This window comes from Euprymna scolopes, chromosome 31 (genome assembly GCF_053919585.1).
Source record: "Euprymna scolopes isolate OS-2025 chromosome 31, ASM5391958v1, whole genome shotgun sequence".
Lineage (NCBI taxonomy): Eukaryota > Metazoa > Mollusca > Cephalopoda > Sepiida > Sepiolidae > Euprymna > Euprymna scolopes.
Genome location: NC_136512.1, coordinates 32,804,552 through 32,927,666, shown reverse-complemented (window position 1 = coordinate 32,927,666; position 123,115 = coordinate 32,804,552). Strand labels below are relative to the sequence as shown.

At 34.4% G+C, this 123,115-nt stretch overlaps 1 protein-coding gene and 1 long non-coding RNA gene across 2 annotated transcripts; one reads left to right on the top strand and one right to left on the bottom strand.

Moving 5' to 3' along the window:
- The first annotated feature begins 10,488 nt into the window (after positions 1-10,488).
- Positions 10,489-11,602, top strand: LOC145255681 (uncharacterized). Its single transcript, XR_013863891.1, has 2 exons — positions 10,489-11,440; positions 11,500-11,602. It is a non-coding gene; the product is annotated as an uncharacterized LOC145255681 (long non-coding RNA).
- Positions 11,603-12,868: 1,266 nt separating this feature from the next.
- Positions 12,869-122,518, bottom strand: LOC145255680 (uncharacterized). The gene is made up of 18 exons (XM_080114246.1): positions 120,627-122,518; positions 94,772-102,760; positions 88,641-89,028; positions 81,496-81,806; positions 77,791-78,090; positions 71,388-71,825; positions 59,715-59,824; positions 57,492-57,563; positions 55,205-55,233; positions 52,215-52,380; positions 51,129-51,256; positions 49,400-49,558; positions 45,988-46,094; positions 42,376-42,412; positions 39,788-39,871; positions 36,696-36,798; positions 35,477-35,552; positions 12,869-30,115 (listed from the first exon to the last, which is right to left on the bottom strand). The coding sequence occupies exons 1-18, from the start codon at positions 122,114-122,116 to the stop codon at positions 29,956-29,958; spliced, it is 12,147 nt and encodes a 4,048-aa protein (XP_079970372.1). The 5' UTR covers positions 122,117-122,518; the 3' UTR covers positions 12,869-29,955.
- Between the last annotated feature and the right edge of the window lie 597 nt (positions 122,519-123,115).

Here is a 123,115-nt window from a genome sequence, read left to right as displayed (position 1 = left end):
AATTTAGTGAGCATCCCTATAAAGTTAAAATATTCTAGAAATGATGATGATTTTACATTAACTTTATATAAGAAATTTAACTGCCTATCTAAATTCTAAAATTATTGTTGTTTTTTTTTTCTTTCTGGCAAGTTTTTTAAGATGTTAACATGAAATCACTGAAGACAAAAAGGAAAATCTCATTTTTATCTACAAATTTGATATTATTAGTAATAGTTGTATTTCTATTATTTGTATCAGTTTCTTTTTGCATTAAAACAAATTAATCTATTACATATTTGTCATATTAACAGTAGCAATAACCAACCAAATCTTTATAATTTAGGACAAAAACATGAACATTCTTTCGTAGAGAGAACGAACAGAATAGTTAACAATACGTGTCCGCTCCATTCTTCTCAGGTTAAGAATGTTTCCCTCAATAGTAACCATGTTATTTAGAAACTCATTCTTAACACTCTTTAACACTTATCCTCGAGTGGCCTCTGGGCCTTGATAAGTGGTGACTTCTTTGTAAAAAAAAAACATGTTAACTTTTCTGTTCGTACACCGTCTTATTTTGCATACCAATCGTCAACTATTTTCGATGGTTTATAGAAAACCATTCAAATGCCATTTTGTCAGCTAAGAACAAGCACATTTTTACCTTTGATTTTTAAAAAGAAATAAGTTTTTAGTTGTTTCACTATTTTCAGTCGATTACAGCGAAACGATGTGAGAAAGATATTTAAAAATATGTATTCATGTAATATACGCTCGCCGTCCCACCACGTGTATTTTTTATGATGCAGACATAACATGAAGGTTTTACAGTAATTCAAAAAACAAAAAATAAAAAAACAAATATTCAATTAAATATTTAGAAATTTAAAAAGAATTGGTAATTGTATCAGAATCGGGAATTTAGACAAGAATCGGTAATTGTATTGGAATCAGGAAAAAAATTTTGGAATCAACCCATCACTAGTGTATATATATAGGGAATGTTGAGCAACCGGCTTGCTCATTTGAAAAGGTCCTATTGAGTTGAAATAAATTTATGAAATTTGGCTAAATTTTTGGTTGTTTTTTTCTTTCTTTTTTTTTACTTATATATGTGTGTGTGTGTGTGTGTAATATGTGTGTATGATCAAAAAAAGATTATGCTTCTCCAGTGTTCATACCTGCTATGTATCTCTGATATACTAAAATATTTATATAAAATCATGGAATTACTGATGTAATTCCATGATTTTATATGAATATTTTGATGTAATTCCAGGAGTTTTTATGAATATTTTGATGTAATTCCAGGAGTTTTTATGAATATTTTGATGTAATTCCAGGAGTTTTTATGAATACTTTGATGTAATTCCAGGAGTTTTTATGAATACTTTGATGTAATTCCAGGAGTTTTTATGAATACTTTGATGTAATTCCAGGAGTTTTTATGAATATTTTGATGTAATTCCAGGAGTTTTTATGAATATTTTGATGTAATTCCAGGAGTTTTTATGAATATTTTGATGTAATTCCAGGAGTTTTTATGAATATTTTGATGTAATTCCAGGAGTTTTTATGAATACTTTGATGTAATTCCAGGAGTTTTTATGAATACTTTGATGTAATTCCAGGAGTTTTTATGAATACTTTGATGTAATTCCAGGAGTTTTTATGAATACTTTGATGTAATTCCAGGAGTTTTTATGAATACTTTGATGTAATTCCAGGAGTTTTTATGAATACTTTGATGTAATTCCAGGAGTTTTTATGAATACTTTGATGTAATTCCAGGAGTTTTTATGAATACTTTGATGTAATTCCAGGAGTCCAAAAAATAATCTCAAATCGAATAGGTCCTGTACTTTTGGTCAAGTTCCAAACCCTGTCCCATCGTTGCAATGTAAAAAAGTACTTTAATGGAATGTGCTCTGATGAACTCACAGCAATTTCCCTCTCAACATACATACCCCCGACTAACCAGACCAGCAGCAAAATTGCACCTCATCACTATTGAGGTCCCTAGATGCCAAAAAAACTTTTATTCTAACAGTTTCTACTTTGGGACTTTTAGACTTTGGAATTCTCTCTCTGTTTCCTGCTTCCATGATTGTACTTCCTGCAGAGGTTTAAGTGTAATGTGCATGAACATCTCGCTGCTCAACTTCCCACAGTCTCCTGTTAAACATGATCTTGAGATGACAATATGCCTTTTTTGGAGTAAAAAAGACAAAAAAAAAAATTTGACGATCAGTGTGACCTGCCATCACAAACCAAATAAACATATTTGATCGACCATCGCCAGACTCATTGCATGAATTTGTTGGTAGATTTCACGTCACTAGCATGCCCTCCCCTTTTTTAAAAATTAATTTTTTACTTAATTATGTTCTGCAAAACCAAAAACAAAAACAACAACCCACCTTTTCTCCCCTTTTCCTTCTTTCCATTTCCCCTTTCTCTTTCTATCTCCCCCACTTCCTGACTGGTTTCCTAACTTAAAATGTACCAAACATTAATACTGTAACCCTTTTCCCTCTCCCATTGCAAAACTCATTCATGTTCTGCAAGACAGGGAATAAAAACAATAAAACCCATCATAAAACAACCAAACCAAACACTACAAACTAGCAATTAAAGATATACGGCATAATTATGTTGACACACCAGTTCCCTTCAGATCACAGAAGTTAAGCAATGTTGAGCCTGGTTACTACTAAAATGGGTGACTAATTTGGGACTTCCAGGCACCGTATGGAGGAGGACATCGACACCTCCTTGCAAGAGTTGCAAAAATCTAACGTCGTCATCTCCCCTAACGGGGATATACATGCGACTGGGAACCGCTTGTGAATTTCATACTCCCATGAAACTTCCTCCTTTGGAGGAAGCCAGTTAAACCCGAATAGGGTTAGTGCCAACCGACACAATTAAATATATAAAGAGCTTGAAGAATAAAAATATTCTACGAAATAACAGGATGCAACATGAATACTATTTCCAAAATAACTGGATTCAGCATTAAATAACCCAAAAGGGGTTGATATGCCATAAAACAATCAAACCAAACCAATTAATTTTCTTATCAGTTTGTTTAGGTTGGGGATGGGGCATCCTACCAGATGCCAAACATTCACCTGCTGACTCAGATATTCCAACTAGGAGATCGTTTTAAGATTGGGAGCATCCCTTAAAGTGCAATTGTTCGAATCTCTCTTGCACTTGGTTCACTGGGTATGTTTGTCATGTAGTTTTTGAAATTCTTTTTTCATGAGTCCAGTTGCTCCTACAATTTCTGGAATTATAGAGATCTTCTTAAGATTTAAGTTTCTTTTCATGTCATACATAAGGCCTTGGTATTTTGTTATCTTTTCCCTCTCAGAGCAAAGCATATTACACAGTAAAAAGAAAGAACAACAAAGCAAGAAGGAAAATCAAATATATCGTGTCATATGATGTTGATGCGGTGGTAACCAGTTTATTGTGTTTGAATTACATCACTTAGGCCAGATATGAATCCATGTCCCTTTCAGCTTTGGGTACAATGAATTCGCAACCCATGGCAAGTAGAAGGAAAATACTGAAATAACCATGTAACACCTCTTCAAAGTCTCTTAGATTAAAAATGCGGCCTATCCTGCCTTGATAGAGTACAAAATAGACTTCGTGGCTTAGTGGGGGATGCCCTTTTCTCTTCCCCTGCAACCTCTGTCCCACAGAAGAGACGTAGCGAGCCTATCCTTGTTTTATCGTTATTTCCATGGCAGGTACTCGTCCAAACTCCAATCTCTGGTCCCCCCTCGCCAATCTTTCACGAAAAACACCCGTCTAGCTGAATCCACTGTGAAAAATTTCCCCCACTCTTTATCTGTGCCTAAATCAAAACGTGGATTCCATGAACAAAGCTTCTTTCTTAGAACTGCACGCCTGTGGAACTCTGTTCCATCTGCCTGCTTCCCACCTGACTACAACTTGGATATCTTCAAGTCCAACGTTAACAAATTTCTAATGACCCGCCCCCTTAAGTAAACACTTCATCAAATCTCCACACTAACGTACTGTACTTTCAATAACCCTTATCCCTGAGTGGCTTCCAGGCCTTGATAAGTGGTGACCACCATGTAAAAATAAAAATAAAAATAATCATGCAGTATAGTTGACAGTCAAGAAACCGAAATTGTACCTATTACTAGCACGCATATTCTTTTCATTGTTTTGACTGTTGAGTTGTGTATCCATTGATATCTTATATGCTTTTATATAGAGTGATGTGGTTATCGGTTGATTAACTGTGTCGGATATATACTTGAGAGTCAAAACAATAAGAATATTCTGCTATCATAGCCCTAGTGATAAAGTACATAAAAACATATCTATATGTTAAGTTTTCCTCTTTTTGAGAAGAGAAATCCCTTATTTTGTGAAGAGTGGAAAAAACACTCAGTCGTAAAAAATGATTGGATTTTTTTTATGGACCGTTCTTCAGTTAAAATATTTTTTAAGGGGTCAAAATTCAAAAAATCATTATACATACAAAGCTGGTGACGTTTTGTGAAGAGTGAAAAAAATACTCGGTCATAAAATACGCTTAAATATGATATTTTAATTTGTCCAGATTTAAAAGTAGCCCAGAAAATGTACTAGAGAGGAGGAACATTCTTTTATTGTTTAAATTACCTGTAGTGTTATAAAAGATGTTCTCCATTGACATCTATGCATTCTGGACTACTTTTAAGTGGGCCACTTAATCTGAAAAAAAAAATGATTAGAGAAACATTAGAGAGATCAGGCTACTTGTAAGTGTGCCATCCTGTATAAGTCACTGTGTGTTACCTATATTGAGGGGATCTGATTTGGGTTTCAAATACTATATTATTTTGAATCTTTAGTCAGGGTTTACTTGTAAAGGGAATTACTCTCATGCCAGGTTGTCCTGACAAACCCCTGTACAGAGAAACGTTAGACACTGGAGAACAGTGTCTAGTAGGCATTCAAGTTCTCTTTTTTGTTCATAGTCGATTTTCTCTTGTTTTATGTTTAGGCTCAAAACATCCACGAAAAAAATTTGGATTTTGCAGCAATTGGTTGAATGAGATTGAAATCGGAACAGAAGTTCCTTGTTTTATACGACAGTGAGTATTCATCATCATGTTTCCATCGCAATTTGTTTCTATCTATCTATCTATATAATTTAACTTACGTGTAGTGTTATAAAAGATGCTGGAAGTTCTCCCCGTTCACATCTATGCATTTCTGGGCACGTTTAATACCGTTTGCAGATACTGCCTGTAGATCTCTGGTGATTCTCCTAATAGCGTTAGTAATGTTTTCCTTTAGTTGGTCTAGATTGTGAGGATTATTTGAATAAACTTTTTGTTTTTAAAGTACCCCAAAGATAAAAATCACATGATGACAAGTCCGGGGAACGTAATGGCCATAACTCTTTGCTTATTGTTCTCTCTTCCGTAAACATGTCATAAACTCGTGTCAGTGATCTGTGAGACGTGTGGTATGTAGCGCCATCTTGTTGGAAAAAGAATTGCAGTTTGTAATGTGATGTGTGTTGGTCATTAAACTGTTCCAAGATGTGTAGATAAACGTCAGTGTTCACAGTTGATTAAAAAAAAAAAAATTAGGCCGACTAATTGATAAGAGAAAGATTAGAGAGATCAGGCTACTTTTTAAGTGGTCCATCCTATATTATAGTCGTGATTTCAAAAGTAAAAAAAAAAAAAAAAGTATTTAGGTGCCATCAGCTTGAATTGAAACCGAAAGCAAAACTATAGCATTCAAAGCTGGTGACGTTACCACTGTACCAACGTGACACGCATATGAATTGATTAAAAATAAACTAAGATGAATATACAAAATGTATAACGATTTTTTCAATTTTGACCCCTTAAAAACTATTTTAACCGGCTAAGGACCCATAAAAGAATGGTCCATAAAAAAAAAAATCCAACCATTTGAGGCCCCTAGCGCCGCTCTGCGATTTTTAGTTTCGGAGAGATAGAGTTTGAAAATATGGAGACAGACAGACAGACCTAGTGAGTTTTATAAATTAGATTATACTAAAACTCTAAATTTACCTGTCATCATCTCAAATTTTAACGTCATGACATCATTTCTAGCAAACTTTTATGTTATTTCAACATAAAACAAAAGTTAAAAAACATTTAGTGTGAATTTATTTTTATGTTTTTAACTACGAAGAAAAGAGGAGACATTTAGTTTAGTAGTACTCTGAAAGCATCCTGTTTTTGTTTTTTTTTATTGTTTTTATTTTAATTAAAAAAAAAACTATTTTTTTTCACTAATCACTTTCTTTTTTTCAAGGAGGAGGGTGCTTAGAAGATTGGTTACAGCACTGCTCTGGAGATCTTCTTAATTACAAAATATCCTTGATAGAGCCATAATCTAAAGTGCTTAATGTTCTGGGGAGAGCAGGTAGTACCCCAAAAGTGAATTTTTTTTTTCACTCTTCACAAAACAAGGGATTTCTCTTCTTGAAGAGAGAAAAACTTCATATATTTATCTTTTTATATACGTGTGACCCGACAGGGTACGGGACAACCATGGAGAACTTTGCTGATGGGTTGAGAGGCAGCCGGTCTCTTGGGTGGTCCTTTTGGCACGAATTCAGGAGATTTCGCATTGTTGAATTTAACAGGATGATGATGATGATGGTGGTGGTGGTGATGGAAGAAAAGGGTAGAAATGGTTTCCTGGTAGGTGGTCAATGATTCCCCCACAAGATAGATAGTTGAAAGGTTCAAGTAGACACCATAAATATATATTTCCCAAGCAGTGAAAATTTGGCACTTGTGTTTTAATTGAGGGGCCTCCAGAGAATCAGGCAAGTAATAGCCTTTAGATGGTCAGTTAAGTTGTAATCGACCATTAAGGCCCATGAAAAAAGCATTCCACGACTGGTGATAAATGAAAGACAAAAGAAAAAAATGTTTCTTGCAAGATAGATTAGTTCTCATAAATTGGACTTTAAGGAATATGACATCTGATAGTGAACCCATAAAAGTCGCCAATCCATGGGGCATGGATATTTATTGCTTTTACTGAAATAATAATTCAGTTTTGTCGTTTGAAATAAGGAGAGGAAGAAGGGGCTCGTTAAAACCAAAAACCTTTTTTTTTTCTCTTTGATAATTTTAAAGGTCGTTTTTTTTTATTTCTTTTTTTCTTGTGCGTTCAGAGGTCGGTGGGAAATACTTGAACCTCCCCCACCCCTCCACCTTTGGGAAGTGGAATGTTACTGGACTCAGTGAAGGGGTCGGCTCCGATTCGCTGGTGACCGTTTGGGACCTGTATCGAAAAGGCGGAGTTACAACCAACCAATTCCAATATAACGGAGACATCTGAAGCAGAGAACACACACACTCCCATGCGACTCCGGCGACCCCCCCCCCTCCCATTGCAACATGGTTAAGACGCACCTCTTTTTTCTTTTCTAAATTGATCTTTTTCTCAAGTGTAAACTGACGCTAACAGATGAAGAACTTTGTTAACGAACGAATGACAGTCTCCTAGAATTTGTGCAAGTGATTAATGCCTTGTGTACGTATTATTTGTAACATTTAATGCAATAATTATTCTACGTTATGAAAAAAGTTAATCCTCGACATTTTTTTTTTTTTTTGCTGTTGTTTGGAAGCGCAGTCTGTTTTCAGATCGGCCCCGTTTTGGAAGGCGGACCAAGATTGGAGACAAGTAAGCGAACCACTGCGACGGGGACAAATCCTACCACTGGACGGAGACAAAAGGTGATGCCACAGGGATTGGAGTCAGTTGTACCTTTCTTTCAAGCCTGTGCATATGTTCTGGCCCTGTAGGGGGGGGGGTCACATACGTTGTCAGTAGGGCTATGACAACAGCATATTCTTATCATTATTTTGACTCTCAAGTATATATCCGACACAGTTACACAACCAAGAACCACATCACTCTATATAAAAGCATATAAGATATCAACGGATACACACTCGAGAGTCAAAATAATGAAAAGAATATGCTGTTGTCCCAGCCCTAGTTATCACGTTTCAAATACATTTATAATTTTATGTACATTATCACCTTTCGCATATTTATGTTCATACACGTTTTCACCTTTCACTGATATTTTATGTTTGTATGTAAATCAGTTTTCAATCGTACACTTATGATCGTGCATACATTATCAGCTTTCGGGTATTCATATATCCGTACATACGTTATCAGTTTTCACACACATTTTAACAATTTACAATTAAACCAAGTCTGAATTTTACAGCAAAATTATCTTCAAAAATAAAAAAACAAAGCATGCACACATATGTATATTAAAGTTCAAATTAAAGTTCAATTCACAATTTTAGAAAACAAATGTTCTTTTATTTTCTCATAAGAGTAAAAGACCACGTGTTTTCAAAAAAAATTTTTTTTTTGACGTACGTTATCACTAGGGCTATGACAACAGCATATTCTTTTCATGGTTTTTGACTCTCGAGTATATATCTAACACAGTTAGACACAATTAATCAACCGAGAACCAATGGACATATACCTTAAGAATCAAAACAAGGAAAAGAATATGATGTTGTCATAGCTCGAGTGGATTTATTTGCTTCCCCACTCAGCAAATTAGGCACAAGGCCATTCTTTAACGTGGAGAGTGAAGGATAGTGACAATTGGTATGAAGGGTTTCCCCTACATTGACCAATAACTAATTGCTACAAGGGCAATGGTCTTACATGTGGGGTTGCCCCCACATATAGTCTTTGAGATTCATGCCCGGCCCCTGCAGGGCCTGGGCAAAACCTCAGTTGTCATAGCTCTAGTTCTCACCTACCACATACATTTATAATCATACATACACTATCACCTTTCACACAAATTCCTACTAATTTGCATATTCCTTTACAAAACAAACTTTTATTAATATATTGTTCATTTTTTTTTGTTTTCTAATTAGATGATTAGTTTCATTTCACTATTACACACAGTTCTATTTGTGCAAAGAAAGGAGGAGACATTTAGTTTAGTAGTACACTGGAGGCATCCTGTTTTGTTTTGTTTTGTTTTGTTTTGTTTTTTCTTTAAATTTTTTTTTCACTGATCACTTAAATAATTTCTCTTTTAATTGTGCATAATTGCATAGCATTTGCAGCTGCATTTGGAATAAATCTCTATCCCAGAACGGTCTCTACCAAACTCCTTTGTTAATTTTGGGCTTACATACTTGAATTTTATATATTGGGTATTCGAACCTGTAGAACAAAATCAATTTGATTTAAAACTGTAAAATCAGCTGCTAAAGGGTCAAAATTGAAAAACGTGGAACATGGCAGGGATGGTTTGATGTAATGTGTAAGCTCTACGTATGCGCAAGTATACATTTATATAACTAACAAACTTATTTTTAATGTTTTGATATGCATATGGACTTAGCTCAGATAATAAATAACACTAGAGAGCTATATGCTTTGGTTTTGACTCTAGCTGATCGCACTCAAGTCATATTTTTTTAACTTTTGAAATTACTATTATATGTTGGGTACAATATAATAACCAAGCAACGCCAGGCAGTGCGCTAATACATGTAGGTCTTCTCAGCTTACCTGTTCATTTACTTCTCACCCAAAGATGATTCCACGTGGAATTGAAAACGTTAGTGATATGTAGGGCTATGACAAGAGAATACTCTTTTCGTTATTTTGACTCTCTAGTATATATCAGTTAATATCTTATATATTTTCAGATAGAGTGATGTGGTTCTCGATTGATTAACTTTGTCGAATATATACTCGAGAGTCAAAACAATGATAAGAATATTCTCGTCGTAGCCCTAGTGTTATGTCAGAATATCAAAGCACATTAAACAGTAAAAAGAAAAAAAGGTACACAATGAGATAAAAAAAAAAAAAACTAGAAAAAAAAATAATGTTATAAAAAAGAAAACAAAACAAAACATACAAAAAAAAAAAAAAAAAAAACTTGTACTTACACTAACAATTATACGGTTAAAAATCTTTGGAGAGAGAAAAAAAAAAAAAAAAAAAAAAACTTCTGTTGATAAATATTTTTGCAAAAAAAAAAAAAAAAAAAAAAAAAAATTAAATACTAAATGAAACATATTTTCATTTTTCAAGATAGGTTTGTTTTTTTTTTGTTATTTTTGATTATTTGCATTTGTATTTTTTCCATTTTTTTTATTTTTTTTTTTATTAGTCTGCGTCTGTTACGACGGTCGGCTGACACCGATAATTGCCAGTCTCGCCCGATCCATGCTTGATAGGAATTCACGAGAATTCGGATCAAATTATGCAAGAGTACCGTAAAAAGAAATAGCAAATATTGTATTTTTACAAAAATAAAGAAAAACAAACAAAAACAAATGAAATTAAAATAAAATTACATTTTATTTTACTTAAAAAAAATTTTCTTTTAATTATTTTTTTTTTATTGATTTTTCATTCATTTTCTGTTATACATTTTACTAACTGCAGTTAAAAAGAATAAACTTTTTTTTTTTTTTTTTTTTTTTCGGGAGCCATATTTATACAATGTACATCGTCTAGATGAATCTAAGATTAAATCTTCATTTTTTTTTTTTTTTCTTAATCTTTTCTCTTCTGCAAATTGGTTGATATTCGGGTTTTGATTGCAGTCTAAACATTTCTTTTTTTCATTTTCTTTAAATAAGATATAACTAACAAAAAAAGAAAAAAAAAGATCAGAAAATATGTACACAGCATCAGGAAGGCCAAGGGAGATTTAATTCGGGATGATGAGGATAATTATTATAAATCTTCAATGGCTGATGCATTGTTTTTTTTGTTTTTTTTAATATTGAAAAAATATTTTTCTTTATATATTTTTTTTGTTGTTGTTTAAACACAGTTTTGAGTTTTTGTAACTTTCAAGTAAAAAAATACACAAAGGTTTCTTCCAAATATTTTTGGATCTTTTGAAAAAAAAAAAAAAAAATGTCAAGTTACATTATACATTGTTTGCATGCATTTCATATGGATGTCCATACATGCAATAAAAATAACTTCCTTCAAACATAATACAACAAAAATAATGGTGATAATAAAGCGGTTTACGTTCAGCAAAAAATCTTATTTCGCAGAATTTATTGTTAAAACGGAAAACATAAAAAGCTAGGGGATTATTGCAGTGAAGTGGATACTGGATCAGACCGACAACTCATTTGTGCCTTGTTAGGAATGATGAAAACCTTCACATGCTCCCTTAAATGAATAATTGCATTGGAAAAATTTTACTATTTATTTTATTAGGTCTCTAAATAAATAATCTAGCTATATTATTAGGTTTCTAAAGTCGATAATCTAGCTATATTATTAGGTTTCTAAGTCGATAATCTAGCTATATTATTAGGTCTCTAAGTAGATAATCTAGCTATATTATTAGGTCTCTAAGTAGATAATCTAGCTATATTATTAGGTCAGTAGATAATCTAGCTATATTATTAGGTCTCTAAGTCGATAATCTAGCTATATTAGGTCTCTAAGTAGATAATCTAGCTATATTATTAGGTCTAAGTCGATAATCTAGCTATATTATTAGGTCTCTAAGTCGATAATCTAGCTATATTATTAGGTCTCTGTCGATAATCTAGCTATATTATTAGGTCTCTATCGATAATCTAGCTATATTATTAGGTCTCTAAGTAGATAATCTAGCTATATTATTAGGTCTCTGTCGATAATCTAGCTATATTATTAGGTCTCTAAGTAGATAATCTAGCTATATTATTAAGTCTCTAAATAAATAATCTAGCTATTTATATCATTAGCTCTCTAAATAAATGATATTACCTTGTATTTTACTAGGTTTATAAATTAATAAAATTTTTATAGTAAAATTAACAAAGGCCTTAAATTTATATAATTTTAATATTTATTACTGAAATCTTAAAAATTAATATGATTTTAGTATTTATTTTAATGCAGCCTTTACATTAAGTTTTCATATTTACTTCAAAAGATGCTAGAAAAAATCATTTACCCTACCCCATTCCCCAAACTACCCTTGCACATAAAACTAATTACATTAGCATTTCAATTCGGGTCAAGTTCGAGAAACAAAGAATTTGTTTATAAATATTTTCTGTTAAAAACAATTTCTACATAATGGACAAGATTTTGTTTAAAAAAAAAAATTTTTTTTTTTTTTAATATAATATTAGAACAAAATCAATTATTTTTTTTTTTATTCAATATTGTTTCTCTTTGAATTTTTTTTTTTTTTTGCAAATTAATTCAACTTTCTTTTTTTTTTTAGTTATCATTTCGGGAAAATAGTCTGGAAAAAAAATTATTTCGGGAAATCTTCAGATTTTTTTTTTTAAATAATTTTTTTTTTTTTTTTTTTATAAATATTTCCATATCAACAAGTGTCTATATTCCCTGGACTATTATCCAGGTTGGATTACGTTAAGAGGTTACTTAGTTTACAGGGGGTGGGGACGAACAAAATAACCTCATCAAGTAAAGGTGGTAAAAAAATAATGACATTTATTACAAAAAAAAAATTTTTTTTGTAATAGATGTAGAAACAATTTTTTTTTTTTTTAATATTAAAGCAAAAGAAATGCTGAAAAAATTAGTTAAAAAACTTTCAGACAAGAAAATCATACAATTAAGATCAAAATGAAAGAAAAACTTTTTTAGCCATGAAAAAAAATAAAATGCTGAAATAAAATATATTGAAAACGGGGAAAAAAGTTGAAGATATAAAAAAAAAAAATTCTAATTATAAGAAAAATTCGTCTTTGATAATTTTTTTCCAGATTTAATTTAATTTTTTTTTGTTTTTTTTTTTCAGAAGATATTGTTAAGAAATCATTTTTATCTCGTTTTCTTAAAAACATTTTTTTTTTTTTCCAAATTTAATCTCGGGTGTTTTAGTGATGAAGATTAGCAGAGTTTTTTCTTTTTTTTTGTTTGTTTTTTTTTCTTTTCCTCATCTTAATTAACCCATCAGTGCCCAGACACAGTTTTTAAAAGCAGAAAGATAATTAACCCATTTACAGCAACCTCTGTATTTTTTCAGAAATATCTGCAGTTAATCATAAAGATTGGAGTGCATTTTAAATATTACACCTATTTGTTTGATGTACATTGGCTACATTAATGTCTCGGTTTCAGTATACTGTGAAAATTTAGAGTGGAAGGACACGAATCAGTTTCAACTATTATTCAACCAAAATTCTTTTGGTAAGTTGTTCTTATAATCACCCCCACATTTATTTATATATGTATGTATATAAACTAACATATAAAAAAAAATAAAAATTAACCTAGATTCAAAACAGGTCAAGACACTAGATATCTACACTAAATAGCACACACACACACACAAAGGAACGGGTCAACCAGAGGTCAACTGGACCTTTGTCCTGTAAGTGCCTGCTCATTGGCTGATTAGGAAGGGTGCAGTGGATACTAGAAAGCTGATTGGCTAACTAAAAACTCAATAGAAGAACGCGAGACAACCACAAAATTCTTGCATAAGCCTGAAAAATCCTAGAGTGGATGAAACGTGGAATATTCAGTGTAGCTTAATCGCCATATACATTTTATAACTTACTACACATTTATTTATATAGATAGTATAAATGCTCTAATAATTGTTTTTTATTTTTTATTAACATGCAAATTGCATGTCATCATGCACACTAATAAGTTTCCATCCAAGTAGTCGGACATATAACAGATCTCACTATATACCTCCAAGAAAGTCTATCATGAGAATCAGATGCAAAGAGCTTCCAGTCTACGTGATCTCTCCACAGCAATTCCTTCTAAGGCAATTTAGGTTGGCTTCTCTCCTAATCTACCCAAGACTTCCAAATCTTGAGCTATGTTGATGGCACGACTCGTGTTCATAATGAAGCTGTTTTTTTTTTTTGTCTCTATTAATGACATTAACATCCATGATGCGAAGCTGTTCAAACATATCTTGCAACCGTACAGTTATAACATCTAGCTTTACACTGCAAATTCATCTAATCATTGCCTCATTGGTCAAAGCAGACTTGCAAAGGTCAGGTTTCACTTGCATGAAGCAACGCATTGCACAGATAGGAGCTATGTGCATGACCATGAGTTTTACCAGTGAGATGAGTCGTTCATGGAACTTATTCCAAGCAGTTTTACCAACTTGTTTTGGTGGTCAGTTCACAGGCCTTTCACAAGTTGATAGCAAAATGAGGCTACCAATTCCAATGCATCAGGACTAGCTTGGGCACTTGCCCATGGTCTACCATCAAGCGGACAACCTTGTTCTTGACACGTTGCACATTTAAAACCATCCACCCTATAAAATCAAGTAAATCTTTAAAAATCATTTTAGTATCAATCTCATCATCATCGTTCAGGACACTTCACCACCGAATCTACACATTCTCCAGTTCTCTTGATCTCAGATGACCGTTTGCAGGTCCCAAACACTTTCCAATCGTGTGTCCTGTAGCAGGTTGTCAATGTAGGTCATTCTTCTTCTACCACAGTTTGGGTGTCCATCTGTTGGTATCCCGAACCGTGGTAGAAGAAGAATGACCTAGATTGACAACCTGCTACAGGACACAGGATTTGAAAGTGTTTGCGACCTGCAAATAATATTGTAATTAGAAAAGATTTTTGGATAATAAATTAACCCATTAATTCCTACTGTCCTATAAATAGGACACATAATAATTTCATGTTAAAATTTATAAGAGAGTATATAATAATACTGCTTACTACATAATTACTTTGAGGGGGGGGGGATAAAATTCAACTTTGTTTTTTTGTGAACTTTGCTAAAATTCTATTTGTTTGATGATGCTTGAACTTATCTAAATAAGTCTCACATTTGTAAACCACTAACTTATTGCCAAAAATGCAATGTAACTGTGTGTGAACTACTTCGCTCCTTAAGTTAATGTATAAATTTTATCTTGAATGCATAGTCATTTTTCATTTTTAAAATATATCACAGTGTTCTAGTCATAGGAACATTTGGATTTCGCTTTCTAATTAAAATGAATAACTTTTTCGGCGTTTCTACACTATTGGGGCGAGATTTCGAAAATCGTAACATTGAATTTCACCTGAAAACAGTGGTATTTATGTATTCCTTGTATTTTTAAAATGCTTATATTCAAAAATTACGAAAATCGATAAGGTAGAAAATTTTTTATTAAAGAAAATAGAATTTGAAAAACGCAATCATGTATGGACCTGAGGAAACTGAATGAGTACAATATTTATTATTTTTGCTCAAATAAAATCTTTTTTTTTTTTTTTTTCCTGCAATATCCAGTTGATACATAAAAAAAAAAAAAAAATGCTTCATTGTCAATTCACCAATTGCACAAAAAATGTATATATGTTGTTTTTACGTTATTTAATTTTTAGGCGGACAGTTATTTTTATATTAAACAATTATGAAAAAATTTTAACTGAAAACCAGACTCAGAAACACTGTATATATTTTATGTTTATTTTGTTATTGGTTTTGCCTTAGTCACATTAAAAATTTGAAGTTACTTCCCTTAATTATGGTTGCGTTTCGTTTCATTTTATAAAAACAAAGATGGCAGCAATTTTTCACCTGATAACACGATTAAAATTGTTTTTTTGTTTAATAATTTAGTAATATTCAGGTAATTTCGACTGCATAATTGGGAAGCTATCATTGTAACTTATTAGAATTGACAAATAAATCAGTTGAAATATTTTTTTATCTGAAAACTCCATTTATCGACTACAAAATCTCGTTAAAATAGTGTAGAAGCACCATTTTTTCTTTTCAATTTGTGCATCGTAATCCATTCTTAGTCATCACACAAAGTTCAACTCAATAATAATAAAAAACAAAAATTAGGTACTCTGGGACTTTAATAGCCTAAAGAAAAAACATTTGGGCACTAATGGGTTGAAAAAAATAAAAACAAACATAATTTTCATAATTAAAATCCTTTTTGTTGTTGTTGTTGTTCTTGTTGTTAAATAAATATATGAGCAATTAATCTTTTCTTTTTTTTTTTTTATCAACCCCAAATTATGAATCACAATTGAAATCTAACCAATCAATAATTTTTTTTCAAGAAAAAAAACAAAACATTTTCACAAAAATAAACAATTTGTTATATAAGAACACAGGAAGGAGTGCTATAAATGAAAACAATCTATTTTCTTTCTTTTTTTTTTTTTTAATAATTTTTTTTCTTACTAGGCAGACTTGGCTCACTGCTACATCCACAAATGGGAGACTCATTTTCAAATTATTTTTTATGTTCGTACACTAAAATGATTTTTGTTTTTAAAAAGTTAAAAAAAAAAAAATAAAAAAATAAAAACAATACTGTTTACAGTTATGTATAGATTGATTTTGTGTTCTGATTAATATTTGTCTGTGTAAATGTTAACATTTTGGAGCCTAAGAGAAAGAAAAAAGGTTGTTCCAGACTTGACTTTCAACTCATGGTGGCCTGTGCATACATGCTATAGTACAGAAACACCTTTTATTTCATTTTATTTTTTGTGCTGTTTTAAAGCATATCAACCATTAATGAGTCATTTAATGTCAAATCAAATGTTGGATAAAGTGGATTATTTATTTTACTTAAATATAGTTTAAGTTAAATTCTGCTGAAGAGCTAGTTATTTAATGACGTTTTGTTCAGGTTACTAATTTTTTTTTTTTTAAATTGATTTATCAACCCATTTAGAGCTTTTTAATGTCCACTCCAGTCATTTTAATACATATATGTATACACACACATCACACACGACATAATTACATTGAATTAATAAAGACCAGTATGTCTGTTAATCAATGATTAGCCTGGCCAGTACCAGATGAGTGACAATTTGCGAATACAATAAGCTGTATGTATTGCGCTGTGACATAGAAATTTCTAGATTAGTACCAGGGGATACATTTAAAACCACTGAGAGAGATGCACTCTCAGCCTTCATTAAAACATGCATCTAGGAGAAGAAAAATTCTGGTGTAAAATGTGAGTTCTGCTCTGTCTTACGGAAATCATTTGCACTGATCAAGGTTAGCAATGGTCGGTCGTACACAAAGTTTTCACCAGTATAAACAAATCATCTGTGTGAATTTTGGACAACTTAACTGCCTGAACGTCATACTTTGGGATTTGACAAGAGAGCCCATATATATATTATATGCGCAATGGTGTCGTATCAAACCGGGAGACCTAGAGGGACATGCTATGGACAGACCAAAATGGCGAGGCTCAACTCACAAGGCAGCTACCAACTTTGAAGAGGCTCGTAGCCAGAAACTCATTGCTGCCAGAGAGAGACACCACAGAGCAGCTTCAGCGGTGATCACAACTGACTTTCAGTGCCCCCAATGTTCTAGACTATGTGCCTCTAGACTGGGGCTACAGAGCCCCCTCCGTGTGCACAGATGAGATGCAGAACACAAATGTAATCATCGGATCTGATGGACAACCACCATATATAGAGAGAGAGAAAGAGAGAGGTTGGTTGGTTGGTTGTTTTTGTTTTACGGCATATCAACCTTTTTCAGGTTATTTAATGCTGAATCTAGTTATTTTCAGGAACGATTTTTAATGGAGTATTTTTTTTTTTTTTTTTAAGTCAGATTCTATTTAACCCATAGTTGGGACCCTAACAGGTACTACCACTCCGGGTCAGAGTGGACCTGGGAGCAATGGCAATTAAAGGGTGGCTCCACACTCCCTAAGGCCCGCAAGATGGGGCCTCACCATCGGATATAGTTTTAGGTCATATCCAGGACCAGAGAGAGAGAGAGAGAGAGAGAGAAAGAGAGAGAGAAAGAGAGAGAGAGAGAGATTTTTTTTTTTTTTTTTTAAATATTTATGGATTTTGCTTTTATTATTTATTTAGGATGAAAGAAAAGTTTCATGTTATTTTGAGGGCAGATTCTATTTAATCCATAGAATGAACTCTGACAGATACACCCACTCTATGCCAGAGTGGACCTGGGAGCAATGGTAATAAAGGAGCAGCACCACACCCTCTAACACTGTTTTATTCACGCAATATATCAGCTAAAAAAAAAAAAAAAAAATAGCTATGGTAACTAGTTTTTAAGAATGGCTATTTTGCATTTAATTGATTTTCATTTCACCTTGACGTTGGCATAGAACAGTCGATTAAAAATTCCAGATATCTGCAGTCATAACAACATCTAATCTTATATAGAAAAGGCAAAATGTGTGTATGTGCGTGTTTTTGTATGTCTCGACACGTCGGAACATTTTAAGTCTCGGTCTCTTGGATGACAAATATGAAAAAATTGGCCAAAAACATGAATTCCTTCACCCTCAACTGAACACATGCAATTCTCTATCTACATAAAAGCCAAGTACGTCCAAGGATGGAATACTGCTGCCATATCTGGGCAGGAGCTGCTAAAAACAGCCTATCCTGCCTTGACAGAGTACAAAATAGACTTTGTGGCTTAGTGGGGGATGCCCTTTTCTCTTCCCTGCAACCTCTCTCCCACAGAAGAGACGTTGCGAGCCTATCCTTGTTTTATCGTTATTTCCATGGCAGGTGCTCGTCTGAACTGCTTCCCACCTGACTACAACTTAGATGTCTTCAAGTCCAACGTTAACAAATTCCTAATGAACCGCCCCCTTAAGTAAACACTTCATCAAATCTCCACACTAACGTACTGTACTTGCAATAACCCTTATCCCTGAGTGGCTTCCGGGCCTTGATAAGTGGTGACCACCGTGTAAAAAAAAAAAAAAAAAAAAAAAAAAAACACTCACAAGGAGGTGTTGGTTTTTGCGTCAACATTTTCGCAAGTCATGGCCTCCTTTCGGTTGACTACCCTTAATTCCAACGTTTGCGACTTCTGGTTTCATGATGGATGCATCAGCTAAGAAGTTAGGCTTTTTTTTTTAACCTTCTTTTCCTCCTTCGCTTTATGGGTTCGAGCCTGCCTACCTACTACCACTTCTTTTATTTATTTATTTTTTTTTAACACCTCGTGCTGCCTACTATCGTTTTGATTCGCTCCGCCCACTTCTCCACATACCCGGGCACCCCCGCTACTACCACCTTTTTGTTTTGTTTTAACACCTCTCTCGGTCCTGGATATGACCTTAAACTATATCCGATGGTGAGGCCCCAGCTTGTGGGCTTTGGGGAGTATGAAGCCACTCCTTAATTGCCATTGCTCCCAGGTCCACTCTGACTCGGAGTGGTAGTACCTGTTAGGGTCCTAACTATAGGTTAAATAAAAATCGACTTGAAAAAAAAAAAAAAATATATATATATATATATATATTCTATTAAAAAATTTTGGTATTAAATAACCTGAAAAGGGTTGATATGCCGAAAAACAAAAACAACCAACCAACACCTCTCTCCACCCAGGCTACCTACTGTTATTTTTATTTCCCCCCCCCACCCCTACACCACTAGATGCTAGTCTATTATATAAAAGAGAAAATATGTGTTAGTTTGTATGTGTGTATGTCTGTTTGTATGCTGCTATGAAGTAGGCTGTTCTACCTTTATCAGGAATAATGGACTTACCCAGAGATTATCAATTTTGTTACATCTAAACAGTGATATAGTGATTTGTGGTAGTTATGGTCCCAGAATCATGATGTATATAACACACTTCCGTTAATACACTTTCTGTTAATTTTGGCCTGCAAGGTTACAACAGATAACTTTAAATTTGTGATCACACCAAATTTTTTTTACAATCAATTATTTAAAAAGATTTCATTACTTTGGTTTCTTTTTATAGTATTTTTTCGTTAAGCATTTTCCAATATGATTTTTAATTGAAATATTATAGAAACTTATTTTGATTTAAAATAGCATAAAATTCAACCACTATCAACAGTTTACCCCACTCTCTATCTGTGCCTAAACTTAAACGTAGATTCTATGAACGCAGTTTCTTTCTTAGAACTGCCCGCCTGTAGAACACTGTTCCACTGGCCTGCTTCCCAGCCAACTATAGCATGGTAGCCTTGTTTAACCATCCCCTTAAATAATCAAACTGTACCCAACTAACACCATTAACGACTACTACACTACCACCTTACATTCATTAACCCTTATCCTCGAATGGCCTTCAGACCTTGATAAGTGGTGACTCCCTTGTAAAAAAAAAATAAAATAAAATAATTTATTTAACTTATTTTTTTAACTTGTATAATTTGCCTAATGTTAACTTTAAAAACAACTTTATTTTTGTTTATAAATTAGTTGAGAGTTTTTGAAGTTAAAAGTGAAGAAAAATGTTTTGAAAATATTTCTTTTAAGGTTTTATTTTATCCGCTTGAACATTTGAGTTAGAAATTTACTTAAAACAAGTTAAACTTGAAAGATGAGAAAAAAAATCCAAATTTCTGAAACAACGTTGTGATATGACGATAGCCATTATTGAGTATGATTTGATTAGCAATTAAGATTCACCCCAAACTTTTGTCAAATATTTTTGGAGCCTGCACAATTTCAATCTATACATAAGGATATACAGTATTGATGAAGAAAAAGGAAAATAAAATACAAACACGTTTTCAAGGTGATTTGGACAAAACAATAAAATTACAAATTCTGGACAACTGATTTTTTTTTTTTTTTTTTTTTTTTAACATTTTCTAGCATTTTTTTTTTAAACGTTTTCATTCTAGCATCTTTTAAAAAAAATTTTTTCTTAAAAAAAACAAAAATATATTTGATGATTTTACAATTTGCAAATGAGTGAAAAGAGAAAGTGTAAAAAAAGAGAATGAAAAGACAGAGAGAAAAGATAAAGAAAGATGAAAAGACAGAAAAGATAAAGAAAGATGAGAAAGAGAAAGATGAAAAAAAGAGAGAAAGATGAAAAAAGAGAAAGAAAGATGAGAAAAAAGAAAGAGAGATGAGAAAAGAGAAAGAAAGAAAGACATAAAAATGACAAAAAAGAGAGAGTGGACAAACAGAGAGAGAGAGAGAGAGAGAGAGAGAGAGAGAGAGAGAAGAGAGAGATAGAAAAAAACAGAAAGACGGAGGAAAAATAGAGAAAAAAGAAGGAAAAGAGAGAGATAGAGAAAAACAGAGAGAGGGGGAAAATAGAGAGAGAAAAAAGGAAGAAAAAGAGAAAACAGAGAGAGATAGAGAGTAAAAAAGGAAAAATAGGTAGATGAGCAAAGTTTCCTTTCTTTTGCGAATAGTAACAACAGGATGAAAGATGTTACAACTCCTGCGTTCACTTCTTTTCAAATCTGTTACACTCGGATCTTTAAAGAATTTAAGATAGCAACTTACAAATTTTCTTTGTGACAAGAAACACAGCAATGGTCAAAACAAAGAAAATTCCACAATTATTGAATTCAGAAATCTTTGATCCACGAGTTATTAAGATTGTGTTCAGTTTTGTCATGTATTCCTTGTTCTGTGAAGGTTTGAGCAAAGACTGGTCTCTTTTTAGACGCATTCTAGAATTCTTATTCGGTGAATATTATGCAGTCTTGTCGGGAGTTTTCAAACATTTGTTTTTCATTTGCCAGCGGTCAAATGAATTCTTGGTGCTTGTCCACAATTCCCCCTATATTAGAAAACAAAAATAAAGAAAAATCTATATGATGTACGTACCCATGACAGAACGAAAATATTGTATCGCAGAAATCACATAAATTGATCACATCTTTATTTTTAAATAAGAAAATCAAATTCAATGGCTGAACAAAGAGCAACTATCTCATAATGCTATCTTTAAAAAAAAAAAAAAAAAAAGCAAGAAAGATAACTTGCAAGATTTTTGTTGTAATGCATATGAATTCCTACTAATCACTTAAAAATTATGTTATTTATAAAAATAAAACTAATTGATCAATTTATATGATTTTTGGAATACAATATTTTCTTTCTGTCATGGGTGCATACATTACATTTTTTTTTAATATGGGGAAGTTCTGGACAAACACCAAATTCTTAGTTGTTGAGTTTATCATTATTATTCTCAGATAAATTCTGTTTGTTTTTTTTTTAAACTGTAACCCAAATTTGGCAACAGAAGATCTTACATATATTGGGATGTTACAGGATACAATCCAAAAAATTCCACTCATGGAAATGCGCATAAAATGCTTAAATAATTGATTTTGGATAAAAAATTTGGATAAAGCAGATATGAGAAAAATATTTTCTTCAGATATATTTCAGGTTTACAAGGAAAAATCATTGCCAGGAAAATTGGCGCTTCTATATTATATGAACAAAAAAATATTGAATATCAAGTAAAACAAATGGTACCTACGTAACTGTCATGTTGCAAATAGTAACATATCCAAAAATTATGGAAAACGATGGGGTAGAAAAATAATTATTAATAAAGAACTGTTTTCAGTAAAGTTCATATGGGGAAAAAATTCAAGCAAACATTTTGAATTACATTTATCACGACGCAAGCAACTTAATTATCTCCCCTGTTAACTCATCTCTTTTTTTTAGTAAGCATGATATGATTTTGCTTCCTTTCACAAATTTCTTTTTTTTCATTGATGATTATTTTTCTACCTGATCATTTTTCGTAATTTTTGGTTATGCTACTATTTGAGACCTGACAATTATGGAGGTATCATTTGCTTCACTTGAAATTCGATTTTTTTTTATTTGTATGATACAGAAGTGCCGGAAAATTAAAAGTTAAAGTCTAAAGCTGAGCTTTCTTTTCAATAATTTATGACGTTAAGAGTAATGATTACCCAGTTATCTTATACACTTTTTTGTTTTTTTTCTTTAACGAGATGTTTCTAAAATGTGTGCCAGAAATGATTAACTTGTTTTATTTTTATTTTTATTTTATTGCAAAAAAGATGGATTCTATTAACAATTCCATGGGTGGAATTTTTTAGGGTCACGCCATTACTTTTTTTTGTCACCCCCCCCCTTTTTAGGGGTTACACTATTACTTGGACATCTGATACAATTAATTGAACAAATTATTTTATCCATAGCTGGAGAGGGAGGGTAATTTAACTACAATAGATCAGAGATGGTTCTATACTGAGTAATGGTGTTCATTTGATCAATCCTACACATCCCCCCCTCCCCATCTATGCAATCATCTGTCAATAATTGTAATTCTGTTTCTATGTCATGTTCATAACTTTTTGTTGACATTGACAAATAGAAAAGTTATCTCCTCTTAGTACAGAATATCAACACAAGTTCATTTTGTGTGTGGGTGTGTGAAGCATCTAAAAAGTCATTAATTAACATTTCATTTTTTTTTTTTTTAGCGTTTTTATGACAAAGCATTCTTAGCATCACATCTGCTTTTGGACACACAATTACATCACAAAAAAAATATTCGCAACAATATCTTTTTTTGGTTTTGAAACTTTTTGTTCGGATTAGGATTGATAATTTGGATTATTTCAATTGTCCGGACTACCATTCTCACCATTGGTTGTTGTTTTCACGCTTTGTTTGAGTTCTTCAGGTAATTTTTTTTCAAACTTGGAAATATTTTGAACTCGGAAATCTATGACATTTCAAGCTGAACCCTTTATTTAATCAACAATTCAAAATAACCTGTGATGCAACAATAAAAAAAAAAACACATTAACAATCAGTTCTAAGTGATAAACTTCTACTTTTTATTTTAATACTAATAGATCAACGCTTATTAGAGTCCGAAGGCCACTTGAGGATGAGGGTTAATGAAGATTCTTTTTTTTTTTTCTTTACAAAAGAGTCACCAATCATTAAGGTCCAGAGGCCACTAGAGGAGAAGGGTTAATGAGTGTACAGTAGTCAATGGGACAATATTGTAGTAATAATTAATAGTGGAAATTTGGTAAATTGGATTACTTAAGGGGAGCGATGGCTCATCAAAAACTTGTTCATGTTGAACTGACAGTCATATGGAAAGCAGGGAAACGAAAGAGTTCCACAGGCGTGCAATTCTAAGAAAAAAAGCTTTGTTCATGGAATCTACATTTAGGTTTAGGCACAAATAAAGAGTGGGGGAAATTATTGATAGTGGTTTCAAATAGACAAGTATTAGTTAGCAATGAACACCTTTAAGAGGATTAGGTACAATGGGGTAAATGTTCAGAATTGGATCAAGTAGGCAACTTAATTGGATTAAGAATTGGATCAAGTAGGCAACTTAATTGGATTAAGAATTGGATCAAGTAGGCAACTTAATTGGATTAAGAATTGGATCAAGTAGGCAACTTAATTGGATTAAGAATTGGATCAAGTAGGCAACTTAATTGGATTAAGAATTGGATCAAGTAGGCAACTTAATTGGATTAAGAATTGGATCAAGTAGGCAACTTAATTGGATTAAGAATTGGATCAAGTAGGCAACTTAATTGGATTAAGAATTGGATCAAGTAGGCAACTTAATTGGATTAAGAATTGGATCAAGTAGGCAACTTAATTGGATTAAGAATTGGATCAAGTAGGCAACTTAATTGGATTAAGAATTGGATTAAGTAGGCAACTTAACAATTTTTAACACTGGCCTTATATACAATCACGTTGTACTTGGCTGGAAAGATCCAATCTTTACTACAGACCATAACTAAGGATAACATAATAATTAACACCTTTACCTGATCATGGCTGATGGAGTAAGAACAATCAACCCTCATGGATTAAATAAAGGGTTCAGTTGCAAATTCTATATAGGTTCCTGAGTTTGATATAACAGTTCAAAAAGATGCACCTGAAGAAGGTCGGAGGTTGCATGATGACAACATAGATGAGAATAGTAATCAAAATGAGACAATATCCTTTGGGATCAAGAGTATTTTCAGCATTCAGATTGTACTAGCAGTCGAAAGGGAATAATTTAACATTATACCATATCTGATGTCATTCAAACTGCACCCTTTTTCAAGCACAAACAAAACACACATTTTCAAATTGACCATCTCAGAATAAAAGCATTTTTTTTTTTTTTCAGACAAAAAAAATACGTTCAGAAAAAAAAAAAAAATAAAGCACAAAAAATGATTTTTTCATCATTGCTATAATGGATAATGTGTTATTCTGAAAATTGTTTATGGCAAAGTATGGACTTCTGTTGACATCAGCTGTGGTGTGATGATAAATCCGTTTGTTTCAACTGCCAACATAATTGTTGCCCTGGAGATTACAATGTCCCTCTTTTATTTGTGAAAAACAATTTGGATAAAGCGGATATGAGAAAAATATTTTCTTCTTCAAACAGAAAAAATTATTAAATACAGATTAGAAATTATTCCTGAAATGCAAAATAATGTTGAAACTGTCAAATCTTGTATACAAATCAGATCTTTGTCTTGCCAGGATTTTTTTTATTTTGCGCGGTCTTGTTTGGTTTTCTGTTTTTATGCTTATTTCTTTTTTTTTTTAATTTTTTCTGAATACAACATTAACAGGTAATTTATTTTTTTAATACTCGTGTGTGGAGGGGGGGGAGGTTTTATGCTTTTCCAACGTAAATGCGATGCCAAGAGAAGAAAGTGGAGTGATAACAGTTTCCTTTCTTGAGATCGTTTTTTATATAACGAGGAAGAAGACGTGGATCTTGCGAGTGGCATCACGGCAATAATGAAATGACAACATTCAATCTTTTTGTTCTAGCAGACAGTGTGGGACACAGACGTGTCTTGATGACATGTATAGTTGGGGTGGGAGCAAATTTAGGTACACACACACACAAAAAAAAAAAATTGGTTCACAAAAATATCTGAACCGCTAATTATTGTCGTATAGTGTTTACAAAAAATTTTGCGTAAGGCCAGAAAGTGACAATTAAAAATGGCAACAGAAATGCATGGAGAGAATTAGAGCAATGTAACACTTCGAGCACTTTTGTAGTTTTATTGTTTTTTACGGATAAATGTGTTTCTTAGTTGGATTTGTCAGTGAAAATAGAGAATCGACTTTCAACATATTCTTCCAAGTGTGCATTTTTGATTTATCTGTTTTGCAGCATAACAACCTCTTTCCCATCATCTTAATATAAGGATGCGGATGATATATGGTTGCAATTTTTCAACCGCTAATTTTATGTATTCACTTCTTTTTTTTTTTTTAGTTTTGTTGTAAGTCCTGTGTTCATGAAAATAGTGACCATATTCCAATTTGATTTGACATTTTGGCTAGGAGCAAAGTGTAGTATCTGTTCTGATACTACACTTCATCTTTTCTTTCTTTGATCGGTGAAGACGGAAACAATTTTTATTTTTTATCCAGAGTACCCATTTTTGAGCAGTTGGATTTTCCCCACATTAAACATCTACTTTGTGTTTAACTCTGCCCTGATGGGGAGGCAAGTAATTATGCCCATGTAACCCGATTACCTGTGACCACGCTACGATAAAACAACAGAAGCCAAGTACCTGATGTAAATAAGTTAAGCTCTGGGTGTGTCTGTGTGATACCGTCACGTAGCGTAGGAGGAGGAATCCAAAATGTTGTCTGTTGGTAGTTGTATGGTCGCATCAATCACCGATGATTTTCTTCTCAATCGAATCTACTCTCACTCGATTGCGACTCAAATCTCTCTCGGGGTACCTCCAGCCCACCAAGTGTCTCAACTTAGACACTGTCCTTAACTCATAACTGTCGTCAACCGTCGTAAACCCAAGACTGTCCCCAACTGTTCCTAATTGTCATAAACTGTTGCAAAATCACCCGTAAAATAACATATCCAGTCTTTTTGGTTCCATTCACTGACACACCTTGATCAACAATCCCATGTCAGCTTGCCTTTGTGTGTCTTTGTGATTCCCCTTTCTTTTCTTATACTTTTTCTTTCTCACTTCTCAACACTTGGGAGAAGGTGGACAATTAATTCTGAATCTCTGTAGCTGAGGAAGGGACACAGTGTCCTACTTGGAATCAACACTTGGGAAGGACAAATAAGATTCCAGACTTCTCGAAAGTCAGCAGGATCAACAATCTGACATGGCTGTCAGAGTTCTTTGGTGAAGGTGACGTCATACTAGCCGACTTCATCGCAGAAGGCTTCAAGTTGAACGCTGATGGCTACATTCTGAGCGAGGGTTGATCAAATAATTGTAGGTGGGTCACATGTGTGTCAGCAAGACTTACAACAACGGTCATACCAGCCAGATTATCTTGGCCTGGCTGTCAGAGAACTTCATTGACCAAAAATTGCACATAAATTACAACATGAATTGGAACAAATGAAGATATTGCAAAGGTTGCTGCAAAGAAGGTAGGCTTCCTCTACTATGTTAGAAAACTATTTGCACCTGCCAGTATCCAGAGAGCATCTTATATCTTTAAAAAGACATAATTCGCCCATGCATGGAGTATTGTGGTCACCTCTGAGCTGCTGCACCAACCCCTAGTCTTTTTCTTTTAGACAGGCTCCAAAATAGTCACCAATCTAATAGGTCCCACACTGTTAACCAAGCATCAACCCCTGTCTACTCCCCTCTGACTAAGTCAATAAGCAGTAAAACTGTAGAGATCCCTGGATACCAGAAGGCTTTCTATTTTAATAGTTTCTTCCATCGAATTGCTAGACTTTGGAATTCCCTCCCTGCTTCCCTGCCTGTACTAACATCCAGAAATTGAAATGTAATGTGAACAGCTATTTCACTGCTCAACTCCCTACATAATGTCCCTGTAGGCATGGTCCCAAATAGTAGCTTCTTACATCCAAGTGGCAATCTTCCTCGTTCGAGGTGAATAAGAGTCTCAAAAAAAAAAAAAAAAAAAAAAAAAACAACTAGTCTCCTAACTCATAACTTTCTCAACTTCTTTGTGTGAGGTACAGAAGTACAGCTGTAACACAAAGGACAAGCTAAAAGCCAGAATCAGCAATGGACAGAAGTCATGAGACAACGACGATGTGGTCAGTTCCCAGGTTGTCTCGAGGTTGTCATCAGAGTTGACTGAAATCGACAATGCGAGATATGAAGACAAGCTAACTCAACTTTAACGAATAAATTTAATAAAATATTTTCTCCCGGACACGCTTGGTGTTTCAGGTAATTTAGCCACGCACCATGTGCCACCTCTTGCAACAACTTCATAATGCACCTAAAAACCAGGTATTAGGAAGAATGGTACACTAAGGAAGACCTGACTTGAGTCTGTAAGAAGTGATTTGACTGTCTGTTGCTCACGCTGGAGTTCAGGACACTCGAAGCACTCAAAATACAAAAACTTGATGATGGTGGTAGTGGTGGCGGCGGTAATCTTGTGAACATGTGTAATTTACATTCTGTATTATTGTTCATATGCAGTTGAGTATAAGTCATAGTTTTAACCATAATAGGTGTATGGAAGTGAGTGGGCATGGGGTTATGGGTTTATACCTCTCCTAATGGTCAATAGACCTGAGAAGGTTGGAATCTGGCATTACTGATTCAATAGTCTGCTACAATATCCATTAGGTTTGTTATGCCACTCTTGTGTGTATTTGCACGTGTCTCATGTTTTTGTGCAGGTAGGGTGTAATACATGAAAAAAAGCAATTTTATATAAAAAAAAAAAATAGGAAAATAAAATAGAGGGGGAAAAAAGAAAAGAGAAAAAGAAAGAAAGAAGAAAGGAAGGGAAGAAAAAAGGGAAGAAAAAAAGAAAAAGGAAGAAAGAAAGAAAAAGAGGAAAAAAGAAAAAGGAACAAAAAGAGGAAGAAAGAAAGAAAAAGAGAAAAAGGAAGAGGAAGAAAAAGGGGGAAAGAAAAAAGGAAAAACAAAAACCAAAAGGAAAAAAGAGAGAAAAGAAAAATGAAAAAATACAGAAAAAAAAGGAAAATAAAAATGGAGAACAAAAAGAAAAGATTAAGAAAAGGAAAGTAAAAAGAAAAAGAAGAAAAATGAAGGATAATGGAAAATAAGAGAAAAGGAAAAAGGAAAAAAAAAAGGAAAAAAGGAAAAGGAAAAGAAAAAAGAGGAAAAGACGAAAGAAAAAAAAAAATGTTATTATTTATGAAATTTTGAAAACCCAAAATCAGTCTCCAAAATCTGGCACTGAAAGATCGAAGTAAAATGAAGATTTGATCATTGAAATAAATATATAAATAAAAAAGAAACATTTTTGTTCAAATTTTTTTTAAGATTGATTTTTAATTTATTGCTACAAATCGTTTCCGATAAAATCACAGTCGTGCAATGAATATTTTTTTAATTCTTAGGAATGCTAATAATTTTTTCCCAATTTTTTAGTAAATTTTTTGTAAAAATGATAACCCGCTTGTACAAATTGAACTTTGGAGAGAAGGTGATAGGAAAGCTACTAAAAACGTATTTAAACTTTTAAATTGAAAATTTGTTTTCTTACGTTGGATTTTCATATAAACAATTAAGTTAACATGATGGCTGTCAAAATGCACAGATTTGTATACAAAAAAGTTTCTCTTTGCAATGACATGCAAAAAATAAAAACAGAGAACACTGAACTTAAACACTATAATTAAATTACACATCCTAATTCTTCAGCTTTGTTTAATAAAATGATTTTAAAATTTAAATTTTTATAAAAACAAAATTTTCAATTATCAATTTTTGGCTGCCATCTTAAATCTTTATAAACAATAAATTTTTGGCTGCCATCTTTATAACCAATAAATAAATTTTTTATGAAAAAAGAAAAAAAAAACAAAACATTTTTACAGATTTAAAAAAAATTTTTTGCTTGCAATTTAAAATCCTCACGCACCCCTTTTCCTTTTTTTACTCAAATAGTAAAAAACCGCTTTATCCAATCATTTTCAACAATTTCCTTTTTTATTTTTTTTATTCTTTCTCATGAGAGAGCACAGGGATTTCTTTCTCCAATTAAATAAAATGGATCTGGCTCTCTTTCAGCCGAGATTCCACTCAAGACCATTAAAAAAGTAAATGGCCGCCAAGAAGTGTAGAAAAAAAAAAAACACTATTGGCACAGTGAGCAAAAAGTGGGTCACAGTTACCAGTATAAAAAAAACGTTCCAAGAACAGGATTCTTTGAAATTCAGTCAGTTTTCTTTGATTTGGCAACAGCAACTGCTTCTTTCAAGTCTTCAACAGCATCGTCGATGTCTTGACGTGTCGTCTCCCGACCCACAGACAAACGGATGGAACTCTTTGCAATCTCTTCAGGAATGCCTGACGCTAACAAGATGTCTGGGACGCTGAAAGAAAAATAACAAAGCATTTTTTAAAAAGAAAAGATAATTTAGGAAGTACATTAGCTGACTATAATCAAATATTTTTCTGTAATCTTTGAGTTACACATCCAGTGTTGCCTAATTAAGTATATTCAGAAATTTTTACCTGTTATTTTTAAACTGTCACATTTGCACATAAATATAAAAGCGAAAATGTATGTATGTATGTATGTATGTATGTACGCTTTTCCTCGATGTCCACAAAAGGCTTCTTTCAGAGAAGCGCTCGCTCGCTTCACAACTTCTTAAAACTTTTTATGTCATCTATAAATTGTAATATCTCACACTTAACCACGGAGCTCGCCTGTCTATTTAATTTTATTGACTTTCAAACGTTAATTATTCCACATTTCCTGCATCGGCACGCGTTACATTCGGTTTTCGGTATAAACAAAAAGCGAAACTCGACTCTAATCACAGGCCCAGAGCCAGTGGTCTCTAGAGAGCTAAGTAACGTTTGGTCAATGACTTCGTCATATCAGACGGTAGCTTTCATTTCGAGACGAGGGAGCGGGTTTTTAAAAACGATTTATTGACCTCATTAAAAACTGTCCCGCACAAAATGCTAACTGCTGAATACCTATCGCCGTCACGTCAATCAAAAACGCGCACCTGTTTTTTTTTTCACACTTTACTATTTTCCAACTGCGCGTCGTCAAGGCTTCGTTTTTTTTTTCATGGGCACCTGTTTTTTTTTTCACATTTTAGGCTTCGGGTTTTTTTTCACACACACCGAAAAACACCCGGGCAACGCCAGGTACCCCTCGCTAGTCTATAATATAAATCTCACCTGTCTGTATGTATGTATGTTTGTTTGTGGTCAAGGTCTGGTGTGGACGTGTGTTAAAAGCACACAGATGTCTTAGCATCATACTGTGCTTCTCCCAGACAAATCAACCCCATGTGCATGTCATGACCACTACCACGCAGACGGGGCTCTGATGAACAGCGAGTGTCCTGCGCCGTATAACTGCCTTGTGGGTCTTTGAACCAAAGGCTAAGGGTGAGGTAACCCTGACAGAAGCCTCCAGAGGAGCTTGGGCCCTGTCAGCTACGGCATACATGGCCCACCAGCGTGTGGAGTATGCTCTGGTGCCCAGCAACCTAAGTCCCAGTCATGGATCAAATGGCATGGTGGGTAGAGAGTGATCCCGTAAGCCGTGGTGAAGGCAACCTCTCTAGGAGATGGAAAACCCTGATAGAAAACCTGCGGCGACTGCTGCTTCCAATGATGTTGACTTGCTCTTCTTTTTGGTTCAATGTGGCAGTTGTGTAGAGGGTGGGATTTTCTCAGTGCTAAGTTTTTCCTCACTATAAAATGCTTCAAGCACAGGCATTACTTGATATGCAATGGAATACACATTTTGCAATCAGTATGTATCTCGATAACAAAAAGACTGGCTTTGGCCTAAAACGGCAAATAGACATTCAATGAGAACCGATGCAAATATGGGCATCAATGGCAATAAAGGCTCTGGAACATCTAGGGTCTGGCTTGGTAGGTGTTCGGGGCACTACAGCTTGGACCCGGTCATCAGTGAATGTGCAGGACTATAGAAAGTTCATAGAAGTAACTGTCCAGCACATGTTGCTAGTTGCGCTCATGTTTGTGTCATTTGAGCCAGAGATATATTGAGTAATAGCAATACTCGAGAACGAGTTGCTGCCATCAGGTCTGCCTAAAACTTTCGACAGAGGAGACAGATTTTCACAAGATCGGTATCGTTTTTAAGCTCAAACTTTCAGACGACAAATATCAAAAATTGGCTGAAAACATTAATTCCTTCACCCTTAACTGGGCACTTTTCAACAGGGAGGGGGGTTGATTTTTTTGCCGATATTTTCGAAAATCATTTCCTCTTTTCGATTGACTAGCCTCAATTTAAACCTTCACCATTTTTCGGTTTGGCGATGGCCACAATGGCAAAGACGTCACTTATTTTTTTCATTCTTTTCCTCCTTCACGGTATGGGTTCAGGCCTGCCAGCCTACTACCACTTTTTATTTTTCATATATATATTTTTTTTTTTTGCTTAACACACATCTTTAAACACCCGGGTAAAGCCGGGCACCCCAGGCTAGTTTTAAATAAGAATCAAATTTACAAACTGTCATTGCCTGCTAAATACTTAAATAAATCAAACAAATATATCTCTTCTCCATTTATTTATTGAAAATGGGGTTCTTACCCAGAATTTCCTCTATATTACAATACAAAAAAAAAAAAAAAATATGTATGATATATGTACCGGAGACAGAACAAAAATGTCATATTCCAAAAATCACATAAATTGATCAACCAGTTTTATTGTAAACTAAGAAAATTAAATTTCATGAGTAAACAAAAAGAGAAAAATTTCGAGTTGCCATTTTGAAGATAGAAGGGCAGATACTCCACAAAAATTAAAAACTTGTGAAATCAGCCTTGTAGCACCTACGATTTCCTATCAATCACTTAAAATCGTTTAAAAATTATTTTCTTTATAAAAATAAAACTATTTGATAAATTTATGTGATTTTTAGAATAAGATCTTTTCATTCTATCACAGATACATATAAAAAATTTTCTGTACTTTTTTTTTATGGGGGAATTTTGGATAACCACTGAAAATTTTAAGAATTTAAAAATTTTCAAACAATATTCTTTTTGTTCCAAATGTTTTCGAGATAATGATTCATAATTCGTATTATTTGGATTCTTCGGACTACAGTTCCCATCTTGTATGTTATCACCCCAACGTTTCAGCTGATGTAACCTCCGACAATAAAACAGACTTGGTGGACAAGTAAGACATAGAATGACATCTATTTGTGCTAAATATGGTTAACTTGCAGAAGTAAGGATTGGGAATTTTATTAACGACTAGCGGGGGTGCCTGGTATTGCCTGGGTGTTTGTAAATATATAAAAAACAAAAAAAAATATGATAATAGGCAGGCAGGCTCGAACCTGCGATGCGAAGCTGGAAAAGAAAGTGAAAGAAAAACTGAGAGTTTGCCATGACGCAAGCGGAAGTATAAAGCGTTGAAATTTAGCGATGTCAACCATTACGCCAGAGCGGATAGCAAAATGAATGAGTTGGTCTGGCTGTAAGCTAGTTAAATTTTCAGCTTTTTGCCATATTTGTTTCCCCACAATGTTGAGGAGAACCAGCCCCCCTCCCCCAAAAAAAGGGGAAGCTCTGGCAGTGTCCAAATGAATAGCAATTGTCTGATATGAAGGGTTTCCCTCAAATTGATCAAAGCTGATTGCCTTCAAGACGTACCGGCCAGGTGGATGCATTTGCATCGATTTAGTTTCACTTTATATGAGAAAGACAAAGAAATACTCGAGACGAGAGAATTTTTACAATTCGATCAAAATAAAGATAGAGGCGATGTCCGTCTGCAAATCGGAAATATTATGATCAAGGAAGTATAAGGAAACCTCTCCAGAAATTTAACCGACGCGAGAAGCGCGGCAAAAAAATCTCTTTCTTGGACATACAAACGCACATGCCCATTTTGCCTTTCATATAATAGACTAGCGAGGGGTACCCGGTGTTGCCCGGGTGTTTGGAGGTGTGTGTGAAAACTCCGGGGACGGGGGTGGGGGGTGGGGGTAAAAAAAAAAAAAAGTAAGTATGAGGATCGAACCCGAACCGTTGAGGCAAAGTTGTAAATTAAAGTGTGAAAAAAAAAAAGTGTGACGTTAACGATTGCCCCAGCGCGAGATGCTAACAAAAACACGTTTGAATTCATTTAATTACTTGGATTTGGCAGGTACCCGTTTTAATGAGTTAATGAGGTCAAGTTTGAATGCGGGATAGTAATTTCATTTACTGCTGAACGCTTTTTTTTTTCCCCCAAGATGTTATAGGAAAAAGACTAACCCACATGCGGCGAGCGACAAATGTTGAATATTTATCTTCCCGAAATCGAGCAAATTAAATAGATAGGCGAGCTTCGTTGTTAACTGTGAGATATTACGATTTATATGTGATATAAAAAGTTTTAAGAAGTTGTGAACCGACTGACCGCTTCTCTGAAAAAAGCCTTTTGTAGACATACAGAAAAAGCGAACACACATACAAACATACATACATTTTCGCTTTTATATTTATAGATTCCACGAGAGGCACTTTATTTGGGTCACCCTGTATTACTGTTGGGACAATTAGCCAGACTTGGTATCTTGGTGCTTAAACGGTGCTTTTAATTGCTTTACTTCTTTTATGAACTTAGTACGCCATTACTGGTACTAAAGTTTGGGGTGCAACTTTACTATAGTGTGTCTTCGAAAAAATGTATTTCAGAGAAAAACATAACATCATGGCGAAATTAGCATGAATTACAAAAATTACGAGAAATGTTCCAGTAAAAAAATAATTATAAGTAAAAACAGAATTTTTCGAAATTGCTAAATTAACCCTTTAGAAGATCAAAATCAGGGGGAGATAACTGCATTATACAAATGCTACTATCCTTCAGGTCAGCCATCTTGCTTCTTCTGCATAAAACTGCACACATTTTTCCAAAAATTAGCTCTTCTACTTGACCATTTTTTCTTAATTTTTTTTAAAATTTATACTAATTCCAACATGACATGTAAGTACGTAATAATGTGTTTGCCTGAAATACCTTTGCTCGAAATTACACGACTGGGTCGGACGATGCACTATAGTAAAGTTGCTCCAAGTTTAGATATTTGATTGATATTAAACTATGAGTAAAATTAAAATTTATACATCACTCATACCCCATATGTGTATTTTTACTTTTGCTAAAATATATGCAAATATTACACGGATTTTTATGGTAATTTGAAAATTAAAAACAATGACTCTTTAGGTAAATATTTAGATTTAAAAAGAATTAAAATCACAAATTGTATTAGAATCAGGAACTTAAAACAGAATTGGAAATTATATCCAAATCTTGAAAAATATTGGAATCGTTCAATCAATACCCTGTTTATACATCTCAATATGAAACAATCATATTGATACACTGGTTCCTGGTAGACCACCAAAGTTAAGCAATGTTGAGCCTAGTCAGTACTAAAATGGGTGACTATTTGGGAATTTCAGGTGCTGTACGTGCTCTCCGCTTATCTCGGCATTGTCTCCAGTCATCTAGCACTTCTCCTTGCTACTGGACTCAAGCAGTGCCGATTCAGGAGAGGTGTGGTTGGAGATGGCACAACCCTGGTCTCATAATTACTCACACAGCTACCCTTACAGAGGGTATCCATTGTCTTTTGAGACTGAACAGAGGCATCAAGTACCTCTCATCATTTATGACCAAAAATTTAAAAAAAAAACTTAGATGAAATAAACAAACTTACGTGTATTCTGTGCTTGAATGACAAGCTGCACCCACACTTGCTCGGATTCTTTTCACTTGAGCCAAAATCTGTCGTCCTAATGAAATAAAAGATTTAATTTTAAATTCGAGAAAAGAAAATTTATTTTTTTGTTCAAGAAAAAAAATGACCTGGAATAGCTATACCTCAGTAAGGAATTTGTAATCTATAAATATAAAAGCGAAAATGTGTGTATGTATGTGTGTCCGCTAAAAACTTTCGACAGACAGAACAAAAATTGACAAACTTGGTATCATATTGAAGCTCCATCCTTAGCCCCAAAAATATCGAAAAATTGGCCAAAAACGTTAATTTTTTCACCCTGAAATTGACAATTTTCTACAGGGAGTGGGGTGGGTCAACAAAAACCGTGTTCTCATGACGACCGGTTCTACGCATGCGTTAGATGACGTCATGACCTGATTTAGTCTAAATAGTTGAAGAACTGACTAAATTTCATGTACGTCGTGTTAGGTCAATTGGTTAACGCGTTGGGTTATTATCTAAACGTTTTGGGTTCGAATCGTGGTGTGAGATTTTTCTTTTTTTTTTTTTTGATTTTTTAAATTTAAATATTGAAGCAGGGTTATTTAAGCCATTTTTCACGTAACGTTCGTTTTTCTGTTTTTTTTTCTATGTAGGATGTATGGAAGTGTTAACTGCTCTTGAACGAGCTTACATTTGAGCCGGCTCAAACAAAATGTAAGCCCTTTTCAGAGCTGTTTACACTTCCTTTTCTCCTCTGTCAAAGAGATATATTCTCGAAAATTTGGGGAAATTTACACACATATCTTGTACAGACAATGTTTGTAAATAAATATGAAAATTATTGAAATTCCTTCAATACTGTCATCATTCTTTACTATATAGTCCATTCCCACAAACTGCATTGCCATAGCCGTCAAAACACAGACCTTTCATATACATCATATAACAATGAGAACATATTTTTATGATATACAAAATATTGCAAATATTCACAAAGCGGCTTCATCATTGACGTGAGCAGAAACAATTGTCTGCCAATAAAGTGTTTTTTGAGGAAATTTTAAATATTTCTTAGAATAACTAAGGTTAATAAAATGCTAAATTAAGAGTTCTGGTCATACATTTTTTTTTTTTTTTCAGAATTCAATTCACAATCGCGAATAATAATATAACATTTTAAAAAAAGTCAACGATTACAAATCTGATACCTTACCTTCAAGATTTCCATCAAGAATGGAAACATTACAGGTATTTGGAAGCCGGTGGACGCCTGGTTTCCGACCGTTGAAACTGACCCCATCTTCACCAAAGGTTTCCTAATATATAGAAAAAGAAATAAAAAGTATTTTTACGAATATTATTATTTAGTTCTTATTTGGACTTGTAGCAGTGTCCACCCGAGCTCCATTTATGTTAACCACATCACGTATCAAGGCCATACACCCTCATCGATCGACAGCAGAGTCAGCAGCATAATCTAACAATTCACGGTTCCTGTGTCGGGCAGCAATAGCGTGAGGACCGGATACAAGTTCCATATTCCATTATTTAGTTCAGATATGATTATTAAAAGTGTGATATTAATTGTATTCTACGTTAAATAAATTCTCTCGATCATTCAATTATCGCTTCTCTTTTTTTTTTCTTTTTTTTTTTTTTTTACACTCATTTTCACTCCAAACAAGGTATACTGCCACCTAGAGCGTAAGGGTCTACTATCTGGGATCATGTCTACCAGAGGACCAAGGGGAGTTGAGCAGCAAAGTATCTGTTCACATTAGGTTTAAACTTCTGCAGGTTAGTACAGTCAGGAAAGCAGGAAACAGGAAGGGAATTCCAACGTAAAACAGTCCGAAAAAAAAAAAACTATTAGAGTAGTACGTTTTCCAACATCTATGGACCTGAACAGTGAAGGGGTGAGATTTTGCTGCTTGTCAAGTTAGTCTAGAGCATGTATGTCGAGGGGGCACAAGTACTATTAGTTCATCAGAGCACATTCCATGAAAGTAATAGAAAAACAGGTACAGGGATGCTACGTTACAGTGAAAAGAGGATGGAACCTGCTCAATAATGTGGGACCTATTAGATTTGAGATTTTTTTTTTTCTCAATCTTGTCTGAGAGACTAGTGGTAGGTACACCATTGCAAATGTGACAACAATACTCTGTGCGTGGGCAAATTAGAGCTTTGTAAAGATATAGGGAGCTCTCTGGTGCGAGTAATTTTCTAGCACAATAGAAGGAGACCATCTTTGCAGCAGCCTTGGCAATGTCCTTAATGTATTTGTTCCAATTCATGTTGCCTGTGAATGTTAGGCAGAGGAGTTAGGAAGAAATGTGTTACTTTTTAATGAAAATCAATGTTTCATACAAGATTTTATTTTCATTGGAAACTATTTTGTTATAATTATATATATATATATATATATATATATATATATATATATATATATACTAGCAAAAGTACCTGTCGTTGATTGGGTTCAAAAACAGCCTACAGAAAATGGACCCTGATTTATGAAAGTATAATAGGTTATGAAAAGGAAGGGAGTATCAAAACCAAAGCAAAATATGATGAAAGTAAAAATAAAATAGATAAACCCCATAATTTATTATACCATACCTGTTCACACTGAAACACTTATCAAAATATTTTGTGGATCTATATTTAAAAACCTTGTTAAACTTTGTGACATTTTTCCATTCTTTGGAGGTCAGGCGCGAATGAACACTCCATAATTTTATTATACCATATTTCTTCAAACTGAAACATAATTATCAAAGTATACTTACACAGATAGATATGAAAAGTCTTTATTAAAGTTTGTGCCTATTTTCATTCTATGGAGGCCAAGCGCGAACGCAGATCCCACAATTTTATTATACCATCCCTATTTAAGTTGAAACATTCTTATCAAAGTATTCTTATGTACATCTATATCAAAAACACTTGTAAACGTTTTTTTTAAATTTTTAAATTTTTTATTTCCATACTTTGTGGACCAGGTGCGAACGCAGACCCCACAATTTTAATGAACCACCATTCTGCCAGATCAAACATACCCATTCCTGTGTCTCGATACATCTTCTATCATTATATGTAATCAGTTTTTTTTAAATAGTCAACCATATAGGAGCCTATTCGTGACCAGACACACGCACACACACAGGAATTCAGCTTTATATATATATATATATATATATTGATGGACTCTCCTCTCGATTTCGACTTAAGAGTTTCCGCCACAACAACTGAGTTGTTCGGAAATCCACACAGATGATTTGTTTATAGTGGAGAAGGTTTTGTGTAAAACCAACCATATTTTTTGCTATTACTGCCAATCCTTGTCGGTGCAGATGACTGCCACAAGACAAAGCACACAGAACAACGCAGGTTTTTACATCAGAGTTTCCTTCTCCTAGATGAATGTCTTAACTAAGATTGGGGGTGCATCACTCCCAGTGAATTAATGCGCCTCCAGATACCAACCTGGAAATTTCTACGATTCAACGGTACATATAGTGCCTAGCCTTCCCAAATGGTCACCCATCTGGTACTGGCCAGGCTCAATGTTGTTTAACTTTGGTGATCTGGTGAGAACCAGTGTGTCAACGTGATTGTGCAGGATATATATATATATATATATATATATATACAACTACTTCATTTATTCACATATATTTACTATACGAAAGTATAGATTTATGCGTAAACTTTAAGTATTTACTTCAAAAGTGCTCAATACGTAGGTAGAGCTAGTTAGTAATTTATAAAATATATATGGCGATTAAACTACACTGAATATTCTGCGTTTCATCCATATACATATATATAAATGGAAATGTATAAAAAAGAATACGAAAAGTATAAAAGCTTAATTCGTTTTCTATTGGTGACGTGCAGGAATAAAAAATAATATTATGAAAAAAAATTTTTTAAACTTCTTTTTACAAGTACATAATTTTCGACTAATCCTTCAGTCTTCATTGGTGAAGTGAAAATGATGAGCATACACGGGGAAAGGAAAAGGAAGGAGGAGGAGGTATAGCCAATGAGAAGGTACCACGTCAGTTTTAAATATATACACATAAGTACACACATGCACACAGTACATATACACATATAAACGAAAAATTAAAAATTAAACAGTAAATAAAAATGAAGAAACATGCCTTTAACTGTCCAATATTTTGAATTCTAACGATATTATTTATTCCAAGAGAGAATAAGAATTCAAAGGATATAAGACGTTATGAGGAGAAACGCTATGATATAAATTATATGATACTAAGGAAAAGCACTTACAACAAGTTTTTCTTCCAGGTAATCCCGAATCTCTTCCATATGCTGGTTATACACTGTCACATTTTGTCTGATAAGAGCACAAGCCTAAAAGCAAAAAAGTAAAAACAATTATTTTTAAATAAGTTTACAAAAAATAATTTAAATACTTTAATGAAAAATGTTTGTCCGTTTCACAAAAATCTATTCAACGTTAAAACTAACTACTGTAAAGGATCCATTAAAGATCTTACTTCATCCAGTTTTGGCATTCATAGTGTTGAGAGTATCCCAGACTCTGTGGTGGGAACCGCCAAGCAACATGTTACACATACTATCCATCTAGTTATATCACTTCTTAGTAATGATGGGACGATTCCCATCTGTTTTCCGATTCCAATTCCAATTCTTTTTAAATTTCTTAATATATATATACCTATAGAGTTGGGGTTTTTTTTCTATTATTTTTGGATTTTGGATATGTGCATGTTTCCACAAATGCAAAAATATATTGTGGATGTGGGAGGGAGGGGTCTCTAGATTTATGTTATACTGGTAATTCAAAATCAATAAATGTTCCAGCAGATACAAAATTTTGTTTCACATAAAATCTTTGGTACTTATACAATCTAATCAAGACATTAAAAAATGAAAATATTGAAAAAAAAGTTATATTGTACTTACCCGTTATGGAATGAAGTCCTCCAAAAAAAAAAAAAATTTTCACTGAACTTGATCGAGTAGCTTTTTTTTTTTACAGAGGAAAATCAAATTTTAATGAGATAGATCATATCTCGCCACCTTGTTTACCTCGCGCTCGAGGAGAGAGGAGGCACCAAGGGAGATAATTTCATTACCGCTTAAAGTTTGTCAAAATTTGACAAGATTATTTTTAAACATGGGCAGAAAAAATACCTAGATAAATATTTCACTTATTTTACAGAGTTTCATTTTGTCCGCTGTTAATCCCTTTTTCATTTAAAGGCCCCCCCCCCCCCGTCTGTGAAATAAGTAAGATGGCGGGATATTATCGGTCTCATTAAAATTTGATTTTCCTCTGTAAAAAAAAAAAACAAAAAAAACTACTTGATCAAATTAAGTAAAAAATTTTTCCAGAGAACTTCATTCCATAACGGGTACGTACAATATAACTTTTATTAATATTTTCATTTTTTAATGTCTTGATTTAGCTGTACAAGTACCAAAACTTCAAAGAATCATTTTTTGGAATTAGAAAATAGAAATAAGTTTTTCGATTCCAATTAATTGTCCCAATTCTACTTCTTACACAGTTGAACCAGACCTTCCACATTCTATCACAATCTAATGCCATATCAGCATATATCATTTAACATCCATTTTACATGCTGGAATGCATTAGAAAGGCGATATCTGAATGTGTTATGGATTTACCTGGGATCCAAGCGTCAAGTTCATATAAGAGGTCACACACTGTACATGGTCGAACTACCGAGATGCTGAGTGTGTAAGCTGTCTGTAATCTCAATTTAATGCTGTTAAAAAGACTATCTGAATCCTAAAGGACATGTGTGATATCACGATTGCCAACCCCAACATTGTTTGCCGTAGTTTCCTTCATCTTCTGTTCACAACCATAATCAGTATTCAATATGTCATCCATATAGCAGACAGTAGTTTGATATCAAGTAGGGTGCCATCTACATCAGCTTTACCATCATAATAAAATTCTATCATCATCATTGGTGAAGACGGTGATCATGTTTGCGATCAGGATGAGAAAAAAACAGATGCCTATGCACGGATTTTTTTTTTTTTTTTCAAGTGTATGTTATTTCTTCAGAATGGCAAGGAAATCCTAGATGGCATAGTTAAGATAAAGAAAAAAAAAAAATTGAAACAAAAATGAAAGAAAAAAAAAAACTCAGGCAACACCAGGTGAGATATTTTTGCCTTCTAGAAAAATATGGTCAAAGAATTTGTCATAAAAGTTCATCAACTTTGGTTGGAAAAAGAAAGAAAAAAGAAAGAAAAGAAAATTAATAAATTAAAGCCTTGATCCACTGACCGAACCATTAGCTTTATAAGGCTCTTCCATCTGAGAAAGTCAGGGTTTTTTTTTTAAATATAATACATTGTGGATTTTGTCTCATTTTATCATTTTATCAGGGATGTTAACTATTTTTAGAAATGGAAAATTAGTATTTAAGAAATTCCCAACAAATAAAATGAATGCTCAAAACTAAAATCTTGAGATTGTCAGTCTTTCAGTCTGTTTCAGTCAATTGATCTATTTTGACTTTCTTATAAATAGAGCTTAAAACATTACTATAGCAAAATAATTACAGTTTTGGTGTAACATATCGAATTGTAGTCAATTAACAAAAAAAAAATGGCATAGTTAAAGAAAAAGAAAAAAATTGAAAAAAAAATGAAAGTAAAAAAAAACAAAAAACTTCTAGACACCATTTCATGAGATATTTTTATCTTCTAGAGAAATATGATCAAAGTGGAAAGAAGCTGTCACAAATGTTCACTAACAAAAAAAGAAAAGAGAAAAAGAAAAAGAAAGAAAACAGGAAACAAAGAAGAAAAGAAAGAAAAAGAAATAAATATTTCGAAAAGAATCTTACCATGCCAAGACCAGCAATCATTCCAGTATTTTCAGTTCTGAAAAATAAAAAAATTTAAGAAAAATAATTAATAAGGATTGAAATAAAGACATTGCAATATTTTTTTTTTTTAAATTAAATTTTCACCCCAAACAAGACACACTGCCACTAGGGGCTACTGTCAGGGACATAAGTTGCAGGGATACTATGTAGGGAGTTAAGCAGCAAGATGTTTGTTCACATTAAACTTGATCTTCTGCATGTCAGTACAATTGGGAAAGCAGGTACCCAGAATAGAATTCCAAAGTCTAGCAGTTCTGGGGAAGAAACTATTAGAATAGAAGGCTTTCTTACATTTAGGGATCTCTACTGTGTAGGGGTGGGACTTTGCTGCTTGTCAGAGGAAATTATGTCAAGAGGGTATGAGAGCTTGTAGTTTGTCAGAGCATCCACCATTAAAATACTTATAAAATAGGCAGAGGGATGCAATATTTCGTCGATGGAACAGAGGCTGAAGCCTAGATGACAGTTCAGGACCTATCAGATTGGTGACTCCCTTTTAAACTCTGTCCAGGAGTAAGAGACTAGCAGCAGATGCACCAACCCAAATGTGGCAACAATACTCCATACATGGGCAAATGGTGGCCGTATAGAGGTACAGGATACTTTCAGACGTAACTTTCTAGCATGGTAGAGAGAGCCCACTTTCTTCGCAGCAGCCTTGGCAATGCTCGCAATGTATCTGTTCCAACTCATGTTCCCTGTGAATGTTAAACCAAAGAGTTTAAATGAAGTACTTTCAGGTAATGTATCTTTAGCAATAGCTCTTGGTGGTTAAGAAGGTTTCTTGTAATTATTAAAGGAAACAAGCTTAGTCTTGGCAGCATTGAACATTACCATCCATTACTTGAAAAAAGAAATCCAACCGCACATGCATTACGATGCATATTCAGTAATGACACAATTTCTGATACTAACAAAAAGCCTGCGATTAGAAAAAAAAAAGATTTTGCTATCCAGAAAATGGAATGCCATTTAAAAGGAAAAGTAATAAACTCTTCAAAACCAAGGTTCACTGCTGAGAAAGGTACAAAATTATGTCCACTTCAGTTAAGATTAGTCAGTTTTTATGGCCACTGATTAAACAGCTGATCATTATTAAGAAATCTCTGTGCAATTGAAGCAGGATTGCCCCATCTCATACACATATATTAGTGAAGTGATAATTTCAAAATTTTTCCCGATTCCAATAAAATTACTGATTCTTTTTAAATTTCTAAATATTTAACTAGAGATTTATTACTTTTGTATAATTTTAAAATTACTGTTAAACATTATGTAATGTCTGCATATATTTTTGCAAAAAGGTATATTTTGTGTAAAGTTTGCAAAAATATATGCAGACAAAGTATATTTTGTGTAATGTCTGCATATATTTTTGCAATCTAGGTATATCTTGTGTAATGTCTGCATATATTCTTGCAATCTAGGTATATTTTGTGTAATGTCTGCATATATTTTTGCAAACTAAGTATATTTTGTGTAATGTCTGCATATATTTTTGCAAACTAAGTATATTTTGTGTAATGTCTGCATATATTTTTGCAAACTAAGTATATTTTGTGTAATGTCTGCATATATTTTTGCAAACTAGGTATATTTTGTATAATGTCTGCATATATTTTTGCAAACTAGGTATATCTTGTGTAGTGTCTGCATATATTTTTGCAAACATAAAAAATACACTCGGTAGTGAACAGTGCGCATATATTGCAAGAGTATATCTCTAAATATTTTTTCAAAAATGTTTTCTTTCCGATTGAAAATTGTGAGACAACTAAAGATTTATTTCTCTTTTAAGGTTAGATTAGGTTGTTTTGTTTTACGGCATTTCAACCCTTTTCAGGTTATTTAATGCCGAATCTGGTGATTTTGAAGAATGATTTTTTAATATAGTATATTTTTTTTTTTAAGTTATTTTGGAAATAGCATTCATGTTGCATCCAGTTATTTTGTAGAATGTTTTTATTCTTCAAGCTCTTTGTATCTTCAATCGCTGGTTTCTAGCGTTTGGTTTGGTTATTTTATTTTGTTTTTGTTCCCTGTCCTGCAGAGAACATGAATGAGTTTTGCAATGGGAGAGAGAAAAAGGGCTACAGTATTAATGTTTGGTACATATTTTAAGTTAGAAAACCAGTCTGGAAGTGGGGGAGGTAGAAAGAGAAAGAAGGAATGGGAAGAAGGAAAAGGGGGGATGGTGGGTTGTTGTTTTTCGTTTGCAAAAAGAAGTAGAAAAACAATGTTAGGTGCATTTTGTCTCAGGATGCTAATATCTTCAGACAGCCTGATCTAGTAGCACCATATTCTCTTTTAAACCAAAGCTAATTTTCATTAGTTCATCATTAGTTGACAAAATGCTATTTCAAGGTTTCCATAAACAATTGAAAATAGTCAACAACTGTATGCAAAACAGAATAATCTATATATCTATAAAAGTGAACATGTCAGTGTGTGCGTCTGTGTACATTTCTCTACGCAATAACTGTCAATTTTATGTCTACAGACTCGAAATTTGATATACAGGGTACTAAGATTTGGGAAAATCTTTGTGATTGGATTTCGGCCAGAAATTTGGCTGTTAAGGGGTCAAAGTTCAACGATTTGTCCTTTAAGAACTCTACCAAACTCCCAACAATTTTGGGTCTAAACATTTGAAATTTTAGATATAGGTTCCTTGGACATGGATCTAACTTAATAACTTGATTTGAGCCCAAAACAATAAATGTTAAGGGGTCATAATAGGGGTCAAAGTTAAAAAAAATTGACCACATTTTTTTTTATTTGCTCAACATATACTTCCAAACACCCGGGCAACGCCGGGCTGAAATGCTAGTTGAAAAGAAAAAAGGTATTGTTAGAGCTCTGCATCTAATGCGAATTCACTCAAAAAGAAAAATGTGTTTTTTTTTTGTTTTGTATTTTTTTTAGGCGATTGCATGTAAATAGCCTGAAAAAAAAAAAAAAAAAAAAAAAGATAAAATGTACAAATGTACATGTTTAGTTAATTATTTTTTTAATGTTGCCGTTACAAACAAACAAAGGCAAAACACAAATAAAAATGTAGGTTGGCATTTTTTTTCTTTTTCAACAAAAGTTTTTTTTATTACTGTTATAATTGTTTCGGCACCATTTAAAAAGGCTCTCGCTGTGACATGTCCATTATATCTGCATTTCTATTTCTTCCTGCTGCAGCCGGCCACTTCTCGCCTTCACATTTACAGATCCATTTTCTCCGACGGTGATTTTCTTTTTTTTTTTGTCCCGAGCACATGCTGCATTTTTTTTCCTTTCTCTTCTCACACCAACTCGTGCACACTTTCTCATTTGCATATGTCCTTTTTTTCGGCTGCTGCTGCTAATCTCTTTGCACACTCCTGCTGATACTTTCCACATGTTCACATGTGTTACATTACAATTTGGAAATTTTTTTAATTTCAAGAGATTTTTTAAAAAATCTCCCCCCCCCCCACTAGTTAAGATGAAATCCCAAAATTTTATGAAAAAACTAGCACTCTTTCATCACTGTGTCTGAAAAGAAATGTACAGAAAACAATAAAAAGGAAAACTACTTACCCTGGTCGGAAACTGTGTTCTTGGGGTCCTCCTTCGAGAATAGGGTAGAGAGGAACTAAGGATCGAGGATTACGGGCAAACACAGCTCCAATTCGAGGACCATAAAACTAAAAGAAAAAAAAAAAAAAGAAACATTACAACAATATTTTTTAACATTAGTTTTCCAAAAGCAAACATAAAAGGAGATTTATTAATCTATAAAGTTAGGTATGTGTGTATGTTTGTATTTTTCTATGTAAAGGATTCACTCCTAAACTAATTAACCAACTATGAATTTTGGAACACAGCTGCTAGGCATAAGTGTGAATAATGCGAGTAATATTTAGTTTACTTTGGTTTTATGCAAAGGATGCAAATTCAGTGATGTGAAAATTCAGATACTGCTGATTGTTTTAACAAATAGGTTTTTAGGCATCAATTGATAAATATTCCTCAAATTTTTTTTTTTAGTATTTTAAAATGAGTTTAGGAGGTATAACATCCTCACCCATTTGAAAATTAAAATATTTGAGATTTGTATTAAATTTAATCTATGGTCATGAGACACCAATTAAGTAAAATTCCCTTAATCTAGATTTTTTATTAAGCTCCCTTAAGCCTAAAATTTTAAACATTTTCTAGAATCAAAATCATGTAATAGATTTTGATTAAAATTGGAATAAGGATTCTAGACATAAGGTTTAGTTTCATTATATCTTGATTTTAATCTTTAACAGGGGACATATGGCACAATGATCAAGAGCCCTTTTGATGGGAGCCCCAACTCCCCACATTTGGGGGGCTTCTACCAGACTTTCCTTGTACTCGAATGGAGACAAATTTGAAAAAAGTGTTATGTAAAACATAAAAAATACGGCAACCCTTCGCTTGACTCAAGCTGACAGGTTGTTGACAAAAAGCAAAGGCAGCCGGGTTGCAAAAAGTCAGATCAATGTTGATTGACACCAGCTTCCAAAGGTTGAAGTTCAGAACAAACGATTGAACTGACAATCTTTCAATATCTTTATACATGTTTCTCTCGCGATGTCTCAATGTAGTTAACACCATTGAAACTGGCTCAATTCACCCTGGGTACTACAAGTACAAGCAAGTACACATCTCTCTCTTTCCTTCATTTTCATCATCATGAGAGAAAAAGATATTCACAATAAAAGTCTGACTTGACGTATACAGTCGCATGCCAGCTCCAATTCTCGAGCTTTAAAAAAAAGAGTTCCTTCTTCAAAATGAAATAAATTTATATTTTTATAATAACATGCGTTGTTTACTGATTGTATACAACGTACAATTCCAGCAGAAGAGTTCTTGCCAATAATGACACCGAGTGTAAGGGTAAGTAACGTAGATCATATTTAGTTTAATTTAGCATTATGCATAGAGGGAAAATGGCAACTAGGATTCCTTTATGAAAATTTAGATATCTCTGATTCTGATAAAGTTTCAATAAATATTACACATCAATTAATAAATATTCTGATTCTGATCAAGTTTTAATAAATATTACGCATCAATTACGCATCAATTAATAAATATTCTCATGATTTCAATTTCTATGGAGCATTTTAAAGGATCGTTACGATAGATAATATGGGCACAAAGTTCAAATATTTTCGATTTGCAAGAAATTTGATTAAATATCAACTAAGCCAGAATCCTAAAATTTCAATTTCTTAAGGCCCCTTAAGCTTAAGCCCCAAATTTTAGACATCTTTTTCCAGAATCAAAATCATGTAATTTAATTGGATTTAAATTCGGATAAAACTACAATATATAAGGCTTAAAAATAAAATAATGCAGTCAACCATAGGACACAAAGGCTCTATTTTCATTGCTTACTAAATCAAGAATGAGCAAAAGGCACCACTCCTTTCACAGAATTAATCGACTTACACTTGCTTTTCACCTCATAACAGTGGGTGCATAGCAAGTAGGCATCAAGTACAATTTTGTTTAAATCTTTCATATAACTTCACCGAGGATTAAATTTTGGTACCCTAGCCCATTAGTCAAACACTAATGATTATGCCAAATAAGCCAGGCTATAAGATTTAGTAGCATCTATATATTAATATTGGAATGATAAGTTTGAATTGGGAATCAGAAAAATCAGAACTTGGGGAGGAGGGGGGGTACGAGAATCATAAAAAATTTTCCGATGATAAAACCGATTTTTTTTTTTTTTAAATTGTTCTGTTTTTATTTGTTCTTCTTTAAAACTTAATTTCTCCGTTGACATGCCTGATATTTATTGATTTTATTAAAAAACTAAAATCTATAGATCACTCCCCTTACACAGACACAGCCACAGCCGTATTATATATGCACATATTACATGCGTTTTTGTGGTAATCTGAGCAAAAAGACTTTATAGCTAAATATTTTTAAAAAGAATAAGAATCAGTAATTTGGAAAAGAATCCCTAATTGTATTGGCATCATGAAAATAACTCCATAGATAAATATTCTTTTTAAAAAATCAGAATCAATAACTGTATCGGAATTGAGAATTTAGAAAAGAATCAGTAATTGTATCAGAACCGGGAAAAACATTGGAATCATCCCATCACCGATATATATATACTTCATCTTGATAAGGGAACATAAAAGTGATGCAAACCTGTTCTATTAATTAAATCGATGTGGTCATTAGACCTGCCTCCAGGTGACAAAATCGAATGAGCAAAAAAGCTAGAGAGAAAAAAATTTAAAAAAGGAATTGAGAATGTGCACGTTAAGTCAGACATCAAAAGAACAAACCAGTGCAAATCCAGGAAAGACCTTAATGATCTAAATTCCAAGATACCAAAATTAGCTTCACACAATGAATTGTATTATGTTAAAAATTTTAAAATGTTGTTACTGGTTTTACATGAAATATTAATTTGTAGGTTGCTGGGTTTTAATAAAAGATAGCTTTGAGGATATTTAGTTTTTATAAGAGATTTATTAATACAGACAACTTGGAACATTCTTAAAACAGGATGAAGGTAAAAAGTATGGATTGACTGCCTTTCAGAGAAAGGAATAGACAGACAGATGGATAAACAGATCACTTGTCTCTTCACATCTAGTGCATAGGCACCCCCAATCCTCACTGGAGCTTTGCAGGAAGGGATCACGTTTTGTGTGGGCTGCTTGATTTGTCATCCAAAAAGAGCAAAATCTCCATACTTCCAGAGGTCGCACAAATTTCTGTCAACTAAAGGTTAAATTCTAATCTCCCATCCATCAATCACCCCTCTATTCAACTAACGGCTTTTGATATTAGATTAGAATATAGAGGACTGGAGTTATTGAAATTATTATCATTACTGTTATTGAAAATGCAAAAATACTTCCCCCTCTTCCAACATTTTGTTATGATTAGAATTAAAAAAAAAAGGGGAAAGAAAGAAAAGGAAACCCATGCTTACCTTATGACCCACAATTGTTAGGTAATCAACACCCATGTCGTTAATATCTACATCAATCTTACCCAGAACCTGGGCAGCATCTGTATGAATTAAGATGCGTTTCGTCTCACCGGATTTTCTCTTTAGGGATCGCACCTGCTTACAAATCTTGGTAATTGGCTGCAAGGAAATACAAAAAAAAAATAAATAAATAAATAAATAAATAAATAAATAAAAAAAAAAAATAATAAATAAATAAAAAAAAAGTAAGTATTAAAAAAGGTACAAGTTTATGTACTTATATAATAATATGCTAAGGGAATTTCATGTCCGTACATAGATTATAACCTTCTACTCCTTTTTTAAAAGATGAGATTGCTTGATTGATACAGAAAAAATACTTTTTAAAATTTCATCTGATGTTGCTGTTGTATTGAATGTGAAATCACCCCCCCCCTCACAGTTTTTTCTTTCCTATTTATATCTCATCCTTACTTAAGAGATTGGCCTTCTTATTTTCGATTCAGAACAAACTGGAAAACAATGTTTTTTCTAAACTGGTGATTGGTCGGAAATGTGTTACCTCTCAATGCCATACAAGCAGTTCCAGAAATGTGGATTTGCTCAGATGTCATTGCTGTGGCACATTAGCAGAAAAAATGGCTGAACATGTTTTCTTCAAATGCTGCGAAATCCAACGGTCCTGGATGTATGTTAACGAGGCGATAGCTTGTATCTTTCTTGAACATCATCACCCAGTAAATGTATCTTATGTAATTGATAATGCCGGGCCGGTGCGGGACAGACAAATGGTGTTTTTCGTGATCCCAGTCAGTTTATTATTTAGAAAGGGTATGAAAGGTCAAAATTTTTTTTATTGATTGCTTCCCCCCCCCTCCCATTCCATGATTCTAATAAAATAATTATATATAGATGCATTTATTTAATTACAATAAAATTTTTGAACGATTTGAGAAATTTCAATAAGATGACCCCCCCCTAGAGTAAATGTGGTATTATGGTGATTCTCGTCAAGAATAGGGAAGACATTTTCTAGTTATCGTGACATGAATGGTCTTGTACCTAATTTGTTAAAATGTAAATTTAAAAAATTTTGTGCAAATAAATATTTCAAAATTTAGTATTTGTTCTGTCTAAAGCTGGTATAATAATATTGTGGGGTTTGCATTAACGCCAGATGTCTAAAGAACACACGGCAGCAACAGTTGAACAATACAACTAGTGATAAAGCATTCTATGTTGAAAATAGTAACTAGAATGGACCAAAATCGCTAAAACAAAAAAAGTTGTGACTTGAGTTTAGAAATAAACATGAAAAAAAAACAGAGCAAAACTTATAACACAGTGCTAAGAAATAAAAGTTTTAGAGACAGAAAATTATTGGCAAACAAAACATCTCAGACTAGAAAATTTAGTTGCACTTATAGAATGCAGTGGATTGCAAAAATATTCAGAATGCCTATCCAATGATTAATCGGGATAATCAGGAATGACTTGACTTGAGGCGACATTCACCCAGGATGAGTTGAGCCGGTTCCTCTCATAAAATACTCAGAATCCCAATAAACACAGATCACACACAATTGTCCACAGTGGCCAAGATAATGATGGTCAGCTAATCTCAGAAGCAGCGGCGAACATCAGAGCTATGTTCAATGCTGGTAATCAAGAATGCCGAATGATTTTTGATCAAACGTCTACAAAGATATCTCTTAATTGGTTCACTCACCTGGATGATGCCAGTGACATTATTGGCAGCCATGATGGTTATCATGACGGTGTTGGGACGAATATTCTTGATAACATCCTCCACCAAGACACGGCCAGTCTTCAAAGAAGCAGCGACAAAAGTAACCTCTGAAAAAAATTGAAGAAAAAAAAACCCTCAAAGAATTAGAGGAAAAATAAGGAATAATTAAGCAAACTTTGACAAAAAGAAAAATAATCATAGAATATTGTGAGGACCATTTTCTTTGTTGGCATCAGGGTTTTTGATGAGTGTGACAACATCACAAACAGATATGTGGATGTTATCCAAATTATTTTCTTTCTTGGGAGGAAATTCTGGAAGTAGGTGGCCCTGATTGCATAGGGTTGTATATAACACAAAGTTTTTGACAAAGAATTTGGCTTTGTCAGATGCTAACGAAATCATCTCCCGTTATGAGGGTCAAAACAGAGAATTCTACATCTATTCAGGACCTTGATTGTTATTCGCCAAAACTCGTGGGAACCGAACCACTGTTCTTCTACTTTGCATATGACTCTCGCAAATAAGTGATTAGATTCGAAACCAAATCGTGCAACACAAGCGCACATTTTCTAATGACTTAAAAATAAAAGTTCTTATTTAGAATCCTACCCAATTAAAGAAACAAAAATACAGGTACAAAGATGTAGTTTTATTTTAAACCAAGAAAATCAAATTTTATGGGTAAGCAAAAAGGTCTGTTTCACGTTATCTATAAAAAAAAACAAAAAAAAAACAAGGGCAGATAAATTCACAATAATTCAAACTTATGATATCAGCCTTGTAATGATACCGATTTCACATTAATTGCTTTAAATAGTTTAAAAATGATTTTTATAAAAATAAAACTACTTGATCAATTGATATGATTTTTGGAATATGACATTTCCGTTCCATGTTGGGTATGTACATCATAAAGATTTTTCTGGGGTTTTGTTTTTGTAATTAGATTGTATTTTAAATAAGACCCACCACCACCACCACCACCACCACCAAAAAAGAAAAAAGAAAAGAAACAATTGTGCTCATTGCACAAATAAATTATGAAAACAAATTCAGACTGACCTGCTTTTTTGTCTTCAACAAATTTCTTAAGAACCAATTTAACAGAATCGTGCTCAAGGTTAGATGTGACAAAATGTGGCAGGGCTTTCTTATTCGACGGAGAAAGATCTGAAATACATTTTTCATGGAAATGTCTTATGGCAGTTTGAAGAATCATGTTGTTGCCCTGAAAATTGAAAAGAAAAGACAAAAATCAATATGGTCCTTTGGAGTTCAATAGCATTTTTTTTATAGATGGCAAAATAATGGTAAAATAAATATTTATTGATTTTACATGACCAGCAAACTAAAATGTATAGATAATAATAAAGCAATAATATAAATAGATAATAATAAAGCAATAATATAAATAGATAATAATAAAGCAATAATATAAATAGATAATAACAAAGCAATGACAGAAAAATAATGGCACAAGAGGATAAATAGGAAAATGGCACAAGTGTAAATAATGAAGATGAAAAACTCACATTTCTCAAAATCTTGGATACAAAACATTAAAAAGTCTGTCAAATTAAAAATAAATTATATCTACTAAAAGTAGATGGGGGCTCTCTGTTACTCCCCTCTCCCCCTTAAATTCTACATCTTAGGTTATTGGGTGATTTTAAAATTGGAATCGGTAATTTCATCAGAACATGGAAAATACATACCATCGTGATTAACATGTAACCCACATCTGCTGTGGAGATGAGAAGAAATGGTTTGTATAAGTTTAAACAAAATCTCTTAGCATCCGCACAAAATATATTCAAGGATAAGAGTGGAAAGTTAATTAATGATGAATACCATGAATACCAGGGGTTGAAAATTTCCATGTACAACTTATTCATAACAATAATACTCCCAGAAAACAACAATTCTTTTCCCTTTGTCAAAAACATTGTTTCATAGATTGTAAGGATAACAAAAAAATGTAAAGGGAAAGTTAAACTTACAAGTTTGCTAAAAGTAAATTTAGGACTTACTTTTTATTTATTTATTTATTTATTTATTTCCCCCCCCCCAAAAAAAAAATAAAATTGCGTTGGAAGTAAATGAATTTTGCTAATTTATCTTAATCAGAATTTGTGAGTATAAATTGAAAGATTAAATAATATCAAAGAAAGACAATAAGCACCGAAAGGAAAACTTGTAATTAAAAAACAAATTTTTTTCTAATAATAAAGTAAATTAAAAAGTTGCCTTTGTTATGTATGTAAAAAAAATAAAGATGAAAAATAATAAAATTAAAAATGTAAAAAGAATAAAGATGAAAAGTAATCTAAGTAAAAACAAAGATAAAAAACACAAAAATGAATAAAAAAAACAGATGGAAAAAAATAAAGATGAAAAAAAATAAAAAAATAATGAAAAAAAAAATAAAAAAATAAAGATGAAAAAAAAAATAAAAAAATAAAGATGAAAAAAAAAAATAAAAATGAAAACAAAAAATGAAAAAAAAACAAAGATGGATAAAAAAAAACAAAGATGGATAAAAAAAAAGATAGATGGATAAAAAAAAAGATAGATGGAAAAAAAACAAAGATGGAAAAAAAACAAACAAAAAAAACAAAGACAAAAAAAACAAAGATGAAAAAAACAAAGATGAAAAAAACAAAGATGAAAAAAACAATGAAAAAAAAACAAAAAACAAAGATGAAAAAAAAACAAAGATGAAAAAAACAAAGATGAAAAAAACAAAGATGAAAAAAACAAAGATGAAAAAAACAAAGATGAAAAAAACAAAGATGAAAAAAACAAAGATGAAAAAAACAAAGATGAAAAAACAAAGATGAAAAAACAAAGATGAAAAAAAAACAAAGATGAAAAAAAAACAAAGATGAAAAAAAAAAACAAAGATGAAAAAAAAAACAAAGATGAAAAAAAAAACAAAGATGAAAAAAAACAAAGATGAAAAAAAAAACAAAGATGAAAAATTAAACAAAGATGAAAAATAAAACAATGAAAATAACAAAAAACAAAGATGAAAAAAAAACAAAAAAACAAAGATGAAAAAAAACAAAGAAACAAAGATGAAAAAACAAAGATCAAAAAAGATCAAAAAAAGATAAAAAAAAGATAAAAAACAAAGATAAAAAGATAACAAAGATGATGAAAACAACAAAGATGAAAAACAGATGATAAAGAAACAAAGATGAAAAACAAGATGAAAAAAAGATGAAAAACAAGATGAAAACAAGATGAAAAAAAATATGAAAAAAAGATGAAAAAAAGATGAAAAAAAAGATGAAAAAAAAGATGAAAAAAATATGAATAAAAAACAATAAGAAACAAAGATGAAAAAAGATGAATAAAAAAACAAGAAACAAAGATGAAAAATAAACGAATATGAAAAAAAAAGATGAAAAAGAAACAAAGTTGAAAAAGAAACAAAGATGAAAAAGAAACAATGAAAAAGAAACAAAGATGAAAAAAGATAAAAAAATAAGAAACAAAGATGAAAAAAAACAAAGATGAAAAAAAACAAAGATGAAAAAAAAACAAAGATGAAAAAAAAAACAAAGATGAAAAAAAACAAAGATGAAAAAAAACAAAGATGAAAAAAAACAAAGATGAAAAAAACAAAGATAAAAAAAAGATTAAAAAATAAAGATAAAAGATAAAAATAGATAAAAAACAGATGAAAAAACAAAGGCGAAAAAAAAAGACAAGAAATGAAGATGAAAAAACAAAAATGGAAAAAATAGATGAAAAAATGATAAGAAATAAAGATGAAAAAGTAAAGATCAAATAAAACAATGAAAAATAAAAAAAGATGAAAAACAATGATACAAAAAACAAAGATACAAAAAACGATAACAAGAAATAATGAAAAAAAACAAAGATGAAAACACAAAGACAAAAAAAACAAAGAAGAAAAAAAAACGATAACAAGAAGTAAAGATGAAAAAACTGAAAAAAAAAAAACAAACTAAAAAATAAAAAAGTTAAAAAAAAAATTTATATATATATATATATATATATATATATATATATATAAAACTTACTTCAGTTCCACCAGATGTGAAAACAATTTCTGAAAATAGAAAAAAAAGAAAAAAATTTACTAATTATCATAAAATCTTTTTTTACAATTTACACATCTAATCATTTCTTAGTGGTGGTGGGGATTTTAACTAATTGCTTCTATCCACAAACTTTGGATAAATAAAGAAATTATTCTAATCTTGTTATATTAAAAAAAAACAGTTACGATAACTAATGCATAATAATTAGTGAGGTCAATAAATCATAAAATTATAATGCGAAATTGTCTCTCTACTTAAAATAGTATAGCCGATCATGTATGCGCGAACAGATTGTAAAAACAAATAGGTTTGTATTTTTTTTTTTTTTTTTTTTTTAAGTATAGGGTGTCTTGAACAACAAAAAACATGTATTTCTGAACATACAGTGAAATGAAATAGCAAAGAATACCAAAGACAAACCTAACTGAAGAAACATGTTTTAACAAATGTAATTGGAGAACCATGTTTTAATAAATATAATTGGAGAACCATGTTTTAACAAATGTAATTGAAGAACCATGTTTTACCAAATGTAATTGAAGAACCATGTTTTAACAAATGTAATTGAAGAACCATGTTTTAACAAATGTAATTGAAGAACCATGTTTTAACAAATGTAATTGAAGAACCATGTTTTAACAAATGTAATTGAAGAACCACGTTTTAACAAATGCAACTGAAAAACAAGGTTTTAACAAATGTAATTGGAGAACTACATTTTAACAAATGTAATTGAAAAACTACATTTTAACAAATGTAATTGAAAAACTACATTTTAACAAATGCAACTGAATGTGCAAATGGATGACAATTATTGTACATTCAACGTTGATAAGAGTTAAAGCGGGAGTACATTTTCCGAGACATCCTTGTATGTATTAATGATGGGATGATTCTAACATTTTTTCTCAATTTCTTTACTAAATTCCTGATTCCGATTCTTTATAAATATGTAAATATTTTACTATGAAGATTTTTTCCCAATTATCAGAAAAACACATGTTAAATGTGCAGATATTTCCATAAGCATAAAAAAATACACTAGATTTTAGTTTTACTGACATTTTTATATCGATAAATATTTATTATTTTATTATTACTATAAGCAGTGGAAGATTTTGCTTTAAACAAAATCAAATAAAAAAAGACAATTAAAAGAATCGTTTTTGGCATCAGAAAATAGGCACCAATTTTTATTGATTCTAATACCTCTAAAAGTTTTGATTTTTCCGATTCCGATTAATTGTCCCAACACTAATATACAGTAGAACCCTGGGATATGGCATTATTCCATTCCGGTGTTTGTGAAATCGTGGGCCCTAAGCAAAATTTTATACAGTACATATTAAAAATTAGTAACAAGATACAGTATAGTATATAATCATGTATATAATAATAACTTAAATTACACTGTAAGTGGAGCAATTACCATAACCAGGGACCAAAAAACATATTCCACACAGTAACCTGAAAAAAAACGTATCCCGGGGCCACTGAATCCCAGGGTTCTACAGTGTGTGTGTATATATATATATATATATATATATATATATATATATATATATATATACACACACACACACACAATAATACTGACAGCTTTTTAGTGAGTCTTAGTATCTACAGATTTGATTATAAGGAGTCCTGGAAAAATCTTTTATAGATTTCTATTTTGTTTCCAATCAGATCTCCTATTCTGTTAAGACTCCTGGAACAGACCCTCTCTCAATGTAATAGTGAGATCTGTAAAAATTTCTACTAATACCTCCCCCCCCCCTCCACCCTGCCCCATTTTGTGATTTTTATAGTGAATCTATAGATTGATAATAAGTGCTGGGTTTTGAAATTATCAGCTGCTAGGTCATTATGTTGGATACCGGCACCATATGTACTAATCATTTTGACAAAAACATGCACCTGAAAGAATAATAAAATAATTATCAAATGTACCAAAAGGTCATTTGAATAAGAATTATAATCCTGGTCATGGCACCAAATCGAAGATGTTGTATTTCTGATGTGTATAAGACAATGACAGCACACTGATATATAAAAATATAGCAATATATCATTATTCTCGATGATAGTTATGAGGGGTTGGTTGCTGATTTGGGCTTGAAAAGAATTAACCTGTTAAATTTCCATGCATGCATCCCCCTCCTAACAACCAACCATAACTGAGAATAAAATTATATTTTTATATATCAGTTGGCATTCTTTTAAACACAGCAGAAATATAACAAGTTAACTAAAATCTATTGCTTACCACTGACGGAGGCACCGATCATCTCTGCAACCTGCTCTCGAGAATCTTCGATTGTGTCTTTCACACCGTGACCTGATAAGAAAAATAGACATTTTAAAGAATGCAACAGTTCATACATAGCAGCAGCATTTACAGTTTATTTATGAATTGAAAAGATGAAGCGTATATCACTTGGAACACGGTATCTCAGCTTCACCCCCACCTTTTCATTTGGGATATCAAGCATCTGGAGCCAGTTGAGAAACTGGTGATGTGAATGGTCCATGAATTCCACACAAAGACTTAAGAATACTGATTGAAAGCCCTCAACCTGTACTTGATGAAACGCAAGCATCTGCGTGGTGGCCTTATCATACGCAGCGACTACAATTGCCTTAGCTCCGCAGAGAGAGCTTTGTGGAAACTCAGAGAGGTTGTACCTAAGACGATTTCAGCTCAATTGTCAGAACGTATCTTTTTCTGTTTGCATTGCTGCACTATGAAACAGGTTGCTAGAAGTCGTGTGTCAGCATGCAGATGACTGAACAATCTAATGTAGTGCTCGATGTATCGTGGCTGCTGATCCTTGGATAATTACGCCTCACTTGAGCAGCAGAGGATGAACATTCAAACTCTTCAGTCTGACAAGAGTTGGAACAAATACATAGCCTCTCCACAGTACCAGATATGCACTGGAGAGTACACAGATGAAACTTTCTATCTTACACAGAGCATGTGCAAAAATCAGCTTAAAAATTCTCAAGGCAATATCTCTAAAAGTGTAAGCCATGTTTAGTTTCATAAAAGTTTCAGATGGTTCGTTGTTTTAAACAAGTCTTGAGAGGTGACTGGTTTGCAGTAGACAGAACAGTTTCCGATGGTTCGTTGTTCTAAACAAGTTTTGAGAGGTGACTTCTTTGCAGTAGACATGAAATTGCTCCAGAAAAGGTTTAATATTTATGAAGCAATTCTGGTTTCTGATTGGTTGGTAGCAGAACATGAATTAATTCGATTCGTCAGTTCCTAGCAGTATCATTTATAAATAGAATCATCCGACTGTGTGGGATCATACCCCATTACAAGTCCAAAATATTGCAACAATATCTATTAATTTGCGCCAACCATCTCTGTGTAAACAAAAGGAACATACCCATGATTTGGAACTTATGGGTGTTTGATGAGATTGTTTCCTTTTGTCCTTTCCTCCCATACTAAATTTTTTTCCCTACTCTCGCTAGTAACTTATGATCTTTTAACCATGGTTTTAAATGATATTGCCCCCCCCCCCACCTGCCAGTTTCCGACGTTCATTTTGAAAAGTGTCGGTCGAAAGACGTTTTAACAGAGTATTTTTTTTTTTAGCCCACCCATTATTTACCCCCCTTTCTGTCTAATTTATGTTTTTTAAACATTGAATTAGAGCTAAGAAGTAAAGATTTTTAAAAAAAGAAAAGAAATTTTTTTAGAAATGTATTTTAGTTTCTTTACATTGTCAAATTTTTCTTTTTTAATAATATATGGTTAAACTATACAAAAAACAACTCAACAATTGATAATAATGGCACTGTGCCCAGTATTATTAAAATATTTCATAAAATATATAGATGCTGCCAAATCTGCTGCAAAGAACATCTGCTACCTCTACCAGGCTAGAAAACTTATGCAAGTCAATATCCTATATCTCTATAAACCTGCCATTTGCTCATGCAAGGAATACTGTTGCCGTATGTTTGCTGGTGTAGCAACTACTGGTTTATCCTTCTTGGACAGGATATAAAAAAGAATTTCTAATCTAACAGGTCTTTTAGTGTCTACCAAGCTCCAGCCGATCGTATTGCCACTTGTTTTAAAAGTACTTCTGTAGAATTTGCTGTGAAAAAAAAAAAAAAAAAAAAATCACTGCATTTGTGTCTAACAAAAATACTTCTTACTCACCTGATTGGTAGCAAAATCCCACCCCTTCATGGTAGAGGTCCCGATACACGGAAAGATTGTGTACCTAAGACGATTTCAGCTTTCTTTGGACTACTTGCCTTTGGAATTCCCCTTCTGCTCACTCGATCATACCAACATGCAGGAATTTAAATGTAATGTGAAGAAACATCTTGCTGCTCAACTCTTCACCAAGGATGCCACCTCATCCTAAATCTGGTCTCTCTAGCAGTAGTTCCTTACGCTTCAGTGTTTGGAGTGAACAAAAGAGAAAATGGAAACGGAAAGAAAGAAATTTGAAGAGTTGCTTACTAGTATCATAAGAACTGCTTGGATTAAACCATTTGTTCTTCAAAGTTTGACTGATGACTTCCAGCACTTCAGGGGCGTGTGGTGTGGTGGCGTTATAATCCAAGTAGACACTATGAAAAAAAAAAAAAAAAAAAATTTTTTTAAACAGACAACCCAAACAGGTTAGAAACATTTCATAATTTAATACAGAACAATAGAATCACAGAATGAACTTATGCATTTATGACTTGAAAGTTTCATCTCTGTCACAGATATTAATGGTGTGATACTAAGAAAGCAACATGTGTCAGAACCCCTTCACAGTAGAGATCCCTAGATGTAACAGAGCCTTCTACCCCAGAACCACTAGACTTTGGAATTCCCCTCCGGGTTCCTGCTTCCCAACTGTACTGACACGCAGAAGTTCAAGTGTAACGTGAACCTATATCTTACTGCCCAACTCCTCACATAGTACCCCTGTAGCTTATGTCCCTGATCGTAGCCCCCTACATCAAAGTGGCAATGTGCCTTGTTTGGGGTGAAAATGTAATTAAAAAAAAAAAAAAAAAATATATATCATTGAATTCCTGGCAAAGTGCATTGAGAATGGTGGTGACTATGTAGAAAAATAAATTCTGGAGCACAAAGGGGTGCATGTTTTAATGGCACCATTCCTGTCTTCATAGCTCTTTAACTTTTTGATTAAAAAAGAAATGAAATAGGAGGCTTCGCTTTTTAAACAACCATCGTAATATTTCTCACAATCGGACTTTAACACTTTGATTCAACACTTTGATTTAACTACTTAAAATAGTTCTCGGAAGCTGATATTTATCTTTCAAGAGAGTTTTTAAAACATTTAAAAATTGTAACGTTTTGACACTTGTGCAAAATATGGACTGTACTATTTTTTAGATTCGATATTTACGGTATCTTTTGTTTGTTAAATTATCAGGTGAAAGTAAAAAATAGTTTAATCATCCCCCCTCCATAATAAGAATAGATTTCTAAATAATAACATTATTTCAACATGGGCGGTATTCTGCACAAGTCACAATTTTTTTTTTTTAGTTGCAGATAAAGTTTTTACATCATAATAATTTTGTTTCCTTACTCAGCGTCATCATCGGTTCAACATCCATTTTACATGCTGGCATGTGTTGGACAGCATCAAGAAGTTGACCTTCAATGTAACCTATCTCAGGCCGAGTGTTTATTTATCCCTCCGATCAATTTTTTATCACTTCCTCCCGTATTTTCCTGGGCTTTCCCTTATAAACTGAATCTGTGATACTACACTTTGATTGTAACCCAAATTTTATTGTTATAGGCTATCATCCCAGGTATTATCCCTTCCCTTTTATAGGTTATAGGCTGTCGCCTAAGGTAGTGTTATTTATGATAGAATGCAGACAGACCTATACAGGTATTTCTATTCCAAATCCAGAGTGTTGCTTTTTTGATTTGCAGCAGTAATAGTCTCTAGGGAGGTGACGGTGGTGAAATGGGGTCAGGTAGCTGGCGTTTCAAGACCATTGTGCTCTTTGAGAAAAGTAGCCAGAGAAAATGATGCCAGACGACATAGGATAACGTTTCCAAACCTAAATTATATTTCTCTTAGTCTGTTCACCTTTTGTCAGAGTGAGAAGAGGTTTCTCTTTGTAAATGTAGACTCTTGTTGTAATTAATTTGCATATGTGGGGATCAACTGAGATAAATGCAAGGACTAAAATAGAAAGCGGTAGTCGAACTTTGGACAGCTGACAGAGAACACTGGAGTTGAGATCTGTCAGTGCTTGTTGCGATATTATTGAAGTGGAGTTCCTTTAATTTGAATACAGTTTTCATTTTCGATATCAGTCACAATGTCAAATTTGGTATTAATCACTGCTGCAATAGACAAAATCTATCTCCAAATAAAATCGCATTCAAAACAAGTAAATACTGATGCTCGTCTTCTTTTAGTGAATGAGAAATTTTAGCCCGATAAAATTCAAGTCAGTCTAATAACTAAAAATTTTGTGGGGCACATAAATCCAGCTGCCTGTTAGACAGATCATGAGAAATATGAATTTTGGGAGTATTAAACCTATTTTACTATTAATGAACTGACTACCACTTGATTGTCTTCAAGTCCAACATAAACAAATTCTTGAACCGCCCTCTTAAGTAATCCAATTTACCAAATTTCTATTACTAACGATAACTACAATATTATCCCATTTACTACGGTACACTCTATAACCCTTATCCTCAAGTGGCCTCCGGGCCTTGATAAGTGGTGACTCTTATGTAAAAAAAAAAAAAAAAAAAAAAAAAAAAAAAAAACTGTCAAACTGCCGCAAGGACTTGTGGCACAGTGATTACAGTACTTGGAAAAATCAACTGTAAGAGTGATATTCTCCTGAAGGTTGAAGGTTCAATTCTCAGTGTGGGTGACTGAAAAATTGCAAATTATTTAGGGCCTTTATCCAGTCATTGCTAACGGAATGAGAGCATGCTACCTCCATGGAGTAAATAAAAGGTTCTATTCGAAATTCCATCCAAATTCCAGAGTTCGACAAGATACACCTGAACAAGGTCAGAAGTTACATTGAACGAAACGTTGTGAAAATCACACTCAAGATGAGAACAGTAGTCCGAAGAAGTCAAATAATACGAATAACCAATCCTCATCTCAAAAATTCAGAAATGTAATATCAACCGTCAATATAGCAATATAGTTAACAATAGAGGAAAAAATAAAGAAAAATATTTACTTACATATCTATCGCTGCTTCGTCTTCGTACCAATATTTGGAAGTAATTCCCCCCATTTTCGATTAGATTTCAATTTGAATTAGATTTGATAACACGAAAAGAATCGAACAAAGCTAAACAATTTCGAAATTTGTGATATTAGAAATCTGGAACTTTAACTTACGATTTAATTATTTATATTTTAATCAAATAGGAAAAGGAATGTCTGCGTCGTGATAATAGGTGTTAAATTTTTTTTTAAGAAATGTGGTGTAAAAAAATTGCAGAATCAATTTCAGTTCTTTCAAAATAGTTTTTTTGTTTTTACTTGGGAGAGAACTATTAGATTTTTTTGATCACGCAAAAAGAATCGAACGACTCTGGAGAATTTTAAAAAATGTGTTTTTGATATTAGAAAACTGGAACTTCAAAATATGAATTAATCATTTATATTTAAGCTAAACATGAAAAAAAAAGAAAGGGATATTTGTGTTGTTGTAACAGGTGTTTCAAAATAAACGTTGGGGTAAAATTGCAAAATCTGTTTTAATTCTTTAAAAATAGAATTTTTTGGTGTTTGTTTTTGTTTTTGTTTTTTTTACTAGGGAAAATATTTATTTGATAATACTTTTTTATAAGGACGTTTTATTTTAAAAATTATGCTAACAATTAATATATTAACTAATCTCTATTGCACTACTGAAACTCTGATCATGTGCCTCGTTGTTTTGATTACTTGTGTTCGAGCGAGTTAGGATATTTATATCCTGGTCCGCAACCGCAACACTTGTCACTGTGCACAATTCACTTTTATATAATTTGCTTTTTTGTTTGTTTTTTTAGGATAAAAAGAAATACTAAGTAAAAAGAAAGTACTAAGTAGTGAGATAAATAGAATGATGCAAATAATTGAAAGAAACAAAGATAAAATGAGGCGAGAAAGAAAGGGGGTAAAAGGAAATGAGAGAGAGAAAGTAGTATTTATGCACTTTTGTTACCGTGCTGAAATAATAACGTTATTTTGAAAGTCAGTCTTAACACGGAAAGAGAGGGTGTTTTGTAACTATTCTGTGCTTCCGCCTAACAATTTAATAATATTAATAATAAAAAAATATCGTGAAACTTGAATTTAACCTGTAAAAACTATTTAAAAATAACGCGGTAAAAAAAGTGCAATAGCAGCGAAAGAGTCTATTTGTGTAATGTACTTTATGAAATCTTCTGACTTTGCAATGGAACAATGTAATTACAGATGGGGAGAGAGGGGAATAAATACTTAATATTTAAAACGCAACCAAAAGAAAAATTAAATAAAGGTAGGATAAAAATAAGTTTAATTAAAAACGAAATCTAAAAAAAAAAAATAAATAAAAATATCGAGAAATAGTAATTACGCAATAAATGCGTAGGTGAAAAAAAATCGATCCTTTTTTTTAACAGTCAATTTTTTTATGATAAAATAGAATATAATTAAGCACAAATAAGAGTTAAAGTTGAGGTCAAATATTGATCGAATAAATCGATTAAAAAATGGAAACGTAGCAAAGTTGTTTTTTTTTTCTACTTCTAGTAGTAAGAAATGGATTGAAAAAGAAAAAGATCAATATTATCAATTAAACTAGCATAATAAACGAGAGTTCGTGTGTCAGTGTTTTTCTCGTCTATACGAAACCTTGGTAAATACACATTCAATTATTTTTGTTTATTTAAATATTAATTGAATACTTATTAAAATCAAAAATAAATATATATGGTTTCTCCAGAATAATAAAAAGTGCAGAATACGAATTGAACTAAAACCTAAAACAAAACAGTGCGGTTCTTATTGTGTAGAAGCACTTAAAATAAAACAAATCTACTGCTGGATAGATTACAGTACAAGGGGTTATTAGGTTTATGAGATCGAACAGGACACCCAAAGAAGGCCACCAAGATAAAGAAAGGAAATTAAATCAAATATATAAAAATGTATTTTCAAAAAAATTATACTATAAAATAAATTATAAATAAAAAGTATATACTATAAAATGTATATATATACTACAAAAATGGTACTTATGCATCTGCGTTACCGCGCTGAAATAATAACGTTATTTAGAAAGCCAATCTTAACATAAGGAGGGGAGGATGTTTTTTGTTTTGTTTTGTTAACTATTTACTTAACAATTTAATAAACAAAAATATCGTAAAATTAAATTCAACTCGAAAATACTATTAAAGTAAATAACTTGGTAACAGATGCATAAGCACACCCTCAAAATATAGCTCCTCTGTCTGTTATTGAGCACTGTTTTATAAACACTGAGATTTCATTACATTATGATGCAGGAAACGACAGCGATGTAAGTACTAATTATATATAAAGATAATGAATAAATAAACAAACGACTTTTTACGTTCACTAGAAATGAAACCAATTCAGTCGGCTGAAGATAATTTTTTCTTCTATTATAAACAAATCCAATCACCGTGATAAGTTTCAAGTTTCAAAAAGTAGAGTAAAACGAAATACGTTTCATGTATGACGCGAGAGAACGACACTTATTCGAAACGGAAGTAAATAAAACTTATACTTCCGGAATGAGACCGGGTGATATCCAGTCTTGTTTGGGTGAACAGCGACCTCACGAAAAATCTATAACATTAAAATGATACTAACCAATAAGAATGTTTAATAAAAGAATTCGTTTTGTGTGTTTTGCATACTTTTTTTTTTTTTTTTTTTTTTAATGAATTCGAACATGTACCTAAGAAAAAAAGCGAAGGCCAGATGACCTTTTAGCAGACGCAAAACAAAATGGCCGCGTAAAGTCGTTAAAGGGAGATAATTCTTCCCGACTTATATAAAATATATTTTGGAATTTTATATTAAATAAAAGACAATAATAAATAGATAAATGAATAAATAATAATGATAATAACAACAACAACAACTCGAAAATAATACCATTTATTGTAGGAGCGCAAAGAATAATACCGAAAAACTTTGAAAAAATAATGGGAAAGATTGGAATTAGAGGGATGACTGAGAAGATACAACGAATACCAATAAAAACGGATGAAATATTAAGGAAACCCCTTGAATGCAGAGACTAACACATATGAGCTAAAGGCACCAGCCGGGCATACAAAAACTGCTACATATGTAAGACGCAAAGAAACGTCACATAGAATTATGAAAACTGAAACTGTATAATTGTAACTTAACCCACCTACACTCCACGTTTTTTTCTGGTTGTTGCATGTGCATGTGTGTGTTACCATAAACTGGCGCCACACCAAATAAGTAAGGAGGGTCAAGGAGGATGGAAAGCACAAGGAGTGAAAGCACTAGCTTGACTTCCACTGGTTGAGTGCAAAGAGGACTGGGACCTTGAGGAGGCTTATTGTGACCCAAATTCCAGTAGAGGTCAATGATCGCTGCCAATAAGAAATCAATGGTAAACAGTTGTTGCGATAATACAAATTCATCTTCAAAGGTTATCAAAAAAGGGGGAGAGTACTGGAAATCTAGGGAGACTTGTCACTCAGACTCCAGAGAACACCACAAGTTATTCTCAAAGGGGAAATCTTTGATGATGGCTTGTGTGACTACTCCGAGTAAATAATAAAAATTTTATTTATTTATTTATTCATGGGTTTATTTGGTTCTTTTTTGTCTTTTTCTAATCACGTATTCAGAGAAATGTCTTACTGAATTTGTGCTACTGAAATAGATCCCGATATTTCCAAACTTAGAGCGAGTGTTGGCGTTTAAGCAAGGACACGTTTTTGTTGTCATAATCAACATTCCATTTTTGGTACTTGTTAAGAATGAGAAACCAGAGGATTTAAGTTTCCATATTCACAGAGAATCTAAGTCAGTCTAGGAAATGATCAAAGCCGTTTACACTTTGAAACCCATAAAAATATATATATAAAGATAAGGTGCAAGTCTATTAATGGGCCGAAAATGAAGTCGGTTACATGGAAAATCTGCAAAAAAACAGTATAACGTACGTACTTGTCATTGCATGTACATGTCATATTCCAAAAATCACGTAAATCGATCAAGTAGTTTTTTTTTTATTTAAGAAAATCAAATATTAAAGCACAGTTAATCGAGAATAAATCGAGCGCCATGTTGAATCGACACTATGTCAGGTAACGCCACCTAACAGCCAAATGCGATCCACGGATCAAAGAAGGGGGAAATAATCGCCTTTTTAATTATAAATTAACTTAATAAATAAATAAATAAACTTGACTTCTAGTAATAAAAAAAAAGAATAACTTTTTCTTTTTTTTTTTTTAGAACAGAGGGTATCAGTTTATATTTTTTTTCATTCCAAATAAATAACTGATTCGGACATTTTATTCCAAATAAATAACTGAATCGGACATTCCTAAAAAGGAAAAGAAGTCGTTATTGTTACTTTATTAATTTGTATTTGTAATAGGAAAAAGTTTGTTTTCGGCATTTCAGGAAAAAAAAAAAAAAAAAAAATACATAATATGTCAATTATCTCCCCCTTCTTTGATCCGTGGATCGCATTTGGCTGTTAGGTGGCGTTAGCTGACATAGTGTCGATCCAACATGGCGCTCGACTTATTCTCGATTAACTGTGCTTTAATATTTGATTTTCTTAAATAAAAAAAAACTACTTGATCGATTTACGTGATTTTTGGAATATGACATGTACATGTAATGACAAGTACGTACGTTATACTGTTTTTTTGCAGATTTTCTATGTAACCGATTTCATTTTCGGCCCATTAATAGACTTGCACCAAAGATAAACACTAAAACCATGTGGACAGTTAAGTAAGGGATAAAAAAAAAAAAAATTAAGGGGCTAAAAATAATTGAGTAAAGATGGAAAAAAAAACTCCTTAAAAGAGGAAAAGCAGATTACTTAAAGAATCCTCGATCCAGCAACGCAGGTAAAATTAATCAAATTAATTTCATAAACAAATTTACGTAACTTTCATATTACTTCACAAAGAAGAAAATCAAGATATAAATGATACTAAACCTTATATATAGAATCCTTATTCTAACTTTGATCTAAATTCCTTATATAATTTGGATTCTAGAAAATGCTTAAAATTTGAAGTTTAAGCTTAAGTGATTTTAAGACGAAACTGAAATTCAGGTAATCTTGCTAAATTGACTATGGATCAAATAGCGAAAATATGAAATATTTGATTTTTAAAATTACAAGTCTACGGTTTGGTATACATGTGGGTGTCAAGCTTTTGACTCGGCATAGGAAGCTGCATGAAGGTAACACAAAACCCATTCTTTTCAGCTGCTAGTCTAATTGGGGTGCTGAAAATACACTTAGTCCAGCATTTGCCACCGAATCATGATAATCATAAGCACCAAATGCTTATGTCCCCCCCCTCTCATCCCAATTGTGCCAATAAGTGTTCAGGTTTTAAGCATCAAAATTCAAATAATCCAATTTTCATTAACTTTTCAGCATTTTTTTTTTTAAATAAATGATTGTAGACACGCACACTGTCAAAAAACGACGGTAAATAAAAAAAAAATTATGCTTCATCAGCATTTGCACTAATAAATCCTATTTAGATAAAATAACATCCTGGTCGGTGACATTTAAAAAAGGAAAAAAATAAGCTGAAATAAGCAAGAAACCGTCTCAAACTGGAAAGTTTAAACAAAAAAAAACCCCAACTAAATGTATACATCCATTATATAAAAGACAGTTGTTCATGTGCATGTTTGAATGTCCAGATAAAAGACAAAAACTACAAAACAAAGACACCTAAAGTTGGTATATTCTTGATCAGCATTGCCCTGGATGAATAACATCTCAAACTTTTTAAAAATTTATTCATTCTCTGAGGGTCAATTGAGCCAGGTTTCGTCAGGGAGGAGGGTCAGTGTTATTGTTTACTAATTTGAGAAGAAAATGCCAACTAATTCCATGATGAATCTTCTATTATATGAAGGCAAATTGTCTGTGTGTGTGGGTTTGTATGTCTGCTAAAAAGCTTTGTCATCTGCATCCAACTGGGTTGAAACTGAAAGGGCAATACTCCGGATGAATAATATGTGAAAATTAAAAAAAAAAGAAGATTTGTTCTATGGTGGTCAACTAGACCATTTTTTAGAAGGAGGCGATCCCTTTTTCGCGTCGCTTTCTTCATATTTCATGCATGCGTATTAAACTAAAGCTATGTTTAAAACGCTTATTTTGCAACATGATGATGTCATGTGGGCAAAAGCATTTGTCCGTAAGCATTTGCCTTCTCCTATTTCACGTTCAAGCCCGGGCACAATATTTCATTATTATTTATTCTTTTCAGGCGCATAGACACTCCCTGCTATTCTGATTGAAAAAAAAGTTTGTTTTTTTTCTTTTTATTTATTGGGGTGAGAGTGGATATCTAGTGCACGGGCAAGAAAAATTGCTCAATATCCGAACAAAAGCTTCTTCTCTTCGTATTCCTTCTGCTAAATATCTGGTGGGTAAATGAAGATGGTGATATACTAGTTCTGTCAGTGATAGTTGTGACACAAACAAAAGTAATATCGGATTAAGGCTGATATATGTAATTTGTATCATCCTATGTGTTGCCTCTGCTAGGGATTTTTATCCTGAGCCCCCAAAATCAACAGAGATCAGGTCATTCCTGCAATGATCCTATTGGTTTTATGGTGGGAGTTTAGTTCTGTGAAGTTCTAGGAGGTCCAATCTCCCAGGCTTTGCCTTCTCTCTTTGAGCAGGGTTAGTTTATTGCTAATTGCCTCAGATGCCCTTACCGGGAAATGCCGACGGGGCTGCTCAGGCACTTTTTGCCAGTCAGAATGCCCCCTTCCCTGAGGCATTAACTTCTCAATCCAACTTTCCAACTCTGGTGTTGTTACAGTGGGAGAGAACTAAAGAAACCTACGTGTTGCCTCCTTTCGAAATGAAATGTCTATGTCAAGTCAACTGCGAATATTCTCATTTCTTTCACTATTTTCTGTCATTCATGTGCTACACACGTAAACACACACATATTCATCTTCGAGCACAATCTTCTGCAAAGCATTAATAATTATATGCTGACACCCCCCCATTCATAACTGCCATCATATGCAAACACAGTTGTGTTCTTCAAATTCTATTTTCTTAATTCAGTATTAAGATTTCCAAAATTTATTACCATCTCTAGTTATGATATACCAACATCCCCATGAATAACAGCTATCTGGTACCATCTCAATAGAATGTGTTTATCCCATAAATCTCCGACACTTTAAGTTGGGGCTTGAGAATAACTTACCCTTCAGGTCACTGCATTCTTGTGAACCCACAATACACACAGATCACATTGCTTCTAACATCCTTTCGGCACAGAAAACAACAATACAACGATACTGACCAAAGTTGTATAAGGATTGTAGGCCAAAGCCACACACCATCACTAGTTTTAGTTAAGTTCACCCTCCAACCTTTACCCTTCATCTCCAGATTGTTTTTCCACATTTTCAGTTTATTCTTTAACGATTCCAAAGACTCTACAATAAAAACTACATAATGAGCACAAATTCTCAGATAGCCCAGCTGAAACTATGACATTGTCTCCAATGCTATGATGAAAAGTAGAGGGCTCAGGACAGATCCCTGCTGAACTTCAAGTTTTGTTATATTGTCGACTCCCGGGCATCGTCACGTAACCTAGCAAGGCACCGTGATTGCCAATCGTTATTGAATATTTATATTCAATGGAGAAAATATTATTGGAATGTTGAAAAATGAAAAGTCCCAATAGATCAAATGTTTAAGCAAAATAAACAACGTTCTAACAGAAAACAATAACAAATTTGGTATCGAAACAACGGCTGGGATGAGGTTGGTGGCCTGAGTGGTGACATCTGAGAATAAAACAAAGGAAGAATTTGTAATCAGTCAGTTACAGTCACGGTGTTGGATGATCTCTGGACGCCCGAGGGGAAGCAATCAGGCACAAGATATAGTAAAATGTAAACTTCAATAAGCGTTGTATAACTGTGGAAGGGGATTCAGACGAGAATAAAAGGTTCATATAAAAAACTATATTCGCATTTGGGCATTTTCTTTTGGAGAGGAGAAAAGAAGCTTAGAAGAGCTAACGCTTACGAAGAGGAGAAAAATAAACAAGGTATGTGTTTATTCTGTATTCTTATGTGGCTCATTAAAGACCCGCCTTTATATTATATTATCATGTTAGAAAATTTTTTAAATGTTATACACCAATTCTGCTATACGGATATAAATGTACATAACAAACTTTATTGACATGTATATACATGCACAAACACGAGAGATGATCAGAGGGACACAGTTATAAATATGTGTCCCCACAAATTGTATAGATCATCAAAGAAACAAGTAAATATATATATACATTTTTTTTTTTGTTTTACATAAGCATTAATATGTCGCTACACATTCATGAGTATATTTCGGTCAGCTAGTTACTTGTAACCAAAGACCTCTTCAGGCACCGTTGCTTATATATAGATATATATATTTTAGTCCGGACTAAACTTTTGTATAAGCAACATTGCCTGAAGAAGTCTCTAGTTAAAAGTAGTAAGCTGACAGAAACATACTCATGACTGTGTAGGGACATATTCATGCTTATGTAAAACAAAGAAAAAGTATATCTTGCCCTACTTCGGTATTGAGCACTCTTGTATCAACCTCGTTAAAACTTCATTGGTAACTTTATATCTGGAAAATAATAACCTAGAATTACATCACATACATAAATAATTATATAGATGATCACAGACAATCATAAATATATATGCACATACAGTATATAGATGACAGACACGTCACGCATTATACACATGACTATATAACACCTCGACATTGAAGCCATCATGTAGTGCTCGCTCTGACTACGCAATCAACAAAGCAGTTATAATAATGAAATAAAAAATATTTAAAAAAAAAAAAGAAGTAAACTTACATTTCGGGAAGCTCTCCAGTTTCGGGTTCCTCAACCGGTTCCTGGGTGTTGATAGAGTTGACCCACTCGCGAACCATGGACGTTGGTTTCCAATATTCCTCATACATTTTGCACTCCTCCCGCGGCTGGCTCATCATTTTCAGCTGGTTCGCTTTTGTACGTCTTCCTTTTTTGCATGCCTCCTTTGACATGCCCAGCATGAGGCACTTCTGAAGGCGGCAATAGGCGCAGCGAGTGCGTGTGAATTTGTTGATGATGCAGTTCTTACCAATGCACATGTAGTTCATCTTCTTGCGCATACTGCGTCGAAAAAAGCCCTTGCATCCCTCGCAAATGAAGTGGCCGTAGTGAACCCCAGAGGCAAGGTCCCCACACACCTTACAAGGAAACTGGCGTGGGTTGCACATCAATATCTTCTTTCCATAATTCTCACCCGTTCTGCAAAGAAACAAAGATAAAATCTTAATATAGTGGCGATTCGGTGTCTGCAACTAAAACTTTGTTACAGTCTGGATCATAACTCACTTATTAGATCATATTCTCCTAAATTTCAGTCGTTGAAATTTCAAAGAGGCCCCGAGTATAATCATACATCCATTATAGAGGCTCCAGTTTGGGAGATTTGCAGAGTGTAGCGTAATCCCTTAGTTATTATTACTACATGGTTTACTCTACCTTGTTCTACCGTAAGAAGATGCGACACAAGGATCGGAAAGTATGATTAAAGAGACTGCGTCCTGGAAAAAGAGTGTTCTGGCTTGCTAAAGATGTCTGGACAGCCTCATTGGTATTCTTCTCCATGAAACCATCACTGGTCAGGTTTCACTTCATGCAATGCATGTCTTCAACTCTCACTGGTCAAGCTTTTTCAATTCCAAACATCATCACACTGCATACATATGCCTAATAAATTCTTTCATTGGTCAACAGTGTAAAGGTTCTGCTGGTTAGAATTTGGCAGAAGTTATTCCATCCATTCTTAACTCATGCAATCATACTAGCACCAGCTCCTCCCTGTGCTCCAATTGTATCACTAAGTTCAAGTTAACAAAACTTGAACTTACATATGGCTGTAACTATAACTGATTGGCAGCCGAGTTCTTTGTATACTTCTGAGCACGTGTGAAAGTAGCAGCAGCCGACGGATAGATGGCTAGCAAAGGTATTAACAACAACAGCAGCAGCCGTTTGAGCACTATGCAAATTAACAAATTGCATCAGGAGAAAAGTTAAAAAAAAAATGGCAGCACGTGGTCGGAGAGAGAAGCAAAGTGCGCGCCAAAAAATATGGACGTGTGAAGTCGAAGATAAGAAATAGTATTGGTGAGAGACTTTTAAGTTGGTGTTCGCTTCTTTTCTTGTCTACTTACTTTCAAATTTTCTTCAGTCCTGTTAGCTATATTTTCTTGTTTTATGAGATACGTGATTTACCGTCAATGCTGTTTTAGTGTCAAAGGCGAATGTTCTAGTCTTACAAGTTGGTTATGCATTATGATAAGGGATATTGCTTCATACTCATTTTAACATAGCAAATAGCTTGCTTTTTTAGAGAGGAAGTTAAAATAAACCATTTTGACTTGAACATATTTTTAAAAGTTTGTGTTTGGACTGTTTTATTGTTATGGATTACTAAAGTTTTAAAATTTGAAGAAAACTTGGCTGGAGGTTTTGCAAGACTGAAATAAATATTCAAACAATTATAACAAGTGAAAAGGTAAATATAAGTACTAACAAGTACTAAAAAATAAAAATAAGTCTGACTTTATAAAGAGTAGTAATTTTGTTCTAAGCTTAGGGGTAGTTTATAATTAAGTATTATTCCTGTCATTATTAAAAATAATTATTACACATTGTATTTTTTTTTACTTTTTAAAATAAGAAACAGAAAAAGAAAAGACACACTCACATTTAGCACAGACTATGCTGGGCGATTTATAAATAATTTTGTTCTATTTGCGAGGTTTTTAGCTATGTGTGATGCTTTTGTTTGTTGGTATTTTGCTACTTGGATTCAGATAAATACTGAAATATTAAAATTTGAAGTTGTTTTAATTTTGGAATACATGACAAACGAGACTGCTTGGCAGTCAGTTAAAACATTTGACATGAAGGAAATTATTTGTTGAAACTGAAACTCTGTATGACAATAAGGCACAGCAACTTGCGTTGCCGCCGTGCCCACTAAGCATTTGGGGTTCTCATAGTCCTCAGTTATAGAGATATGGAATGTAAATAATGACAAATATTTTTCTGTAGACAGTTCGAAAATTGTTAACAACGAATTAAATTTTCCGGACATGGAACATAATCTAGCCATCAGAAGTTAGTGACTGAACTTTTGATAGGTCAGTTTATGAACAAAACAGCTTAGAAAATAGCAGAAATAGAATTAATAAGTACTTGCATTAGATAAAACTGCCGATGCTTAATAAGATCAAACTGAATTGTGACATGGAAAGGGGAAGATGCAATAATGGTTGTATAATATTTGATATCTGAATAAGTCAGGGGCCAGATAATGCCTCTGACCCGTTGGGTAAGGTGTTAACCATAATTGTCTTAAATAATCTCGTCAGAAGTGACTGAGCACTTAAGAGACAAAAATAGGCTGAAATTGTTTTGAATAATCTTGCCAAACAGGGACTGAGCCGTTAAGAGACAAAAAGGACTAAACAAAGGGTTAGATTAATTAGTATTCTCTCAAATAATCTTGTTAAAATTAACTGTGCAATAAAGAGACGAATGAGTCATAGGACTAGAGAAAAAAAATTTATAATTAGTTTAGTCTTGTCCTGCCTTGATAGGGTTCAAAATAGACTTTGTGGCCTCGTGGGAGATGTCCTTTTCTCTTCGCTGCAACCTCTATCTCGCAGAAGAGATGTTGCGAGTTTGTCTCTGCTTTATCGTTATTTTCATGGAAAGTGTTCAACTGAGCTTAAATCTATGGTCCCCCCTCGCCAAACTTTCACAAGAAACACTCGACTAGCTGAAATCATTATCAATAATTTTCCCCACTCTTTATCTGTGCCTAAACCTAAACATAGATTCCATGATCAAAGCTTCTTTCTTAGAACTGCACGCCTGTGGAATTGTCTTCCGTTTTTCTGCTTTCCAGCTGTCTATAATATGGTTGTCTTCAAGTCCAACGTGAACAAGTTTCTGATGAGCCGTTCCACTGAAGTTAACAAATTTACCAAACTTCCATTACTATCGATTACTATATTGTCCTTTTGACTACTCTACACTCCTTTACCCTTATCCTTGATAATTGGTAACGCCTATGTAAAAAAAAAAAAGTCAAAGATTTCAAAGAGAGGGTCAAAGCTATTTAGGCAGTTGGCATAATAATCTATCAAAAGAGCAAGGAGAGATATAATTTTTATGACTCATAGGATTGTGAGAGAGAATCAAGGGTTGATAATAAGAGAATAAGAAGAAAAGCTGTGCTGAAAAAAAAGAAAAGAAAAAACTCACGCAAAAAAAATATGTATAAATATATCTTGGAACCCAATTAACAGTATAACATATGTATTATGAAGACTGTCAAGAAGCAATAAACTGACTTTATTACTAAAATAAAATTATCCGGTTTCAGTTTGGTAAATTTACAGACTCAGGACCAATAAGCATCAAAGATTATTCAAACTCTGAGTTGGTCTTGTATGGACTTAACTGATTTTGTAAAATATTTTTAACTATTAAAAACTATATTCTTGCACAACCAAGCTGAAATACTTCAACACTACTTCAGTGAAATTTCTGAAAATACAAAAACATGGAGACACACACATATATCCTCACTATTTAAACAGTTAAAAGAGGGTTTTTTTCTCTTTTTAATGTATTAAAACATTGCCTTTAAATATTTAGAAAAATATGCTGGAATTTCTTTTTTACAAATTAAAAAAAAGAAATAATAAATAAGGAAAGGAATTTCTGACAAAAAAAACGTATAAAATGGAAATGCCGAACATGCTATAAACTAAAACATTTTATTTGGATTTAATTATTCATGATTTATTGTGTGAAATTTTCTTGCTTTCTTTTAATTACTTCAGGCAGGTTTAATTAAATTCTTATAAAAATTTCTTTGGAAGAAAAGATATGTAGCAGAGTGTGTATGAGCGTGTATGAAAAAGCAGTAGCAGCCGAAGGATAGAGGGCTAGCAAGGATATTCAGCTGATATTGCTAAAACCAGCCTTTACAGTCACAGGACAAGGTAAGGATGAGATTGAAATATATTTTGCGTATAATCTCTAAATGCAGTTTATTTAAAGCTATTTGTGTAAAGAAATCTTAAATTCAGCCTTTACATCCACAGGACAAAGTAAGAATGCGATATCAATTACATTCACACAGTCTTCCGCCACCTTCAGAATAGACTGACAGGCAGCAACAGAGAGTAGAATGTGTACAGCTCACAGGTCATCATGGGGATCAAGGGCAACAGCAGCAGTACCAAATCCTTTTCAGGTCTACTCAAAAAACTAAGTCACATACTACCTGTGTGTGATACACATTCTACTCTATACTGCTACCTGCCTCCTGGAACTCCCCCTCACAGCCTGCCACTCTAGTTCTTGAATTCATGAACCTGCTTGAACTCCAGTTCACTCTAGTGACTCTCCAGCAACTCCAGCTCACTCTTGCAGCTTCCAACGATTCCAACTTACTCCTGCAGCTTCCAGCGAGACCACTTTACTCTTGTAGTGCCTCCAGCTCACTCCTGTAGCTTCCATCGACGTTCAGCCACCTGCTCCAGTGTCCACTGACATTTAGCTACCCATCCTCATGCTCACTGATATCTAGCTACCTGCTCCAATGCCCACTGACGTCAGGTTACCCGCTTCAGTACCCACTAACATCTGCCCGCCTGCTCCAGTGCCTACTGATGTCCAGCAACCTGCTCCAGTGCCCACTGATGTCTCGCTACCTGTACCAGAGCACATTGATGTCCACGCTCTATAACAGACACGACAGGTAAACAAATGAACACATATCTAAAGAAATGCCAGAAACACTAGAGGATGATTTCTGATCTGTAGTAGAATGGGGACAAAAATGGATGGTCACCGTCAATGCTGCCAAGACTAAACTTGTTTTCGTCAATAATTACAAGAAACCTTCCCTACCGCCAATAGCAATGGCCAATGACTCCCTATCTGAAAGTACATCTTTTAAACTTCTCGGCCTAACGTTCACAGGAAACATGAGTTGAAACAATTACATTGAGAACATTGCCAGGACCGCTGCAAAGAAGATGGGTTCTCTCTACCATGCTAGAAAGTTATTAACGCCTAAAAGTATCCTATACCTCTATAAGTCCACCATTCGCCCATGTATGGAGTATTGCTGTCACATTTGGGCTGGTGCATCTGCTACTAGTCTCTCGCTCCTAGACAAGGTTCAAAAGAGAGTTGCCAATCTGATAGGTCCTGAACGGTCAGCTAAACTGCAGCCTCTGTCACATCAACGAAATGTTGCATCCCTCTGCCTGTTCTACAAGTACATTAACGGTGAATGCTCTAACGAACTGCAAGCACTTGTGCCCCCTTGACGTAAATACCCCCTACAAACCCGACAAGCAGCTAAATCCCACCCCTTCACAGTAGAGATCAAGAAATGCAAGAAAACCTTCTACTCCAGTAGTTTCTTCCGCAGAACAGCTACACTTCGGAATTCCCTTCCGGGTCCCTGCTTCCCCCCACTGTACTGACATGCAGAAGTTCAAGTGCAACGTGAACCGACATCTTGCTACCCAACTTCCAACACAGTACCCCTGATGCTTATGTCCCTGATAGTAGCCCCCTACAACAAAGTGGCAATGTGCCTTATTTGGGGTGAAAATGTAATAAAAATAAAAAAAAAGCTACTTGTGTCAGTGGCCAGACACCCAACTACCCATTCCAGTGATCACTGACGTCCAGCTATCAGTTCCTACCTCAAGGACTCCAGAATCTCAACCTCGCAAGATGCCCATCCTCGCCGGCTGATCTTAAATCCATTACTGTATATTTTACCATTTATTTCTTGGTAAAAATAAAGCACAGCATATATTGTCTTTAAGTGATCATCTGTGTTTGTCATCTTTCTTTGCTATTACCATTACTTCTATGCCCAGTGTTTACTTTATTAGTTGTATAGTCGACTGGCACCTTCACACACCTCTTGGCCCTCTACAACACTCTTCTTTTAATCATTTTAAATATCCATATATGAACATACAAGGTTCAGGGAGTTTTATTTTTATTACATATCACACTCTTCTTCGAACAATCTAAAACATTCATATACAAACATACAAGGTCCACAGAGTTTTAGTATTATTAGAGATAGATTAAAAGGGCAGGTGTAAAATTACATAACTGCCAAAATGTCGGAACAATAAAAGATAATACTAACTGTACAGGTTCCTTCTGTTTTCCTTTCTCTGTGTTGTTTGCTTCCTTGATCATCCCAACAATTAGGCACTTCTTGAAGCGGCAGCTATGGCACGTTTCTCGGCTGATCTTGTTGACCGCACAACGGCCGCCATATTTACATTTGTATTTATCGTAGCGGCTTTCTTCCAGGCTGTACTTGAAAAATTTACAACAGCTATGACACACCCAGAGGCCGCAATAAATTTCACAGGAGACATCTCCACACACAATGCAAGGGATAGTAGTAGTTTGTTGCTGAAGTTCATTTAAACTGAATCGTCTGAAAAAAAAAAAATAAATAAAAATTCACATATTAAGGATAGAAGTGGCCAGTGATAAAAAAATGCTAAAAAAAGAAAAAAAAAAATGCTAAAACTACTGCATCTTTACCAACAAAGACAGAAAGAATAATCTTCTATTATGTTTCTGAATTTTTGAGATGATGACTGAGAATTCATATTTGGATTATTCAATCGATTGCCTCCATCTTTAGTGTTATTCACACTACATTTTGGTCATTGTAACCTTTGACCTTTTTTCAAATGTATCTTGTTGTACTCCAAAATTTGTATAGAATACATAGCTAGCGTGCTCTTGTTCCATCAGCCATGATTCTAAGTAATATTAATACAACTGCGAATTACTTAGGACCTCTATCCAGTCATGGCTGACAGAACAAGAGCATGCTACCCCCGTGAAGTAAATAAAGGGTTCCGCTCAAAATTCCATTCAAATTCCCAAGTTTGACAGAAACATCCCCGAGTTCGACAAGATACACCTGAAGAAGGTCTGTGGTTACATCGACCGAAACGTTGTGAAATTTATACTCAAGATGAGAACATTAGTCTCATGAATCCAAATAATAAAATAGGATATATTCAAAGTTTTCAAGATGGTTTGATCCCAATGGCTTCCCATACTGTCCAGATTTAATCTTCCTGCATTCCTTTAACCTTGCATTCATTGGAACGTATGGATAAAATTTTTAATAATGATGGACGAGTCCCTTAACTCTCTGGGGTCGTGGGAGGGAGGATACTGCATTATTTCATGCAGTGTGTCTGAAGTAATCGGATTTATCTATCTTTCAGACTCATACCATACATCCATCATATCATTATCCATTTCTCCTCATGCAACACATGTCCTCAACCTTCACACATTATCACACTGTGTACACACGGCTGATTGACTCAACAGCAGTAACGACCCAGTTCATTCCACATAAACACTCTCACTACAGAACGTTGGCAACCTTCATGTGGTCCCTCCAATAAGTACCCAAAATCCTCCTAGAAAGAATTCTGAATATCAGGGAAATGAATGCAAATGAAATTATCATGAATGATGCGCAACAAATGTTCTGCTATTTGATAATGGAAGAAATTTCCAGAACTTATTTCATCCACTTCTAACTCGTGCAATCACACCAGCCCTCTGTTTCAATTGTAACACCAAGCAGAGATATTGATAGCTACGCATCCTGCATCAGAGATGTATAAAATCTAAAAGGACGCGGCAAAATTTTAACCATGACATAATCATGTTGACACATCGGTTTCCATTAGACCACCAAAGTTAAGCTATGTTAAGCCTGGTCAGTACTAAAATGGGTGACTATTTGGGAATTTGTGTTCTGAAGCCTGTAGAGGGATGGATATCGCCAGGTTATTCTTGTCCAAGACACACTGCATGAAAGAGGGTTAAGAAACTCATCCATCATCATTCAAAATCTTATCCATATGTTCCAATTTTTGTTCACCACTTATCAAGGCCCAAAGGCCACTCAAGGAAAAGGGTTAATGACTGTAGTGTAGTAGTGTAGTAAACGTTAATGGTGTAACTTGGGTAAAATTTTATTATTGGGACATTTTATTATTGGGACAGTTCAACAATTTTATTATTGGGACAGCTCAACAAGAACTTGTTTACATTGGATTTGAAGGCTACCATGTTGTATTCAACCGGGAAGCAGGACAGTGGAACAGTGTTCTACAAGCAGGCAGTTCTGGAAAAGAAGTTTTGTTCATTAAATCTGCGTTTAGATTTAGGCACAGTTAAAGAAAGGCGGGGGGGAGATCGTATATAGTGGTTGTACTTAGTCAAGTGTTTTTTTGTGAAAATTTGGTAAGGGGGGGACCATAGATTGGAGTTCAGATGAGCACTTGCCATGAAAATGACGATAAAGCAGAGACAGGCTTGCAATGTCTCTTCTGTGGGAAAGAGGTAGCAGGGAAGAGAAAAGGGCATCACCTATTAGGTTTCAAAGTCAGTTTTGAACTTTATCAAGGCTTAATTGGGCACGCCAAGCAGCTCCTGCCAAGATGTGTCAACAGTACTCCATTTTAGGGCATACTTGGCTCTTATAGATAGAATGCAAGTTAATTTATTTATGAAGAAAGAAAAGAAAAAAAGGATATTGCAAAATACACACAAAAAAAACATGTTCTTTTTTCCTCCCATTTTTTTTTTGTTGTTTTTTTCTTCCCTCCCCATTTCAATCCAAATTAACCAACCTACTTACCATTTATTTTTTTTTTGTAATTGAACAATTTTATGAAAAGGATCAGAGAAATAAATTTCTTGCTTGTACATGCAAGTGTGAATAAGCTCAGAATCTCATTCTCATTGTTCACCAAGAAAATCTTTGGGTCAACCATTCTTTAGAATTCTTTTCAGGGGAGGGGACGTCAGTAATTCACATTTATACCATTATATTTTTTGTCTTTTTCTACATAAATTAAATAAGAACTATTTAATTATTTACTAGGCATCAACATTTTTTTTTCTCAACTTATTCGGAGAATCATGGCATAAAGTTTTCCAGGAATGCATTAAAATCAAATTTTGGGGTCCCAAGAATTGCTAAATAAAAAAAAGATATTAGCACTAACGAAGGTAAAAAAAACTTTTGGATAACCTCCCTTGCATCACCATTCAAATATACTTTTTCGTTTCACTAAAAATTGAAGACTAAAAAAAAAGTATTTTACTAATACCAAAATAAAATGTATCTTTCAACAGCAGAATTTATGCATATTTATTAAATTTAATGTTTTACCTAATTTTTCTTCCTTTGATGAAATTTTAAAATTAATTTCCAAAGTAATTCAGTCTTTAGTAAATGTTTTTTTTTATTTATTTAATACTAACAAGCCTATTTGGCATTGCTAAGGAACCTAGATAAGAAAATAAGAGTGTACAACATTTTTCTTTTAAAACTTCTCCATGACAATTTAACAGTCAGAGTAAAACATGTGAAAATTTCATAGAGTCAGACTTGTGAATAGTTCAAAAGTGTCACACTCGGGCCTGTCAAAATTTCACAGGGGTCACACTCGGGCCTGTCAAAATTTCACAGGGGTCACACTCGGGCCTGTCAAAATTTCACAGGGGTCACACTCAGACCTGTCAAAATTTCACAGGGGTTACACTCGGGCCTGTCAAAATTTCACAGGGGTCACACTCGGGCCTGTCAAAATTTCACAGGGGTCACACTCGGGGCCTGTCAAAATTTCACAAGGTTTAGATTAGGACCTATTTAATTCTCAGGGGTTAGAGTTAGATCTTTTGAAATTTCAGAAAGCACAATCAAAGTTGAATCATCCATTACACAGAACTGGATTAAAGAGATCCGAGAATGATGGATGCTTCAAGGCAAAATGGTTGATAAAAAACTACTCACTCTTTCTCTGCTAATTTTTGTTTCTTGATTTCGGAAACGTCCTTCTCCGAAGAATTTTCATCCACTTTGCGGGGCCGACCACGTTTCATCAATTCTCTTGACATACCCACTCGTAGGCATTGTTGATAACGGCAGTACGAACAACTGGGGCGGTCCATCCCACGGACGTTGCATTTCTTCTGGGAATAACATTGGTAGTTCTTGAAGTTTTCCTGTTCGCAACTCTTGAAATAGAAAGTCCGACAGTTGCGGCAGGTCAGCACTCCATAATGGACACCGGTAGCAACCATCCCACACACTTTGCAACTGTTCTATTTGGAGAAAAAATACATTAAAAAATAATTCAAATTATAAAGTATTAAAAACTTGGGTTTACATAAAACAACAATAAGAAATAGTTTACATTGTGCAATAATCTACCAAAAACCCGGGTTTATAGTTACCGATACTCAGAGAGTGTTCTTCGTGTCGCACAAGTGTTAGTCATTATAATCCTGTTTCCATATTAGTACTTCTTGAGTGTGTATGTTCCTATTTACAATGTCTCCCCACGGGACAGAGTTAGACACCAGGGTTGTTTTTTAATGTGGAGAAAAGGAACAAAAATGAAAATTGTCTCAGTCGTGAAGGATTTCTCCCCCCACTGACAGAGAACAAGAAATTGAAGTGGAGCATCTGAAGAACACAGATACTACACTGTGATCTTGTCCCGAAGGCCAAGAAAAACGTGAAAAAAAAAAACAAAAAAAAAAAAAACATGTTGATACCAGGGTCAGGAAGTTGTTCTCCGAGAGAGAAAGATACACATAGTTTCATTAGTTATTCACTTATTTCTTTTGGGCAGGAGATTGTGGTCTCACACAAGGGATGTTTTAATCATGAAACGCACACCATGGATCTGGTGTTCTGGAGCAGGTTTCCTTTCCCAAAAGATTGAATAACCGGTCCCAGGTTTGTCTATTTCAAAGAAAAGCTGGAGGTTAACAACCTGTAAATCCTCCTATTATTTCCTGCAACCACTTCTTCCCTGCACAGATAGAACTTGTTTTACATCACAGGAAGTGTCAATGAGCACTATGTATACTCATATATGAGTTCTGCCGACGATGATAATGACTTCTTGAGTATGTGATTTTTTTTTTAGTATTAACTATATGTGCAACTCGCTGCATCATAAACTTTTTGAGACTGATGGTGCTGGAGTATTATAAATATTTGCAAATTAGAAAAGGTTTTCTCAAATATCTTATAAAGATAAATAATAATAAACACTGACCCAACGCGGCACAGGTGATCTAGTCTATCTATTTATAAAAGTGAAAATGTGTGTGAGGACATTTCTCAACCTATATATTCAACAAATTTGTTATCTACAGACTTGAAATTTGATACATAGGATATTCAAACATGTGGCAAACTTTTTAAATGGTTTTCATCCGGAAAAAGAGCTGCTAAGGGTTCAAAAATTGAAAAATTGGTACGTGGGGTTATCAGATTTTTATCTGTTTTTTTTTCAATTGTTTCAGGAGGTTTGAAAACACTTTTTAAAGATCGAGGCAAGCTGGTCTAATGATTATCATTTTTAGATTTTGGTTTTGATCTCAGCTCAAGTATTTTTTATGTACATTATGGTTATATATGTATATATATGTTTGTTTCCGTTTTTTTTTTTACTTCATTTATTTAAAGGAAGTAAACGTTAAGTTTAATGCCGGGCAATGCTGGGCGGCCTGCTAGTAATAAATAAAAGTCTTCATAAGAAATGCATGTCCATAATAATCAAACTTACTCATGTTCTCTATTTATTCAACTTTTTTTTTGTCCAGGAGGATTCAGACATGTTTGATATTTGCAAGTTCACTCTCCAGTAAGGATGCCCGGATTAGCCGATTAATCTGTAATACTCACCAGAGTAGCAAGCGTCTGCATGTTTATGCATTGTGTGGAGCTGCGTGCAAGCGGTGGTGTGACGGAGGAGAAGTGGACTTGCCGCAGGGAAGTGTTGGGTGGGAAAAGAGAAAAAAAAAAGATGGCGCCTGGTGCTTTATAAACTGTGGTCTCGCGACATTGCAAGATCACAAGAAAACAGAGGGCACACATGCAAATGAGACAGGGTGAAAAACTGCATAAAAAGCAAGCTTGAGTGAGAGGAAGGGACAGTGTTGTTTACAGTCACAAGATTATTGTGTAACTATTGCGAGCGTTGGTGACGATTGAAGTTGAATTCGATACATAATCGGCCCTTGATAATCAGCTAATTAACGATTAATTGAACAATTAACAAGTTTTCTAATGCCGATTTATCAGCAAATTTTGCTGTTATAAATGGTACTAATATTGATTTAATTATATTGTAAACAGAGTTAACTTCCTTTTTTGCTTGCCAGTGAAAATTCACCAAGTGGACATGAACCGTCTACACTGTATTTTCAAATAACAAACATGGCGTGCTGTTAACATATAACCTTTTGCGACTGAATTTGAAACAAACAGAGGTAAGCATATGAAAAATTTCTCTTCCTTCGCTTCCTATCGAATTAACATTATTATTTTGTACTTTAAAATCACTGTGAAAGAAAAGTATTACTCTTTCAGTTTTCACGTTGAGGAATTGTATGGTATATTGCAAACATGTGCAAACCAAAAATAAAGCATTCTTCATCAGTCATACTCTTGTTCCTCATTTTTGGGTTCTTGCTATCATTGCATATATATTTTTTTTTTTTTCTGGTTTGAATAATGTATATTTTATTGAGATAAATTACTAATTATATATCAGACATAAGTAATTCAAATACATAAAAAATGAATTAAATATTGACACCACAACCATCAACCATGATGGCAACCAGTTTCTGCTGGAAGTATTTTGATGTCAATCCCAAGAATAAGAATACATCTGGCTGAAAGTTATGTCAAGCAATCATATCAAGGGGTGGCAAATCAGCAAAACTTTTACAATCACTAATATGTTAAACCAGCTTAGAAAAGTTCATCCAGAAGAAGGAAAGTTGCAAATAAGAAAAGGACACACAATAAATATTCAAGCTTCCAGCAGAACAGCAAATTATAGAATCAGTATTGGTCAGGAAGAAAATTTGGGATATTAATGAAAATAGGTCACAAGAAATCCATTATTTGCTGTTGATATTCAGCCATATTCTGTAGCATCTGACATTGGATTTAATAAGTTTATTGCAAAACTTTGCCCAAATTACAGTATTCTATCAAAAAAGTACTTTGCTGAAAAAATAATTCCCAATATATTTACAAAAGAAAAAACAAAGTTCAATCATCTTTTGATGAAATTGATAGCATTTCTTTGACTAGACATTTGGACAGCTATTACAAATAACACTATCTTTCCGAGTTTGACAAGTCATTGGTTTTTCAAATGACTGAACAATACAGAGTTGTGTTTAGTGTTGTTCCATTACCTGGTACACACACAAATGTAAAAATAAGTGAAGAACTGCACAATGTTTTAAATGCGGGTAAAATGAGAGCAGGTGAGGCAGGCAACAAGAATAGAAGAGGAAGTGGAGCAGCATCCACACTCCAGTGGAAGCAAAACTTCAGTTTATTGTTATTCACTTAAGAATTGGAATTTATACTTTTCTCATCTAGTTTAATTCATTTAAGAATTGGAAATTGTATTTTGTAATTTCATTTGCTTTATTAAGCAAAAAAAAAAAAAAAAAAAGTAAAAAGCCATAATAGCAGCAAGACACTTAACAAATGTCAAGTTACTGTGTTGATATGTCAAAGCTATCTGATGAGTCACTTGGCAGTGGTGAAATGGTTTAAATTAAATCAGGAAGAAAAAAGTAATTAATCGGCCAATTACCAATTAATCAGCAAAGTGGTCGATTACAGATTACCTGCTAATTAATCGGTACACCTCATACTTTCTAATCCTCACGATTAAGCAGATCAAATGTCTCCAAATTCTACTTTGTACGTTTTTATTTTATGAAAATTAAACGATTCGTCATCTCTTCCCCATAATATATTTACTTAAAAGAAATCATCTTATTCGTTTAGGGTTGAACAGTTAAAGAAAAAAAAACTAAATATGAATGCCAAATATAGCCTTATAATTTTCAAATATATTCCTTTAATCTGGCTCATTTTAACTAAAATCAGTTTTTGAATTATGATTGGGTTTTAATTGAATTTATTGGTTTAATTTAACACAATATGATTTAAAATCTGCTTAACATCTTAGATAAACTGCAGAAATTATCTACCATTCATTGCAATTCATTGAAATAATAAATGTATATCCATCCCTTAATTTTTAGCATTGCAATTTGAGTACAAATATATAATTACTAGTGATGGGACGATTCCAAAATTTTTCCAGACTCCGGTACATTGTAATTAATTGAAATATTAAAATATAAATGTACAGTAGAACCCCAGGATACGATGGCCCTAGGATATGTTTTTTTTTTTTCAGGTTACAATGTGGAATACAATGTTTTTCCGGTCCCTGGTTATGGTATTTGCCCTGTCTTACGGTGTTATTTTTGTTATTTGATTATATACATGTGTATTATATACTGTACTGCATTTTGCTACTAATTTTTAATGCTATATCCAGGGTTCTACGGTATATCCATCCACTTTTAGCATTGCAATTTGAGTACAAGTATATAATTACTAGTGATGAGATGATTCCTGAATTTTTCCCGATTTCGATACAATTACTGATTTTGATTCAGATTATTTTTACATTTCTAAATATAGAAATGCTTTGGGGGGGGGGGGGTTACTACAAAAACCCATGTAAAATGTGCATATATTTTCAGAAATGCAAAAAATTCACTCATGGATATTACCAATAGACTTTTAGTTTTACTGATATTTTAAAATCAATAATTATTTTTCATTTCATCATTAATGCGAGCTGTGGAAAATTAAAGTCTGAAATAAAAACAATAAAAAGAAATGTTTTGGCCATCGGAAAATATAATAATAATGTTTTCCTATTCCGATACCGCAAAATGTTCTGATTTTTTTTAATTCCAAATTCTGATGAATCATCTCAACACACTAATAATTACATTTCAAATATTAGTAATTTTAATTTTTTTCCTCTGCACAAATGATATTAACATTTTAAAAGCTTTCATTTGATAAATACTGTTGCCTTATTATCTCCCCTTGCAATTTAAAGTTAGTCCGTGAGGGCTGAGGACATGCACTGCATAGAGAGAAATTATACGAGGATGGTACAACGGATGTGTAATGTAAGTCGTTGCTGGTATGGCCATGTTGAAAAAAGTGGATGAGAACAATTAAGGTAGCAGGGTCACAGAGGAAGGCCAAGGAAAACATGAATAAGGATAAGGATGGATTCAGAAGAAAGAGGGATAAATAAAGAAAAAAGCACGAAAATTGTCTCAGTCATGAAGGATTTCTCCATCACTGACAGAGGACAGAAAAAGCAAAGTGTAGCATCAGAATACTACACTGTGGTCTTGGCCCGAAATCCAGGTAGAGAAATAAAAAAAAAAACGTCTTAAACTGGAAAGTTTAACGAAATAATATGTCACTCGGACAAGAAATTTAATTGAAAATAAAAACCAAATTTATCAAAAATTTGTGAACGATTTGTTAGCTTTAGCAAAAAATGTTTTTTGATATTTAAATAAGTGGGCAAAAATACTTTAGTGACGTCACTCGTTTTAAATGAAATTCATTTTTGTCTATTTGTCGTAATTCTTGTTAAGTTTCACACTCCTTTAAGAATTACGACAAATAAACAAAAATAAATTTCATATTTAAAAGTGATTTCATGTCCAAAATCTAAAATTTTCAAAAGCCAATAATTATGACCCACTAACCGTAAATATGGGGATCAAACGCCTTCTGAAAAAAAAAAGAAAACTCCTTTAATCCTACCTCTAACCCTAGGTATGAGTGACAAGACTCCTCCTCTTAAAACCTTTTTTAGCCCTAACAATAACGCAAAGTCTAAGTGGCAAGCTCCTCACCAAAGTTCCTTGGTAAGCTACATATAAGTGTCTAAAAAAGGAAAAAAAAATCCTTCCTCAAAGAAAAGTGCACCATTTATCACCCATAAAAAATAAATTAGTCAACTGTCCTAAAATGCTAGAATGGTCTCGAAATGGTGAATTATTTTACATTAAATTTGTTAAACTAACTCCCAATCTAAATTCTAAAATTGTTTTTGTTTTGTTTCTATCAAGGCTTCAGGGTGTTCACACACCTTAGCTCTATCATTAACCCAAAGTCAGAGTGGCAAACTCCCCACCCTCTAATAATTGCACAAAGACCCTCTTAAAACAATACATAATTGCCTTTAGAAAAAAAAAAAAAGAAAAGGCGCACAGGATTTATCTCCGATAGAAAAAAAAATGGTTAACTGCCCTAAAACGCTAGAATAACTCAAAATGGGGAATCGTTTTACATTAAATTCTAAAATAATACTTGTTTATCTTTCATTAAAGTTTTTTAAGGTATTCACACATAATTGCCTACAAAGGTAAAATCGCATATTTTGGAGAGGTGGTACGATGGAGTGGGGGGGGGTTAAAGGAAGGTATTAATCTACAATAATATCAAAGAAATATTGTAATATAATCATTTTTAAACAGTCCTAGATTTCGATTTCAGTTATTTGTACATAAAATGCATTACAATTCAGCTTTGAGTTCTTTGACTTTTATTTTAATGAATAAATGGCATTTTTAAAGAATTGCAGCATATTTATGTGTATTTACTGCAGATTATTTGGAAACCATTAATTTCTGAAGATTTTCAGTCGCATATTCAGATTCCTTGCACAAAAATACACTCATATGGCAAATTTCATTGCTTAATCTTTTGTTTTAACAAAAATATAGCATTTTTACTGAAAAGTAGTGTAAAAAATGTGACAAAATGCATATGGTCTTAAAGAGGGGAAAATATCCAAACACGCAGGGCATAAAAATAGTTATAACTTCCTTAATGTTAATTGGATTTAAAAAATTTAAAAAGATTCTTTCTTAGCTTATCAAGCTATTTCTATAGATACACCAATATTGAAATATTTTAAGCCATTTCAATTTTTTCATGTGTATTGCTACTATTAGATCTATACCGGAAGACAAATATAAAGCATTTTTTCTTACCTTATCACAAGAATCGACTTGAATGTTGTCTTCTGTGGTGCCAAGAGATTTTTGACTGGCCGTTTTGTCCTTCAGAGGATGGTTTGTCGACTTCATGGCATTCTTTGCCATACCCAATTTCAGGCACTTTTGATAATGACAATAATCGCAGCTCTTACGGTTGTTCTTGGTGATTGCACAGTTTTTCTCTTCGCAAGTGTATTTCCGACTGATGCTGCTGCGCATGCTGCGTTTGAAAAACGAACGGCAGGGATGACATGTGAGCACGCCAGCGTGGACAGTTGATGCCTCATCCCCACACACCTTGCATAAAATGTTGCTACTGGATCGTGTACCAGAGTGCAGCACGTTATGCAGAGAGCTGCAATTCGATTTTGCCTGCGAGAGGCTGAAAAAAAATTTTAAGAATAAAATACAAAAAAATAAAATCTGGGTGCTTGTTAGGATAGAGTCGACAAATCGATTTTTTAAAATATGATGTCTTAGGCAAAAACAATATTACGTACTTAATTGTCATGTCAGAAAATAGTAATATATCCAAAAATTAAGAAAATTCATTGAGTAGAAAGTTATTTACAGTTAAAAGTAATTTTTACGGAAACTTGTGTGAAATTGCATTTTTCTTAGACATTATGAAGTAGACAGTGAAGAGTCGACACACAGGGGACATAACTCAGAATGCATATTTTAGATGTTTTGCTCATGGTTGCAATATTTGTTGTTTATAATGATAGACTTTATTTTACTAAAAAAAAAACAATAGCAGTTGTTCTATTCAAGGAATTTTCATAATTTTTGGATATATTACTATTTTCGGCATGACAATTAAATGTGTAATATTGTTTTTGCTTAAAATGACATATTTAAAATATTGATTTGTTGACTATCTTAGCAAAGCACCAAAATTTGTAATATATAGATGGATGCTAGTACACACATTTTAAAGTTATGGGGAGATACCAGCTGGAGTGTCAAGACACACTGAAGATTTGGGTGTTGGGTGATCTTTCAAGCTAACACATTTTAGGTGAAAAACATTACGTACTTACATGTCATGTCGAAATTAGTATCAATTCCAAAAATTATGAAAAATGATCCAGTAGAAAAATAATTACAAGTAAAAATAAAGCTATATCGAATTTTATCATATGTTTTAATGTGGAAGAGTACAGCTCGGGCAAAAAGTTTTGAAACACCATAAAAAATCTGAGTACCATTAACAAGTCATAATTATTTTTGCCTTACCATATTAAAATGATAAAAGCATTTTCAATTTAAAAAAAATATTTCCATTTAAATATTTTTATAAATTTAATACTTAATATGTCTTCCCTTATTCTTCAGTACAAGTTTTATTCATTTTAGCATCGATTCAATTAATGCTCTAACTGGTAGTGGTAGAAAAAGATTTTAGGGTATGCAAATGCTATTCTTGTTCATTGATGTACCTTTGAGTACAATCACTAATTCTCTGACAACATGAAAGGAGAAGCTCCCCCAAATATGCACAAGACTTGGATGCTTGACCAATGCAGCTAGGATACAATCTTTCTCCGATAAGTTTTCTAACACGAATTGACCCACTATTAGCAAAGCTGTTAAAAGGTAATTCATTGGAGAAAATCATTTTTTTCCAGTTTTCCCTACGAATATGACAGAAATTTAATCAATTTTAAATATATTTTCACGTCAAAAGTGACTCCAATCTTGCCAAACTTTCACAAAAAACCTCACTCAACTAACTACAACCACTATAAACGATTTCCCCCACTCTCTATCTGTGCCTAAATCTAAACGCAGATTCCATGAACAATACTCCTTTTCCAAAAATGTCACCTATGGAAGAGTTTTCTGTGACCTGCTTCCCAGTTGAATACATGGCAGCCTTCAAATCCAGTGTAAACAAGTTCTTGTTGAGCCGTATCCATAAATAATCAAATTGTACCCAATTTATACCATTAATAATTAGTATACTACCTTATTTTTATTAATCCTTATCCTCAAGTGGCCTTCGGGCCTTGATAAGTGGTAATTCCTAAGTAAAATAAAAAAAGAAGGCTTCTTTGACATCAATTTTTCCTGTCAAGAATCATTGATGTACTGCGCAATCTGAGGCTTTCATATTGCTGAACCACTCCTTCAGTAATCGATGACTACTAGTTTGCTAATCAGACAAACAAAGATGCACCAGATGTCAATCATCCTTTGAATACCCTAAAAAAATCGTCTACCATCTACCAGATAAAAGCATTTTTTTATGGAAATTACTCCAGACAAGATATAAAGTCACTTGATGTATGGAGCTAAAAAAAAAAATAAATAAATAAAAATAAAAAATAAAAATAAGTCACTATTAAGTGTTCATAGATTTCAATTTAGGAAACAGCAATTCTTCCCCCTTTGTCATATACATCACTCATGGAATGTGAGGACTAAAGGAAAAAATAAGGGAAGCAAGAGTTAATCAATTTTGGTGAAAGTATTATTACATACTTATATGTTATGTAAAAATTAGTATAAATTCCAAAAATTATGAAAAATGATGCAGCATAAAAATAATTACAAGTAAAAATAGAATTTTTCAAATTATTAACTTTTATTGTAAACTAGCATTTCAGCGCGGCGTTGCCCAGGTGTTTGGATGTGTATGTTGAGCAAAAAAAAAAAAAAAGTGGTAGTAGGAAAGGCCAGGCTCGAACTCATACCGCAAAGGAGGAAAAGAAACGGGGTAAAACCTAACGTTTATGGTGTTACGACCACCGCCAAACAGAAGCAACATTTTTTAAAATTAAGGCTTAGACAATCTAAAGGAGAGGATAACTTTAAAAAATATCGGCGAAAAAAAGTGACCCCCCCCCCTGTAGAAAAGTGCCTAGTTGAAAGGGAAGATATTAATGTTTTTAGCCAATTTTTCGATATTTGTCGTACGAAAAGTCGAACTTTAAAACGATACTGATCTTGTAAAATCCGTCGCCTCTATTGAAAGTTTAAGGCAGACATGCAAGCAGACATACATACATACATTTATACATTGGTAACTAAAAATTTTTGACCCAAACTGATGAAAAAGCTTGCCCTATCTCTGAATATCCTTTATGTAAAATTTCAAATATTTAGACCAGAAATTGTCTGAGTAATTTGGAAGAGACCACAGAGGTCAATTTTTTAAAACTTTGACCCCTATTATGATCCCTTAAAATTTATTGTTTTGGGCTCAAATCAAGCTATTAAGTTAGATCCATGTCCAAGGAACCTATATCTAAAATTTCAAGTGCATAGACCCAAAATTGTCGGAGAAGTTTGGTAGAGTTCTCAAAGGTCAAATCGTTGAACTTTGACCCCTTAATCGCCAAATTTCTGGCCAAAAACCCGATTACATCGATTTTCCCATATCTCAGTTCCCTGTATATCAAATTTCGAATCTGTAAATAAATAAAAATAAATAATAAAGGGAGATAACTCTTGACTTAAATTAAGAGTATGCCATCTTTGAACATACTATCTGTGATTTGAGACTGATTTTTTATTGCAAATAATTTTATCACATCATCTACTGGATCATTTTTCACAATTTTTTGAATTTACACTAATTTTACCACGGCATGTATGCAATAATGCTTCCACCTGAAATGTGTTGATTTAAAAGATCATCAATGTAAAACAACTTATTTAATGTATATCTTTAAACACCTTAATAGAGTGCTCCATTAATTACAATGGAAGCTGAGAAAAGTCCATAAAGGGTGGTCATCTCTAGGTGAGTTGCCCATCAAAGTTAAGTTTTACCTACTTGTAAAGTATTTTTAAACTAAACTAGTATCTCTAGTCACCGTCTGCCACCAATGATAGTGTCATATTAGGGCTCTACAGACAAATTTATCTTTAGTTGACCATTCCATTGACAACTAAAGATTTTTGTTTACTAGCTAAATAGAAAAGTTACTAGCCAAACACAAGTGATTTTTGGAATATGACATCTTCATTTAATGATGAGTACGCACATCATAAAGATTTTTCTGTATCTTTATTTTAAATAAGTGTAGTTTTTGGTTATAGGTAGCTAACATACTTTTTAACTTCCGATGTAGCTGCTACTGGAAGCATTGACAAGGTAAATTAATTCCTTTACTTTTTTCTCTCACGTCTGTATTCATTTTTTTTTTTTTTAAATACGTTTTTCTAAGCATTCTTCTTTTATTTAATCTATAAATATAAAAGCGAAAATGTATGTATGTATGGATGTTCGCTTTTCCTCGATGTCCACGAAAGGCTTCTTTCAAAGAAGCGCTTGCTTGCTTCACAATTTTAAAAACTTTTTATATCATCTATAAATTGTAATATCTACGAATTATCCACGGAGCTCGCCTCTCTATTTAATTTTATTTTCCCCATCGGCACGCGTTACATTCGGTTTTCGGTATAAAAAAAGCGAACCTCGACTCTAATCACAGGCCCAGAGCCAGTTTGTTCAATGTCGACTTTGTCATATCAGACTGTAGCTTTCATTTCGAGACGAGGAAGCGGGTTTTTAAAAACAAACAAACCCATTTATTCCAAACTGTCCTGCACAAAATAACTGCTGAATACCTATCGCCGTCACGTCAATCAAAAATGCGCACCTGTTTTTTTTTTTAAAACACTTTACTATTTTCCAACTGCGCGTCGTCAACGCTTCGGGTTTTTTTCACATACCCCGAAAAACACCCGGGCAACGCCGGGTACCCCTCGCTAGTACTTTATAATCATGGAAAAAATTTTCGGTTTTATTTTAATTAAGATTATTGAAATTAGCTTTATATTTTTAATCTTTCAAAACTATTTTAGGAATATTATGTATTGGATATTTTTTTTTTATGATGTTTGAAATTTTGTTATTTTGATTTCAATAATTTTATTTTTATACTTTCATGCACATATTTATTATATAAATTCAAATAAAAAAACTTATTATTTTTAAAATTTAAAAAAAAAACAAAAAACAAACCTATTTTTTTATTTCATAAACATATCTCTGATACAATTTTAAATAAAATAAAACGTTTTATTTTCTTAATTTTACTAATCAAAGTGCAAGTAGACTAATTTATGTGTATAATTTTGTTCATTTTTATTGTATATTTTTCAATAATGTCATTCTCTTGTATTTCAATAAATCGTTTCGCAATAGAAATACTGACGGACAATAAAAGTGAAGGAACTGATTTGCCCGGTCACCATTTCCAGTAGCACCCATGCCAAAAGTTAGGAAGTGCGTTAGCTGACTATAACCGTGATTTTAAATATGCACTGAATTTTATGTTGAGACTTGAAGGTATAAACATTTGAATTTCTTCAGATGTTTTTAAACAGCCTTTGTTAAAAAAACGTATTCATAGCCTCGTAGGAGATGTCCTTTTCTCTTCCCTGCAACCTCTATCTCACAGAAGAGATATTGCAAGTTTGTCTCTGCTGTAACGTTATTTTCATGGAAAGTGTTTGACTGAGCTTCAATCTATGGTCCCCCCTCGCTAAACTTTCACAAGAAACACTTGTCTAGCTGAAAACACTATCAATAATTCCCCCCACTCTTTATCTGTGCCTAAACCTAAACGTAGATTCCATGAACAAAGCTTCTTTCTTAGAACTGCACGCCTGTGGAATTGTCTTCCGTTTTCCTGCTTTCCAGCTGACTACAATGTGGTTGTCTTCCAGTCTAACGTAAACAAGTTCTTGATGAACCGTTCCATATAAGTTAACAAATTTACCGAATTTCCATTACTAACGATTACTATATTGTCTAATTGTCTACTGTACACTCTTTGACGCTTATCCTTGAGTGGCCTCTTGGCCTTGATAAGTGGTGATGCCTATGTAAAAAAAAAAAAAAAATATATATATATCGTTTCATTAAACTTATTGTTTAAATAATTTGACTTTGCTTGTTTTAATAAATAAAGGTTGAAAAAACATTTTTCACTCAGTAATGAGCTTTTGGAAGATTGTCAGTGAAAGAAACACAATCGCCAAAAGATAAGCGTTTTATTATTTCTAGTCACCACTTTGAAAATCACTCACAAATGCGACTATTTCACTCGCAGCGTAAAGCTCTGCATATACTGTTAGTAATGAAGAAGAAAAAATAATGATCTTACCCGTCGGATGTTGATTGCACAAAATCTTTGTCACTTTGTCCGTCTTTGTTGGTTTCACTACAGCGATTCTTGCAGATTTGTTCTTTTTCAGGAGAGGTTATGGTTTGGTCAGGTGATTTCTCTTTCTGATGGCGAGACTTACGCTTGACCTTGTATGACATGCCGACCCCGACACACTTCTGAAACCAGCAGTAATAACAATTACTGCGGTTCAGTCGATTCACCAAGCAGTCCTTATTCAGACATTTGTAGTTCCGGTGAAGGCCTTTATCAACGCTCCGACGGAAAAACACACTGCAATTCAGGCATGACATAATGCCGTAGTGTGAGACGAAGGAGACATCCCCACATACTTTGCAGGGTTTGGCGGTATCTTTTTTTGGTGTATCTGGTGAAGTACCTTTCTGAGTAAGACAGACAGAGCCAACTTCTTTGATAGGCGACGGGGTAGATTTTGAGTTAGTACCAATGGCACTAGACGCTGTGGTCAAAGGGGATGCTGGTATCGGTGACGATGATGCTCCACTGGAAGCAAGTGAAACGTCCTTATGCAGAATCTTCTTGTAAATCTGTAAAGAGCTCGATCTTGGAGTGCTAGCATTTCCAGGCAGGCCAGAAGGTGATTCTGATATTCCTGTTCTTGTAGCAAATTCGTTTACAGACGGTGAGGCGTTTCTCACAACAGGTGAGCATGCAGTTCCAGTTGATGTATTTAAGGCCGATTTTAGCTGCTTGTGATGCGAAGTACGACACATGCCTGCGGAGAGGCACTTCTGGTACCAACAATAGCGACACCAATTCGTGTTGCTCTTGGAGAGGTTACAATTTCCTTTGGTGTGTTGCGGTTCAGTTGGCACTGTGCTATCGAGAACCCTGCTGAAGAAGTATGAACATTTACGACAGGACTGTACACCAAATTGAAAACCCTCTGCCGTATCACCACAAACTTTGCAGATGGCTTTTGGAAGAACAAACATGGAATCTGTAGCATCGGAGTCTGTAACTGCCGTTTCTGAAGACAGTAATTCATCAGAATCTCTACCAAGATTCTCCTTACGGACATTTGAAAATTCTGATAAATTAGATTGCGGAGAAACTTCAGCGTTGATGATTTCCTTTGATGCAGAATCCAAAGTTCTACGACTTTCTTCATTGGATACAATTTTAGATTTTAAACCTACAGCGGGTGTTTGGGTTGCTATGGTTTTCACAACTTGCACATCCTGCAGCATATCTTGGGAAGCATCATTATCTGCTGCGGCATTGGAATTATAATTTTCAAAAAACATGCCAGTGAGCTTCTGAGTGGCGCTGAGATTTTCCGAAATGGTCATATTAGACATACCAACGAGAAGGCACTTTTGAAACCAGCAATAGGAGCAACGTTCATAGTTATCCCGGGTCAACGAGCAGTTTTTGTTTTGACACTTGTACTTTTTGGCTGTGCGTACATCTGTGCTTTGCTTGAAGAAAATAGTGCAAGAGCGGCAAGTCTGCACGCCAAAGTGAATGCCAGAACTAACATCCCCACACACTTTGCAAACGCATTCCGTCTCTTCATCAACTTCTGTAAAGTGACGCCCTTCAGGGATTACATTATTGTCACGTTCACTGACTGCTGTCCTCGGAAGATTCTCATTAGAACCAATCAGATCCGTATTGCTTTTTTCGTTCGGAACATCACTTTTGTTTATCGCAGAATCCAAATCAATACATACAATGTCTTCGCTTTCATTCAATTTGGGTGACATGGAACTCGGAGGATCTTCGATAGAGCACTGTGAAGTCGCCTCTTTTTCATAAGACACGTCTTCTTGACTTAGCTCATCATCGGCACAAAGAAAACTGTTGCTACGGCTATTATCTTCATCAGAAACTATCGGCTCTTGTCTGTTATAGTTTTCTGCAATAACACTTTCTCCAGTTCCTTCGGCTTGAATTTGAGAAATAGATTCATTGCTTTTATCAAGAGTCTGTTCGACTGGTTTTGCTTTTCCATCGTAGCATTTTGATGTTTGGGCATGGATTTTTGGAGGGCGGCCCCTCTTCCGAGTACCTTTTACCATTCCAGCATTCAGACACTTCTGATACCAACAGTAGCGGCACAAGCGACGAGTATTCGCATTGATGATGCAGTCCTTTTTCTCACATTTGTAGCTCTTCACGTCGAGGTTTTGGTAGAAGAAAATTCGACACGGACTGCAGGTAAAAATCCCATAATGCATTCCGTGACCCTCGGCTCCACACACAAGGCAGACTTTTTTCTTAGGTGCATCAGGACATGCTGATTCTGGATTCGACTGTCCGGACGAGATTTCCGATTTGTTCTGCTTCGTAGCAGGCTCGACTAACTTTTTAGCTTTGTTTCTTTTCACTGATTCTGAAATTGTTATAATAACGTCAGCCGACTTGGAAGCGTCTCTCCATTCTTTGCAGTTCGCAACCTTTGACAAAGAATTTGTCAACGCTTTTGGAGGTCTGCCTCTTCTACGAAACTTTTTCGGAGTCGGTTCTTCTACAATCTTTTCAGGAACAGATACACAGTCTTCAGAATCTTCAGAAACTATAATACTTTTTCGCGCATGTTTGCTGTTACCAGGAGACTGATCAGTACATGTATTTTTGGTAGTCTTCCTCCCTTTCTGAATACGCTTGACTCCATCCTTTTTTTTCAGTTCGCTTTCATCTGGGCATTTCTCTACCATCGTTGAAGAAGTAGACGAATTCTGATCTTGTTTTGAACACGGCTGCGACTGTTCCTCGTTGCCTGGAAGAGTATGCGGCTTATAATTAGGCCTGCTCATCACGGGAGATTTCAAACGTTTTTTAGGGAGATTATCTTTCTTCTTAGTCTTTTCGACCGTCTTAGTTGTATTGTTCAACTTACGTGTCCTGGAGATAATGTGTTTCGGGGAACAACGTTTTATCATATAACGCCGAGAAATGGAAGGTATGTTTACCAATTTCTTGGTTTTGAATGTTGGGGGACGTCCTCTTTCTTTCAGAATTGCCGCCACAGAAGTAGACGGCGACAAATTTACAGAGTACTGAAAATGTCTGGATGATTTCTTCCCAGACAACCGCAAATCGTCCCCAGCTCTACCTAGAGCTTCATAGTTTTCGGCATCTAAATCACAGCCAAATTCCGAAACCAGTTCCAAGGATTTGGGTGGGATCGTTTGAGTTAGGACTCGCTTGTCAATGAAGTGCGATAGTGCCCCAGGGATAATTTCTTTGCCAACAGGGGCTTCGGGAGAGTTGCACGTGGAATGAGGAATCATGTCAACAAGCACAGAAGAATTAATAGAGTGGCTGCTCGAAGAGTTGGGAATGATCTCGGTGATGACTGATTTATCGGTGAAATTCCGCAAGGTTTCACATATTGCTACTCCATTGTCCCCCGTATCTTCTGTATTTAATGCGGTCGGAGTATCATTCAGGGATCCACTCATTGCCATCTCTCCATCACCAGATTTCTTTTGGATGATCTCTGTGTCCATAGAGTTCCACAAAGGTTCGGGAATTACCTCAGTGACAACAGAAGGATCAACAGATGTGCTGAGGCTCTCGGGTAAGATTCTCCGAAACGTTGCCGACTCAACAGGAGAAGAATCCGGAAGAGGCGTTTTAGTAATCACGCCAGACGGAATTGCCGATGAATCTTCTGCAGCCGTAGTCGGAGAGAGATTTTCTAGATTTTGAGTGGAGGAGGACGCCTCGACTAAATTGAAGAAAAGATCATCTGGAGTTCTGATACGGTCTGACATGACGGGTGATTCAGCATTGTGAAGAACCAGATTTTCAACACAGCAGCAAACTAAAGAGCTTGGTTCCCCTTCGGTTGAAGAGATCAACATGGTCTTACCACATTTAGGACATTCTTTTGGCTCATCTGCAGTGCCTGCATGGTCTTCCGTGAAATCAGAAGCAAAAGATGCAAGCGGGATATTAGCTGATCTTATATTAGCTGCCGTATTTGAGATGGGTGTGGTGACCATGTCAACATCCTGCTCTACAGGCTTGCTCATAGAGTCACTTTGGAGGTTCATACCTTTACCCTTTTCTTTGTTTTCATTCCGTACATCCGACGTAGCTCCGATGATGATTTTGTTACAAAAGAGATCATTAGTTGTATCGGAAACAGTCTTATCTTCCTCTTCGTCATTGTCATCATCATCATCGTCGTCATCATCACCTGCAACAATTGCTTCTTCTTCTTTTCTTACTTCTTCCTCTTCTGGTACTTCATCTTGCTCTTCTTCCTCTGTTTCTTCATCTTCCTCCTCTTCTTTCTGTTCCTCTTTCCCTTCTTCCTCCTCCTCATTCGGTTCTGTAACTTCCTCTGCAGATAAAGACTCCGTTGGAAACAAGACTGCAGGTTTCCGTGCATGCTTGGACATCCCTACTGCCAAACACTTCTGATACCAACAGTGTAGACAAGATTCGCGGGTGTTTTTATCAATCTTGCAATGGGATTTACCTTCTCGGCAAACGTATTCATCAGAGACATGTTTATCGAGACTCTGACGAAAGAACACGCTGCACTTCAAGCATGTCCACACGCCATAGAGTACACCGGGAGCAGTATCTCCGCATGCCCGGCACCGCTTCTCCAAATCATTTGACAGATCATAAGAAGGTGTTCTGATGTGTGGCATCGACAGACTATTATTAATATCTGGGTCTGTTACTAATTCGGTGTCAACACGATCAGCACCAGGATCTGTTTGCTCTTCTGCTAAGACTTGAGAAGGCGCTGGGGCTACAGCTACCAATGGCTTTGAGTTTTGTATCTTCTCCACTTGCAACTTCTTGCGATTCTTTTGTAGGTTAAAAAGTTTTTGCCGTTCTTTTTCAAGGTTTCTTTGCAGCGTCTGCAATTTCTCCTCAAAAGTATCCTTGCGCATTTGCAAAACGGACAACTTTTCATGATTATTTTCTTCTTCCTTAACGTTGTCCAGCAGTGAAGATTTGGCCGCAAAAGTCTGGTCTACTCCGCTGTACTCCTCGCCGCATGTATTTCCTGCTGCCTTCTTTCTCGACTCTTTCTGCTGTGTTGATAGCTGGTCTAAATCCGAAGGTAACATGGATGCTGCTGTAGCCAGTACCGGCTCGGGAGCAGGGGCCACATCATCCGAGTTGGCAAAAATATCTTGCGGAACCTCTGTTGTGATTTTAACCATGAGGCGGTCACACATTGTCGTGGAGAGGAAGCTGTCTTCATCTGGGTAGCATCTACGTCTTTGGATCGGGTTAATCAATGGATCATTATTGAAAAGCATTTGGTCGCGGTTTTGAAAAGCAGAATCGGTTTTTGAATTTAAAAAGTACAAAGAAGAAGGCGTTGATGATTGAAAGGACTTAGACGTTGTTAGTGCTGGTTTTGGAAACTGGAAATAAGTTCCATCCATAGTTGCCTCTTTGAAAGCGTTATTACTTTCGAGAATAACCTGTCGATAACTCTGAGAGGATTTATCACTGACCAATGTCTCGTTGACGACAATCTTCTGTTGCTGTTGTCTTTTTATCGCATTCTCTTTCTCTAATTTTATTTTCTGAAATTTCTTCTCGAGAATCTCAGACTCCCGGCAGCGTTCGGTCGACTTTGTGAACGTTTCAATAAAGCTCTCCATAAGATTTGGTGGATCCAAGTTGGATTCATGACGGGCGAGAGAAGAACTTTCAAATGAAAAACACGGATCTTTCGACCGAAGAATTACGCTCGGAGAACTGCTACTCTCTTGCAGGATGTTGTCGACCACAGCACTACACATTTCGGCCGAATTGCTCAACGTCATATTTTCCCAAACGTATTCCGTGGTTGGGTTTGCAGGTCTTATCACCTGCAAAGATGGAGAAATGTCTAGCAAGGATGGATCTTTACTCTTGGATCCACCGCTAGACTCTGAGAACAATACTCCTTCCTGCAGGCATTTGGTATACCAGCAAGAGGCACAACGATTCAGAATCGGAATTTTTTTGTCTGTTGAAAAACAACTGTGTGTGTTTTGCATGCAGGAATTTTTTGAATACATTTTCGAATCAGAATTCACTTGGCAAAATTCTTTGCACTGAAGACAGATAGGAACATTGTGAAGCCACTCGGTGCTTGGTTGCCTGCAAATACCACATGCCGCATCACTACTCAAGTTGGACGGAAACTGCAAAGACGAGATCCTAGTCTCACAAGAGGTTGGGTAGTTAGTGTTTACTTGCCCAGCCGAGGCCACAGTAGAGGTTGTAGTCAATGATGATGCGAATGATGATGATGATGATAATAATGATGATGTAGTGATAGTTATGGGAGTGGTGACGACAGTTGTAATAGCGGTAGCTTTAAGCACTGGAGTTGTAGAAACTGCTTCATCACAATCTGCGATACGCATCCCTGCACGTAGACATTTTTTATACCAACATAGCTCACACCTGTTCTTCTGCTCCCTCGTTATGTGACAGTTACCCGTGAGGTGGCACTCGTATCCAGTTGCGCAGTCATCCTTAATGCTCACCTGGAAAAATACACGACAATCCGTGCAGGTGGACACGCCAAAGTTCGATATTCGGGCTTCGTTTCCACACACATCACAAAAATTCACCGGCACCTCAGTATGTTTAGCTTTACCCTTGCTGGTTACGGAAGTAGGGTCTTTAGTCCCGATTTGAACACCAGTTGTGTCCAAACTCCTGTCCAACAGGTTGCCAGCAAGCACATGCTGTGCTAGATGCCCAACCTGAAACCACTTCATATACCAACAATAATTACATCGACTGGAAACACTACCTCCCAGGTTACACCTTCTCCCATAGTCACAGTTGTACATCTCCTTACGAGGTGTTCTCAAGCTCATCGTGATAAAGTCATTGCACGCGTGACAGGCAAATATGCCAAAGTGCTTTGTTGTTGCCTTTCCACCACACACCTTACAAACACGAACGCCTTTATTTGATGCCGACGTTTGCGTAGATGGTATTTTTGTAAGGAGAGATTTCTTTTTCGTGGGTATCTTTGGCGCCGCCGTTGATGAGATAATGGGTGCAGTATTCAAAGCGACCATGCTGGAGGTTGACATTTTGCCCGAACCCACGAAAGTAGAAGAAGAAGACAATTTCTTGATAGTACTTCTAGCTTTTTCAATGCTTTTATCCTTAGACATTATACTGTCGTTAGTCTTCTGGGAACATTGAGAATAACCAACTTCCTCCCTTTTTAATATTGGTGGCTCTCCTGATATAGACGCGGAAGAACCAGTGCTGGGATGAACAGAGTCACATTCTTCTTTTACTTCCACTCTGTCCAATGTCTTTTTTGGTGAGAGAACAGGTGGTGGGGTTAGCTCTCGTCTTTGATGCTGTTGTTCTAGACTTGGTGACGAAGCGCCATTCATGCCACTAGCGAGACATTTCTGATACCAACAATATTCACACTTGCTCCGTCGGAACTTGTTGACTTTACATTTTTTAGTACGGCAGGCGTAACCTGATGCAAAATCGTCCATTAGGCTCATTTTGAAAAACACCACACACTCCGGACACGTAAGAACACCGTAGTGTTTTTTATAAGCACGATCACGGCACACTTTACATAAATTCTGAACTTTCATAACAGATGGGGCTTTCTTGCAGTTACCAATTTCAGATGTGGTGACCTTTGGGGGTTGCTGCTGAGGTCGGGGTTCTGTCTTAATACGACGAACTGTCTCGCCAACCTCTGGCTTGTCTGTAGACATGCCCATGCGGACACATTTCTGGTACCAGCAGTACTCACAGTGACCACGGTTTTTTTTGGTGACTTCGTGTCGTTTCTGTTTGCAAGAGTAACCCTCGGAGAAGTCGTCTTGGATACTCAGCTGGAAGAAAAGCATGCAGTCGGGACAGGTGAGTACTCCATAATGAAAAGTAGAGGCAGAGTCACCGCAGATCTGACACAAACACTCGCTGGCTTTCATCACAATTGCATTCTTTAGTTTTTGCTCAACTTGCTTGCTTGAGCTGAAAAAAAAAAAAAAAGAAAAAGATGCAATTAGTACAAAACTTTTAAATCAATAATTGATAACTAAGGCTATGACAACAGCATATTCTTTTCATTTTGACTCTCGAGTGTGTATCCGTTGACGTCTTATATGCTTTTATGTAGAGTGACGTGCCTGGCATTGACCGGGTGTTTTGAGGTGTGTGTTGAGCAAAAAAAAAAAAAAAAAAAAAAAAAAAGGCAGGCTCGAACCCGTACCGTGAAGGAAAAAAAGAATGTGGAAAAAAAAAAAAAAAAAAAAGTGACATCTTTGTTGCTGTGCCTATTGCCAAACCAGAAGTGACATGTTTAAATTAATGTTAGTCATTCGAAAAGAGGAGATGACTTTCAAAAATATCGGCGAAAAAAAGTGACCACTTCCTGTAGAGAAGACCCCAGTTGAGGGTGAAGGAATTAATGTTTTCAGCCAATTTTTTTATATTTGTCGACCGAAGCGTCGAACTTCAAAATCATACTGATCTCGTGAAAACCCGTTGCCTCTGTCGAAAGTTTTAGGCAAACATACATACATTTAAACAGAAAGGTGAGATTTATAGATGTTGTTCTCAGTTGATTAACCGTATCTGTGTCGGATATACGCTCAAGAGTCAAAACAATGAAAAGAATATGCTCTTGTCATAGCCCCATTGATAATGTTACTGGTGAGCTTAGTATCTGCACATTGCTTCAAGCGGATCAGCTCTTCAAACAACAAATAGAAAATATGGCAATCATACAGTATAGTTAACAACAGAGAAATTTAAAAAAAAGAAAAAAAAAAGAAACATACAAAATAACTTTTACCAAATACATAAAAATTTGATTTTCTACCAACCTGTATAATTTTAAAATGTGGAAACTGTAAGATTTACACAAGCCATTCAAAGACAGTGATAGAGTTTTTATTTTTCCATGTGGTTACTAATCTAACGATTAAAAGATAGTAACACAACCGGCAAGCATTTCTCCGAACTTAGGATTACCCTTCTACTAATTGACCTTTTTTTTCTTTTAAGCCTAAAATTAGTGATCATTTACGAAAAAAAAAATTTTTTTTAATCAATCACCATCTTTGATTGATTCTATAATTTTTTTTATTAACTGTTATTTGATTTATTGAAAACAGTAGGAGTACATTCTTTAAGCCCCATCATCGTATTTGTGCTATACATTTGGACCCTACTCCAGTAAGTAGATATCATGTTAACTAGTATAAATTTCAGCAAGGGTTACATTAAATACATCTCAAGATAACCTGGCAGCAAAAAGAAGTAGACCATCTGCAGCTGACGTGATTGAAGCGAGGAGTCAGATAAAACATGCTAGAAATACAGGTATCGAATTTAGATAGAATTTATCACAGTTTTGGGAGATAGAATAGAGCTTTTAGGAGTTTGAGTCGCAAAGAAGGCAGACGAGACAATGTAGGGATCCAGTAAGATTATATTAACTAGTATGAATTTCGAGAGGGTTATCTAAAGTACATGTTAGGATACTTTGATGCCAAACGGAAATAGACCCCGTGCACCTGGTGTGAGTGCGGTGAGGTGTGAAGGGTCAAGGGTTATTGCCCTAGAAGAAACACTCTAGAAGTCAGGTGTCAAATTTTATTATAGAGATATTACATCAATTGTTTGGCGAGGGGGAAGGGGCTGTCAGGACAGTTTCTAATACAGTTCAAGTCAGAGAAGCAGACAGACAAGACGTGACTTGCAAAGTAGAAATCTAAGAGAATAATTTCCTCAAGACCTGTTTGTGTGTTGAGCATTTTTAAGGCTAAATAAGAAAATTAAGTAAGAATAAATTAATTTCAGGCTTATCTTTTAGTCTCTCCCTTTTGTAAACATACTTCTGTCCCAAATAAAACCTTTGAAACCGCAACAAGTCTCTATTGTTTCCATTTAAACAGACGATCAACTGGACAATGTAAACCGAGAACAATCCGCAGGGAAAAGCAATGGCTGCGCATGTATGTAAAAAAAGACTTTTATTAACTGATTATTTATTGATTGCTCACTGGCAACAAGTGCAGCAAAAATATGTTTACTGCAAAAGATGTGTGAACAGGTTATTCAAGTTTGTTTGATTATTGTTTATAAAGATATTGCTAGCATGTATTGGGCAGATTTTATTCTGACTTTCAAACTAATCTATCTCTCGCCAGGTCCTTATTTATCCCTCTTTCTCCCAAGTGCATCCTTATTGCATCCTCACATGTTCTCCTGTGAACAAGACAAGCTACATTAACTATACACAACATATTACATTACCTTATAATATTATATGGGTATATATATTAAATCCCAATTATATATATATATATATATATATATATATACTAGCAGGGACACCTGACACCTCCTGGGATTGAATGAGAATCAACAAATATTTCACACTCCCATGTTTTAATGTCATCAACATCGGTGAAATTAGCCATTTTTAAATCAAATCGATTAACTGCCTGCTCTAGTTGGGGACCCATCGTGGTGCACCGGGAGGAAGCTTCACATGCCTCCTTGCAGTGACTTACTTCACAATACATTGGGATGGTGCACACCATTTTTCAAGGTTAAAATCAAAGGTCAAGGTTATAACCTGTTTATATATACTCCTCTACAGCCCACACCACTGGACCGATCATGACCAAACCTGACATGATGATGGCCTCCAATCTAGGGATGATGCACATCATTTTTCAAGGTCAAAGGTTAAGGTGATATTTAGTGTGGCTCTTCATAAATTCCCCCATCTAGGAATGATACACACCAAGTTGGGGTTAGTCACAATCCCGGGGGCCATCACCATGGCGCTGGCTAACTTCTTTGTGAATTTGAATCAGATCATTCTCCTCCACCCTCATCTTCTTAGTCAATTAAACTAGCAATACACAGGAAAAAAATTGAATTGGCTTAACATATTTCGATAATGGCATACATAGAAAGAGCTTGATAAGCTAAGAAAGAATCCTTTTAAATTTTTAAAATCCGATTAAAATTAAGGAAGCTATGACTATTTTTGTACCTTGCACATTTTGATATTTTCCCCTCATAGGCATTTTGTCACATTTTTTATACTATTTTTCAGTAAAAATGTTATATCTTTGTTAAAACACAAGATTAAGCAATGAAATTTGCTATATAAGTGTATTTTTGTGCAAGGAATCAAAATATGCGACTGAAAATCTCCAGAAATTAATGGTTTCCAAATAATCTGCAGTAAATGCACATAAATATGCTGCAATTCCTTAAAAATGTCATGTATCCATTATAAGAAATGAAGTTAGAGAACTCAAATTGTAATGAATTGTAATGCATTTTATGTACATAAAACTGAAATCTAAACCTAAGACTGTTTAAAAATGAGTATACTGCAATATTTCTCTGGTATTAATGTAGATTAATACTTTCTATTACCCCCTACCCATCTGAACACCTCTCCAAAATATATACAACTAGCGGGGGTGCCCGGCATTGCCTGGGTGTTTAGAGGTGTGCGTGTTGGGTGGGAGGGGGTTCAAAACATATATACATATATATATATATATATAAACAATGTTAAAACTTCTTAAAAAGAAATCGCTGTCCGGGTGTTTGTATGTGGGGGGGGGGGTTAAAAAAAAATAAATAAATAACAGTTTTGGTAAGTAGTTAGGATCGAACCCGAAGGTGGAAAAGTTGCCCGGGTGTTTTTCAGTGTGTGTGTGTGGTCAGGCAGGAGTGGGGGTGTTAATGAAAACCTAAGAATAAGCAAAGTAAAAAAAAAAAAAAACAGAAAAACGAACGTTAAAAAACCCTGCTTAGTGGGGGGGGGGGATACCCGGCGTTGCCCGAGTGTTTGTAGGGGTGTGTGGTTGTTAATGAAAACGTAAGAATAATCAAAGTAAAAAAAGAAAGAAGAAAGCGGATGGGTACCCGGGCGGTGGAGGAGAGGGGAGGGGGTAATCAAAACATTGAAAAAAAAAAAAAACTAACGTAAGGCAAACGAACGATGTTAAATCTAAAAATCGAGAAAACAAAAAAGAAAACAGAACATTAAAACCAAAAAAAAAAAAAAACGTGAAAAATGGCTTAAATAAGCCTGTTTCGATATTAAAATTTAACAAAATCGGTGGGTACCCGAGTGTTTTTGGGTGTGTGTGGTCGATCGGGGGTGGGGGTGTTAATGAAAACCTAAGAATAAGCGAAGTAAAAAAAAAAAAAACAGAAAAACGAATGTTACGTGAAAAAATGGCTTAAATAACACTGCTTCAATATTAAAATTAAAAAAAAAAAAAAATCTCACACCACGATTCGAACCCAAAACGTTTAGATAATGGCCCAACGCTCTAACCAACTGAGGTAACACGACGTACATGAAATTTAGCCAGTTCTTCAACTATGTAAACTAAACCAGGTCATGACGTCATCTGACTCATGCGTAGAACCAATCTTGTCATGAGAGGACGGTTCTTGTTGACCCCCCCCCTGTAGAAAATTGTTGATTTCAGGGTGAAAAAATGAACGTTTTTGGCGAATTTTTCAATATTTTTCGGGCGAAGGATGGAGCTTCAATATGATACCAAGTTTATCAATTTTTGTTCTGTCTGTCAAAAGTTTTTAGCGGACACACAAACACACATACAAACATAAGCGGGGCAATGTTGGCAGCTGGTTTGGCTGCCCCATACCCGGCATTACAATCTTCAAAGGAAGAAAAATAAATAAAAAAAAAAAAAACATACATACACACATTTTCGCTTTTATATATTATAGATTACGTGTGAACACCTTGAAAAACTTTAATGAAAGATAAACAAGTATTATTTTCAAATTTAATGTAAAATGATTTCCTGTTTTGAACCATTCCAGCATTTTAGGGCAGTTAACCTTTTCTTTTTTTTCCTATGGTAGATACATCCTGAAGGTTTTTTTCTAGAAGGCGATTATGTGTGGTTTTAAGAGAGTGTTTTTGTGCAATTATGAGAAAGTGAGGAAGTTGCCATTCTGACTTTGGGTTAATGATAGGGGTAAGGGAAATTATGTATGAACATCCTGAAGACTTGATAGAAAAAAAACAAAAACAATTTTAGAATTTAGAGTTGGGTTGGTTTCACATAAATTTAATGTAAAATAATTCACCATTTCGAGACCATTCTAGTGTATTAGGACAGTTGACTAATTTATATTTTTATGGGAGATTTAATCATGTGCACTTTTCTTTAAGGAAACATATTCTTTTTTACACTTATATGTAGCTTACCAAGGAATTTTGTTTGGTGGGGAGCTCTGCCACTCGGACTTAACATTATTGTTAGGGCTAAACCTTCAAGAGGAGACATACCTAGGAGTAGACGTAGGATTAAGCAAACTTTTTTTTTGTTAAGAGAGCATTTGACACCTATTGTGAGACTTTTCAAGAATTACGATAAACAGACAAAAATAAATGTTATTTAAAACAAGTGACGTCACCAACAGAAAATGTGACCTTTGGAAAAATATCAAGTATTTTTGTCCCACCTATTTGAATAGTTAAAAAAACAAAAAAAAAAAAAAAAACCTTTTTGCTAAAGCTGAAAAATTGTTCACAAATTTTGAATGAATTTAATTTGGATTTTTAATTACATTTTATGTCTTTTTTCTTTTATTTTTTAACTGAGAACTCTCTTTAAATATCAGAAAACATTTTAAAAGAGATAAAAAATTTTTAAAATATATAGAAGGGTTGTACCACTCATACACGTGAACCAAAAATAATCATTTCAGTGCACATCTTCGGTTGTTCAAAGCAAAACACAATATTTTAAAAATTTGACCACTATCCAAATTTTTCAATATTTATATGGTTGATAACAAAATAGCTCTAACTAAACACTAAGAATTTTTTTTTATAACCAAATCTTCAATTGAAAAAAAAAAAAATAAATAAATAAAAATTCGATCTGGAATAAAAAATCAACAACGAAAAAAACATCTGCTTACAGCCGTGCTTTTGCTGCTGATGATGATGATGTTATTACTAATACTACAGTCTACAACCAAACTTTAAACGATTTTTTTTTTTTCCGGATATCATATTTTTAAATTGGTACCTACCACGAAAGACAGTAATGTACAATTATTTTTTTAACGGATAAACATAGTAAAAAGATTGTTTTATTTAACAGTTGGTGCCCGAAGAAATTTTTTTTTCAAAATTTTCCATACTCATCATGTTGAAATCTTTTTTTAACGCAACAAAATAAAATAAGTGGTCAAACATATTTCGGACACCCAAAACTATTAAAAGCAACATCTCTTCTGGCTAGTTTCCAAATTTCATGAAAAAATTCTTAATACAAACGCGGTACGAGCATTTACAAATCGGAGGGGGGGTGGGGGGGTTTACAAAATCTTACCGAAAACGCGGTTTTATGATGTTCACATTTTTATCATTTTATTTGCTTAGAACTCTAATAATGTACATTATATATTTTTTTATTTATTAATTTATTTAAAAGTATATTCATTTCCGAACTAAACAGTGGTGTTCTGAAGGCTTAAACTGCTTTGGTTTGTAAAATATGACTATTTTAACAGAAGTCCCTTGAAATCTGTGATTATCCTAGGCGCTTTATCGTCCATGTGTTAATTAAACAAATGTTAACCATTGTGATTCTTTGTAATTGTTTCAATTTTTATGTGTAACACTATGTTTCAACTTTGATAGAATCTATTTGCTTCATAGTTGGATTTCAGTCACTTCAGGGGATAGTTAAAAAATTTTAAACACCTTAAGAAATAATTGCTCTTACAACATCCACTTACTGCAAGGGTGCCCATGAAGTGGGTACCTGAGCATGCAGCAAAGTCACACGCGAAATGTGAGTATTTTTGCTAGTATATATACATATATATAGGTAGGCTTGAGGTAGTATATATACATATATATAGGTAGGCTTGAACTAGTATATATACATATATATAGGTAGGCTTGAGGTAGTTGCCTGTCTAGCCGCACTGATGAGCTGTGAAACAGCGAAACAGTACTGTATGTGGATGACTACATATATATATATATATATATATATGATCAGTGGAGCCTCTAGATATGAAAGACTGCTTATAAAATTTTCGGCATACGAGACGTGATACGAAAAAGTTTTTGTCTCTTTATAAGAAAAAAAAAACATTTTCGGGATACAAAAGATATAAGTGACAGAAAGACTATTTTTCCGGCATGTAATTATTCAAAAACATTTTTTAAATCAGGGTTTATTTGATTTAAAATTTTTTTAGTAATTTTCTGAAAATATTTGTCTTGATTTTTATCTGGAAAATATTTTTTTTTTGTACTTGAATTTATTTTTTTCTACACTCTACCCTGTTATGACTTACTGTATGAATTAAGTTTTGTACTTGTAAGTTGGAAAAAGGTTCTTGGTCTATTCGTATAATTTAATTTAGTTCGAATGTCTACACATAGTATGCAGTGTCCTGTTTTGTCCCACGACAGCTGCTGGCATGTGGTCTTGTGTTTTTCTTGCATGAAGACGTGATAACTGCTATCTCCGAGTTAAAGCAAGGGAGGCAACTTTGCCTTTACAGAAAAGAGAGTTATTTCCCTTTGACCATGTTATTGCCCTAACACACCGCATAAATAAAAGTTATTTTAAAAAATGGAAAATTAATTAACGCCTTATAATTTTTACTACATTTGAAATATTTGTATGGAATGAGAGGAGTTTGTTATTATTTTTCTTAGAAATCGCAAATTAGTTGTAAGAAAATAAATAATCCATTGAGTCCTTTTTCTTCCACGCATCTGCGTACCCACAGATTTGATTGAGATCATGAGTAATGGTTAAAATAATGATTAAAAAAATTCTGTTATTAAACAGAATTTTATATTTAAAAACAAATTGTAAGTTGATTTTTTAAAAATAAATTTGGTATATTTATATTTTAAACTCATTGTTCTTTGCGTGATAAATACAGCCCCAAATATCGGAACATCATTTCTATAAACGAACTTAAATCAATGCCATTTAATGAATTCTTTCAATAGGGGCGGCGGAGGTCTATAATACTCGTATGCTGTAAATGTCCTTTTTGGGGTGCTTTTGTTATCAGAATCAGAATTGGTAATTGTATAGGAAATCAGGGAAAAATATTGGAATCGTCCAATCATTAATATATATACACACATACACAATAAATTTAGACTTATGATCATCATCATATTCAGTTTGACATCCATTTTGCATTCCGTGTTATTTTGCCGATATATTTACGTTGTTGTATTGCATTTGTTTGTAAATTATTAATTTTTATTTTATAATTGTTTTCTAGTGTTATTCTTTTTTTTCATTTCATGCGGTCAGTTTATTGTTGTATTAAAGTACTTTTTGGTTATATTGAAGTTTTTAGCTTTAAAGATGCCTACCATTTAAATAACATTATCTTAACTAAATTAGTTATAGTTTTATAAAAAATTGATTCAATTACTTATATAATGACCAAACAATAGCCTACCATAATTGTTGTCTTGCAGACCAGTAATAATCAAGACAAACACAACACTGGTATAATCAACAAAGGTAGGTTACAGAAGTACACATGATTCTGTGGCCATAACTGCCACAAATCACTATATCGATGTTTAGATGTAACTATATTTATAGTCTTTGGGTAAATCCATTATTCCTGACATGGGTAGATTAGTTTACTTCAGGGATATCCAAAGTTCTCGACTGGGTGGCGGAGGTGGTAGCATATTACTGACTTTTTAGAGCTATGCAAATCAAAATAAACAAAATTGACCTGGACATGTTTTATACCGTTTTGTTAATTAGCTTTGCTTTTTAGTGAAACTGGTTCTCCCAGACCTCATTTTTTTTTAAATCATTTTCTGAACAAAAAGAGAAGCCACTACACTATTTTGACGCATTTCCAATTTTTTCAATTTTTCCTGAATATTTTTCCATTTTCAATAATAGCTCCACAGAGCAGCTTAAAGAATTTGGTGGGCCAGATCTGGCCCGCAGGCTCTAGTTTGGAGATCCCTGGCTTATTTCATAACAATAATAGTATACCCTTATTACTGTTTGGTTATTAAAGTGGACCAAATTGCTATAAAGCTATAACTAATTCGGTTAAGATAATTTTGTTTCAATGGAAGCTGATCTTAAAACTGAAAAATTCAATAGAACCACATTTTCAATTTTCTTTCACAAAAACACTCGTCTAGCTAAAACCACTATCAATAATTTCCCACACTCTATCTGTGCCTAAACCTAAATGAACAAAGCTTCTTTCTTAGAACTGCATAAATGTGGAACTCTCTTCCGATTGCCTGCTTTCCAACTGACTACAATCTGATTGTCTTCAAGTCCAACATAAACAAGTTCTTGATGAACCACGCTCCTAAATAATCCAATGTACAAACTTCCCACTACGCTATAATCACATTGACTAATGTATACTCATTAACCCTTATCCTCGAGTGGCCTCCGGGCCTTGATAAGTGGTGATTCCTGTGTAAAAAAAAATGTAGATATTTGGGATAGGCAACATGTAATGTGACCTTTTGGCTGTGATCATAGCGTAGTATTTGTTTTAACTGTGGCAGGCAAAGTCAAGAGTCAAAACATTATTATTATTATTAATTGATGGATTCGAGCGATGGTGGGTCGCTGGATCAATTATTATGATTAGAAAAATAAACAATTCGATTTGGAAAAAGTGATTGACAGCTGAAATAATAAACAACTACAAAATTGTGATTTTAGAAAATACAGAATAACAATTTTTGGTTTGGATAAACAAATAATCAGATTTATGTTATGTAAGCGGTTGGGGTCTTAGACACGTGATGACATGTAGATTATGGGAGTTTCTAGTTAATCGTTAGCTGAACATCAGAGAAAATGGACGATTCATAGGGGGAGTTGGTCTTTCCATGATGTAGGGAGTGGCATTTTCTCAAGCAGCCAAGATGTGAAGATGTTGTAATCTCTGAAAATGCCGGCCGGAATCATGAAAATAAATGTTCGTAAATAATTCAGGTTTGTGTTGTGTTTATTTACACCTGTTAAAAGAACTTTTTGTCTACAACTGTTTTGATACGTCCACGTCAATCGTTTCCTGCTAGAACTGTTGCATAAATGTTAAAATATGTACACTAGAAAATCAACTAAATGATACGATGTATATACATACACGCATTTACACATACATGAATATACAGATAAAATATAAACTCCACTATTCAACATGTATGTCATTTTGGAACATACTCATATACACACACAACATAACACACGTATGTACTTCTCGGGGGTGGGGTACTAATTCTTACAACTTTTTATATACTTTCTAGATTGTAATATCTCTGATTTACGAAATGAGGTTGTGTATATCTTTTATTTGAGCAACTTTTATGTTACAAAATTCGCACTGTGATTTCATTTCTCTATGGCGTGATGTTTGACCTAGAAAATCACACGTTGACATTCGTTTAACCATCTGCTTTTTTAAACGTTTAATTTCAACCATTCTCACTTCTCTCCCCTGGTAGCGTTGTGGTAAGTTATCAGGCTATTCGCGTCAAGGCTTCAGGTTTGAGCCTACCTCCCTACCAAAACTTTTTTTTTTCTTTTACACCTACAAACACCCAGGCAACGCCGGGCACATCCACTAGTTTCTCATAAAAGACCACGATTAATTTCTTATAAAAGAAGAACTAAAATTAATTCTTGCTTACTTTAGCTTTAAAAATGGTCAACGAATGAACAGGTCTTGAGGAAATTTCTCTTAGATTTCTATATTGTTAGTTGTTTCCTCACCGCCTCGAAAACTGTTCTAATTCTCGAACATGTTTCTAGCATGTCTCGTCTATGGAACTAACCACTGAACATTCACATCAATCATGCTATGTGCACTGGACGCATCTGTTCACCGCAAGCCCATTCTAACATGTAACACTTCCGAAATTCATACTAGCTATCATAATCTCTACCTACCATGCAATGGACATGGTGGTTGTGGCATTCACCCTCAGTCGGTTGGGATAGCTCTTTCCAAATAATTCATCACATATCGAATACTGACTGAGTAGGCATGGTGATCCAAAGCTGCTTCCATTGAGCGCAAGCCATTTCTGTTTCTAGTGATGACCCCCATAAAGGTGAGGGCCTGGAATCAGTTCAGTATCCATCCGAGCCAGGTTTTGAGTTGTCCACCACACCGTTTCTATCAACCTGATGGTGATGCTGGGTCGATGACTTCACAGATGAAGTCTACCTACCAAACATTAGTGTTGCACAAATTTACGAGGGGCGTGCAATAAGTAATGCCCCTGACCCACTTCCCATAGCAGGAGAGCAATGAAACTTGGCACAGTTATTAGTCTTTCTCTACATAGGAACCACCCAGAGTTATGCATTTCTCCCATCGTTTGATGCAGCTCTGGAGACCGTTTTTGTAGAACACCTCAGGTTGGTCCTACAACCACGACGTGACTTCAGAAATCAAGGCTGCATCATCTGGAAAACGCTTTCTTTTCAAAAACAACCTCATGGCTGGGAAGAGGTGAAAGTCAGAGGGTGCAAGGTCAGGAAAGTAGGGAGGATGGGACGATTTCATAAACACACGCCCGTGCTTCCGATTTGACGATATACGAGTTGTGGACCGGAGCGCTGTCCTGCAGGAGGAGGGTACCTTTGCTGATTTTGCCCCGCCTCTTGATTTTGATAGCTTCCCTTAAAAGTGAAACATAATAGGCTCCTGTAATTGTGGTACCCTTTGCCAGGAAATCTGTCATCACTACTCCATCCTGGTCCCAGAAGACTGTGAGCATGACCTTGCCAGCAGAGGGCTGCACCCTTGCCTTCTTTGGAGGTGGTGAGTCCAAGTGCTTCCACTGCATTGACTGGGCTTTGGTCTCTGGATCATAGTGATGAACCCAGATTTCATCCTGTGTAATCAGTCTTTTGAAAAACTTTGACTAATCTTCTTGGCACATCTCCAAATTCATCCTCAAGCACTCAACACATTCTCGCTTCTGGAATGGTGTCTGGCAGACACCTTATGCATATGCAAATGGTCATGAATGATAGTTTCCACAGACTCTGTACTAATCTTGACATCTTGGGCTATTTGGCAAATAGTAATGCACCGATCTTCCAAAATGGCAGCCTCAACTTGACAAACAGATGCTTCATCAATGACAGAAGCGGGGTGACCAGGTCTGGGAGCTGTTTCCACAGACTTCCAGCCATGTTTGAATTCACGGTGCCAGCATTTTACAAGGTCATATGATGGGGCATTATCACCACAAGTTTCTTTCATTTCATCAAAAGTCTCCTGTGGTGTGCGTCCTTTCAAATACAAAAACCGGATCACTGCTCGACATTCAACAGGCTCCATTTCACACCTGACTCAGTTCAAACACCTATAAAACAGAAACCACAATTAGTTCAGAGCTGTAATTTGCCACATAACCCGTAGAGATAGAAATCATTGCACATGCAAAATTTCAGCATTACTTATTGCACGCCCCTCATACTTGTGATAGAAGAATGGGTTAGTAGTATAATGGATGATGGAAACACTAATGACATTATCTTTCTGAACTTTTTCAAAGGCTTTGTCAATCACAGATTACTTCTATATAAACCCAACACTTATGACCTCCATGAATCGAGAGAGGATAAGATATTTTCTTAAATCCGTTATTTGAGATAGATGCTTGCAGTAGTGTTCTCTAAGGCTCTGTACTGGGTCCTATACTGTTTCTATTTTATATCAACAACATACCCTAAGTGATTGGTAGAAATATCCTCCTATTAGAAGATGATGTTAAATTAGTAGCCTGGAAGGTTAGGGTTAAGGTTAGGGTTAACATCATGAACTGACAATTTGGGTGTTCCAAGTTCGAACCCAGTTCGTTCCACAAAAATCACTTTCACTTAGGATGTTGGCAACCTTCTCGTGGTCCATTCTGCAAGTATCTAATGTTTTTTTAGAAAGAATTCTGACTAGAAAATTATTAGGGAAACCAATGCTAACAATAGAATCTTTGGATTCATACGATGATGATATAGGGATGAAACTGACAATTTTAAGTCCAGCCTTCATTATGCCTGAAAATAGCCCATTCAATGGGACGTATACCTCAATGTCGATAAATGCTGTCATATTGAAGTGAGTTTTCTTTTGACTAAATTCTTACTTTTGACGGTGATATGATTCTGTGCAAGGAGGCAAACAAAGAAAAAGGTCCCTATTTTCTGGTTGACTTGTCCTTCGATTTCCTATGGCAGCCTGTCCAAATCAAGAAACAAACAGCACTATTTTTCTGCAAACTCATTCCGAATATATTTTCCCCATTTTTAGAGTATGGTATCCAAGCCTATGCTTCATATCTAATATGTAATATCCAATATCTGAAGCAAGTTCATTTCTCTCTGACAGGTTCATAAGAGTAATGACTGATGGACAGAAATCAGAAGCTCACAGTATTAATGCTGGAGTCCCTCGGAGGTCTATCCTCGGCCAAACTCTCTTCCTGATCTACATCTCTCAAATCATATCCTAAGATCATTCGTTGACATTTATGTTGACAACACTACCATCCATGGCAACACTTCAAAGGTCATAAATGACCAAGTTCTCTCTGATTCTATCTCCTCTGATCTTGAGCATGTGATACAATAAAGAAAGAGGCAGCTGATTAATTTTAATTCATCTAAAACCAAGCTTTTATCTTTACATCATCAACCCTCTAATCCCCGTCTGGCATTAATTGAAATGAATGGCTCTCGTCGTGGGGAAGCTCCATGTTTTAACAAGCTTCTGGGTCTGACCTTAACTCCTGATCTTAAATGGAACAATCCGTTGCCAAGATCACTGGAAAAGTGGGATCATTTTACTGCTCCAGTAGACATCTCACTGCTGATGCAATTCTCTACCTATATAAGAGCCAGGTACACACAAGGATGGAGTGCTGTTACTACATCTGGGCAAGAGCTGGTAGAAAGACCTTATCCTGCCTCGAGAGAGTTCAAAATAGACTTTGTAGCCTAGTGCAGGGTGCCCTTTTCTCTTCTCTGCAAACTCTTTCCCAGACATTGCGAGCCTCTCTGCTTTACCGTTATTTTCATGGCAAGTGCTTGTCTGAGCTTCAATCTATAGTCCCCTTTCACCAAACTTTCACGAAACACACTTGTCTATCTGAAACTACTATCAATAATTTCCTCCACTCTTTATCTGTGCCTAAACTTAAATATTGATTCCATGAACAAAGCTTCTTTCTTAGAACTGCACGCCTGTGGAACCCTCTTCTGTTTCCCTGCTTTCTAGCCAACTACAATATGGTTGTCTTCCAGGTCAACATAAACAAGCTCTCGATGAGCCGTCCCCTTAAATAATCCAATTTACCAAATTTCCACTACGAACAATTACTAAAATATTGTCCCATTGACTACTGGACACTCATTAATGTTTATCCTCGAGTGGCCTCTAGGCCTTGATAAGCAGTGACTTCTTTTGAAAAAAAAAAAAAAAAAAAAAAAAGGATTAGCTAATTGAAAAGTGCAGTGTCTATGGGATTTGCTATATAAAAGCTGACTCCAGAAACTTAACCTTTGAGCACCGATTACACAGTGATCTCATTTTGACTTATTACGATGTGTAAGAAATTTCTTTCCCATACGCCCAATTTCCTCCCTGCAGATAGCAAATGAAATTCCACAAACAAAGCCATACCTTTAAACTCAAATTTTATTCACAATGTATCAGAAATGAAAGATCTTTGGTCACGGTAAGTCCTTTGCAAAAACAGTGGCTGAATTTGCTATCCATACGCATGGAGCCTTTAGTTTGATTCGTCTGTGGGAATGTTAGTTCGGGTTTCCTTTTAGAAGGATCCATGTTGTACATGGTGAACACAGTGTGAATGTTGGCGCCCAATACGGCATATTTTGGGACCTCGTCGTCTCTGGAAGAAATAGGAATAAATTCCCATAATCAAATATATCATGCCGAACACTGTAGAATATCCTCATTGGGTAGAATAAGTTCAGCAATTATGTTGTCTCTGTATTTAGAGAAATGCCCTTCGTTCACTCACTGTTTGGTGTCCAAGAAGGTAAAATCCTGGCACTCTAGACAGAGCGCCGCTGTTGTGAGTCTGCTGGTTACCATGTTCATTCTCAGACTGAAAAAATAATACATGAATACAAATTGGCGCCAGACAAGATTTGGCGCATTCAAATTAAACCAATGACAGAGCGGCTTACAAAGCATGTAGGCGGCCAAAAACAATATGGTGGTTGTACATGGAAAATTTCTCACACATGTCAGACCAAAACCAGAAAGAGGTATAAGTGAGCATCAGCAGAAACTGTTTCACCAAAGGTTTCGATTGAACCGGAAGAGGGCTGCTTTCGCAATCAGGATTTATGGAGTGTGGAATGGACTTTCATACGTCGTAATTGCACCAGTGACATAGCAATTTAAGGCAAATTTGAACAAGTCCTGGCCTACTCTATTCACTAAATTTCTATCATTGTTTCCTACATGGTCACTGAAAAGTACTGGTTTCATTTTTTTATCAAATTTAGTGAATTGAAATGCAATAATACACAAAATAAAATGCAGCAATGTAAATATATCAAGAAAAAATAAGATTTAAAAATAAAATCAATGAATGTTTTATCCTTTTTTCTGGCACTTCTGCATGACAGTGACATGAGGCGAATGTGTTTATTTTAGTCTCAAGAACCGTCGACAGATGTCACTTGCCAGCCAAAGATCAGGAGTCGATAACTCTTCCTTTTGAAAAAGTGCGTGCAAACTAAAATTATATTTTGCTACATTTTTATACAATCTTTCTGCACAAAAAAAAAAAAATTCTTAAACCTCTATAAACGTTTCATATTTTTAAAATTCTATTTTGCTACATTGACAAACTAAAATTATATTTTGATACATGAAATCACTCATGGAAAAGAAATTATATTAATACATTAAAATTATATTTTGATACATTTTTTATTCAATGTTTCGAGTTTCATATATTTTTGTTATTTATTTCGTTATATATTTTTGCGTTATCGTAAACACTTGTTTATATTTGAGGTTCACAACGCTAGCTGTCATTTTTCTTTCAAAGAACGGGGGTCAATAACTCGTCTCTGTTGCTAATATGTCACTGTCATGCAGAAGTGCCGAAAATTATAGTTAAAAAGGTGAAAGTGCACCGGGGGGGGGGGGGGGCACCCGGAGACTTACCTTTAAGAAGTTGATTACAGGAGGGTTGAAAATAAGAAAATGCCTTTGGAAATAAACACCCCGAACCTTCCCATGTTAAGAACGGCTTTCGGAATAAACACATTTTGCAGGTTAGACAACCAGTGCAGTGCACATTAACCGTCTTCGGGTGGTCCCCCCGTGCACTTTCACATCAATGCCATTTCCCCAAATTTTCCGTAAAAATTACTTTTTAACTATAATTTTCTACTTGATGAATTTTCATAATCTTTTATGTGCTAATGCAGAGAGTGATCCGCGCTATTTTTTAAATCGTATTTCCACGTTTAATTAAACTTTTATGGTTTTTTTTTTTTTCAATTGTAAGGTTAAAGTCCAGAATAGATACAAAACACCCTCCCCTCCCCCATGTTAAGAATGGCTTTTTAAATAATAACGTTATTATTTCAGCACGGATCACTCTCTGCAGGAGTACCATTTTTTAATATAGTACTATTTTCGACATGACAATGAAGTACTGTTGTTTATGCTTATACATATTTTTAAAAATCGACTCTATATTAACAAACACTCATTATGTAGAAATCCATTTTTAATATGAGGAGAGAGGGGGCTATTTAAAAAAAAACAAAAAAAAAACAAACCAAAAAACTATTCAATACTTTCACCTAACAATTTAATAAACGAAAGATGTAGTAAAAATTGAATTTTACTTGTAAAATCCTGCAAGAAATACAGTCCGTATTCTGCATAAGTACTCATTGTTTACTTGTTTTGAAAATAAACAAAGGCTGACGTACGCGTGAGGCCCCATAGCGAAATACGCATCGGCTCCGACGTTATACGCAGCAGCAGCGCGTTTCGGGGAATGTTCATTAATCTGGAAAAAAAAAAAAAAAAAAAAGGAAAGAATTTTGGTGTGTGTGGCGCCTTGCTTTTTTTTTTTTTTTTTTTTTCTATCTTGTCTTGAACTTTGCGCATTTCGGATTATTTTTTATTATGTTTTTTTGAGGGGTGGGGGGTGGGGTCGGGGGACTGGATTTTTTTTTTTTGTCCGGAGATTATAGTTATTTTTATTTTGGAATAAAAATAATTATCAAAACAAGAAACAGTCGTGTTCTCGTCGAGTAGGCTTTCTTTTTTTATTCAAGAAAATAAGAGGTACTTATTGATCCGTGCTGAAATAATAACGTTATTATTTAAAAAGCCATTCTTAACATGGGACAGGAGGGTGTTGCCACGTACCTATTCTGTACTTTCATCTAACAATTTAATAAAAACATATCGCCCCCCCAAAAAAAATAAATAATAAAAAATATTCAGCAAGTGGCTAATCTGGTCTTGCATCAATTTTCCTGTTAATAATTTACCTATAACTATAATCTCCAGCCAAAAAAAAATAAATAAATAATAAATAATCCGAAAAGCGCAAAGTTAAAGCAAAAAAACAACAACAAAAAAACAAAAAACAAGGACACACACGCCTTTCTTTTCAGCTTAATGAACGCTCCTTGGAACGTGCTGTGTACAACATCGGAGTCGATGCGTATTTCGCTATGGGAGCCTCAGCCTCACTCGTGTACGTCCGCCTAAACAAATTTAAAAAAATTATTATTACCTTTTTGCTGGACCCTTGGATGAAGTTTCAGGTTTATTCGGGATATTGTTGGGTCCTTTAATGTTTTGATTCGAATATAGGGGTCTTTGTTGTTGTTGTACGGGTAACGATCCAGGATTTTGTTGTTGTGGGGCAGAAATAAGAAGACCCGGTTTGCTTTTAGTTCGTCCTTCATCAGAACTTGGTTTCGGGGTTTTCGTTTCAATAGGGGGCTGAGTTTGCTGACACACAATTCGGTTTGATGATGATGATGATGATGATGATGATGATGATGGTTGTGGGTTCATACCTTTTGTATTAATCGGGAGAGCAAAAGTTTTGTTTTCGGTTTTTTTCTGCTTGGGTTTTTCTTCCTCGGGTTGTGAGATCGATTTTAATGTGTTTCTAGTTATTCCCTCGTGGTTCCCGCTAACTTGGGGAGTTGTTTTCGTGGAGGAGGACTTATTTTCTTCTCCAATGTTGTTGCTGTTTTTGGGGGGGTGCTGCTGATGTGATTGTAATGATAGCGGTGACGATGTCGACATATCAGACTGTTCTCCGCCTCCCCAAAATCGTCCGTCACGTTGTTGTGTTGTTGCTAATGATGATGACGTCATTTTAAAAGACACACTCCCCTTAGACTTAGCGGACTCATTTTCGACGTTATTATTATTATTTAATTTTGATGAGATTTTCATTGATGATGATGATGATGGTGGTGGTGGTGATGATGGTGGCGGTATTATTACAGGAGTGTCCAGGAATGGTATAGAAGCAGAGGGCCCATGAAGTTGTTTGGGAAATGAAGTCGACGAGGACAACTGTTGTGGAAGAGTCTGTTGACACGAAGAAACTGTCTTTTTGTCAACATTCTTCCATTTATTAGCAATCCGACTATTAGATTTGTTTACAGCGTTGTTGTTGTTAGCACGTCCGCCTTGGTTATTGTTATTGTTGGTATACGTGGATGTATTGTTATTGTCAGGATTAGTCACTCGAGTTTTCTCCGTCATCAGCGACGAATCCATGCCTTTATCCAAACATTTCTGATACCAGCAGGACGGGCACCTTTCAGTCGGGTCGCTCGAGCTTAAAACACACGGCCTGGTGTTTGTCGGGTTCGAATGTTGGTCACTGGTCCGTGTTTTTCGGCCAACTTTTACTTTGGCATCCCTGCTGGAGCAGACGTAGGCGAGATGTGATCTAAGTTGGATGCTCCGATTGTAAAAATCCCAACAATCTCGACATGCAAATAGACACCGAGAGGGCCCATCTCTTTTCGGTCGGCTTTCTTGGGTAAATTTTCCTTTCCTAACATTTCCGTTTCGGTCGGTGTTGTCATCGTCAGTACTTGGGGGGGTATTTTTCACGATGAAAGGTCTACCCTCCGATGAAAACCCACTGCAGATTTCACATAATCGGGAGCCGTCGGAAGCTTCGCGAGGTCCATCTTCCGCGCCTGGATTACGCCCCTGCTTTCGTTTGTACGCTTTAAAAGGCCTTGTGTCCATTACAGGAAAAATGGGGTTGTTTTTATCCGTATTCCACGGCCACTACCTAACAAAACATCACAGTCGTCCGACATGTCTACCTTCGATGGGAGATAAAACAGCGCCCCCTGGCTCGATTAGAACCGGAAGTGAAGAGTTATGATTCCTGGAAATCCAAGGCCCATAACTCTGTATTTTATGTTCATGAACCCGTGTACCTTAATGAAAACTATAAATTAAACGTTAACCTTTTCAGTTATCTTGAACTTTTTAGCTCTGCAAATGTTTGCGGGTAGTTTCGCCTCACATTGTAGCCAGTGTAGGAAAAAAAATAGTACGCCGTATTGCTTTTTTCTTGTGCGAATTTTACTTCTTTTTAGGGCGTGTGTAGATTGATGACGCATCTCAGGTGTACTGTTACTGTACTACTCTACGTGTCAGGTACCTCCAACGCGCGCCACAGTTTTAACCCCCCCCCCCATAATGAAAATGCGAGACAAAAATCGTGTTTACATTATCGACTCTTTAAAAACAACGTTCCTATTTAATGACGTGTTTAAAGCCGTAAACTGAGAAAACTTTAAAATTTTAGCATTTTTAAGTTGTAAGCAACAAACAAGTCCAATGCTTCTCTGTAGTGGAATAATATGAATGTATAAATCGCTTAAATAATTAAATAATTCGTGCAAAAGAGGAACAAGAAATTTATTTTAAAGACAAAAAAAAAATTTACACAAAATAAATTTAACCATGCATACTTGTCCATATGCGATTTTCAAAAAAAACTTCTTTTTAACACACAAAAAGAAAAAAAATATATTACTCACAGTTTGAGTTTTCACGCCTTTTTTATAATAAGCAGACGACATTTTCTTTTTTTAACAGCATAAGACTTTCTGTGCTTTTAAAGCAAATAAGCTCTACAATAATGCAAGAAACAATTTCTTTCATGGAGAGTTCTTTTTTTTTTTTTTCTTAAAATTTGTAAAAAAAGTCTATAGAAAAAAGTTCATTGGTTTC

What these genes read in the sequence shown, in the direction of transcription:
- LOC145255680 (XM_080114246.1), bottom strand. Translation starts at nt 122,116, where the DNA reads ATGGACACAAGGCCTTTTAAAGCGTACAAACGAAAGCAGGGGCGTAAT. An exon ending in GATCGGTGCCTCCGTCAGTG is followed by an intron (nt 55,234 to 57,491) that starts GTAAGCAATAGA and finishes TTCTATTTTCAG; the next exon opens with AAATTGTTTTCACATCTGGT. An exon ending in GAACACAGTTTCCGACCAGG is followed by an intron (nt 42,413 to 45,987) that starts GTAAGTAGTTTT and finishes TTTATTTTTCAG; the next exon opens with AACTGAAAATACTGGAATGA.